Source organism: Dipodomys merriami, unplaced genomic scaffold, assembly GCF_024711535.1.
Source record: "Dipodomys merriami isolate MVZ:Mamm:240054 unplaced genomic scaffold, mDipMer1.0.p SCAF_11, whole genome shotgun sequence".
NCBI lineage: Eukaryota > Metazoa > Chordata > Mammalia > Rodentia > Heteromyidae > Dipodomys > Dipodomys merriami.
In genome coordinates, this window is record NW_027202382.1 from 23,283,595 (window position 1) to 23,410,159 (window position 126,565).

General features: G+C 37.7%; 2 protein-coding genes across 10 annotated transcripts in view; both read left to right on the top strand.

The window, feature by feature from the left end:
* Fsd1l (fibronectin type III and SPRY domain containing 1 like) overlaps positions 1-46,076 on the top strand; it is a 75,440-nt gene extending 29,364 nt beyond the window's left edge. For 3 of the 5 annotated variants that reach the window (XM_070011101.1, XM_070011107.1, XM_070011104.1), the window contains 10 exons: positions 1,110-1,132; positions 6,307-6,428; positions 18,966-19,175; positions 21,663-21,761; positions 23,963-24,092; positions 24,745-24,777; positions 30,939-31,039; positions 31,641-31,892; positions 36,220-36,308; positions 39,840-46,076. In XM_070011101.1, the coding sequence (XP_069867202.1) occupies positions 1,110-1,132; positions 6,307-6,428; positions 18,966-19,175; positions 21,663-21,761; positions 23,963-24,092; positions 24,745-24,777; positions 30,939-31,039; positions 31,641-31,892; positions 36,220-36,308; positions 39,840-39,965 (1,185 nt within the window). In that variant the 3' untranslated portion in view covers positions 39,966-46,076. The remainder of the gene's footprint in view (positions 1-1,109; positions 1,133-6,306; positions 6,429-18,965; positions 19,176-21,662; positions 21,762-23,962; positions 24,093-24,744; positions 24,778-30,938; positions 31,040-31,640; positions 31,893-36,219; positions 36,309-39,839) is intronic. The other 2 variants (XM_070011102.1, XM_070011103.1) reach the window with 2 other exon arrangements.
* Positions 46,077-48,931: 2,855 nt separating this feature from the next.
* On the top strand, positions 48,932-114,384 carry Fktn (fukutin). Of its 5 annotated transcripts, none has more exons than XM_070011129.1 (11): positions 49,233-49,457; positions 51,612-51,807; positions 52,596-52,655; positions 54,861-55,064; positions 55,198-55,475; positions 58,442-58,574; positions 63,722-63,851; positions 67,204-67,337; positions 71,845-71,972; positions 91,647-91,744; positions 114,284-114,384. In XM_070011129.1, exons 2-11 carry the CDS (start codon positions 51,703-51,705, stop codon positions 114,295-114,297), a joined length of 1,284 nt encoding a protein of 427 aa, XP_069867230.1. In that variant the 5' UTR covers positions 49,233-49,457; positions 51,612-51,702; the 3' UTR covers positions 114,298-114,384. The 5 variants fall into 5 exon arrangements, with proteins under 5 accessions (XP_069867221.1, XP_069867230.1, XP_069867225.1 ...); XM_070011124.1 differs by lacking the exon at positions 114,284-114,384 and adding an exon at positions 92,831-97,752; XM_070011130.1 differs by lacking the exon at positions 114,284-114,384 and adding an exon at positions 94,001-97,752.
* Positions 114,385-126,565: the final 12,181 nt, after the last annotated feature.

The following is a 126,565-nucleotide window of genomic DNA, read 5'->3' on the forward strand; positions in this document are numbered from 1 at the left end:
TGAGATCTGAGGATCGCGGTTCAAAGCCAGCCTGGGCAGGAAAGACTGTGAGACTCCTATCTCCAATAAACCACCAGAAAACCGGAAGTGGCGCTGTAGCTCAAGTGGTAGAGCATTCACCTTGAGCTGAAGAGCTGAGGGACAGCGCCCAGGCCCAGAGTTCAAGCCCCACGACTGACAAAAAATAATAATAATAATAACTATTAAGTATTGCCATTACCAAACATGTTAGCCCTCAAAATAGAGTGTGAGTATTCCATGAAACAGTCATGTTCTGTAGCAACACTGTTGTGCTTGTTAATATGGGAGAAAAGTTCAGTGGATATATTATATGCAAATGCGAAGGGGCAAATGTGTTTTTTTTTCTGTGACTACAACATCAAGTAAAAGCTATGTCCCCTTTCTAAATTTCTTCACATATAAACCAAGGAGAGAAAAGATGCATGTACAATAGGTTTAAGTGGACAGATTGTGAAATCACCTGAGGGAAAGACCTCATTTGAACAAATATTTTCCTGGTCTATCATGTCCATTTCTGCATTACAATTTCATTCTTTGGTGTAAAAGATTATGGCACTGCAGCCTAAGTATATATGCTAGTAGGTAAGTTCCCAAAATACAGGGCCCTTGCTCAGTGAAGGCACGTAAAGAAATTTGGAACAACCATTATAAAGTAGTTAAAGAGATGTCTGAAGAAAAACTAGAGAACATTTGACGTGTACATGAAAATTATCAGAATACATGAAAATGTATGTCCCATGGAAGAAATTGCCCATTTTATTTGAAGGATACCAGACTGAAAGTAGAGGTGTTTTGATAATCGTAAGGTAAGAAAAAAATGTCCATAATCACCTAGAATTAGTTTGAAGTGTTACATGTTCCTCCTTTTAAGGTAATTTACATAGGATCTTGTTTTTCTACTATAAAATTCTAACATCACACTATGCAAGCTTATATGAACCATACAAATTTCCTGAAATTTATATTTTTATGAATACAAACTAATCAATTTTAGGGTTTATATCCTAACTTCTTGCATGTCACTGTCATTGAAACTTGCATGGAAAGCACTAACTACCTTCTTTCTCTTCTCCCTGATTTGCACCAAGGCTGCCAGACAGATCAAGGATAGGTATGGTATAAACCTATATTTTTATTTAAGTGTCGATATTGAAGTCAGAAATGAAATTCAGAAAGTTTTTTTTATAGAACACATAATTGCCAAATTAAAAAATGTCCTCTGTATATTTTCTGAAAATAATCAGGAATACTTATGAAAACATGTTCTTAAAGAACATAGCTGTGGACAATTTGTACTTCCAAAAGAATTTCATTTCTGGTATAATAATGTAGTTAGTTTTAGTTTTAGAATAGTTCTTAATTAGTTATGCTAATGGAAAGGGAACTATTTTAGATAATTTAAAAACATGTTCTTAGATTGCATTCTTTTGTGTCCTTAAATTTAAATGTGGTTTTTATTTTTTGAGAAATCACAGTATTTTAGACTGTCTCCAAGACTTAAAGCTCTCCTAGTCACTGCTCTTCTGTTTAACATCTTTGTATTCTCATTCTGTCTGGTTCCTGGTGCCATCTCTTTCTATTTCTAATGCCACCACTATCGATTTCACTTGGTGGAAAAAGAAAATTAGTAGATTTTAACTTTGAAGGTGTTTGTCATGAGTGCAGTGAGGAGTGAAAAAGGAATTCAGCACTTGCTAGAGTGAATTCATAGGTCAGAGCCTTAAAGGAGTATCCAGCCATAGTTGCATTACATATGGCAGGAGGAACAATTTGATCTGCCTGACCATTACTGAGAACTGTTGATAGTGAGATTATAACTTATAATTTAAAGTTTGTTTTTTTTTAATTTGACGAGCATAGGTTTTTCTAAAGGGCACAGCTCTTCAAACACTCCTATGAATTCTAGGCTATCTTTGATTAGAAAATTGTTGGGAATAGTCAGTATGGATGTGTGACCAATGTCTGTTAATTTTGGCAGAAAATTTTGATTCTTTCATTGTTTTTTATTTGATGAAAGACAAAGATTTGCATACTAGGTAGAGCATTCTTATCACAAATATTAATTTCTACATTTAGTATACACTTAGTATTAGGCAGGGGTTAAACATGTGGATCGTTCTTCTAAGTTTCCTTGTTTTTTTTTTCTTTTTTTAAGAGATAAATTCTCAAAATATTGGCTATCCTGGTCTTGAACTCCTGGATTCAAGCATTCCTCCTTTCTCAGTTCTTAATAGCTAGACAACAAGTGCAAACTTTTCTGCCCACTGTGATCATTAGAATTTGAAGGTGAAGCATATTGTTAAAACAGTATTTTGATGAGGTAGATTTGGGTTATGCCTGCTAAAAGTTTCTGGGAGCAGTCTACCACTCTTGAGATTAATCTTCTGATTAGCTACTATTCTTTTACCATTGTTCCTGATTTTTTGGTTTAGAAATCAGTTCCTAACCAGGTTTGGAGATAACCTTGTTAAAGACTTTGCAAAGTCTTACTTTCATTTCAAGATTCTGTATGGGTCTGTGCTTCTCAGATTACTGTCCAACTCTAGACCTCATTGTTCAGTTTGTTTCACAGAATTCAATTTTAATACCAGCTTTCATGACTATTCACTGAAACCTGACTTTTTTGCCTCTTCTTCTAAGCTGTCCTCTTAACTTGATTCCATTAGCATCCAGATTATCTCAGGAGTCAAACTTCCTTAAAGTCTATGCTTTTCATTTTTTCAAAGTTTTTTTTTTTTTTTTTGTCTCTCCTCCACCTGCCAAATATTTGCTGCCTGTCAGAGGAGTTTTTTCTAGGTCTTAAAGTTTTAAACTTGATTTTTAGCTTTATGATACCCAGGTTTCTCAGGTGTAGTTTCTCTTCTCCTCAGAAGTAAGTTTGTAAAATCCCCATCATTTCTTTTTCCAGTATCAAAAATAATTTAAGAATATAGTTATAATAACTTTTTACTAAGAAAGGATTATTCTCTTAAATCAAGACATGGATTTTAGGCCAGGCGCCGGTGTCTCATGCCTGTAATCTTAGTTACTGAGAAGGCTGAGATCTGAGGATTGCGGTTTAAAGCCAGCCTGGGCAGGAAAGTCCGTGAGACTCTTATCTCCAATAAACCACTAGAAAACCGGAAGTTGCACTGTGGCTTAAGTAGTAGAGCACTCACCTTGAGTTGAAGAGCGCAGGGACAGCGCCCAAGCCCAGAGTTCAAGCCCCACGACCGACAAAAAAAAAAAAAAAGACATGGATTTTAAAGGAGAGTGTATAACATTGAGCAGATAATCAAATACAAAAAATGAATATATATATATAAATATATGAAAACTTACCATTTTCTGTGATAGAATATAGGCAGAAAAATAACAGGAATGAGAGATTAGATTGGCTGGACACCAGTAGTAATCCTAGCTACTCAGAAGGCTGAGATCTGAGGATTCCAGTACAAAGCCAGCCTAAGAAGACAACTCTGAGAAACTTTTTTTTGGGGGGGTCCGGTCATGGGGCCTGAACTCTGGACCTGGGAACTGTCCCTCAGCTCTTCAGCTCAAGGCTAGCACTCTACCACTTGAGCCACAGTGCCACCTCCGGCTTTTTTCTTTTTGCTTATGTGGTGCCAAGGAATTGAACCCAGGGCCTCATTCATGCAAGGCAAGTGCTCTACCACTGAGCCACCTTCCCAGCCCCAAATCTGAGAAACTCTTATCTCCACTTAATGACCAAAAATAACAGAAGTGGAGGTGTGGGTCAAGTGGTAGAGCCTTGAGTTGGGAGAAAAGCCTAATAAGCAAGAATGAAAATTAGTTCAAGCCCCAATATAGCACCACAAAAAAGGAAATGAGAAGATATTATTATACAGCACAAAACTAGAACCTTGAAAATCACTGCTATAAGATTGAGTTGAGGCAAATTATTGGTTCTTGAAAGAAAGAATCATGAAATTAGTTTAAGGAAATTAAATGTGTTCGTATGTTTCATATTTATTTTCTCTTCACAAAAATAAAATTAGAAGAGATCCTTTGATTCAGCTAGAAGTGTTAGAAATAAACTGAGACTATAAAAGTGAATTAAAGCATAACTAACCCCATGGATCTGTTTAGAGAATATCTGTTTCAGATTTTCAGTTTGGGTTTTGAGCCACATTTGTCTAATCATAACTAGATTAAAATGAACTTTCAATTTTTTTGAAAACTATACTGTGTGTATCTGAATTGATTCATATTAAGTTGTAAGTTTTCATTTTGACTAGAAATTAGTCTATTTTTAGACTTTGATAAACCTTTCTAATGCATTTTTGGGAGACATCCGTTTTGTGTGTTCATAGTGATTTATAGATTTCAGATTTAAAATTATCTAAAATATATTCCTCAGCATTTCTCATTAACTAATTAGGTTCTCAGGATTAGGTACAAACCCATATACTGATTCAGTGATTGTTTATCAAATATCTATGTGGATATAGCTTATTAAGAAGTGTTCAAGATAGCCCGGGCTCTGGAGGCTCACCCATGTAATCCTACCTACTCAGGAGGCTAAGATCCAAGGATTGTGATTGAAAGCCAGCCTGGGCAAGAAGCCCCCATGAGACTATCTCCAATAAACCATCAGAAGACTGGAAGTGGCATTGTGGCTCAAAGTGGTAGAGTGCTGGCCTTGAGGGGAAGAGCTCAGGGATAGGGCCCACACCTTGAGTTCAAGCCCCATGACTGACAAAGAAAAGTCCTCAAAATACATGGAGCTATAGAGAACAACATACGTCAGATTTAGCTTTTATTTCTAGCTTCTTATTTGCATAATTTTATTTTATTATGTTGTTTGTCTTTTTTTTTGAGATCCAGCAGCTTAATATATGTATAATACTGACTTTTATGTTTGGCATATAGTAACTTTCCAGTCAGTGTGAGTTCTCTTTGTCATACAGTATATTTCAACATACAGTGATCCCTAACCTATCTTGGGAGTTAGGCCACAGAGACCCCCACATAGGTTAAGTAGCAGCGTTGTATAGCTATCCCTCACTATATTGTGGTTCACTTACTACTACTTAGCGAATTTTCACCAATTGTGGGGGTCTCTGGAACATAGCTCCCACAATAGGTGAGGGGTCACTGTTGACATATTTTTTTTTTAAAAAAACCTACAATACAGTGAAGCCACCATAAGCAAACCACGATATAACGAGAAACGACTGTAGTACTACTTTCTTCTGGATAAAATAAATCATATATTAGTTGCTTACTCATTGTTACTATTAAAAGTTATTTTCCTAGTTTTAAAATGAAGTAAAAAAACAGAATGTACTGTTTGACATTTTTCATTCCACAATAAGTGAATTCAGCAAGCATGACATCTTTAATACCATTATTCCTTGCTTGATGTGGCAGACTGTGGGTGACTAGGACTGGGTTTGCTTTGTCCCTCTCACTGTTGTTTACTTCCTCTCAGCTTGCATGCTAGGAGGACAGCATCCATGATTAGAACTCTTGTATCATTGACCAAAGAAAGAACTTGGTAATAATGGTGGAAACTTTCTATAAAGTGAAAAATTGAGATTTGAGATAAAATTCAGATTAATAAGACAAGAGTTTCTTTTGACCTCCAGTCTTAATAGAGAACTACTTCCCGTACTTTTGATAAAGTAAGGTATGATTTGTTTTCATCTTGGTTTTGTTTTTTACTTTACATGTACCTCATACATTTTTATTGAACTATAGAACACAGCTTTCTCATAACATCTTTCCATGTAGCTGATGTAGATAGATCAGAATGATGTCATCTTGCTAGTGTCAATACTGACCACAATTTTAGTTCTTTTCTACCCCATCCTTTCTTTAATAGGAACTGTAGTATAAATGTTGGGCCCATCTTCCTCTGTTCTTGTTGAGGTTACATGGTATAGCTATGACTATTAGAGAGGATGTGTGAATTAGATTTCATTACAGTTCATTATTTGGCATATGAAAAGGAGTGAGGCTGGCATCAGGAAGTCAGTGAGACTATGCAGAGATTCAGATAAATGTTGGGTCTGACAAAGATGATTTAAATATTGAACTTTTGTTTCTTGTGATTTTGCATACATATGCAGTTTTATAAAAGTGGCTGGAATTGCTAAGTTGTTAAATTTCTTTTAGTTAGTAGAATTTTTAAAAGAAAAAGCAAACTTCTTTGTTTATGTTCATTATAGACTCTGAAATCATTAAAGTGAAAGAATTTTTATCTCTCATTTTATAAATTAAATAAGATTTTATATTTCTATTCATTTATTTTTAAAAAAAGTATATTTGTGTTTACCATAGAGTCACAATGGCTTCAGCCTTTCGCCTTTCTTTGAAACCAAGGGTCAGTGACAACATGACTCATTTAATGGTGGATTTCTCTCAGGAAAGACAGATGCTGCAAACTTTGAAGTTTTTGCCAGGTAAATACATGTATTACATGTACAGCTTTGGATAAAACTTTTTCCTGAAAGATTTTTCTCTAATGCACATTGGCATGTAACTAGTGAAGAAAGAGAGAGAAAGAGAGAGAGAGAGAGAGAGAGAGAGAATGTGTTGAGAGAGAGAATATAGTGTGTATGTATATGTGTGTTTTCCTGCATTAAAAAATAGCTTTAGATGCTAGTTCTTTGTATAGATAATTATTTTTATTGATAGAAAAACTCCCTTTAAATACATTTTTAATTGTAAAGATGCTGTACAGAGGGCTTACAGTTATATGAGTACATTTCTTATCAAGCTTGTTACCCCCTCCTTGGTTTTTCCCCTACCATCTGTTCCCTCCCCACCTTCTCAATTCCTCCCTCTCCCTCCCCCGCAAAGTTGTAAAGTTCGTTTTCAACATAGTGTCTTGTACATCTCCTGTACACAGGTCAAACTATATCCTTATTTCAATATTTTGTTCACTTCCCCTCCCCAAATTAGAAACTTGTATATACAAGATTCAAGGCACCAGAATCCAAATACAGTGAAAAACAGGGGTTATACCATGGGTGAAGAACATACAAAACAAACTTCTCTTTTAAGAGTGCCATTAAGGGATGTTATTTATTGCTACTTTGTCAAAGAGAAACAGTATAGTATGATGGTTAATGATAGGCCTAGAGCATTGATTTAGATTTGAATGTTGCTGCTTGATTGATTGCTATATTATTTGGAATAAGTTACTTTTCCCCATTTTCTTCACCTTTAAAATGTTACAATATATTTGTAGGATTTCTATTAGGATTAAGTGAATTGATTCTTGTGTGTGTGCTAGTATTGGGGCTTGAACTAAGGGCTTGGAACTCTTACTTGGAGGTGCTCTACCATTTGAGCCACAGATCCACTTTTGGCTTTTTGGTGGTTAATTGGACATAAAAGTCTCATTTTTCTTTCCCTGCTGGCTTTATAAACCACACATATCCCAGTCTCATCAGTAGCTAGGTTTACAGGCATGAGTCACTGGCACCTGACACGAATGGACGCTTCTAAGGTAAATTTGCAATAATATCTGGCACATAGTTAATATTCAATGAATATTAGCTGTTATTATTTTTGTGGATTTGGGGGTTTAAAGGGAACTAAGATTAATAATTATATGTTAATATACCATTAACATGATGTGTTATATCAACATCATATATAAATATTGTATGTTAACAATGATATGCTAACATTGACCTATTAGTGTTTAATGTTAGGATGATGAAGTAGCCTGAGTCCCAAATTATTACCTAGGTATGTGAAAGAGTCAGTTAAGGATATTTTAGTTAATATTTTTTGTCACCAAGAAATATTGTTAAATTGATAGGTAAAACTGTGTGGATATGGTGATTTGTGGAACTAGAGAATGGTTGAAAGTGGCATTTTACTTACAAGTATTTTTTTTAAGATGAACCATTCTTGAATAAAGAGTGTTGAAGGGCTGGGCTGGGAATGTGGCTTAGTGCTAGAGTGCTTGTCTAGCATGCATGAAGCCCCAGGTTCAATTCTCCAGTAAAATATAAACAGAAAAAGCCAGAAGTGGTGCTGTGGCTCCAGTGGTAGAGTGCTAGCCTTGATTGAGCAAAAGAAGCTCAGGGACAATGCCCAGACCCTGACACACACACACGCACACGCACACGCACACGCACACACACACAGTGTTGGAAGATATAAAACCAGTCATTTCTTTGCATAATCAAGGACTGTACTATAGGATTGTAAGATTAGGTTATTAGTCATAAAAGTATAATGTAACCCAGTAAGGGCAGCACAAGTATTAAGTATTAACTTGTCTGATAATGATTAGAAATTCCAGAAGAATTTCTATAGAAGGAAGAGATGAGTGAAAGAAGTGTACTTGACAATGGATGCTAGCCTATATATTAGCCTTTCAGAATTACAGATGGTCCTTGATTTATCTTCCTAGGGTGATTGTAAACAGTAGTATAATATATTATTATGCTAATAGTAAGTGACAGCAAGCCATGGGCAGCTTCCAGTCGGCTTCATGGTTATAAAGGTAAAATCATTGCTGTATAGTATAGTGCGGTGCAAGGCTAAGCTATAATGGTGTGTGTGTTAGTGTGTGTTTTCAAGTTTTTTTAATTTTATTTTATTGTAAAGTTGATATAAAGTTACATAGTTAAGGTTACATAGGTAAGGTAATGAGTACATTTTTTTTTTTAGAACAGTGTTATGCCCCCTCGATTTCTCCCACTTTACTTTCCCTCTCATCCCTCTCCCCCCAAGTTGTAAAGTTCATTTCCAGCATAGTGTCTTGTGAGTATCACTATTGCATTGGTTCACCCTTTGTCCTTTATCTCACCATTTTGTTGTTCCCCTTCCCTTCACCAAATCAGATAAACGTATATACAAGACACAGGATACCAAAATAAAAAAAAAAACAGTGACAACAGAGGATAAACCAAAGGAGAAAGGAAAGAAAGAAAAAAGAAAGAACTTCACACAGCACATTTTAAAAACTCGTTTCCTTATCCTGGAATTCATTTCTATTAGCATCATTTTATATGGTCATTTGTACATAGCTATTGAGCTACTATGATCCTCTGCTAGGAGTATCCTAGACATATACTAATTATTACAAATGAGGAAACCATGGAGCCTATGTTTTTTGGGTCTGTCTTACTTCAAATTTTAATTGGATTAATGTGATAAAACTCCATTATGAATTGTAGAACACCTACACTGTATAGAAGACCCTTGAGGAAAAACTTTTTGAACCCTCAGGAATCATAGAGTATAGTACTGTACTACCGATGTTTGATTTTCTTTTCCCTTAGTACCATCCAGCTTCTACGAAGACATGAGGTATTCAATAAAGCACTTAAATTACGAACATTAATATTTACCTTGCTTTATGTAAGATATATTTTTACAAAATTAAGGGCAAGTAAACACTCCACCGATCACACAGTGATCTGAACACAAACTAATGGTAATTTGTACTCAGAGCTCTGCATCAACAGAGCAACAAAATGTGGGTACAGAATTAAACATTTTTGCTTTAGAAATTTTGTTTGTTTGTGAATGGTCCTGATTGATCAGAACATGTGTAATAAACCCACAGGACACTTGTTAAATGTGAAATTGCTATTACAGGTGTGAAATAAACATTTTTACAAGTTTTTTTTACAATACCAATTTAAAATGGTTAGATTAGTTTAATCTGGCATTGAGAATTTTGAATGTCAGGCTAGATTTTATTTAAGTTTTAAAAAACATTGTAAGTAGTTGTACAGAGTAGTTACCATTCAACAAAGCAGTTTATTAATGCATCTTGATCAGTGCCTCCCCTTCATCATCCTTCCTCATCCCTCCCAATAAAATCCCTCTGATTATTGTTAACTGAGGGTTTATGCTCAGTAAAGCACTTGAATGTTCACTTGAGGGATTATAGTATTATACTTAGTACTTTCACTGCCATAAAAGTCCTCTTTGCTTGATTCTTCAGCTGTCTCTCCCTCTCAACCCCTGGTAACTATTGTTCTTCTCACCCTCATAGTTTTGTCTTTTCCAGAAGATCATAGAGTTGAAATGATTGAACTAGTAGCCTTTTCACTCTTTAACCTAGCTATATACATTGAGGTTCCTCCTTGTCTTGATAGTTTATTTCTTATCGCTGAAAAACAGCCATAGTTCATTTGTACACCCACCTACTGAAGGACAACTTGGTCTTTTCTAAGTTTGGGCAACATTGAGTACAGTTGCTCAAAACATCTTTGGTACAGGATTTGTGTGGGCATAATTTTTAGTTCCTTTGGGCAAATAACAAGGAATGCATCTGCTGGATAGTTTTGTAAGAGTAAATTTTGTAGGAAAGCTTCAAACCTTCAAAGTATCTATATAATTTTGAATTACTAGTAGCAATAAGTGAAAGTTCCGGTTGCTCCATTTTTTTTGCCAGCATTGGTATGGTAATACTACTTGGTTTTTGTTTTGATTTGTATTGCCCTTGTGCCACATGAAGTGGAGAATCTTTTCGTAGACTTATATTGCAAACTGTAGATCTCTGATGAGATGTCTGTTAAGGACTTTCACCTTCTTATTGAGTTACTTATTTTTTATTTTTTGATTTTAAGAATTCTTTGCCAGGCGCCCGTGGCTCACGCCTGTAATCCTAGCTACTCAGGAGGCTGAGATCTGAATCGCAGATTCACTAACCTGGGCAGGAAAGTCCTTGAGACTCTTATCTCCAATAAACCACTAGAAAACCAGAAATGGCGCTGTGGCTCGAGTGGTAGAGTGCTCACCTTGAGCTGAAGAGTGCAGGAACAGCACCCAAGCCCAGAGTAAAAATGTTCTGTCAATGACTTGTCTTTCCATTCTCTTTATAAATGTCTTTCACAGAGCAAATTTTTAATTTTGATTGTTTTGTTTTTGATTAGGGTCTCATTGTGTGACCCAGGTTGCTCTTGAACTTGTTTGTAGATTTGGACTGCCCTTGAACACCCAATCCTCCTGTCTCAGCCTCTCAAATGCTGGGATTTCAGGTGTTCATATTATGCCAGGCTCTAGACCTTTTAATTTTAATCAAACCCAACTTATCACTTAACTTCTATCATGGATCATTAAGTTAACTTGTGGAGGAATAAGGTCTGTATCTTGATTTTTTTTTTTTTTTGCATGTGACTATCCAGTTTCTGTACCATTTGTTGAAAAGACTCTTTTTCTTCATTGCATTCACATTTTGAAAGATAAGCTTAGTATATTTTTGTGTGTCATTTTTTGGCTCTCTATTCCATTGATCCATGTGTCTTTTCTTTTTTTTAAATTTTTTTTGTGAAAATACTGTACAGAGGGTTTACAATTACATGAGCAAGGTAATGAGTACATTTCTTACCAAGCATTGTTGCCTCCTCCTTTGTTTTTCCCCTATCATCCCTTCCCTCCCATCTCCACAACTACACCCCCCTGCCCCGCCGCCTAAATTGTAAGGTTCTTTTTTTGACATAGTGTCTTGTACATCTCATTGTTGCAATAAAGTCAACCTGTATCCCTATTTAAACAATTTTTTTTCCCTTCACCTTCCCAAATTATACCAATTTCGGGGCTGGGAAGTTGGCTCAGTGGTAGAGCACTTGCCTTGTATGCATGAGGCCCTGGGTTCGATTCCTCAGCACCACATAAGCAAAAAAAAAGAAAAAAGCCGGAAGTGGTGCTGTGGCTCAAGTGGTAGAGCTCTAGCCTTGAGCTGAAGAACTGAGGGACAGCGCCCAGGCCCAGAGTTCAGGCCCTACAACCGGACCAAAAAAAAAAACAAAAAACCAAATTATACCAATTTCAAATACAGTAAAAACAGGGGTTATACTGTGGGGGAGGGACATACAAAGCATCAAAAAATCATGAGGTACCTTATAAATACATTAGAAACAATAGCAAGAAAGAAAAAAACCACTTGTGCTATGTGTCTTTTTCTTTGGTCAGCATCACATTGTCTTGATGAATGTAGCCTTAAAGTACATATTGAAGCAATGTGGTTTCAATTCCACAACTTTGTTCTCCTTTGGACTCTATTGACTCTTTGGGATCTTTTCCATATAGACTCAGGTAATTGATACCTGCAAAATAACTTGATGGAATTTTAAGTTGGAAAGAACTGACATCTCAAGAACATTGTTTTCTAACTCATGAACCGGGAATACCTGTCCATTAATATATTTTTCTATGATTTCTTTTATCAGTTAGTAGTTTCCTTCATGGATTTGCAATATTTTTGTTAGATTTATTCATAAGTATTTCCCTTTCTGTGGTGCCAATAGTAAATTTTAAATTCAATTCTGTTTGTTCACTACTGATAAATAGGAAAGAATTGATTTTGCAATATTGAGCTTACATTCTTGGATTTTTTGGGGGGGGGAGGTCGGGTCGTGGGACCTGAACTCTGGGCCTGGGTGCTGTCCCTCAGCTCTTCAGTTCAAGGCTAGCACTCTACCACTTGAGCCACAGCGCCACTTCCGGCTTTTTTTTTCTGCTTATGTGGTGCTGAGGAATCGAACCCAGGGCCTCATGCATGCAAGGCAAGCGCTCTACCAACTGAGCCACCTTCCCAGCCCCTGATCTTACATTGTTTAGCCTTACTGTGATTACTTTTTACTTCCAGGTTATTTTTATTATTTGCTTTTCTACATAGATGATCATGTTATTTGTGAACAAAGACAGTTTTATTTACTCTTCTCAATACAAATACTTCTTATTTCCTTTTATTACTTTATGGCATTAGTTAAGACATTTCTGATTCAAGTGGGGAAGGTTCACATTTCTCATCACTAAATATATTACAGGCACTCATCAAATTGAAGTGTCTTTTCTGTTCTTTTAGAGTTAGATGTTGAAATTTGTCAGATGATTCCAGTGCATTTATTGACACATCCATATGTTTTGTTTTAGCCTGTTACGTGATCAGTTATATTCATTGATTTTCAAATATTGAAAATCCAGCCTTGTATGCAGACTAAATCTCATTTGGTCAACATATATTATTATTTTGTACATTAATGTATTTTATTTGTTAATATTTGTTGTGATCTTTTTGCATTTATGCTTAGGAGGGTTATTAGTCTATAGTTTTCTTTTCCTGTAATACTTTTGTCTAGTTTGTCTATTAGAGAATTGCTAGACTCCTTGCAGAATGACTTAGGAAGTATTGTTTGCTTCTTTCTTTTGAAAAATATTTTATAGAATTGTTATAATTTCTTCCCTAGATGTTAGGTAGAATTTATCAGTGAACCCCTATAGGCCTAGTGTTTTTTGTTTCAGAAATTAATTATTGATTCTGTTTCTTTTATAGATATAAATCCATTCATATTTTTCTTGTGTGTTGATATATTGTATCTTTAGTGGAATTAATCAGTTCATCTAGAGTATCATATTTGTGGACTTAAAGTTACAGTTTTTAAAAATTATCCCTTTGGGGTTTATAGAATGTGTAGTCATGCACCTTTTTCTATTTTAGATATTAGTAGTTTGTGTCCCTTCTCTTTTTTTAGTTAGCCTAAGGGGTTCATTGATTTTATTAACTTTTTTAAAGAATTTTCTTTGGTTTCATAGCTTCTCATTATTGGTTTTTCTTTTTTTCAGCTTTATTGGTTTCTGTTCTAATTATCATTATTTCTTCTTACTTGGGATTTAATTTTCATGTGTTGTTTTGCATAATGGAAGCTTAAATTAATGATTTTATTTTATTTTTTGTTGGTTGTGGGGCCTGAACTCTGGACCTGGGCGTGGTCCCTTAGCTCTTCAGCTCACGGCTAGCACTCTACCACTTGAGCCACAACACCACTTCCAGTTTTTTCTGCTTTTGTGGTGCTGAGGTATCAAATCCAGGGCCTCATTCATGCAAGGCAAGCACTCTACCACTGAGCTACCTTCCCAGCCCCATTAAATAAATGATTTTAAACCTTTCTAAAATATGCATATTTCTATATGTATGCATGTCATGCTATAAATTTTTCTCTAGGCTCTGCTATGATTGTGTTACATAGTTTAGTAAGCTATGTTCTCCTTTTGGTTTAGTTAAAAATATTTTTTAAATTTCTTTTGAGATTTTTGTCTTTAACCCATGTGTTACTTAGAAGTGTTTTGTTTAATCTTAAAATATATTAATATTTTCCAACTTTCAGTTTGTGATTTCTAGCTCAGTTCTATTTTGGTCTAAGAACAGTTGTTGCAACATTTCTGTGCTGAATTTGCTAAATTCTGTGTTTTATGGCCCACCACGTGGTCCAACTCTGTGAATGTTCCATAGGAGCTTGAGGTTACTTACTTTTGTGATGTTAGTCTATAGATGCTAGTGATAGGCAGTTATAATTGACAGTGCTGTAACGTTCACTTACACCTCTCTGGTGTTCTGCCTTCTGGGTCTATTTCCACTAGCAGAGGAATGTTCTCTGACTAGACATCTCTCACTAATGCTGGATTCACCCATTTTTACTCAATGTATTTTGACACTTTGTTAGATTCATTCAAGGATTAAAGACTTTTTTGTCTTTCTTGAAGAGTTGACTCCTTTGTCAGTATTATGACTCTCTTTACCCTTGATAAGTTTCCTTGCTCTAATTAGGCCTGTGGGCTGCATAAGGTCTGTGAAGTCATTTGATAGATGGGACAGACATTTAATGCCTATGGTCCATCTGCCTGTTTTGATAATTTTATATGATGTTATAAGTATCTAAATGTCCCTTGGAAAAAAAAAAAAGTATACCTTCCCTTCCCAAAATTAAGATAGCTAATTTCACTCTCCTGATTGCTGTTAGTATTGTATCTTTTTCTATCTATTTAATCAATGGCTTCATAATTAAAGTAGGTTTCTTGTACACATTTGGTTGATTTTTCTTCTCAATTGTGTCCTTTAACTGGTATATGTAGATCTGTAAAAGTAAAAGCAAACAGTCTGTTTTCCCTTACTTCAACACAGATAATGCCTGTGACTTTCTTAAGATGTGAAGATTTCATGTACCATAAGCAAGCAGTCAATTCTGTGGTAGATACTAGTGAGATGTTCTCTAACTTATTTCCATTCTGACAAGTGGAGATAGCATCAGATATTACAGTTTTGGAAAGAATTTCCCAGCTGAAGACCCAATCATATCCTTGGGCCCCCAGAACTTCTTTTAGGCTGAGATTTGAATTCCTGCAACTCCTCTTTAGGTTTTATTAATGCTATAATAGCTCACAGAACTCAGTGAAATACTCTGCCATTACAAAGGATATTTTTATTTTCATTTTTAATACAATCTTATTATTATAATTAAGGTGTTATTCATGTACAGAGGATATTGTAGAAGATAAAAATAAGTAGCCACAATGAAGAAATACATAGGTGAGGTCTGGAAGGTTGACAAATAAGGGAGCTTCTGTCCTTGTGAAGTTGGTGTACAATACCCTCTGAGCATGGATGAGTCTTTGTCTTTCTGTCAGCATTATTCAGAAGCTCTTTAAATATAGTACTCTGGGATTTTTATAGAGACTTCATTGTATAAGATTGTCAATGGACTGGGTAGGGATATCCAGCAAAGCCTCTCTGGTTAGATTATTTTATTGAGTAATCTAATGTTACTACTATGAATATAGTACTAATGTTAATCTCAGTGATCTCTTCAAAATAGGAAGGTCATATGGTCTACTATAAATAAAAACAAAGATCTACATATATAACATAGTATCACAAGATAGTTTATCTTAGCCGCAGGTAAATATCTATAGCTAGTACATAGAACAAAAAAGGGAAACAAAGCCTATCAATAAAAACAAAGGGAGACAGTAAGAAAGAATAAGGAATAAAATAACTATAAAACAAACACAGAACAACAAAATGACAATAAATCATTTCCTGTAAATATTTAAATGTAAAAGAATCTTTGCTCCTCAATCAAAAATAGAGTGGTAAAATGTACTAAAAGGTCCAACTAGCTAGATGTTGGTGGTGCATGCCTGTAATCCTAGCTACTTAGGAATCTGAGTCTGAGCATAATAGTTTAAAGACAGTCCAGGGAGAAAAGTCATGAGACTCTTATCTCAAATTAATCATCAAAAACTGGAAGTGGAAGTGTGGGCCAAGTGGTAGAATGCCAGCCTTGAGTCAAAAAATTAAGGGACAGCATTAAACCCTGAGTTTAAGCCCCAGAACACCCCCCCACACACACACAATATCCAACTATATTCTGTCTACCAAAAACTTATGATCGATGATGCACAAACTGTGAAAGTGGTAAAAATGAAAGGATGGAGTTTAGTTTGATAAACACCCTTAAATTACCTAAATTTTCTTTCATACCAAATATTACTACTTTTTAAATTTTTTCATTTTTACTTGAGTTTCTACTTTACGGTTCAGTTTCTTTTTTTAAAATAAGTTTTTTTATTGTGAAAATACCATACAGAGGGGTTACAATTACATGAGCAAGGTAATGACTACATTTCTTATCAAGCATTGTTGCCTCCTCCTCTGTTTTTCCCCTACATTCCCTGCCCTCCCATCTACACCCCCCACCCCGCCAAAGTTGTAAAGTTCATTTTTCGACATAACGTCTTGTACATCTCATTGTTGCAAAGAGTCCACCTGTATCCCTATTTAAACAATTTGTTTTTTCCCTTCCCTCCCCAAATTATACCAATATCAAGTACAGTGAAAACAAAGGTTATATGTGTGGGAGAGACATACAAAGCAAAAAAAAAAAAAAAAAAAAAATCACCTTGTAAATATGTTAGAAACAATAGCAAGAAAGAAAAAAACACTTGTGTCCTTATCTGTTATATATTATGGGAACAAAAATATGAGAACAAAAATGAAAGAAATAGTAATGATAAATGATTAATGCTTCTTTGGTTGCCATTTGTTTTATTAGGAAGACAAATTCCAAATTCTTTTCATGCAGTAATATACACAGATTTGAACTTTGGTGGGCTCCATAGTTAATAGGTCTCAGTCATCCTCCCTCACTTTCTTACCATGAAGACTTGAAGATTCAAATTTGTTGTCTCTCAGTTGCTATACATTTTAACTTTTACATATAATTCTTTTATTGTTACTACTCTAATTTTTAAAATTAGTATATTCTTTTTAGGTTTATAGAAAAGTTTTAGGTTTATAGAAAATTAATTGAACAGTACAGTTACTGTCTAGAAACCTCCCCCACATACAATTTAACATATTATTAACTAATCTTACATGAGTGTAGTATATTTATTAAAATAGATAAGCCAATAGCATACTGTTATTAACTAATGTCCACAGTTTCTATTAGGGCTTACTCTGTGTTACACTATTTTCTGGCCTTTGAGAAATGTATAAATCCACATATTCACCTTTACCTTTGCCCCTTGAGATAGGATCTCATTATTCTCCTGCCTCACCTTTCCAGTTGCTGGGATTACAGGTATGCACTGCCATACTCAGCTCTGAAGAAACTCATTGTCAAGTGAAGTAAAAAAATTAATTTATACATGTTAAATGTCACTCATTTGTTCTAGATTATTGTAGTGAATCAGAACTCTTAGGAAAAACACTTAAAATCCCTACATACCGGGCTGGGAAGGTGGCTCAGTGGTAGAGTGCTTGTCTTGCATGCCTGAGGCCCTGGGTTTGATTCCTCAGCACCACATAAGCAAAAAGAAAAAAAAAAAGCCGGAAATGGTGCTGTGGCTCAAGTGGTAGAGCGCTAGCCTTGAGCTGAAGAGCTGAGGGACAGGGCCCAGGCCCAGAGTTCATGCCCCACGACCGGATCTAAAAAAAAAAAAAAAAAAAAAAAAAAAAATCCCTACATACCTTAGAGAATGGGAAATTCTTGTTTTTGTTTTGTGTTGAGAAATTACAGTTCTTTTTTGGGGGGGTCCAGTCGTGGGGCCTGAACTCTGGGCCTGGGCACTGTCCCTCAGCTCTTCAGCTCAAGGCTAGCGCTTTACCACTTGAGCCACAGCACCACTTCCGGCTTTTTTCTTTTTGCTTATGTGGTGCTGAGGAATTCGAACCCAGGGCCTCATGCATGCAAGGCAAGCACTCTACCACTGAGCCACCTTCCCAGCCCGAGAAATTACAATTCTTATATTAAAAGTTTTCATTAAAAAAATTAGTGGCCACAATAATTATATTTATGAGTTACAGTGATATTTTAATGCATCATACAATCTATAATGACCAAATAAGAATAATCGGCATATTTGTCACCTTAAATACTTACTGTCATTTATGTTGAGAACATTCAAAGTCTTCTATTTTGACATATGTCATGAGTTACTGTTAAATGTATCATTTTCTTGTGCTACAGAGAATACCAGTGAACACCACGATTCAGTGTTTCTTTCTAACTGCATTTTTGTATCTGATAACCAGCCTATTTCTCTTTATATGTATCTGATAATCAGCTTATATAAACAGGACTTTTTAAATACTCTGAAAATATAACCTTCAATTATTTTAATCATATGTTAAAAACAACATATTCTGTTTGTCAATACTAATTCAATTTATATACTATAACTTTGAAATAATAGACCAAAAATATGATGTAAGGGCTAGAGGCATGACTTAAGTGGTAAAGTGTCTGGCTAGTAAGTGTGAATTCCTGAGTTCAAACTCCAGTACTGCCAAAAAAACACACACATTTATAAATATATATTCCATTCAGAAATAACACATACATATATATGTACACACATATATATACATATATTCTGTCAGAAGTAACAAATCGTTCTTGATGTTTATATATTTAAAATGTATATATTTGCTTTTCGTCATCTAAACATTTAATAAGCTTTGTTTATGAAAAACTTTGAAATATGAATTTTTAGTAGTTCAGCTATAAAAGATGCCTTGAAAATATTTTGCATTTATAGGATATCCTTTCTTATAACTTGATTCACTTTGAGTACTTCAAAAGCAGTATGAAAAGTAAAAGTTGGATAACAATAATATGCTTGATTGCACGTGTTCTAATACATGAAGAGTGAAACTCCACTTTTTTCTTCTCTTTCAGTCCCCAAATCTCCAGAGATAGATCCAGTAGATTGTTTGGTGGCTGACAATGCTGTAACAGTTGTTTGGAGAATGCCAGAAGAAGATAATAAAATTGATCATTTCATACTAGAGTATCGGAAAACTAATTTTGATGGACTTCCACGTGTAAAGGATGAACAATGTTGGGAGTTAGTTGATCATATTAAAGGCACTGAATATACATTATCAGGTAAAATGGCAGCATTTCAGAAATCTTAATCTTAGAAAGTAACTGGAATTATGAAAAGTATTTTTTCCTTTTTTGCTGGTCTTGAGGCTTGAACTCAGGTCCTAAGTCCTGTTTCTGAGCTTTTGTGCTCAGTGTTCTACCACTGGAGCCTCAGCTCCACTTCTGGCTTTTTTGTTTGTTTGTTTGTTTGTGGTTAAAGAGTCTTATAGACTTTCCTGCTCAGGCTTACTTTGAAGCACAGTCCTCAGAGCTCAGCCTTTGAGTAGCTAGTAGTACAAGTATGAGCCACTGGTGCTTGGCAGTTTTTTACTTTAAAGGATAAAATTATTAATAAAATTAAGTTTTCAAAGCCACACTGGCTTTCCAGATATTTATTATGGAAATAAATTTCTCTTCAAATACAAAGAAAGCTTTTGTTTTAATTACTTGCAGACATGCAGCCTGTTAAAACAGAATGTGTATGAAGCAAATGTGGAATGGTGTTCTGGAAACAATATTTTAGAATACCAATTTTCACTTTGTTTTTCAGACTAAGAAAAAAAAAGTTATTAAAGTTTTAAATATACTCAATACTGCACATTTCACTGGCACTGTTTAACTCCCGTTACTTTTATTGTTTAAAGAAATGTTGATACTAAAAATAGAGCTGTCACTTTTGTGTTGGTCTTTTTGAAGGCTTTAAAAAAGTATCTCATGGGCTGGGAAGGTGGCTCAGTGGTAGAGCGCTTGCCTTGCATGCCTGAGGCCCTGGGTTCAATTCCTCAGCACCACATAAGCAAAAAGAAAAAAGCCGGAAGTGGTACTGTGGCTCAAGTGGTAGAGCGCTAGCCTTGAGTTGAAGAGCTGAGGGACAGGGTCCAGGCCCAGAGTTCAGGCCCCACAACCGGACCCAAAAAAAGAAAAGGTGTGGGGGGGTAATGGAAAGGGATGGGAAGGGGAAACAAAGGAGGAAGCAACAATGCTTGATAAGAAATGTACTCGTGCCGGGCGCTGGTGGCTCACGCCTGTAATCCTAGCTACTCAGGAGGCTGAGATCTGAGGATCGCGGTTCAAAGCCAGCCCGGGCAGGAGAGACCATGAGACTCCTATCTCCAATAAACCACCAGAAAACCGGAAGTGGCGCTATAGCTCAAGTGGTAGAGCGCTCGCCTTGAGCTGAAGAGCTGAGGGACAGCGCCCAAGCCCAGAGTTCAAGCCCCACGACCGACAAAAAAAAAAAAAAAAAAAAAAAAAGAAATGTACTCGTTATCTTGCCCATGTAATTGTAACCCCTCTGTACGGTATTTTCACAATTAAAAAAAAAAAAAAAGATACTTTGACACACACACACAAAAAAAAGTATCTCAGAATATTTGAGGTGACCAGATATTTTCCAGACATCTAGTGACAGGTATGCATCATAGTAACACCAATAGTTATCATTATATGAGTAAACTGCTTATCAGGAGATGGCATTGCCTGTAGTGAACTTTACATAGAGTACACTTCTTTATCTAGTACATCTCATTTAATCTCTACCACAATTATTTATTTGTCTTTTTACTTCTTCCTTTTTATTTTTTTTTTGGCCAGTCCTGAGGCTTCAAATCAGGGCCTCAGGGCTATTTATTGTCTTGTCATTTCCTTTTTTTTTTTTTTTTTTTTGTCATAGGGCTTGAACTCTGGGCTTGGGCGCCATCCCTGCGCTCTTCAGCTCAAGGCCAGCACTCTACCGCTTGAGCCACAGCACCACTTCTGGTTTTCGAGTGGTTTATTGGAGATAAGAGTCTCATGGACTTTTCCTGCCCGGGGTGGCTTTAAATCATGATCCTCAGATCTCAGCCTCCTGAGTAGCTAGGATTACAGGCGTGAGCCACCAGTGCCTGGCTCATTTCCATTTTATGTGTAGAAAACGGCGCATCCATCAGGTTGTTTAGAATCTAATAACTAGTAATTTTTGGGCTGAGATTTTAGTATACGCAACGTTAGTTTTTATTAATTTCTGTATTTCAGTTCCTGTTTATAATTCATTTTTCACTATAAAAATTTTAATATAAAAATTCCTTAGGGTTTCTGTTTTCCAGAGTTAATTAATACATTATTATAAATTGTGACATCTCTCTTTGAATGATAAATTACTTTTGTTTGTTTTGTCAGTTGTGGGGCTTGAACTCTGGGCTTGGGTGCTATCCCTCAGCTCTTCAGCTTAAGGCTAGTGCTCAACCACCTGAGCCACAGCACCACTTCTGATAAATTACTTTTGATGAGCACTGAAAGGTACCTTTTTAAAATCATTAGGCTGACAGGATTAATAAATTGTATAATTTATTTCTTAGAAAATTCTAGGTAAATCCTGAATCCTCTTTATTTCAAGCTTATCCATTTAACATAAATTTATATTCTTTCCCAAAAAAAGAGCTACTTTAACTGAGGAAAATCGTTTGAAAATTCATAGTCATAGATAGAGACTTTTACTTTTCATGTCTGAAAACAATTTCATTATTTTAGGCTTAAAATTTGATTCAAAGTACATGAATTTCAGAGTACGAGCTTGTAACAAGGCTGTAGCTGGAGACTATTCTGACCCAGTGACCCTAGAGACCAAAGGTAAGAGCAGTAGTTGTTTGCATATCATAAAAGGAAATCTGACATCTGAAATCATTCTAGATTTTGTGACAAGAAGCATTTCGTGTGTGGTTTAATTCCTTTCCTACTTTCCTTTACTACCCCAGCTCTGACTTTTCCCAACAGTAGAAATTATAAGGCTAGGAAAATAGGACTAAAGTAGTGGTTTTCATTACATTTTCCTTTATGATTGCATTATATGGGTAAAATTGCTTGAGATAGTAGTGTTTTATTTTCTCCTGAATGCTTAGTTTACAAATTTTAAGCTTGTGTAAAATATATAAGCATTGCTGAGATTTGCTCAGTTTATTTAGAGAATACCTTATGAATCAATAATGAAGAAGTACCTATTTAATATAGTCTAGTCCTCGGATTCCCTGAATCATCTTGTTATTACCATTGATAGACTTTATACTTTCATTTGTGTTTTGGAACTTAAACTCAGGGATCTTGTGCTTACTTGGCTAATTTTGCTCTCTTGAGATATGCCTCCAGCCCAAGTTTTTTCTGGTTGTTTTGGAGATGAAGTCTTACACACTTTTCTACCCAGGCTGGCTTCAGATCTTAGCCTTCTAAGCCACTAGCTCCTTACTTTATTTTATTACTGTTTATATGAAGTTCTTTACTTAATCACTAGAATCGTTTTTAGTGATAAGTAGACTAGATATTCCTATCCATACTACAGATGAAGAAAGTAGTTAAGCATGTTACATTGACCAGTCTCTAGATTGTTTGGAAGTATGAATCTGTTTTTGTGTTCTTTGTCAGCTTTTATTATGGCCTTGAAATCTTAGTTCTAGACTCTGAGAACAATCTGCAGTTAGTGAAAACTCTAAAATAACTTAGTTGAACAAAGAAGAAATTTTAGATATTACCATCATGAAAGGCCTTTATGCTAGAGAACATCACATGCATTAATCAATAATTGAAATATAGAAGTTTTCTATTTGCTTAAAGCAATTTATTTTGGAAATGCAAGATATCAGTGTTTATCCTAACTTTTTCGTAGCCTATTAAGGAATTTTATTTACATTTTTGCTGAAAACCTTCATTATTTCTTCTTTCTCAAAGTTTAGTTCTGTTTAGAGGCAGATTTTGAAAGTTAACTTCTTTGTATGACATTTAGTAGAAACTGTGAAGTCAGTACATTTGAATCCAGAATGTTGTATTATAAATAAAGACAATGAACAATAGCTCCGATAGATTGTTGAAATTGAAGTGCTCTTTACAGAACGAGTAATAGATTAAAGGATTCTTGAGTCACCCAATGAACATTAGGCTCTCTGCATGTTTTTCGTGGTTTGATGATGCATACTTCACAGATGCACTACAGCCTTTGCTAATCCAGCTAATATCCTTAAGGGAAGCAGGGTATTGTAAAGGAATATTCTTTTGATGTATAACTACTAAAGATGAACTTTTATAATTAACATGAGTAAATTAATTCGTAACTCATATATGATTAAAACTTTGTGTTTCAACCAACTCTGTGTGTGTGTGTGTGTGTGTGTGTGTGTGTGTGTGAGAGAGAGAGAGAGAGAGAGAGAGCGCACACGTGCACGTTGCGTGTGTGCACTGCTGTGCATGCACATGACAATTCTGGGGTAAATTCAGGGTCTGGGATAAATTCTAGTCCTGAAAAGCCAAGTAAGAGCTTGAACCACACCTCCATTTACATTGTTTCTTTTCTTTTTCGTGGTTAATTGGAGATAAGAGGCTCAACGTTCCTTCCTAGGCTGGTTTCAAAATCCTCAGGTCTCAGACTCCTCCTGAGTAGCTAGGATTAAAGTTGTTAGCTAGCAGCTCCCAGCCAAGGAAACCTTATAATAGATGATATATTTAAAATATTCTTGGAATTACATTTCAAAATAGGAAAAAAAGCTGTGAATTTTAATAATTTGCTTTTAGTTTCCCTAAAGGGAAGCTAATGACTACTTTGTTAATTGATTTCATAAATTAGTTGGTCTAAGAAATGGTGAGTATTGCAGATATTTTCTCCAAATTCCAAATAATCTGAATAGTTTTGTTTCTTTTCTTTACATTGTAAACCACCTGTAACCTGCATCAGACCTTTAGATGTTATGATTAGGAATTTAAACTTTATTCTCTGTATATAGTTTTGAGTCAGCTAAGTAGGAGAATGTGCACTAGAAAGTGGATATTAAAAATATTGTTTTGGACAGCACTTAACTTCAATTTGGATAACTCATCATCCCATTTGAACCTGAGAGTTGAAGATACATGTGTAGAGTGGGATCCTACAGGAGGCAAAGGTCAAGAAAGTAAAATTAAAGGAAAGGAAAACAAAGGCAGGTAAGCTAGTTCATTAAATTTATTATATGAACAGTTCTTTTACAGTAGTTTTTCTGTAACAATAGCACTGCAACTCTTAATTTACATATGGATTAATGTGTGTACATTGTTTTTCATTTGACATTAACATATTTAAATTTATATTCTTCATACCAATATGATTTGTGATATTTTAGTAGATTTCAAAGTGAAGGGTATAATAATTGATTTGACACTTGACTTATCATTAACATTTTCATTGCTTTTTTCTTAGTTTCTTTTCTAATCTTACAAACTTTCATTTCACCATTTCATGTCTGCAAAGGTATGTACACAGAAACTAAAACTGCTGGACACAATCTTACCTTAGAGATCACTTCTCATATCTGAAGAGGTCTGCACTAAATGACAACTTTCAGCATTTTACCCAGAGTTTGCCACAGTGAGCAACTTAATAAATTCAAGAGATGGGCTGAAGGGCCTTTTTTTATTTGTAACAAAACTCAAAATTGTCAAGTTTTGGAGTCTTTTTGCACAGAGTAAATTTTTGTTCAAACTGACATTAATTACAACAATGAATTTTAAAAACCCTCAGCAGGTTTTTAAATATCATTTTATTATAACGTTAAGTTGTTAAGCAGCCTCTTAACAGTTGCCTATTTTTATCTAACAGTGTCCATGTCACTTCACTGAAGAAACATACAAGGTGATGATCTATGTCTGTCTGGTTCTAGGACTTAGTATAGCTAGCTTGGCTGAATAATGTTCAATTTTTCTTTTTAACCAACAAGCAGAAGCCATTGCAGCAGCCTTCATAAGCTAAATATTGCTTTGTGTAGACTGTCTGTTTTAGTAGTTCATGTTATGAATTTACAGCATCGTAGTGTGCTACCTATTATTTGTATTGTGTATGATAACAAAACTAGCTCTGCTTTTAAAGTCTTTTTTGAATTATTTTCCCTCATCTGATTTTTTTTTCTTGCTTTTACTTATACCCGGCATTTTTCTTGTGTTAATATATTCAGTATATATTTAACATTATGGTTTTTATATATATATCAAAGCTTTTGTATGTATTTTGACATGAGGCGGGTTTAATGTTCTATATAATAATTATGCAACTTCAGAAACATCAAAATTAAAAAATTAAGGCCATTGCTGGAATTATTAGGAGAGTGCCAGAAAGGTGAATCATTTCAGATTGCACAAGCACCAATGCACATATTGAAATACTACATCTTTTCCAGAAACTAGAATGTGTTGCCTCTTCAGTTTATTTACTATAGATAAAAGTGATTTCATAGTATGTTATAGATTATAATAGATTTAATAGTCTATTAAGTTTTTAATCTGAGAAAATTTAGACTGATTTATTTAGCATTTCAGGCTATATTCTTTTTCTTTTTCTTCTTTCTCTTCTTTTTCTTGTTAAAGGTGTTTTAAAAGTAGACCATTTCTAGATGTTGTACAGGTTAAATATCACTTACCTGAAATTTGTGGGACCTGAAGTGCCTCGGTTATTTCTTCAGGTTTTAGAATACTTGCAACATGAAATATCCTGAGATTTGGGACCCAAATCTAAACACAAAATCCCTTTTTTTCATAAGCAATTTGCTTATGTATGAGTATGACTCATCACATGAAATCCAGTGTGGAATTTTGTACCTGAAGCATTGTGTCAGTTGTCAGAGTTTTCAGTGTTATTCAGATTTCTGGATTAGAGGTGCTCAACCTGTATGCTTAGTCTTAAATTCATCCTTTGCATAAATATTTATTCACTGTAGAGGATGTAGATGTTATGGAATTTGTAGGGATAAATACTGTCTTTGCCTTCAAGAAATTTGCTGTAATTCGTGTAGATGAGATATACACAATTAACAATAATGCTTGATGGACATTATCTATAGTTATGTCAGTGAGCTCAAAGGAAGAGAGATATTCAGAGCTGTTAGGTATTGGAGTGGTTAGAACAGTGCTTCAAATTGATATTAACAGCTAAGCCTTTACTAATTTACTGTGATTGGATAGCCACAAAGGAAAGAGTTTGCCCACTCTCACCAGTGTTCTTTTTTTCTCAGCCAAATAGCATACAACACAGATCACAGAGGAATTTTCTCATTGCCAAAAGCGCCAAGGACTAGGAAGTGGAAAAGTACTAAGAAAAAATTTCTAATACCCCCTGCTCCATAAGGAGGTCTCCATGAAGACAACTGAAAAGCATCCCTCCCAAAAGGGACCTCTGATTTAAGATGATTAGGACAGGAATGAAGATATGCCTGAGTTGGTGAGAGGGATAGAACTGCAGCTCTCTTTAAAACTCTAGGGTGCTAGGGGTGTTGCAAGTCTGTTATAAGCAAGGCAGTTCTCACCCAACTGAAAACCATTAAGGAAAACTTCCCTACCTCTCCCAAGGCCTTTTAGGTAAAGCCTTTTTAATTGTCTCTGATGGTTTGTAAAAGATCACACAAAAGATTTTGGCCTGAAAGGAGACCCCTCAGATGAGTTATGTAGTGTGTGGCAAGATGTGGAAGGCTTTTTTTGTGTGTATTGGTCCTGGTATTTGAACTCAGGACCTTTTTTGGTAGTTTAGTGGAGATAAGAGTCTCATTGACTTTCCTTTTCAGGCTGGCTTTGAACCACATTCCTCAAATCTCAGCCTCTTTAGTAGCTAGGATTATAGGCATTAGCTACCAGCACCCAGCTGGAAGGCAGATTTGTTACTGGGGTTTGAACTCAGGCCTAGCACTAACTAGGCAGGCTCACTCCTGTTTAGTCATGCTTTCAGCCCTGTTTTTCAGTCATTATTTTTAGGATAGAGCTCACTTCCTACACACCTGAGCCATGCCTACTTTAGGTATGTGGACATTTCTGGGATCACTGCATATACCACTAGGTCCAGCATTCCTTCATGGATACAGAGTCCTTTTCTTCCCACCACTGGCCTTGCTCCATCATCCTCCCAATAATTTTTGGATAACAAGCTTTCAGATGACAACCCTGTTAGACTTGGCAAAAGGAGGGGGGGGGTCTTAGGAACTTTGTGGTGCAAGGAACTGTGGTTCTTCAGTTCCCAGCCCTCCAAGTAGGTAAGATTATAGACATGAGCCAGCAGCACCCAGCAGGCCTTCATTCTTGAAGTGGGAGGATGTGTTGTATTTGGACTTACATTAATGGGTACAAGAAGAAAGATACTGAAGCAGATTCTGTAAGTACGAAGAACACAATACATTTAATTGTACAGTGCTTGCTAGGGCTTGGAAGGCCGATTAGGACTCAAATCAATAACCTCAGATGCCAAGCCAAGTGGATTGTGACAGTATTGAAGACATGATTTTAAAATACAGGAATCAGTCTTAGGTTTACTCTGTACTGGTGAACAAGGTGAGAAGCGGGTATTAAAGAAATTAAGCTAGGTGCTGGTGACTCACCCCTGTAATCCTAGCTACTTAGGAGGCTGAGATCTGAGGATAGCTTTTGAAGCCAGACTGGGGAGGAAAGTCTGTTATTTCCAATTAACCACAGACAGACAGATGGGGAGAAGGAGAGAGGGAGAAAGAGCAAGAGGAGAGAGAATTTGAGGTAGCAAAGCCTGAGTTAAGACAGTTAAATGGATAAAGTATCTTTTAAGAGAAACAGGTGGAAGGTGATCATGTTTTACATATGATAATAGTTGTTCTTGCAAAATGTACTTAAAGTTGGAAGTATGGAAGCTACAATAGAAGTGCTCCTTTTCTCTGAAACTAAATTGCCATTCTCAATAGTTATATCTGTTTTTCTTTTCTTCATGCTTCCCCTTATTTCTTTACTACTGGTAAGTTACACTTTTTTTTTCTTTAAAAATTGATTTTGTGACTATCAGATGAGCTCTTAGCATATTTTGAAAAGATGCTAATGAAACGTCTTTATTTATATTGTATGACTTTCTTTTGCTTTTTATTCTAAATTACCTAGGATATATTTTTCAAACTGTATGTTTCTTCCTAACTCACAAATGTGCCTGCCAACAGGGGAAGAGAACAGTGTATTTGTATTTATTGTAAAATCCTAAAGCATTGTGTTTCTCCAATTTAGGAAGAATATGATTCAGCATTCCTTTTCATATCTTCCCAAAATTACATCAAATATACTCTTCACACTTCTTTTGGTGCCAGTCCTGGGACTTGAACTCAGGGCCTAGGTGCTATTCCTGAGCTTTTGTGCTCAAGGCTAATGCTCTTCCACTTGAGCCACAGCTCTACTTGTTGTGGTGGTTAATTGCAGATAAGAATCTCATGGATTGGGCTGGGAAGGTGGCTCAGTGGTAGAGCGCTTGCCTTGCATGCCTGAGGCCCTGGGTTTGATTCCTCAGCACCACATAAGCAAAAAGAAAAAAGCCGGAAGTGGCGCTGTGACTGAAGTGGTAGAGTGCTAGCCTTGAGCTGAAGAGCTGGGGGACAGCGCCAGGCCCAGAGTTCAGGCCCCACGACCGGACCCAAAAAAAAAAAAAAAAAAAAAAGAATCTCATGGAGTTTTCTGCTTGGACTGGTTTCTAACCACAGTCCTCAGATCTTAGCTTCTTGAGTAGCTAAGATTACAGGTGTGAGCCACCAGCATCTGATTCACATTTAAGGAATAGAATGATTACTTCAAATGAAATATTTTCAGAAGCCTAATCTAAAAAGTGAAAGAAAGGACTCAGAGCTGGTCTCTTTCCACAGTCCCACAGAAGCCTCTGTGACCTCTGTAGATTTCTCTTGAGTTTAGGACATGATTTGAAAACACCAGTTTCAAATGCCATATCTGTCCTCAAACCACCAGGACAGTGAAAACAGAACTACAGTTCTTTTTGGGTGGGAAAATACTTGAACTTAGGGCCTGAGTGTTGTCTCTTAGCTTTATTTGCTAAGGCTGGTGCTCTTCCACTTGAGCCCCACACTGCCACTTTCAGCTTTTTGGTGGTTAAGGAAATAAGACTTTCATTGATTTTCCTGCCAGGACTAGCTTTGAACCATGATCCTTAGATCTTAGCCACCTGAGTAGCTAGGATTATAGGTGTGAGCCCCTGAGACCTAGTTTATTTTTTGTTCTTAGTTTGAGAGACAGACTCTTAGGCTTAGTTCAAGATAAAATATACAGACCACTTTTGATCAGGTTATTAATATTCTTCATCAGCTTTTATAAAAAGAGTTTAAGCTGTGCACTGGTGGCTCAGGCCTGTAATCCTAGCTACTCAGGAGGCTTAGATCTGAGGATTGCAATTCAAAGCCAGCCCATTCAGGAAAGTCCGTGAAACTCTTACCTTCAATAAACCACCAGAAAATCAGAAGTGGCACTGTGGCTCAAGTGGTAGAGTACTAGCCTTGAGCTGAAGAGCTGAGGGACAGCACCCAGGCCCAGAGTTCAAGCCCCATGAAAAAAAAAAAAAGGAAAAGAGTTTAAAATTGTAATGTAATGTAGAATTTTGTTTTGCTTTTTCTTCTTTTATACTTGTCATTAAGTTGGCTATAGAATTTTATTTTCTTACTACTTGATGACCCATAAAATGTTGTATATTGTATTGCTTAGAAAACCTTTTAAACCAAATCTTAAAATAACTTTTAGAAAGATTCAAAATCATGAATATACATTTTTCTTCATTTTTACTTATTTTTATCCCCTATTTTGGAGAACGTCTCATAAAACAGTTCTAGGTTTTTCCATCATCACATTTTGTTCTGCTCTTTCCTGTCTGAACACAAATTTCACAGAAATTTTGATCTTCCTATCCTTATTTACCTTTGCTCATACTATCGGTTTAAGTGGAATCCTTAGCTACCTAAGTGTCATTTTAAAGCTTTTTTTTTCAAAAAGAACCTTTGGAAGAAGATAAACTACATCATGTAAATACTGTAGCTGTGGAATTATATAAAATGGCTTGATATCACATTAGAAAGTAGAGCCTAAGCAATCCTTGAGTTTGTATTTTGAAACTGTCTAATAAATCTGCATGACAGTCTTTATCAGGAATTTTTCTAATATTAGTTGGTAGCTTATTACTAGCTATTAAACTGACCTTTTCTTAGGAAGAACAAGTCTAGTGTAACTATATTTGAGAAGTATTTTATTTCTAATTAGTGATGATAATATCCATAAGCATTATCATTTCTCTTAAGGATAATCTTAACTATAGGATTATCTTAACAAATATTCTTAATTTTTAATGCTCTAATTCAGTATAATTTGTTATTTTTTAAATATCTTCAATTTTCTTTTTTTTTATATTTTATTTTATTTTATTTGAGAACATACTGTACAGAGGGTCTTCAATTTTCTTGTATTGAAAAGCTTAATATTAACCCTTTACCATTTTTTAATGTTGAAGTGATGTACAAAGGGCTTACAGTTACCCTTTACCATTTAAATAGTGCAAGTGCTTTATAATACTTGATAGAATCTTGTGTTTGGATATGAATAATTGCTGTTTCTCTTTTCAAGAGGAATGGTCCAGGGCAAGAATAAAGTTGCTTAGTTTTGATTATGAGAAATCTAGTTTGCCTTGGCTTAGATGTAAATTTAATTCTAAAATGTAACCCCAAGTCTTCCTTGATTTTTTTTTCTCCTTCAGCAAGTCTGTCTCATTTTGCTATTGCTCCTTATTTTAACTCTGTGCTCTTCGTATAAATTTGCTTGATCTGCATGACATGTTTTCAGCCTGCTTTGCAATGGTAGCCTTCTACATTTGAGTGTTTACAATTGACACCTCTCTAATAATAGCTAAGATCAAGTGATGCTGTTTTTGCAACATAATTAGAAATCTTTCCATGGATTTGTTCTCTATTTGTAATTTTGTTTTATGAACATTCCCAACAAAGAAATAATTTGTTTTTCTTTTTCATTTTGTTTATATAGAAGTGGTACACCATCTCCCAAACGAGCATCCATAGGCTCCAGGCCACCATCAGTAAGAGGCAGCAGAGATCGTTTTACTGGGGAATCATACACAGTTTTAGGTAGGATAAAACACAATGTTGTTCATGGCCTCAGATTAAAAGCATCACAGTCACACTGGTGGGTTTTTAGTAATTTGGAACTAGAGTGGCTGCCTATCTTGAACGAATCCTTGCAGAACTTTCTCCAGATTGAAACCTAATAATTATGAAGTTTTTATGATTGATTTATTTATACTTTTTAAAACTATTTTACTGATGCCTTACATATATATATATAACTCTTGATGGAATAGTAGAGAAATAAGTTCTGAAGCATTTTCTATTCAGAAAAAATAAATACAAAAGTAAGATTACAGTAAATTCTTTGTGTTTAGTGTCTATGTTTTAACATGATAATTTTCATAGAAGGAGTAGTTGAATTAGCCAAACATGATGGCACAGACCTGTAATCTAAGGAAGCTCAGCTTTGAAGTCAGCTTGGGTTATATACAGAGAGAGAAATTAGTCTTTTGTCTAAATAAGTAAATTAAAATGAAATAAATAATTAACTTGTAAAATATAGGTGAATTAAAGTTTGTATGCTATTTGTAAGTAAATTTGATAAGTAAAAATTTGTATGATTCATAGGACAAAGTCAGTCTTTTTTTCTAATCTTCTATAGGGGATACTGCTATTGAAAGTGGACAGCATTATTGGGAAGTCAAGGCGCAGAAAGATTGCAAATCCTACAGTGTGGGAGTAGCATACAAAACTTTGGGAAAATTTGATCAGCTGGGAAAGACCAACACTAGTTGGTGTATCCATGTCAACAACTGGCTACAAAACACATTTGCAGCAAAACATAATAATAAAGTCAAAGCTTTGGATGTTTCTGTTCCTGAGAAAATAGGTGTGTTTTGTGATTTTGATGGGGGTAAGTTTACTTATTTTCTCACTAATCATTTCATCACAGTTGCTTATATTTCAGTACTTTTCATAGTTAATTTATATAAAATTTCCTTTAGTCTTGTTTAAGAACACCTAGTCTAACTAGGTTTTGATCACAGATGTAAGTTCAATTATATAATTGAATGGAAGAAAATAGGATATTTGCTTGAAGCCATGGAAAAGGAATCAATTATTATACAAGTCTGGAAGATTTTGCTAATTTTAGACGTGGGCACTAAAATTTCTTCTGTTTTAATGCCTTTCTTATTATATTGTATTACCTACTTGTAAAGAATGGTAAAATCATATTTTTAAAGTGGAAATAGAGGGCTGGGAAGGTGGCTCAGTGGTAGAGTGCTTGCCTTGCATGCATGAGGCCCTGGGTTCGATTCTTCAGCACCACATAAACAGAAAAGGCCGGAAGTGGCGCTGTGGGCTCAAGTGGTCCAGCACTGCCTTGAGCTGAAGAGCTGAGGGACAGCGCCTAGGCACAGAGTTCAGGTTCCCAACCTGAAAAAAAAAAAAACAAAAACAAAAAACAAAAACAAAAACACAAAAAAACATAAAGTGGAAATAGACCTCAGAAATTACCCAGTCTATTTGTTAAATTTAAAATTCTTTTTTGTGGGAGGGAAAAGTGGGTTTGATATCATGGGCCTGGACAGTGTTCCTGAGCTTTTTTGCTCAAGGGTAGCACTCTACCACTTGAGTCAGAGTTCTACATCTGGAGCTAAGAGTCTCCAGACTTTCCTGTCTGGGCTAGCTCCAAAATGCAATCCTCAGATCTCAGCCTCTTGAGTGGCTGGGATTACAGCTGGATTACTGGCACCTGGCTAAAACTGTTAAAGTGCTATCTTTGCAGATAATTTCCATTCATATATTGGAAGAACTTATATGAGGAGTGGGGTGGAGGTGGTACTAGGTACTAGAATTTGAATTCACTGCCTTGGTTGTCACACTCAGCAGGCACATGCTATGACACTCTACTACTAGAACCATATCTCTAGCCCTGCTTTTTGCTGTTTTGGGGCGATGGAGGGGGCAGTGATGAAGTCTTGCAGACATGCTGCTCACACTGGCTTCAAAGTGCATTTCTCCAAATCTCATTATCATGAGTAGCCAGGATTACAAACATGAGGTACTGGGGGCAGCATGGAAAGACTTTTTAATATGACATTTACTGTCTTAAAAGGCGTCCTACTTACTAGGCAGCTCTTGGTGAAGCTTTTCTAAAATGGACTCATTTATGTCCCTATAACTTAACAATGTTGCTCTTAAATTTTTCCATTTGAATAAACACAAATTATGGTCTCTAATCTACATTCACAGGATAAACTTCCTGTTAAAAACTACTTACATTGCCTGTCTTGATCTGTTGTTATGGACTATACATATTTTGTTACTAGCTGTTTCTTTTATAATGGAATTATTCTAAACACTTAAAATCATCTATGGTCATTTACTAGGCTAACATATTTCATAAAGATTGGTTCTTAGAGTAGAACACACAACTTTTCTGACTGGCATAAGAACAGTGACTTTGCAGCACTGTTTGTAGTAGTTTTTACTACATTGTTAAATACCTTCTACCTATATTGCTCTTGTAGCCACCTAATCTATTAGATCTCTTCTTGCAGAGTTCCATCAGATTGTCTTTTCTTTCAACAGGAAGCTTAAGAGTTTCCTGAGTTACTATTTATGATTCAAGAAAAGAATTTGTTACTTTTTTAATAGATTTGACTAAACTTGTCCTGTTCAAATCATCTAAAAATTAACTTGATAATTTATCTTTTGAAAAAAGATCTTTAAGGTTTTGGAATTATTTAATAAATATTGTCTCTGAAATGAGAACTAATCAACAATTATGAAGATCATATAATAATGAACTAAGGAATAAAAATATTTCCATACATGTTTCTAAGTTGACCCTTTAAGTAATCCAAAAATTTATCATTTTAAGTAGCAAATTCTAGGAAGTATCAACTTAATATCAACTTAGTCACTGAAACAAAAAATAAGAAAAGAGTTGATTTATTTCTAGTGTGACACATTAGTTTTGGTGCATTTTTTATTTACCCACTTGGACCTAGATAAACTATTTTCCTTGAAATAAATGACCAATTTATATTCTTTTTTTACTACCAAGAGAGCAATTGCTAATTTTCTTCTTTCTTCTCCCATACTCTGATTCCACAAAGAGAATAGGGAGAAGTGATTGGTAGCCTAAAGCAAAAAGAAAATAGTAGGAGAAGCTAATCTGTAGGAGATGAGATTCTTTGTGCCTTGAAACATACTAGTCACTCATCTTCAGTGGTAGAAAGGTAGCTCTGTACATTTTAGAAAACTATAGCCATATTATGAGAATCCAGCATTAGAAATACTGGAGAGTAGCTAGGCACTAATACCTTGCACCTACATTCCTAGCCACTTAGGAGACTTTGATCTGAGAATTGAGGTTTGAAGTCAGCATGGACAAACAAAACCAAGAAATCCTCATCTCCAGTTAAACAGCAAAAAGTTGGAACTGGAGGCATGGCTCAAGTTGGAATTCCAGCCTTTAGCAAGAAAGCTGAGCAAAAGAATGAAGCCCAGAGTTCAAGCTTGAGTTCTGGAAAATAAGTATTAGAGTACATGCTTAAAGAGAAGTGACTTGGGTTGGGGAGATAGCGTAGCCTTTTTTGGAGGCAGTCTTTATAGAGCAGGACCATTTCTATTTTAACTACTGAAACTATATTGCCTGATAAGTGTTTTTAACATAGGAATGCCTAGTGCTTTTGGGGTGATTGGTAGCAAGGACCTGAGCAGTGGAGAGTCAAGAGGAATGGATCTGTTCATGTGAAAGTAGAATTTACAGTACTTAGTGACTAAAGATGGATTGTGGATAATAAACAAGAGTTGGAGATGATCCTATCCGTGTCAGAGGATGAAAGGGAGGATAGAGTCTAGGTGGATAGCAGCATAACCAACCAGTGACATGCTTAGCAAGCCCTTTGAAGGGGAGCTGAGAGGGAAGGAGGGAGAGTGGGAGAAAAATGAGGGAGGGGGTAACAATGTTCTACAAGAAATGTACTCATTACCTTACTTACGTAACTAGACCTCACAATAAATAAAATAAAACTGTTTGACAAGAAATGTACTTACTACCTTACGTATGTAACTGTAACCCCTCTGGACATCACCTTTACAATAAAATTAAATTAAAAAATAAAAAATATAAAGAAAAGAAATTCAATGTTTGACCTCAGAAGTAGAACTGAAGCTGTTTGTGATAGCATCATGAAGTGATATTTAAACATTACTGCTTTACAATTTACTTTGTAATCACACATAGGTTACTTAATATTTTAAAGTAATATATACAAAGTCCTCAGCACTTTAATAGTATGCATAAATGCTAGGTTCGTTATGCTGGTTGTTGCTTTCATAAGTGCAGTGTGGAGAGAAAAAAAGAATTCTGGACAAAGAGTTAAGAACAGGTTTCTGCAGGGATAGGATTCAAATCAGAACAGTCAAGAAGTAACAGCAATTGCAAGGAATGCCATTGGTTGGACATTTACAAGGTCAGACAATTGTTTTAGGAAATGATATTGTTAAAATACAGACCAGAGTAGATTTTGGAAATTAAAAAGCTGACAGTGATGACTGTACTGTGTGTGAGTGTGATTTTAAGTAGTTAGAACACGAGTTAATGGAAGTAAATAACCTTAGAAGGTGAAAGCATTTGGATAGAGCAGAAATGAGGAGGATGAGAAAACTTTGACTTTTACTAGGCTGATGAAACCTTTAGTTAAATGATGGTTAAACAGTTCAGGCCAGGCTCTGGTGGCTCACACCTGTAATCCTAGCTACTCAGGAGGCTGAGATCTGAGATCTTGGTTCAAAGCCAACCTCGGCAGGAAAGTCCGGGAGACTCTTATTTTCAATTGACCATCAGAAAACCGGAAATGGCACTCTGGCTCAAGTGGTAGAGAGTTCACCTTGAGCTAAAGGGCTCAGTGACAGCCCCCAAGCCCAGAGTTCAAGCCCCACAACCACCCCCCAAAACCCCCCACAAAACAACAACAAAAAACAGTTCACACATGAATAGGTAAAATAGACAGATTATGGACTTCTTCCGGAAATCTTGAAAAAATAGGGAAGAAAATTGGACTTTGGCTTTTCTTTAAGCATGTTTATTGATTTTTCAAGTAACAATTATTAAGTCCTTTTGTTTATAGATTACAGCAAAAAGTAAATGTCAAAATATAAATTATTCTTAGTGGGATTATATGTTGGGCTTATTTTGTATAATAAATTAGCTACTTTTCTTTCAGGTCAGCTTTCTTTTTATGATGCAAACTCAAAACAGTTGCTGTATTCCTTTAAGACAAAATTTACTCAGCCAGTACTACCTGGTTTCATGGTTAGTACCTAATTTATATTTTATTTGGTTTCATAACTAAGGAGAATAAATGATGCTATATTATTTGGAAAGGCAGAGTGTATTACTTTTTTGTCGTATTCATCTTCCTGTCCCCAAACCACCATCTCCACAGTCTGTGCTTTCTATGTATTTTTAATATGTTTTATTGAAGCAGGTATTAATACATAAAAGTACGTAAGTCATAAAAGCATGAATTTTCTTAGATTGTACTTTCTTTTCTAATACCTAAAACAAGAAATGGAACCTTAATAGAACCTTAAATGTCTCTGTTTCGACTTCTTTTCTCCTGGCTACTTTCTTTAAGAGTAACCACTATTACAAATTGTAATTCACAAAATTCCTCATCTTTAACTTTATGTAAACAGAATCAGACAATATGTTTTTAGCTCCGAATTTTTTTGGGGGGAGGGGTAGAGTGAAGGTGGAGAATATTACTGGGGCTTGAACTCTGGACCTTATGTTTGTTAGATGCTCTGTCACTTGAGTCATGCCCCCAAATCTTTTTACTTTAGTTATAGGGTCTCATGTTTATGTCCAAGCCACATTGGACCATAATTCTCCTATTATACTTCCTGTGTTTCTGGGATTACAGGCACATACCTCCAGGCCCAGCTGCTATTGGTTGAGGTGAGGTCTTAGGAGCTTTTTGTTTGGACTGACCTTAAACCACTGTCCTACTGAGCACCTGGGATTGTAGATGTAAACTATCCTATCGAGCTTGGATCAACATTTTGTGAAATTTGTCTGCATTTTAAGTGTTTTAGTTCATTCAGTTTCATAGGTGAATAGTTTCCCTTTACATGACTATATTGTAATTTGTCCATTCTATAGTTGGGCTTGTGGGTGATATTCATTTGGAGGTTGTATTTACACATGTATCATTCCAGACTCAAAGATTGATTTATATTAAAAAAATTAGTTTCTTCACACAAAATGAGACATTTTTATGTAACTCATTTGAACAAAAGTTATTCTTAGCTGGCACTAGTGGTTCTCACCTGTAATACTAGCTTCTCAGGAGACTTATATTTGAGGATCATGTGTGAAGCCAGCCAAGGTAGGCAGTTCATGAGATTCTTGCCTCTAATTAGGTACCAGAAAAGCCAGAAGTGGGGCTCAAGTGGTAGAGCACTTAGCCTCGAGCACAAAAGCTCAAGGAGAGTGCCCAGGCCCTGAATTCAAGTCCCATGGCTGGCATCAAAACAAAGTACCTTGATTATTGGCATTTCTCTATACCATTGGGCTGCTGTGGGGTGTTCTAGGATCTAGTTAAGGACATTATTCTGAGTAGAAGTTTCCATAATTTGGTACTTCTACAAATTAGGATGTTATATTTCAAATATAGACTTGGTGGAATGTTTTGTATGTGTGTTTTCTATTATTATTGCTAAGTATAACTCCCCACTATGAAGAAAAAGTACATATGTTTAAAACACATATATTCTTTTAAAATTCACCAACAAAAATTTTCAATCTAGAAAACCTAAAATCTCGAGCATAGAGCAATGCTAATAAACAGTTCTAGTTCATTAAAAATAAAAGTGATGAAGCCAGGTACTGGTGGCTCATGCCTCTAATGCTAGCTACTCGGGGGTGAGATCTGAGTATTGTGGTTCAGAACTAGCCCCAGCAGGAAATTCCGTGAGACTCTTCTCTCCATTAACCACCAGAAAACCAGAAGTGGTGCCATGGCTCTAGAGGTAGAGCGCTAGCCTTGAGCTAAAGAGCTCAGAGACAGTGCCCAGGTCAGAGTTCAAGCCCCATGACCAACCAAAAACAAAATTCCTAAAGTTTTGCTTGTTTCACAATACACTATAAATAGAATTATTTAGCATTTGTCTTTAGATTGTATAGATTAATGCATTTTAATTCACCCATACTATTGTGTGTGCATTTTTTTCCTGGTGCTGGTACCAGGACTTGAACTCAGGACCTCATGCTTTCAGCTTTTTGCTCAGCTTTCTTGCTCATGGCTGATGTTTCACTACTTGATCCCTACTTTCAGTCTGGCCATTTTGCTGGTCAATTGGAGATGGAGTCTCATAGACGTTTCTGCCTTGGCTGATTTCAAACTAAAATCTTAAGTCTCCTGAGTAGCTAGGATTATAGGCATGAATTACCAGTGCCTGGTTAATATTCCTTTTTCTGTTGCTGCATAGTATTTCCTATTTGCATGTACCATAGTTTGGTGGTTGTTTTTTGTTTTTGCTTTCTTGTGTTAGTGTGTTTTGCAATACTCTGGTTAGAAACTGTGGCCTTATACAGGCAGTGCAAGGTCTCTAACATTGGCTTACATCCCCAGACCTTACTTGTTTGTTTGTTTGTTTTTCTTTTAAAGACAGGGTTGTACTATGTAGCCCTGACTGCCCTCGAACATGTATTTTTCCTGCATCCATCTCCAGAGTGCTGGGATTGCAGGTGTGTGCCACCACACCTATCTTATACTACAATTTATGTATGCATTCACCTGTTGAAGGATATTTTGGTCCTTTCTTGTTTGGAGCATTTATGAATAGTCATATTAATAATTACGCTATAAATATTCACATATGAGTTTCTTGTGAACATGTTTCACTTCTCTTGAAAAAATATATGCGGGCTGGGAAGGTGGCTCAGTGGTAGAGCGCTTGCCTTGCATGCTCAAGGCCCTGGGTTCGATTCCTCAGCACCACATAAGCAAAAAGAAAAAAGCCGGAAGTGGCGCTGTGGCTCAAGTGGTAGAGCACTAGCCTTGAGCTGAAGAGCTGAGGGACAGTGCCCAGGCCCAGAGTTCAGGCCCCACGACCGGACCCAAAAAAAAAAAAAAAGAAAAAATATATGAGTAATAGTGTTCCCAAAGTACAGTGTTCATTTGGCTTTATAATAAACTACAAAAACATTTTCCAGGGCTGGGAAGGTGGCTCAGTGGTAGAGCGCTTGCCTTGCATGCCGGAGGCTCTGGGTTTGATTCCTCAGCACCACATAAGCAAAAAGCCGGAAGTGGCACTGTGGCTCAAGTGGTAGAATGCTCGCCTTGAGCTGAAGAGCTGAGGGACAGCGCCCAGGCCCAGATTCAGGCCCACGACCGGACCCCAAAAAATAAAAATTAAAAAAAAAAACATTTTCCAGAGTGGCTGTTTCTTTTTGCATACTAGCAGCAATCTATAAGCGTTTACACATCTTTCCTATTATTAGGTGTATTGCCAGTTGTGCAGATTAGTATCAGAAATGATGGGCAATATCTTCTGCCTAGATTAATCCATTTAAAATTCTACAGTCCTGACTTGTCTTTTGTTGGGTGCAGCTTCAGTTGCTTCTCCTACCACAAAGACTTACTTTGGCCCAGGTGGTTCTAAAGTAATCCTGAATTGTTCTGTCCCTCCCCCCAGTACAAAAGTGAAGCTTGTTAGCTTGAGATGTTTTGTTATTCACACATATGAAATTTTGTCTTTTTAACAGAAATTTAAGAATCACTGGGGTTACAATTTGATTTGAAATCTGACTGGGACTTTGATTTTTGTCTTTTCTTAGGTTTGGTGTGGTGGACTTTCTTTGAGTACTGGGATGCAGGTTCCAAGTGCTGTGAGAACACTTCAGAAAAGTGAAAATGGAATGACTGGCTCAGCTAGCAGCCTGAACAATGCTACTACACAGTAATGCCTACTCAGACTATGTTTACCCTCCCTTTTGATTGGGTGGCCTTTCCTGTGCAGTAACTAACCACAGGAAGTTGTGAGTGATGGAGTTCAGGTTTACTATGCCCTGCTTTAAGGCCTGGAATCTTTTAGCTTAAGCATCTACAGCAAAGCATTCACAGTGTTCTGCTATGAAATATAGAGACACAAGCAGTTATCCCCCCCACCCCAAAGACCAATGTTTTGAATAGTAAATGGGAAAAAGGCAGTGTTTAAGTATTTATTAGGAAATTCATTTTTATGGTTCTTAGATTACTTAGGTTCTTCTGTAGAGTTTTATTATATATTGTGACCCTAGTTGCTAGGCTGCAATGCTTTTAAAGCTTGCCCTTTTTCCTTTCATGTTCTTGTTTCTATCATATCCTGTTACTTAGTTCTTACACTGAAGCTTTAAAAATACACAGTCCCCCAGCAATTCATAAAAATGGAAATCATTCATTGGGGATGACAAAAATGTTTTCTTATGGTTTATTTTCCACTTTTTTATAAATAAGTTGTTTGCTAAATTAACTTATTTATTGATTGCATATCATTTTCCTTTTGAATATACTGTGATATTTCTCTTGTGTTTATAACTCAAAGTAGAGTGGAATAAGGGAACACTTAAACAGCTTAAAATTACCCAGATTTCGGTTTTATGCCTTCTATACTAACATAATGGCAGAGGGATATATTTTACATTTTGCTCTGCTTAGATTAGGTAAAAATTTTACAACCTTTGTTTTCTGATTTTGTTATCTAATTTAATTCTACCTTTAACCATTATCATTGATAAAATTCATACTCAAATTGGGCACTAATTATAATTGTAACTGATTTTTAGCAGTTAAAGAGTGCCTATTTAGAAGTTAAAGTTATATAAAAGATACCCAACTTTTATCTAAGGAAAGATAGGTTATAAAAGGAGATGCCTAAAATGTTCTTTACTGAAAGAATTTATATCTTCATTGTAATATGAAGTTTAAAAAACTTGAAAAATACATATCTCTGACTTATTTAAGTTTTTCAATCTATTCAGAGGTTAACTTTTTCTGTTTGTTACTCATTTGCTTTCTAGAGGCATAATATACTTATTCCAAGACTTATTCCATAGACATCTTTCCCAGACTTGGAGGGGAATATGTTTAACAATGAGTTAAAAAAACTATTCCTAAAAAGCCAAACATTTCAGTAATAATTGTAATTCAAGTTACAAGTTGAACCAAACTAAAAGTTGTAATTACAGTATTTTAAGAATTATTTGAGCATTTTTATAAGAATTTCATGGGCTGGGAAGGTGGCTCAGTGGTAGAGCGCTTGCCTTGCATGCATGAGGCCCGGGGTTCGATTCCTCAGCACCACATAAGCAGAAAAAAAAAAGCCGGAAGTGGCACTGTGGCTCGAGTGGTAGAGCACTAGCCTTGAGCTGAAGAGCTGAGGGACGGTGCCCAGGCCCAGAGTTCAGGCCCCACGATCCGACCGCCCCCCCCCAAAAAAAAAAGAATTTCCTTAATTTTTGAAATTTAATTTCTCCTGTTGAGTTTCTTTCGTTCTTGTTTTTTAAATCTGCTGACACCTTCCCCCAAGAAGTGACTGGCTGCTTACATTTGAGTGGCTTTCTACATAAGGCCTGTGGAATAGTGTATTCCCTCTTAACATTTCCTGTTTACTGATAGATCATTTTGTGCTACTGATAGAACAGATTTGACCTAGGGTATTGTTTATTTCTAGAAGACAAATAGCTGCTTTGTGTGATAACAGCTTGGTAATTTTAAAAACTATAAACAGTTTAGAGAAATAAGTATGTCACTAGTCAGTCTTTGGTAATCCAAACAAATATTTTGTTTTTGTTTCTCATGTTTTGAAAGAAATATTTGGATGTTCTGCTTCCTTTAGAAGGGCTATTCTAGGACCTTAGGAGACAAGAATGAATTTCTTTTCATAGGCTCAAACCTGAAAGCAGTGATTTAGTGGAATTGCTTTATGCAAGTAGCTACATGACACTAAAAAAGCCAGATGTTCTTGTACAGAACTTTATTCTGTTATGTCTTACATAATTGTGTCTTCTCATTAAGCCAGTGCCTTTTCCTCTTAAGCATGCTCCTTGCTCCATGTCCAGTATCAACTGACAGTTAATCCAGACAGCATGACATGACAGTGGTGGGGACCTTCTGTTGAAGGGGTATGGGGAAAGGAAATACTAATCAGGAGCTGGAGGAGTGTGTATGATTTCTTTCTAGTACTCCTACCACCATTTCAAAGTTTTCATAGAAAGTTTTCTAATATTTCTGGGAAGATGGCTCAGTGGTAGAGCGCTTGCCTTGCATGCTTGAGGCCCTGGGTTCGATTCCTTAGCACCACATAAGCAAAAAGAAAAAAGCCGGAAGTGGTGGTGTGGCTCAAGTGGTAGAGCGCTAGCCTTGAGCTGAAGAACTGAGGGACAGCGCCCAGGCCCAGAGTTCAGGCCCCACGACTGGACCCAAAAAAAAAAAAGAAAAAAGGAAGTTTTCTAATATTAATTTGAAAAATACATTAACTTCACTAGGAAGAAGCTTTGTGGTAATAAATAAATAAATTCAATAAATCCAGAGTCCAAATTTCCTTTACAAGTAATACCTGGTATTGCATGATATGAATATTATGTCAGACGAGGAATTTGAGGGTTTTCTACTCTCTGCTTCTTCCTAACGATATCTAAAATTAAACAACCATATGGTATTTTTGTTTTAAGATTTTTAAATTTTATTTGTTAAACTAATCAGAAAGTTTGTTACCCTAATTTTTAAGCTAAAAATAATAAAATATAGTGCCTATTTTTAATCGTTTCAAAATAAGGTAGCCATTAACTTGATCATAATATATGACATAAAAAACATTGAGCTCCTTTGCTCAACTTTAATGCATTGTGAAAACGTTAGTACATCTTTTTAAACCTTCTTTATTGCTTTATTTACCTTTTTTGGTGGGGAGGGGAGTGAGGTCAAACATGACTGCTTCCTATAAAGGAACTGCATGAGAGGTTGACTAATGGATATAACACAGGTATAAAAATTATGTTTTATGAAACATGCATTGAGTATTACATTTCTTTTTTAGCAAATGAATTCCAAACCAGTTTTATTAAACTGTATATAGAAATGAAGGAGCTGCCTTAAGCACTTTAGAACAAGAATTTAAAATTCATTTTAACCTTTCGGCTGACTATGTCACATGCATCTTTAACTTTTGATCTGTAGATGTATATCAAGCATTTAATCACTAATGCACATAGAAAAAGTGTCTTGTTGAATGTTCCAGGCATAGGTAAATGAATTAAAAGTATTAAGGGCATGTATGTCTATATATGGGTTTAACTGATGGCATCTGAATTATTTTGACGGTGAACTACTATTATACAGCTAAACTTGGCCTACTTGCTCTGTTTTGCAAATAGTAATTTCCCCTTGTCATATAAGAAGAAATATTGGCTTGAACATACTTATTAACTTATGAAATCAGGGCATCAACAATATCATGCATATTTTTGAATTTTTGGAGCTGGCCATTGGTGGTATAAATATTTGTGATAAAAGCTTTTAATTAGGCTAATATATTCTATTTCATTACTTACCTAAAATGTTAGTTTTTCTCCATATTTTCTCATAAATTATTTATGTATTTTAATTATTTCCTTTAAAAATCATTGGAAAAGTTGCAAAAGGATATATACGTAAAATGAATATTCCAAAGAATATTAATAGTAAGACAGTGTAGACTTTCTACTATAAAATATATGATTCTAGGCTAACTTTTCAAAACATAAATTCATTTTTACAGCATATTTGTTAGATGGGTGTGTGTTTATTGTCTATTCATATAAAAAATATTTTTTGTGGTCTGGCAGTCAAGATTGAGATTATTTGTATTCACATTTCCAAAACTAGAACAGTTTATTATACACCTCATTCTGCTGCTCATTCTGCTGCTTTTAGGTCATGATAGAAACTGCATTTTTTAAAAAATGTTTTCAGTCAGAAATTTTTTAAAGGTATATTTATTATAGCTTGTAAGAAACACTCAAATTAACTGCATAGAGTAATGGTTTGCTTTTTTATAATCACATAAAATAGGTCTGAAAATCTTTCTTGATTTTATTTTTGCACTAACTATATTCTTTCAGAGAAGCATATGATCAGCATAAAATTGCTAAATATCCAGGTACCCATCAAGTTGTTATTTTTAACCAAGATAATGTCATAATTCCAGCAGCACTAAAGTATTATAAGAAACCATAAATACTTCTGTAATCATCACAGCAATATTACCTCACGTTCAGTATGATTTATTTTGGTTGTATCTGACAGTATTTACATTCTGCAGTCATTTGTGATTCTGATGTCAAATATGACAGCTTTCTTACCTGAGCTGTATGATTAACCTAAATAATTTTAAAGATTGTGATTTTGGAGTTTATGTGGATTGAATTTGGTATGTGTTGTTTTTATTGAAAGATATTTTTGGACAAGTATATACAAGTCATTGTTGGCTTAGTAAATAAATACCAGAAATTGCCATGGTACTTTCATCTTCAGACTACCTTAATTATTAAACTTAAAGAATATTTGTTATTTCTTGGCATAAAGCGCTAACTTAATTCATTATCATTTAAGCTATTTTAATTTACACTAGTATGCTTTCTTAACATGGTACCCAGTCAAGTAAGCTGATCCCTAGGAATGGACCGCGTTGAGGATTTTGCAGCATGTAGTGCAGATGGTAGGAGAATGTGTTTGCTTTGGTTAGTAGCTTAGGTTTAAAATAAGTCAGATTGTTATGTGATTGGCAAAACAGTTTCATTAATCCTGGAAAGCACAGGACTATGAGGAGAATCCTTTTCAAAAAAAATTTTTTTTTAACATTTCCAATGTCTCTAAGGTACCAAAGCAGAGTCAAGTTCATCTTCTAAGAGAGATTCTTTAAAATCAAATTTGTGGTTAATTCATGCTATAAGATATATAATACCTAAAGTTTCAAGTCATTTATATTAAGAGCCACTGGTCTTTAAATTTTTCTCTAGATGATATTAAAAAGTCTTGGAATCATCTCTTCTAATCACCATAGCAGTGTCATATATTAGCTCTGTCACCTGTGTGTAAATCACCCATCACCTGTGGGCCTTTGTTGCCTTACTTGTAATACTTCTAACTTGTTCAGCCTACCTCACAGGGCTGTTGTGGGGGATAAAATGAAATGAACTATGTAATATTGCAGCTTGAACATAGTCAAGTCCTATGTAAATGGAAGGTATTTTTAGATAAGAATGGATTTAAGTGTTTGGATACTTCAAAATGCCGTTTACTTTGATAAAGCATGTTATTCAAATGGTATTACCAGTGATTTCAAATGTGATTTTAAAAATAAAACTTCCTATTAAAATGCCCTTTAATATTATTTAGTTCGTGTGTGACTTGTGGTCTTTTTATAGTTTCTCATCTATTTCAAGGCTTTGTAGAGTTGTAAAGTTCTCCCACAGCATTAGTGTGGTCATTGTAGAACAGTCATAAATACACAAATTCGCCTACTTTTCCACCCAGGAATTTGCACTTTCAATTTAGGGACTTCCTGGTGCCACATACAAAGAGTAAATTTGTTGTAAATGATAACATAGTGTTTCCATTGGACATTTGATATCTTTGTCACGTTGCAATTAATAAGATGAACACTTCACAGCCTTGCTAAGTAACCTGCATATCATTTATATCTCCCCTGATTCCTTGTTTTGCTTTAAATGGGATGTTATATTGTTTACAAGTTTTCTTAATCTACAGATTTTAGTGTGTCTGTTATCTGAACATCATTTTGCTATTCAGCTGTGATATAAAAATTTAATTCCTCAGGTTAACCCTTACACCATGGATTAAAACCATGAATAAACTCCTTAGGAAGGATTAAGTGCTGCAAAGTAGTATTTTCGTGAGCACATTGTCTCATTCCCTTAGAAACAAGCGGGAGCTTTTCAAATGATTTTCAACTTTGATCTAAGGTATCTAAAATAGGGTAATTTGTAAGCTGAGATAATTGTATGTTCTGTTTAGAATGTCCTGGTTAAGTTTTTACAAAAATACCTGTATTCTTTCAAAAATTAAACTTTTTCTGCTTTCTTTTGCCTCTGTGCTTTATTTCTTTCAACCTATTTAAAATGTGTGTTTTGGGGAATGAGAATGTCTTATAACATCATAGTCTCTTTGCTCAAAACATTGTAGAACATTGCTGTTTAATTCCTTACATTTTTGGTGCTCCCAATACTAGTCTTGAACTCAGGGTCTGGTGCTCTTCCTTAGCTTTTTCACTCTACCACTTGAGCCACACCTCTGCATCTGGCTTTTTGCTGGTTAATTGGAGATAAGAGTCTCATGGACTTTTTTGTCCAAGCTGGCTTTGAACTGAGATCCTCAAATCTCAGCCTCCTGAGTAGCTAGGATTACATGCATGAGCTACTGGTGCCTGGTTGTTAATTCAAATCTTGGTAGCTCTGATGACAAATGTCTTTTCCTGACTAGTCTAAGTTACCTAAACAAAAGAATATGCCACCAGAATTTTGAAGGCTCCTCTTGTCAACAAGTTCCATCAGCAAAACTACCATAATTATTCTACACCTCCCCTGAATAAATATAATATAGGATAAACATGGTGGCTCACACCTCTAATCTCAGCTTCTTGGAAGGCTGAGATCTAAAGAATCTCAATGAATTCCAGGCTAGCCTATGCAAAAAGTTAATGGGACTCCCATCTAAAGCCAACCAAGCTAGGAAGCCAGGCAGGGTGGCATGTACCTGTGTACCCACTGCATAGGAAGCATAGCATAGGTAGGAAGTTCAGGTCCTTGGCCAGGCAGGGCTGAGGGAAGTCAGGAATTGACAACATAGTTTAAAAGCAAAAAGGTTGGAGGTGTGGCTCAAGTACTTGCCTCGCTGGCATGAGGCACTGGATTCAAACCCTGGAATCTAGATACATAAACTATTAAACTTGTTGGCTTCCTTAACTTGAGGGTTTTTTTTTTTTTTTGATGTGCAGCCCATCATGGCAGACTGGGATCTTTGTACACTCTGTCTTGTCCATGTTTTTTCTTATCAGATCACATTCTATGAAACTACATTATACAAGGTCCCCACAAAGGGACTTAAAGTGCTAGCAAGTAACTTCACAGCTATAACATACACTGTTAATGGAAGATAGCTCTTCCATTTTGATAGCTCTTCAGCTAGTGAGACATTTTAAAATATGTCAAGACTGGTCTCTATTTGTAATTATCCCCAGAACTAACAGTATGTTTGCATGGACATACCTGAGTAATTTTTGAAAGATGGATGTTTATTATAAGGGACTACTTTTACACATTCTTGTTTTTACAGTTGTAATTCCAACTGTCTTAACAAAGGATATAGATTAGAGTGAACTGGTTGGTTCCACAGCCGACCTGCTAGTCACCAACTGACTTGTATCTGACTTGTATGTTTACCTTATTAGCTGTGTGTTTCAAAATTACCTTTTGTACCAGTGGCAGACAGACATCGTTAAATAATTCAAATGTATTAACTAATGGAACGAACGTGTAAAGATACTTACAAGAAAAGCAGAAATATTGAAGAGAATGAGTTTGAAAGTTATTGAGAAGTCCAGGAAAATTATAGACTTATAGACTTCTCTTTCAAAGTTCAGAATCCTGAATTTAAGTTCCTTCCCTTGTATGGCTAAGTTTAGGCCCACTTTACTATTACAGAAATTAGGAAGTACAGATTATGCACTATGTGGTGTATGTAAGAAAAACTTTTTTATTTCTAAAATTTTTGCTTATGTGGTGCTGGGGAATCGAACCCAGGGCCTCATGCATGCAAGGCAAGCGCTCTACCACTGAGCCACCTTCCCAGCCCCAAGAAAAATTTTTTTGAGATCCATACTTAAATAAAAAATTTGGCAAGTGTAATTCTACAACTTTTTTTTTCAACTACCTTTTTTAAAGATTAATGCAGGGGCTGGGAAGGTGGCTCAGTGGTCGAGAGCTTGCCTCCCATGCATGAGGCCTGGGTTGGTCCGATTCTTCAGCACCACATAAACAGAAAAGGCCAGAAGTGGCGCTGTGCTGCAAGTGGTAGGGTGCTAGCCTTGCCTTGAGCTGAAGAGCTAAGGAGAGCGCTCAGGCCCAGAGTTCAAGCCCCATGACTCAAAAAAAAAAAAAAAAAAAAAAAAAGCAAACCAAGATTTGCTATATATTTGAAAAATATCCTAAGAATATTTTTGTTCTTTTATAATTTTCTAACAAATGTAAATGATGATGAAAAGTAATTGATGCTCATCACCAAGATTTATCATTTGCCTTATCATTTAAACATTTTTCGTATATATAGATCTATATCTATACCTATAGATATATAGAGACTGCAGTGTGCATAACTGACATTAACAGTCACAGGCACACGTGTTTTCTCCCCCCATCTTTCCCCTCCAGCCTCTCCCTCATTTTTTTAGGGGGTGGAGGGTTTGGTCGTGGGGCCTGAGCTACCACTTGAGCCACAGCACCACTTCCGGTTTTTTTTTCTGCTTATGTGGTGCTGAGGAATCGAACCCAGGGCCTCATGCATGCAAGGCAAGCACTCTACCACTGAGCCACCTTCCCAGCCCTCTCCCTCCTTTTTTTACGGTTGTCTCTACTCACACAAGGATATGGACAAAGCCCAGCATACAGTATTGGGCAGCCTCTGATTCTGCATCGGTACGCAGACAGAAGGACCACCTTCTGACGTTAGCTGACCGTTCCTCGATTCCCAGTGTTAGATCTAGACTGTCGATGAGCCGCGGCTGCTACGTGCCCCTCTTCCGAACACCGCCCCCCTCCCTTAGCACGTGCCCCTGGGCGAGGGCCGGCCGGGGCCGGGTCTGGGCCGTGGGAACGGCCCCCACGCCCGGCGGGCGGTGCCGCGGCCCGGCGCTTGACGACCCCTTTTGCGGCAGTTGCGGTGAGTGCCGTAAAGCGGGGCTGCCGCCGCTGCGGAGTGAGGTAAGGTGCGGGCGCGCGGCCGGGTGCGGCCGGGGATTCGAGCCGGCGTCTCGATAGCCCGGGTGCGCTCCCCGGGCGACTTCCTGGCTTGGGGGCACCGGCCTTCCCCTCCGCGGGGAGGAGGCCGAGCTCGGCCTCCGGCTGACCGGGCTGGGAACGGCTCCGCCCGCCCCGCCCCCAGCATCCCGGGGCGGGCCTCTCTTCCTGCCCGTCCCCGCCCCGCTCGCGCGTGTCCGCGGGCCGCGACCCACGTGGGGCGCCGGGACCGCAGCGCCGAGCCGGGCCGGAGGGCCGGGCCGCAGAGCAGGGCAGGGCCGGCCGCCGGCGGGAGCCGAGTCCCGGAGCCACCTCGGAGAGGCTTCCAGCAGGTTCCACCTGAAAAGCAAAACTGACATTGATGGAATTTGGTCCCTGTCTTCCTGTTTTGTTTTTGTTGCGAAGGTGATGTACAGACGGGTTGCAGTTACGTCTTTCTGCTCAGTGCCCCCTCCCCCTCCCCGCCCCTCTCCCCCTCCCCGCCCCTCTCCCCCTCCCCGCCCCCCCTCCCCCTCCCCACCCCTGCCCTCCCTCTCCTCCTTCCCGCCCCCGTCGATTTCAGAGGCAAACAGGAAGATACCTCTGTGCTCCGGGTTTTATTTATTCTCCACATGCACCAGAATTTCCTCAGTTACACTCACTTTACCGAGCCTACCTCGGTTTGCGTGAGTGAATTCTATCCTGAAGACCTTTGTTTTGTAGACAGGCCGTGCCAAACACTACTTTTTAGCTGTACCTTTAGACTCCCATAAATGAGTTCGTGTTTTCCAGGAGTCATGTAACAGGTGTTATATTTTTTCCTCCTCTATTCCCCAGTGTCTATGTAAAAAGTGGGTTCTTGCCACATTGTTGTAAATGCATCAAATAAAGCATGAATTTGATTTTTTTAAAAAGAAAACTCAGTTTAAGAAATCATGAGTTAGACTCCTTCGGCTCACACCTGTAATCCTAGTTCTCAGGAAGCTGAGACCTGAGGATCACAGTTCAAAAGCCCACTCTCACAGGAAAATCTGTACACTCTTATCTACAATTAACTAGTAAAAAGATGGAAGTGTGGCTGTGACTCAAGTGGTAGGCACTAACCTTGAGTGGAAAAACTCAATATCCTCCCGAGTTTAAGCTTCAATACTGGAATGGGTGCACAGGCGCCGCCCCCCAACTCCTCCCTACCCAACGGACAGACTTTTGAAAGTAAAAATGAAGGGGAAGGAGACTGTGGAATTGTAGTTCTAGAAACAAGTTCTAGAAACAGAGGCTTCACCGTTAGAAAAGCAGTCAAACATAACTAGGAAACTTTGCTCGCAAGCAAGAAATCTTTATTCTCCAGTTTGAAAGAACACACAAAGACTAAGGAAGAAACTAATATGCAGTGATTGATAACATTACATAATGTAATTTAACAACTGAATTTCCAAAGGAAAGGAATGTATGTATGTTCAGCTGCTGGTACCTTAAAGTCATCCATCAGTGGGGAATCAGCTATAGTATCAAGGGATACTTATCATTACAAACCTATAAGTTGTTAGGGGAAATAAACTGTGACCTCGGAATCAAACTGTCAGTAAACAACTTTTTGAATAATGCAGAAACTCAAGGTAAGTTCTTTTTGATAAACTGCAGTAAGATGAAAATCAGTCTTCCAAAAATGAGACGAGATTAGCGATAGAATTTGTAGGGAACATAACAAAGTACCAGATTCATAGTTATGGGGTAGAATAGATAAAAGTAGAAATAACTAGAAAAATAACTAAAAGGGGAGGGAAGGCAAAAGGTGTTATAAGTTTGCTGGTATTTTTGGGGGGGGGGGTCCAGTTGTGGGGCCTGAACTCTGAGCCTGGGCACTGTCCCTCAGCTCTTCAGCTCAAGGCTAGCGCTCTACCACTTGAGCCATTGTGCCACTTCCAGCTTTTTTCTTTTTGCTTATGTGGTGCTGGGGAATCGAACCCAGGGCCTCATGCATGCAAGGCAAGCGCTCTACCACTGAGCCACCTTCCCAGCCCCAGTTTGCTGGTATTTTATAGCTAGAGAACAAAAGATACTCAAAGCTTGGACATGAAATAGTAAAGGTTCTAGTACAAAGATAGAAAGGTAGATCCTAGAAGACTTAATATATTTAACCAAAATCAAATACTAGAGAAAAGAAGTATACCTATATTGTTTCTTATTCTCAACAAATAATCAGATAGGACCTAAGATTAAAAAAACAATGTTTATCATGGCATTCTTTACACTTGAACATATATAAGGGTATTTATAAAAACTGACCAGTATTTAGTTATCACACCCACACCTCAAAAAACAAAGAGCTGTCATGTTTCTAGACCAAAAACTTGTGAAGTTTCTTTTGTGGAAATTGTTCTCAGCATAGTCAGAAGGAGTGTCACCTATGAACTTGTCAGACAGGCACCTTCAGAGGTTCCCCCCACCAACTGTGCTGAATCAAACTTTGGAGAAAATCATCCCTCAATCTTCATAGGAATATTCTGAGAAACGTTAGATCACTTTTTATTTGCGCTATTGTACATTAGAATTTAAGAAGGCTTTTTTCTTCCTTTCCAGAAGTACCTGTGTTCACAGAAAACATTTTTTTTTAATCCAAAAAGATGAAAACAACCAGGTTTCTTTTAGAAGATAACCAAGTCAACACCCCATGAGTAGAATCAACAAGAACGTGATTTTGGCCCTGTTAACACTGACAAGTTCTGCATTTCTGTTGTTTCAGTTGTACTACTACAAGCACTATTTGTCAGCAAAGGTAATTTTCCTTATTATGAGACTTCATTTAGTTATTTTCTTAGCATATTTCTCCTTTGCCAACCCGGGGCAGGAAAGTTAGTGAAACTCTTGCCTCCAATTAACCACTAAAATGCTGATGTGGCTCTGGCTCAAGTGGTAGAACACTAGCCTTGAGCAAAACAGTTCAGGGACAGTGTCCATGCCCCAAGTTCAAGCCCTACCAGTAGTGCAAAACAAAACTTGTTAGCATTTGAAATTATAGTACACATTGGGAAAAGTACAGGTACAGGTAGTACAAATACTAATGCCTGTTTTTCACAATTATGCTGTAGTTCATATGTGGACACGTTTAACACTGTACCTAACACTTGGGAGCCGCTCAATAGATATTATTTTACTTTCTTACCATTTAGCCAAGATCTGTAAACACTAATTCAGAATGTGAAAATAAATGTAGGTTAGAAATACAGAACTAAATGGACAAACTTAATTTCAGAGAGAGAAAGGAGAGTTTGCCATTCATTGGTGTACATTAATAGATAGAGAGATATTGACTATATGAATATTACTGTTTAATAAGTAACTTACTGCTTTCCATCATTGTTTTACATCTTGGGTTGCTGTATTTTGTATTATTATTTTGTATTACAAAAATTTTAGAGTTATTATCTGTGTGCAAATAAGAATTTAAACAATGTTTTTTAGTGACTATGAGCTAATTTTATAATTTTCCTTTCATATTCACCCTAAATACTGTGTTGCATGCTATGCTTTGAATTTACTAAAAAAAAATTTTAATCTTCATAGAATGGAGCTGGTTTATCAAAATCCAAAGGAAGCAGAATTGGATTTGATAGCACACAGTGGGTATGTGCAATAAACAAGAAATTTCAATTTATAATGTGCGTTTTTATGTTTGTATGATCTTATATGTTTATATGCTTTTAAGTATTTGTGGAATGAAGGCAATGGCAATGGCTGTATTGGAGATGAGGTAAATAGAGCAGAGGAGGAGGAAGGTCCATAGGTTCAGTGTCTCATTTAGTACGTATAATAACCTTAGAAGTCACTATATATTGTTATTCTCAACTTGCTTAGCAGAATTAAAGATAGTTAGCTAGTAAGTAACTGAGCCCAGATTCTGACAATCTATTTCTGGAACTCTTATTCACTGAGCTATGATGTTTTCCAAATGAATAAATCTGAATCGAAATGGAACTGAATATAAGAGAAAATCAGCAATCAGGGGGGGAAAAATATATATATATATATATATATATATATATATATATATATATATATTTACCATAGTATCTTTATAACCATTAATATAACATATATATTGTATCCTTATTTTGTTTCACAAATATCAAAGCCTGCACATTTATAAAATATATTACTTTTTTTTTGCCAGTCATGGGGCTTGAACTGGGTCTGCGCCCTGTCCCTGAGCTCTTCAGCTCAAGGCTAGTTCTACCACTTGAGCCATAGGGCCACTTTGGATTTTCTGGTGGTTAATTGGAGATAAGAGTTTCAGGGACTTTCCTGCCTGGGCTGGCTTTGAATAGTGATTCTCAGATCTTAGCCTCCTGAGTAGCTAGGATTACAGGCGTGAGCCACCAGCACCTAGCTATATTACCTTTTTATAACTAAATTTAGAATGAGTTACTAAATAAAAATTACATTTATTCTGTTAGTATGTATTAAAGAAAATGACTAGTTATTTCTTATGAATACATTTTAATTTTTGGCTACTTTATAACCAGAAATGTAGAAAGCTTTAGATTACCATTTTTAGGTCACCAAGGAGTGGTTACTTTTTGGGGGGGTTTTGTTTTGTTTTTTATTGGTTGTGGGGCTTGAACTCTGGGCCTGGGTGCCGTCCCTCACCTCTTCAGCTCAAAGCTAGCACTCTACCACTTGAGCCACAACACCACTTCCAGTTTTCTGAGTGGTTTATTGGAAATAAGAATCGAGTCTCCTAAACTTTTCCTGCCTGGGCTGGCTTTGAACTTCTTGGAATGGTTATTCTAAACCTTTGTTTATACCAGTTGGATTTAAAAACAAAGTTTTTGTGGATGTAGTTTACATGCTTCTAATCCCAGACATTCAGGAAGCAGAGATCAAGAAGACTGCAGTTTAAGACCAGTGTGGGCAAAAAGTTAGACTGCTTCTCAACCAACAAGTGGGATATGGAATGCATGTTTTTCTGTGATTGAGGCTATTTTGTTGTATCTCATCTGATTTAAGCTTTTTAAAACATATTTTGAGTCACTGTACTTAGGCTGTCTCGAACTTGAGTGTGGCCTTTTTTTTTTTTAACCAATTCTATTTCTTTAATAGTATAGGATATTTCAATTTCCTGTCAACTTGTAGTTGTTTTTTTTTTTTTAATTGTGAAAATACTGTACAGAGGGGTTATAATTACATGGGCAAGATAATGAGTACATTTCTTATCAAAACTTGTAGTTTGGGTAAGTTCGATTTTTAAAGAAATACATCCATTTCATCTAAGTTGTTGAATTTGTTTTTTGGTGTGAGGCAATTCTAATCAGTATTAACATAGCTGTCTCTCCTACTAAGAGATAATAAACTGCATATTATTTAGGAATGATCAAACAATATAGTTTGGTCTAAATCTTTTGCCTAGAAAGTGTTAAGCAGCATTACGACTATGAAGAAAAGTAGCATATACATTTCAGTCTCGAAAGGTTGACATTACTGATTTTTTGAAAGTTGAGAAGTCTGACAGTTATTCATTCACTTTGTCTTGAAAACATTTAGCGAAAACCATCAGAATAATTGGTAAGCTGGAACATTTCATCTCAAATGCCATTTCTCAGTGAAGATTTTTTTTTTAGATATTAGTAGCTTATTGTAATATTACTTTTATTTTAGCATATTTCACACTTCTTGAAGGCAGGAACTATATTATTTGCTTTCTTCCTAATACAGAAGCAAGGTATCTATTATGTAAACTGTGTATAGGTTTATAAAGTTAATGAAAAAAAATTAACAAATGTAGTTGTATTGATTTATTGGCATTAAGTATGTTCTCTTCCTTTCAAACAGCGTGCAGTTAAAAAGTTTATTATGCTAACATCTAGCCAAAGTGTACCAGTGTTCCTTATTGATCCTTTGATTCTGGAACTAATTAATAAGAACTATAAACAAGTGAATAATACTTCTCTTGGCTCTGTTTCGGAATGCAAGTTCTTCTGTGTTGCAAGAGACTTCACTGCATTTGCATTGCAGTATCATCTATGGAAGAATGAGGTAGGTCTGTTGCTTCTAGATCATGGAATGTGTCTCCTACAAAGCAGTAGGAATTAAACCAGTTCAAAATGTAAAAATATTTCACTTTTTCAAAGTTTGTACCCATTCAGACTTGATGTGTGTTTGATTCTAGGAAGGCTGGTTTCGCATAGCTGAGAACATGGGGTTTCAGTGCATAAAGATTGAGAGCAAAGATCCCCGGCTAGATGGGATAGACTCGCTGTCTGGAACTGAAGTCCCCCTGCACTATGTCTGCAGGTTGTCCACTCATGCCATCCACTTGGTGGTCTTCCATGAGAGGAGTGGCAACTACCTCTGGCATGGCCATCTACGACTCAAGGGCCACATTGACAGGAAGTTTGTTCCTTTTCGAAAGCTACAGTTTGGCCGTTATCCTGGAGCTTTTGACAGGTAAATTTAGAGCCAAAAGGGGAAATGTGAAATGAATATTGTCCATTGTCCATAAATTCTTAAGATTCTTTTACTTTTTTTTTTCTGTCTGTTGTGGGGCCTGAACTCTGGGCTTGGGCGCTGTCCCTGAGCTCTTCAGTTCAAGGCTAGCTCTCTACCACTTAAGCCACAGTGCCACTTCCAGCTTTTTCTGCTTCTGTGGTGCTGAGGAATTGAACCCAGGGCCTCATGCATGCAAGGCAAGCACTCTACCACTGAGCCATCTTCCCAGCCCCAATTTTTTTACATTTTTAAGTGAATATGTGAATGTTAATAGTATTGTTTTTCATAATGCTTCCAAATTAAGAGCAGTCCATATATTCTTCAAAAATAAAATGGCATATATGTATATCTTCATATATATGGTCTCTCTCTATATCCTTTATGTCTTTTATATATATACATATATGTATGTATCTATATGTCATATAGAGAGAATATGCATGAACAGAAAATGTAATTGAGCACACACAAACACATTAATGCAATGCAATAATATGCAGCAGGAAAATGAATGAATTGCAGAAAGAATACAGAAGAGTAACAGACAAAGCAAAAAATAATTTAAAATATTATGATTATATGTATAAAAAGTTCAAATAAAAGTTAAATTATGTTTATAGATATACTGTGGAACAGTATAAAGTTAGAATAGAAAAATAAGTAAAAAACAAAAAAAGATGTTTATCTCTAAGAGGATGAGGGATGAGCTATATACACAGAGAACTGTGAAGAGGCTGACAAGATTCAATTTCTGTGATAGAGATATGGGTGTTTGTAACACAGTATTTTGTGCCTTTGTATTTTGTGCACTTACACAACACAGACATACACACAAAATGTTTGGCATTGTGACTCATGCTTGTTATCGCAATCAAGAGATTAAGGCAGGAGGATTATGAATTTAAGAGCCAGCCTGGACTATATAGCAAGTTCTAGGTCAGTCTGGGAAACAGTGAGATTCTGCCTCAGAAAAATGAAACACAAGAAGAAAAAGAAATTTAAATAGGTAAATAAACTATGTGTAAAACTATAACCTTAACTCTCAACATAATAAAAGTATTTCTTGCACAAAGCAATTATTTGAAGGAACTTTGTAAAATTAGCTACAACTTATATTAACAAGTGCAAGTTGAAAAAAAAATTGAAAATGGAGTCAGAACTTTCTAACCTAGTTGTACTTTTCTTCCCTTTTTGAAGCCATTTGTAATGGTGTTACATTCTACTTGAATTAGCACTGTCTGATGTAATGGTAGCAGCAAACATTTGACTCTTGCCTTACAGTTTACCATCCTTGTGTCCATATTGGCTATGGTTCTTGGCAACTTCTAGAGAGACCATGTCCATCTATTGTACTTTAGAACTACTGGAGTGTGCTTATTGTTGCCTTCCTATAGTACTTAAAAATTTAATATTTGAGAAACAATTTAAAAAGGTAGTCAGGCCAGGCTTACCACCATTACTGGCTTAACACCTCTAATCTTTCCTACTCTAGAGGCTGAGATTTGAGGATTATGGTTCCAAGCCAATCCCAGCAAGAATTCTGTGGGGTGCTTATCTCCAATTAACTACTATCCAAAACACACCAAAAAGCAACCAGAAGTGAAGGTAGGGCTCAATTGTTAGAGAAACAGCCTTGAGCTATAAAACTAAGAAACAAATAAGGTGCCAATGGCCCAGGCCTGTAATCCTAGCTATTTAGAAAACAGCTGAAGATCATGGTTCCAAGCCAGCCCGTAAGACTCTTATCTCCAGTTAACCACCACAAAGCTGAAAGTAGAGCTCTGGCTCAAATAAGAGAGCTCTTTTTTGTTGTTGTTGTTGTTTTGCTCCATCATGGGGCTTGAACTTGGGACCTGGGCACTGTCCCTGAGCTATTTTGCTCAAAGCTAGTGCTCTACCTCTTGAGTTACAGCTCCACTTCTGGTTTTCTGGTGGTTAATTTGGAGATAAAAGCCTCACAGAATTTCCTGCCCTAGCTGGCTTTGAACAACTATCCTCACATCTCAGTCTCCTGAGTAGCTAGCATTACAGGTGTGAGCCACCAGTGCCTGGCTAGAGGAAAAAAAACTACAGGACAGCAAAAGACCCTGAGTTCAAGCCCTAGTAAATACTGGCAAAATCATCAGTCCATCAATCAGTAAAGCATTGAAAACTAGAATGGTCTATGTTTTTTGTATATATGAAGTCACACCTTTTCTAAACCAAACCCAGTTTTCAGGAATATAAATGATCAGAAAAGAACTGGTGGGGCTGTGGAAAAATAATGTGTTGTTAATAATGGTCCCTTTTATTATTTTAGTTAAAATCTTAAGCACTGTTCTATTTTTACCACTTTTATGCATATTTTTCTTATTCTGTTTCAAATAAGTTTTTTTTCAGAAGGACATCCATTTTAAAGCCCTATCCATTTATTTCAAAGTTTAATAATTCAATTCGAAATGGTTAGTCAACAAATGCTTTTTAAGGATAATGTTTGCCATTAGATAGATAAAAGCTATATCTGCAATTTATGATTTTATATAAAGAAGTCTAAAAAATTGTCAATATTTATACAATAGATTCTAAGCATTTTGCTTGCTAATGAGACTCTTGGGCTATTGTAATTTATTCAGTGTTTCTTAAGTGTTAAAAGTATTTGCTTCTCCAGAAATGAGCATTTAAAATTAAGTCATTTAACTGTCCCTTCTGCTTAAAATACTGAATGTATATGAGCAAGTATAAAAATACTTTAAAACAAGTAACCAACTTCTTGAAATGTTCTCTGTTTGATGTCAGATTTTCAAGGTCTTGTTGAAATTACTAATTGAAAGACAATTGAAGAAAATATATTTGATATTGAGCTATTTTGTTAAAGTTTACTTATTTGAACAGGCTGCTGTTTTTCTGGATTAAGTCCTGTAACAAATCTTAACCTTTGCTTTCAGGCCAGAGTTACAGCAAGTTACTATTGATGGACTGGAAGTTCTCATTCCAAAAGATGTAGGACACTTTCTAGAAGAAATACCACACTCGAGGTTTATTGAGTGTAGGTATAAAGAAGCTCGAGCATTCTTTCAGGTTAGAGACAACCAGATCATATACTTTTTAAATGAAAGAGAATGTTATGCAATATTTGAGGAGATAGATGGGAGAATGAAGGAGTGTAAAGCTAGCCAGCACAAAAGTTAGCAATACCTCCATCTCAACCAACAACTCAGACTATTTGGCTCATACCTGTATGACCCCAGCTATGCAGGATGCTCTTAGTAGGTCCAATCTGGCTCCAGAACAAAATAATGAGACTCTTATCTAAAAATTAATGTAAAAACAAAACAGCCTGAAGGTGTGGTACAAGTGGCAGAGTGCATGCTGGGTGCAAGGTCCTAAATTCAAGCCCAGTCTACCCAGTGCAATGGTACATGCCTATAATCTCAGAATTTGGGAGACTAAGGCTGGAAAATTGAACTCCAGGCCAGCCTGGGCTACATAGCAAGACATAATCTCAAAAAACTAAAACTAAAAATCAACTATTTTCTTCCCTAATTGAATATATTGGTATTATTTTTTAATAGAGTTTGATAATGTAAGCAGTTGTCTCTGCCTTCAGTTATGATAGCTTGTAATCTTTATAAAGTAAACTGAATTCTGTCTTTAAAGCAATCTAAGTAGAATAAAGTCCGTGTAGAAAATGAGCCATGTAGAATTTGGAAACACTTAGGAAAAAATGCTCAAAGGTTTGGTACCGAATTTGAATTTTTGCATTTGTGAAAGTTTTTGAAGACTAATGTTATACAAAGACAAAGTGCTTTTTGAACTTTATTTTGCTATTCTAGCTTTCAATTCAATGAACATTTATTGAATGACTTTTCTAGGCTTCTGACCATTGAGCGCTTGTCTTGTTATGTAATAATGATTTTGAAGGGCATGAAAATTCAACTTTAAAATGACAAGGAAACAGATGCAATGAAAACAAATAGACAGTGAGGTTTTGGTACCCTAATCTCAGTTGCTCTTTATTATCTGTGGTTCTCTGCCATAAAAACTTCACATATGAGGACAGGAACGGAATTCGAAAATAAAGTACCAGCTTTATTACTTACACCAAGTGCCCAAGACTCACATTTTACTGACAACCAAGACCTAATCCAAGTGTGCCTTCTTGGCCCTATTTCTTCAGACTTGTGATTGGAGTACTGTAAAGTCTGCTGAATCCCATGGATGAGGAACTGGAAGATAGAGTGTGTGGATAGGCTTACTCTAGTAGGCAGTGCTGCCTGCTCTTTCCTCACCACACTGTAGCAGGAACAAGAGGAGGCGTTTGGTGCTTAAATTAACCCCTCACTCTTACTGCCTGAAGGGCTCTGCTCTGCTTGCTGCCTCTGTCATAATAGTTATGGCCAGTTGTGGATGACAGGCATCGTATTTTATGTTACCTCTGTTACACCATTCTGTCACTCTAACTGGTACAAAGAAAAGATCTCATAAATATGGGTAAATTCATTAAGAATTAGGTATTCAAAATCAAATGATTTCTAGAACTACTGTAGCCTAGCAAGGTTGGGGCTATTCAACAAGCATTTCCCCAGATTCATTTGTTGTTCTTATTGTAAAAAGGAATTATTCATGGAAAATGCTTCAAAATGAACATGTATATATTTAAATTCTATTTTTATTATCTTTGAGTAGTTGTACAAAAGGTTTACCATTCAACATCTCATTTTATGAACAGAATGTATCTTGATCAATATTACCACTTAAGAATATATTAATATTAAGGACAAGCACTTAATCAGTGTTTGAGTAAAGAATATGCACGAAACATGTTCAGAGTGCTAATCCATTTATAGCCTCATAGTTTGGGTGCAAAAAGCAGCAGAAATAACAAGACTGTATTGTTCTGTGGAGATTGATATTCACAACATGATCAGGTAGAATTCTATAATCATCCATCTTGTTTTTATGTATCTTTCACTGGCATTGAGCCAGGCATGGGATTCCTAATTTGTTTTTCTCTATTTCTAGTATATTGGTATTACTAGCATCAAATGAGTAATACAGGTGATAATGCTTTTTTGTCCTTACTATCTTAATGTTTAATTCTTTATCATTTCATATGTTGGAACTATTTGATCAAAAATGCTCAATGGCTCATGCCTGCAATCCTAGCTACTCAGGAGGCTGAGATCTGAGGATCGAGGTTCAAAGCCAGCTGGAGAGTCCCTGAGACTCTTGTCTCCTATAAACCACCAGAAAACCAGAAGTGGCACTGTGGCTCAAGTGAAGAGCTGAGGGACAGCGCCCAGGCCCAGAGTTCAAGCCCCACAACCATCAAAAAAAAAAAAAAAAAGCTAGGAAGGCTGGGCAACGGTGGTGGAAACTCTGTGAGAATCTTACCTCTAGTTAATCACTCAAAATCAGGAAATGAACAGGACCCAGGCCCTGAGTTCAAGTCCCAAGATTGGTAGGCCCCTCGCCCCCCCCCCCCAAAAAAAAAACAGGTGGGAAGGCCTGTTTTCAAATTAAACTGAATATACATGTATTTGAACACTTGATGGCGCCAAAACATTTTAAATACAATCCCTAGTGTAATGCAATGCACTAATAAGCATGATAAAAGTGTTCTGTGTTTTTTCTTGTTTGTTTTTAATGAGAGTGAGTTTTCTGAGATAGGAACTGAATATGCAGCTCTTTCTGGCCTGCAAGTCACTGTATAGGCAGGTTGGCCTTGAGATCATGATGCTCTTGCGGCAGCTTGCAGAGTGCTGGAATTAACACCTAACAATAAAAAACAATTTCAGACTTAAGTCCTAAGTATAATACAAATGCATTTTTCCCCCAGAATCACTTGGGAGTAGGCTGTATAGCAGATATCCTACAGCCTCAAATAATTCAGTTTTTTGGGGGGGGAGGGGGTCCAGTTGTGGGGCCTGAACTCTGGGCCTGGGCACTGTCCCTCAGCTCTTAAGCTCAAGGCCAGCATTCTACCACTTGAGCCACAGCTCCACTTCTGGCTTTTTCTGCTTATGTGGTACTGAGGAATTGAACCCAGGGCCTCATGCATGCAAGGCAAGCGCTCTACCACTGAGCCACCTTTCCAGTCCCCTAATTCAGTATTTTCTAAAATCAAGAACATTCTCTTTCATGTCTTAATACAAAAATTAGGAAATTAATATAATTCATAGGAAATGAATACATTAATACAAAAAAAAGTATGGCTGAAGGTGTGGTTCCAGTGGAAAAGAACCAGCTAACCAAGTAAACCCAAGTGAGTATGAGGTCCTGCATATAAAATCTAGTACTGCCTAAGGATCAGGTATGAATTTATTTCTATATAAGTATTTTTTCATCATATTTTAGGAAATTCATGGTTCCTGCTTTATCTGATGGGTTGTAGTCTACTATTTTCCATATTTATTTTGATCTTCAGATTATTCCATATTAGTCAGTAGAAATCCCCTATTCAGAGTTTGGCCTTCCACATCAGGGCGGCTCTCATCCTGCTGCTTGGCTAGGCTGCCTATTCTAGACACCCCTTCCAAGTACATGCCTTCCTCATCTGCCCATGCTCTGACCTCATTTATCAGGTCACCTTACATGCCTTTCTTACAATGCACTACCTGACAGCTCTTACACTGACAGTTTAGGATGGAGGAAAAGAGGTGTATTCTGACTTTCTATTTGCTTTTACATTACACCTTTGGTACTGCTTCTCAGGACACCACCACTGAGGAAAAACTGAATGTTCCAATTCATAGAGTTCAGTACTAGCTAGGTAATACACAGGTGGGAATTTAAATTTTGTTTTTGAAATTTCTTTTTTAAATAATGATTTATTTATTTTGTCTGCACTTGGTCAGAACTGTTTATAATCCGCAACCAAGAAGTTCAAAACCAGAAGACTACACATTTTTTCTGAATTTTTGTTTCAGAAAAAAAAATTCACAAAAATAAATGAGCTTCAGTTCATTGAATTCCAGTGAAAAGCCAGAAGAAAATATGGAAACATCTGGACACTTGGTGAAGGACTCTCTAGACATCTACATTCTTGTTTTCCTTCCCCTAATTCATTCTCTGAAGCCTTGGGAAAATTTTGAGCTTTAGTTTTCTTATCTTACAAAGAGTAGGTACCTTTTATGTTGGAAGACACTGTGTGATTTAGGAACTAGAATTCTTGTCTCATAGATAGTAAAGCATCACTGAAGAATTTTATTCAGTCTTTCTCAGTTTCAGAATAAAAATGAAAACAAAAGTAAGATGACTGGGAAATAATATTTGTATGAAACATTATACTTGGCAAGGCTTAACTCTTGTAGTCCAGCAAAGAGTTGTTATTCTAAATTTACAGATGAGACGATGTAGATCTGCAAGAGATATGTTCTTTCATTCACTTATACATTTAACAAATATTGAAGTACCGTTCCAGGCACTAGAGCCGTCTGATAAGTAAAGCTAGGTCACTTGTTTCATAGAGCTTAAGTAGTGGTATGTACCTAGGATGATGACTCAATCTAAATTTGAACATAGGTAATCGAAATCAAAACCCCAGCTTTTTTTTTTTTTACTGTACTACACAGTCTGTAAAGACTAATAGCATCAGTGTGTGATGAAAAGATTTGTTTAATTTCAGCCATGCTTATAGTTCTGTAATTAGCCTTCTTTTCCTGTAACTGCCCAACCTGCTAAACCGTAATATGGAAGAGGAGGTTTATAAAAGTTTAAGTTTCTTTTGTCAGGAATCCTGTCATATTCCTTTTTTTTCAACTAATCTTTCCCAGAATCTATTTTTTAAAGAGTGTGTGTGTGTGTGTGTGTGTGTGTGTGTGTGTGTGTGTATGCAAGCAGTGTGCCCACATGCATGCTTGTGTGCCAACTGGGGCCTGAATTCAGGGCTTCACAGTCTTCTTTAGCTTTTTCACTCCTAGCTGATGCCCTACTACTTGAGCCACTCTTCCACTTCTCTTTACTGGTGAATTGGAGAGAAAAGTGTCTTATGAATTTGTCTGCCTGTGCTGGCTCTGAAACATATTCTCAGATCTTAGTGGGTAGGATTGTAGTTATGAGTTGCTGTTGTCCACCTCCTAAAAATCTACTTTTATTTTAATGTGACTGACAAGCAGAAAAAAAAGATATGTGGCAGTTTTTTTTCAAGTTAATTAAGATGTCACATGAATATGTCTAGTAGTTAAGAAATTGCTATAATAGCTTACTGTTTATTAAATCTGCAGCAGTACCTTGATGATAACACTGTGGAAGCCATGTCCTTTCGGAAGAGTGCAAAGGAGTTACTTCAGCTAGCAGCCAAAACATTAAAGAAATTGGGAGTTCCATTTTGGCTGAGCAGTGGAACTTGTCTAGGTAAAATTCTTAGTGCTTTACATTGGCTTGTCATTTCATCCTTTTCAGCTTTAGGAATGAATGATTGCAGTAACAAAACATTAATGATATTAGAAGCATAAGTTCTATATATAAAATAAACATTTGTAAATGAAGCAAGAATGTATTGATTTCTTCAGAGAAATGAACTGCATACATATAAAGTAGACTCTTAGAATGGTGATGTTTGTGATTACCCAAAGCTACAAATAATGTGTATAAAACAGAACATCAACTAATTCTCAGGTAATCTTTAAATGATCATTTTACTATTTCCATTATTACCTTTTTAAAAGTTGTATTTTTTTACATTTTTATACATTTCTAACGGGCTTCATCATAACTCTGTTTCACTTACACACTACACAACCAACTTGTGCTACACCAAAAAATCTGAAAGGAAGACTCAAAGATGAATCATGGGGGCTTCCACAAATTTATTCCAGTTCACTGATAGTATTACTCACTGGGCATCAGTGTTCACCTGAGATGGGAAAGAAAAACATTTTGATAGTCCTTAAGCAAGTAGCTTGGAGAATATGAGAAGGATTTATGGACCTCCATCCATTGTTCATTAACTAGATGAAACTTACTTGGAATTTAGAATTATTTAGAATCTTAAATTTAGTTCTGTTTCATTTTGTTCCCTCGATGATCATTGTAGTTTTTGCTGTTTCACTCTATTTATCCAATAGTAAGGTCAGCTTTTATAAAGAGTTACATCCTATAATTTATTGTCTAGTTCAGAATATTATTAAGAGTGAAAGAAAATGCTCTAAATAGTTGAGTTGGTACAGCAAGCATAAACTGGGACCTGTAGTTATCCCAGGTAGCAGGTTATGGACCATTATGTGATAATCTCTCTTGGTAAGCTCCACTACAGTAAGCCCCAAAAGGAACTTACCTTGCACACTTGTATATTATTTGCTTTAAGATTTAGCTGCTTTAGAGTCAGGGTTGTTTATAGTATATCATCAAAAAAATAATTTTCATGAATTGTTTTGAGTTTTTTAACCTCATGTTTTAGTTCATTTAAATATATTTATTAGATGTTACTGCATTAAATAAGGAGTCTTCCACTTTTAGTCATTTATAATTATTTTATAAAATTATTTTAGAACTCTAATAGTTCCTTATAGCAGTGCCTATTAGGATAATTTACTTCAATAATCCTTAGTAACATTAGGGTAAAAATTTCTTTAGAATGATTCTGTAGTACCTGATCAAAAGTAGATAAATAGTAAATCAAATCTCCTCTCCCCCACCTCCCCCCAATTTGGATACTGTCCCAGAGCTTTTGTGCTTAAGATAAATGCTCTCCCATTGAACCAGAGCTCCACATCTTGATTCTTGGTGGTTATATGGAAATGAGTCTCATGAACTTTTCCTGCCTAGGTTGGCTTTAAACTGCTGTCCTCAAATCTCAACCTCCTGAGTAGCTAGGATTACAGGCGTGAGCCACTGTCATCTGACTCAAATCTTTTTCATATAATCCATTGGATGTGAGCTGTTCAGATCTGTTAAGTTCTATCAATTATTGATTCAGAAAAGATATATTAAGTTACATAATTAAATATTTTAGCACATTTAACAAGTACCTTATTACTAAATGTTAATGATTAAACATTTGAAAAGCAACTTTTTAAAATGGATGACCCAGTTAATATTATTATTAAAGCAAATAATGTTTAAGAAATTAAAATGTATCATGAAAGTTTAAAGAAAGCAAAATGCTTAGCTCAGTAAAAAAAAAAAAAAAAAAAAGTCAGAAATCACTAACTGCTCCGGAGACTGAGATCTGAGGATTGCGGTTTGAAGCCAAGTCCAGGCAGTGAAGTCTGCTATGCTATCAATAGCTAAGATATAGAACCAACCCAGATGCTCCTCAGTAGATCAACAGATCAAGAAAATGTGGCGCATATATATATATATATATATATATATATATATATATATATATATATATATATACACATACATACACACAAACAGTGGAATTCTATGTCTCCATCAGAAAGAATGACACCGCCCTATTTGTTAGGAAATGGTAAGACTTAAGTGAAGTAAGCCAAACCCAAAAAAACATAGGTCCCATGGTTTCCCTTATTTCCAGTAGCTAGGATACATCTAGAATAATCTTACCAGACAAGCAGAAAAGGTCAAAAGCTATGTACATAAGACCACATAAGAGGATGCTAAGCAAAATGAACCCCAAGATATGGACACAAGAGGTCTTTTCTTTGTTGCTTTTGTTTTTAATAGTAGTATATGATTTTTTTTTGTTTCTTTTGTATGTTCTTCCCTGTATGGTATAACCCCTTTTCCGGCTTTTTTTTTTCTTTTTCTTTTTCTTTTTTTTTTGCTTATGTGGTGCTGAGGAATCGAACCCAGGGCCTCTGGCATGCAAGGCATGCGCTTTACCACTGAGCCAACTTCCCAGCCCCGGTATAACCCCTTTTGTCACTGTATTTGATTCTAGTGCCCTGCATCATGTTTATACATTTTTTCTAATTTGGGGAGGGGAAGGGAAATAACAAAATGCTGAAATAAGGATACAGGTTGACTCATTGTAACAATGGGATGAACAAGACACTAGGTTGAAAACAAATGAACTTCACAACTTTGGGGGAGGGTTGGGGTGGGGAGGGAAGGGATAATAGGGGGAAAACGAAGGAGGAGATAACAATACTCCATAGGAAATGTACTCATTGCTTTACTCATGTAACTATAACCCCCCTATAGTATCTTTACAATAAAAAAAAATATATATATATATATATATTTTTTTTAAAGTAGAGCTGTAGCTCTACTTGAGCTCCAGAGATCCAGGCTTGGGCAAAAAAGTTAAAGGATAGTCCCCTGAGTTCAATCCCCAGGACTGGCACACACACATAAAAATATCAGGTAGGAGGGCTGGGAAGGTGGCTCAGTGGTAGAGCGCTTGCCTTGCATGCATGAGGCCCTGGGTTCAATTCCTCAGCACCACATAAGCAGGAAAAAAAAAGCCAGAAGTGGTGCTATGGTTGAAGTGGTAGCGTGCTAGCCTTGAGCTGAAGAGCTGAGGGACAGCGCCCAGGCCCAGCCAGAGTTCAGGCCCCACGACCAGACCCCCCCCCCAAAAAAAATCAGGTAGGTAGGTAGGTAGATAGGTAGATAGATAGATATTTCTTAAAGATGTGACTGCTATAATCAAAACATTTAATTTGCTATTTGAATAAAAAAATAATTTTGGTGATGCACCCTACATCTAATTCTGTGAAATAATATCTATTGTTAAAAGATTATCCATTATGAATTTTTGAATTTTAATTTTTAATTTTATATCTTTTTTTAGGATGGTATCGACAGTGCAATATTATTCCTTATAGCAAAGATGTCGACATAGGTGTTTTTATACAAGATTACAAATCTGATATTGTTGTAGCATTTCAGGATGCAGGACTTGCACTCAAACACAAGTTTGGGAAGGTCAGTAACAAGAATCAGCTTAATTTTATAATTCTTGTCTCCAGTGTAAAGTTTACATTACTCAGATATAATTAAGAATGCTACAGGAAAGATGTGATGGTAATGCCTGTAATCCCAGCCCTAGGGAGTCTGAGACAAGAGGATTCCAAGCTGAAGACAGCTTGCACTATGTTGCAAGTTCTAGGCTACCTAGGCTTGCACATAGGATGATGCCTCAAAAACAAATAACAATAACAAAAAACCTTAGCAACAGTCATAAAAAGACCCCACTGCATACATCACTCAATATTGACTAGGCTGGTTTTAGCAGAAATTTATTACTCTTTATAATTTCTGTACTGTTTAAGGAGAAGCTAAACAAAATTGGGTTTTTATTGAAGGTGAAAGAAGGATCTTAGTCTCTTGTAAGCAAATTTATTGCCATTATAGGAAATAATATGTAAAATTAATGTGGAATGTAAGACCCCCCCACCCTATCTGAAGCTATATTTGTTCTAATAGTCATTTAATTCTGTTCACTCAAGAGTAGATGTTATAATTGTCAGCACAAAATTGCTAAGGGGTAGAAATACAAAATCATTTTAGAAATTAAAATCATTTTAAAAAAATATGTCAATGCCTTGTTTCTAACTTATCCTAAATTATAGAAGTTTTCTCAAAGATCAGCTAGGCATAGGTCATTAAGACCTAGATGAAATCTTGCTCTGTGAACATTTGTATTCATATTTCCTAAGCCTGTGATTGCTTGTAATCATCTTGCTCTTAATTTGCTTGTTCCCAAAGAGGTATTATTCAGTAATGCAAGGAAGACTATGTTTAGTCCCTGAGAACTTATTTCTTCAATCATAAATAATCATTGTAGTTAACTAAAAATGATGAAAGTCAAAGCAAAGCTTTCAGTCTATTCAGCTAATATTCTCTGCGTATCTGGGCACTGTTCTCTGTATCTGAAGCACAAGGATAAATAAATTATAAATTTTCCATCCGAAATAAATAGGAGGGAAAAAAACTCACCTAAATTATTATGTGATTTGTGCTGGAACAAGCAGACACACTAAGTACATTGGAAATGTTTTTAGTTGGATTTTTGTTAGGCAAATGCTTCCCATTTTTTTCTGTACCTTAATTTTGTATTTCTTTTTTTTCATGTATATAAGATAATGATCTGTGCTATGTATTTCTTGTGTATAATTTCACTTTACTTATTGATTGATTATTGATTATGATGACTTCCTGAACGATTTTGGGGGGTTCTTAAAGGGAGTTTTTTTTTGTTTTTGTTTCTTTTGTCGGCCGTGGGGCTTGAACCCTGGGCTTGGGTGCATCCTCTCAGCTCTTCAGCTCAAGGGGAGCACTCTACCACTTGAGCCACAGTGCCACTTCCAGTTTTCTAGTGGTTTTGTGGGGCTGAGGCTCAAGTGGTAGAGCACTAGTCTACAGCTAAAGAGCTGAGGGACAGTGCCCAGGCCCAGAGTTCAACAAAACAAAACAAAACAAAAAACACAACAGTCCTCTAGTGGTTAATTGGAGATAAGAGTCTCACAGACTTTCCTGCTCCGGCTGGCTTTGAACTGTGATCCTCAGATCACAGCCTCCTGAGTAGCTAGGATTACAGGTGTGAGCCACTGGCGCCTGGCTCTTTTATTTTTTTATTTTTTTATTTTTGTCTGCTTGAACTCTGGGCCTGGGCGCTGTCCCTCAGCTCTTCAGCTCAAGGCAAGCGCTCTACCACTTGAGACACAGTGCCACTTCTGGTTTTCTAGTGGTTTATTGGAGACAAGAGCCTCACAGACTTAGCTGTCCAGGTGATCCTTAGATCTCAGCCTCCTGAGTAGTTAGGATTATGGGCATGAGCCACCAGCGCCTGGCTGTCTGGCTCTTAAAGGGAGTTAATTTTCTTTGGTTTCTTTCTTTAGTCAGAAAGATACTATGGAACAGAGTGCTTCTGTTTTCTCTTCAGAGTGCTGTTTGGATGTCCTTAAGTCATTTGTTCTGAGTTGTCATCAATTGTAAAACACACTTTTTTCTTTTCTAGAGTTTATTATTTGTATTATATGAATTTTTTTACTTATTTATTTGTTGTTGTTGTAAAGGTGATGTACAGAGGGGTTGCAGTTACTTAAGTCAGATAAGGAGTGCATTTCTTTTTGAACAGTATCACCCTTTCCCTCACTCTCTCCCAGTTTTTCTTTCCTGTCTCCACCCACAAGTTGTATAATTCATTTTCAACATATAGTGTCTTGTGAATATCACTGCCGCATTTGTGCACCCTTGGCCCACTATTTCTGTGCTCCCTATTACCTTTTCAAAGACAGAGACATAAACTAGAGAAAAGGAAAAGAAAACAAAACAGCAACAATGGAAAAACCCCTCTTATTTCCATTTTCTGGAGTTCATTTTATATAATCAGATGCACATAGATATTGTGCCTTTGTGATCCTTTCCTAAGAATATCCTCCTTTGGTCTCATGCCTACCTAGAAACTTGTGTAATGTATCAAGTTCCAATGTATTTTTTTCTCTTGCCATCCAGTGTGTTTACTTATAGATTTTTAGGCACATTATAGTTACCACACGTAAGGGAAACCATGCCACCTGTTAATTTGGGTCTGCCTTACTTCTCTTAAATTTTTCCAAGTCTTTCTATTTCTTTATGAATGGTACAATATCATTCATTCTGATGGATGAATAGAATTCCATTGTGTGTGTATGTACCATTTTTATTAAGAGCAATAAGGCAAGAGAAAAACATAAAGAGATCCAAATAGGGAAAGAAAAAGTAAAACTATCGTATTTGCAGTTTATATAATCCTGTATGTAAAGCACCCTATAGATTCCTCCCACAAGTTACCTAAGCTGATCCAAAACTTTGACAAAATCAACCCACAAAAATCAGTAGCTTTTCTGTATGCCAACAATGAGAAGAGCAAGACTGAAATCAGAAAAGCAATTCATTTGTAATAGCCTGCCCTTCCCCCCTCCCCAATAAAATACCTAGGAATTAACCAAAGATGTGAGGGTCCTCTACTGTGAAAACTTTAAAAATCTGAAAAAAGAAATTGAAACAGATTTAAGGAAATGGAAAAACCTTTCATGCTCCTGTATTGGAAGAATTAACATTGTGAAAATGGCAGTACTGCCCAAGGCATTTTACACATTCAATACAGTACCCATCAAAATCCCAATAATATTCTTCAATGAAAAAGTAAAAGCAAAAAATAATTTAGAAAAAAATTCCAGGGGGCTGGGAAGGTGGCTCAGTGGTAGAGCACTTGCCTTGCATGCATGAGGCCCTGGGTTTGATTCCTCAGCACCACATAAGCAAAAACAAAAAACGCTGGAAGTAGCCGGGCGCCGGTGGCTAACGCCTGTAATCCTAGCTGACTCAGGAGGCTGAGATCTGAGAATCACGGTTCAAAGCCAGCCCGGGCAGGAAAGACCGTGAGACTCCTATCTCCAATAAACCACTAGAAAACCGGAAGTGGCGCTGTAGTTCAAGTGGTAGAGCGCTGGCCTTGAGCTGAAGAGCTGAGGGACAGCGCCCAGGCCCAGAGTTCAAGCCCCATGACCGACAAAAAAAAAAAAAAAAAAAACGCTGGAAGTGGCGCTGTGGCTCAAGTGGTAGAGCGCTAGCCTTGAGCTGAAGAGCTGAGAGACAGCGCCCAGGCCCAGAGTTCAGGCCCCACGACCGGAGCCAAAAAACACAAAAACAAAAACAAATTCCAAAAATTCATATGGAATAATAAAAGACCCCAAAGAGCAAAAACAGTCCTTAGCAGGAAGAATAGTGTTGGAGAAATATCAATACCAAACTGTAAACTCTATTACAAAGCCATAGTAATAAAAACAGTATTGTATTTGCTTAAGAATAGGACTGAGGACCAATGGAACAGAATAGAAGAACCAGAAATGAACCCACAGACCTATAGCCACCTAATATTCATTAAGGGAGCCAAAAACACAGGTTGGAAGAAAGACAGCCTCTTAACAAATGGTGCTGGCAAAATTGGCTGATCTCATACAGAAAACTGAAGCTAGATCCTTATATATAACCTTGCACAAGAATCCATTCAAAATGGATTTAAGACCTCTCTGTAAGGCTAAATATCATAAAAATATTATGGGAAGGGGTAGTCATGAGTCAAAACTTCCTAAGATCTAGAATTACAACAAATCAAAGAAAGACTTGATAAATGGGATTGCATCAAACAAGAGTTTCTGCATGACAAAGGACATAAGTAATAAAATAAATAGGAAGCCCACAGAATGAGATTTTTCAAAAATATATTTAGAGCTCAAAGAAACATTATTTTATATGCATTTAAGAAAAATTGGTGGCTTTCTACAGATGAACCCCATGTTCAGCAGTATTTCAACTTGAAAAAGCGTAAATCTTAGAATTAATATTCTGTGTATATATAACATTAGAATGTTAGAATGTTTTCTTTTTAAAAAATTTTTTAAAGATGTTTATTGTTTGAATTGCTAAAATTTTTTCTTCCTCCTAGGTGGAAGACAGCTTGGAACTATCTTTCCAGGGAAAAGATGATATAAAACTTGACATTTTTTTCTTCTATGAAGAGGTGGACCATATGTGGAATGGAGGCACTCAGGCTAAATCAGGAAAAAAGTTTAAGTATGTATCAGATAAGTACTTACTAACGGGTATTATAGAGAAAATTTCAGGAGTAGAAATAGGAAGCATCTGAAAGGGAAAAAATTACATGTCTAGGCTCATAATACTTTCTCAGCTTGCCATAGAGTCTAAAAGTGAGAACTGTCTATGAGGACAGTCTGTGAGGAGGGAGTGTCAATATGTTTGTCAGTCAAAGCAGTCATTATGATCAAGGCCCTTGAGTCATCAGAAAGAAAACATCAAAGCTAGGGACATAAAAATCAAACCGGAGCCTAAACCAGAAAATCAGTTTGTCGTAGCCATAGGAGTTTGGTAATCATGAAGAATGGGGAAAGAATAGAAAGGAGATAGTCAAGGTGAAGTGAAGTTTAAATTAAAAAATAGGAATTGAATGGAACTGTGTCCATGAGTGCTGGGCAAGCTTTAGAAAGTGCTTTTAATATAGACTAAATGATAATCCTTAACGAACACATAGGCTTAACAACTACCATGTTTATTAATGTAAGATGCACTATTATTTTATGTGCTACTCAGAAAGGAAAACTGGCCATTTATAAGACACATGACTCACAGAAGTGCCTCAAAATTGTTGATATGTAATATGTTAGATTGATATTATTAACATCTAAAAAAAATTAGTGCTGCCCTATCTAAAAGTTTCACATACTTACATAGGAAAAGATGAGAGAGATCACAAGTATAATGTTCTAGATGATGTAGTTGACTTATCTTCACTTCCAAGAGAGAGAATGAGAATGGAAACCCAAAGAACATGAGGTTTGGAGTCAGACCTACTTGGGAAACATCATTTCCACCCTAACTGCTGTGTGGCCTTTACTTTTCTGAATATTAATTGCCTCATATATTAAATTTAGGTATTATTATAAACATTTTACATCATTATAACAATCTTAGAAAGTAAATACTATTTTTTTAAACAAGTACTGATACATGAACTCAGGGCTTTATTCTTATTCGTCTTGCTTGGCTATTCTCTTCCATTTGAGCCTATGGCTTGGCTCTTTGTTGTGTATTTTGAAGATGTAGTCTTGTGGATTTTTCTGCCAGAAAGCTTCAAGCCACAGATCTCCAGATCTCAAGCCTCCTGAGTAGCTACGATTACAAGCTTGAGCCATTAGTGTCTGACTAGAAGGTATTCTGTGAGACACTAAGAACTTACTATTTGGGGGCCAGAGTTATATATGTCTCATGAACTGTACCCAGAGTTCAAACCCCAGTACTTTAAAAAGGAAAAAAAAGTTGTTTAAGATCACACATAATGTAAGGGAAAGAATCAGACAACAATCTAATCTCGAGTTCCTATTTTTTAGCCACAATTTGATACAGTGCCCTAATAAATCTGAGTTTAAAGCACTTAGCATGATGCCTAGCACTTAGTGAGTTAGCAACATGTAAAAAGTTATCATTGTTATTTAATATTATTAGCATATATATTAATATGTGATTACTGTCATTATTGCCATTATTGTAGTCATGGGACCAGTGGTATAAATTTGAGCTGTTGAGCATAAATTGAGAGTATTTTATAAGCACAGAAGAGGAATTACATACTCATACTGGTTTCTTGTGAGTTCATTGACCTATCCTAGTAGGATCTCTAAAACTTTACCTGAAGGCAAGGAGTCTGCATAAAACTAAATTTATTCTGGAAGGTTGAGAGTTGTCCAAACCTTTTTGTCAAAGTCATAAATGATCTCCAAAGGGTCACTGATCCCAGGGCGTGTTCTTTGAACTTTATTGTTTTGCTTTATGACAAAAAATCAGATTTCCAAAGCTTTTTTTATTCTTAATTTTCCTTCTAAATGATGAATATTCCTTCTCACTCATGATCTTCAAGGCACAAACCAAAAAAACTGTTCATTTCCAATCATGACATTGCTGAATAGAGAAAGTGTCTTTTATTCAGCTTCTACTGCTCTTTATAGTAGCAGTGTTTGGGAAGTGTGAAGTGTTCTGACTATTTAACAAGAGAAATGAGCAGTGATAAAACTGCCTGGACAGATGGTGTGAGTCCCAGATTTTCTTCCATGTTAGTGTGACCTTAAAAGGCAGAGAAAAGAACTAGCTGCGCAGAATCGCGTCTTTGGAATATTTCCTCAGCCATATGCCATTTTCATTCTTTTCAGCACTATTTACTTTAAGGAAATACAGTATTTTTAACACTGCTGTTCCTAGGGGGAAGGAAAAAGCTAAATCTTTAAAACTAGTGTAAAGTTTCATCTTTATAATACTCTGTTTTTTTCATTCATGTGTAATGCATGTTTAGAAAACATTTAAAATATAGGATAATTACCAATTTTTTTAAGTGGTGAAAGGAACTGAAGAAGAGAGAAGTATCTCTTTTTTCTAAACTATTCACCATGCCCACCGAATGATGTCTTTAACCCTAAGATATAATAATAATTTTAATAGAAATAGTAAGAAAAATAGTTACCACAGTGCCTACTGGCTATCAAGCACTGCTTTAAGTATTTAATGTATATAATTTTAGGTAATTTTTATGTTATCTTTATACGTTAGGTAGTCTCACACCAACTAGATATGAGAAACCTATTGTTCAGAGAAGTGGGAAACTTTATTCAAAGTCATTGTCCATTAACCTCATTTTACTCAAACTTTCTTCTTCTAAGTGTTAAGTAACTTAATACTTACACTGCATTTAGAATGGGAACCTGGGCCCATTGTAAATACTTTATTAGTACTAGCTGCTGCTGCTGCTGTCATTACTGTGTTATTCCGATCACTGTTGTTTTAAAGATTGCACAAAGCACAGCATCTTCCATACATGTACATGCGTCATCTTGTTAATTTTCATCACATCATTGTAAGGGAGTTTGTAACATTATTGCCTTTATTTTCTGAATGAGATTAAGGTAGAGTTAAGAGTCCAATACTAGGTCTGTATCTTCAGAGTCCATGTTCCTGTCTGTATATTCTGTTAGATGTCACCATAGTCTTCTGTCATTGTTAGTAGTTACTTCATAAAAACTTTGTTGTGGTACTAGACCTAACCTCTAATATGAAACCTTCTGTTCCTTAAGCTAGTATTGCAATTGCTGCCCATTTGATAAACCTCAGAGAATTTGATTACCCTCTGTGGACAACATACCCACTCAAGTGTGGAAAGTGTGACTGCTATGTAATTACTTAGTTATTGTTTTGGGGGTTTGATTTTTTTTTTTTTTTTGCTAGTCCTTGGGCTTGAACTCAGGGCCTGGGTACTGTCCCTGTGCTGCTTTTGCTCAAGGCTAGCACTCTACTACTTGAGCCACAGAGCCACTTCCAGCCTATTTTCTGTTTATGTGGATCTGAGGAATAGAGCCCAAGGCTTCATGCATGCCGGACAAGCACTCTATCACTAAGTCATATTCCCAGCCCAATTTCTTAGTTTCTACAAAATTTAGTTCTATTATGTACTAAGGATACTGATGTAACCATAAATTAGTTTTTTTTGCCTAAAAGTTGTCATAATATAGACTACAAAAAGCAAATGTTAAAGATATAGTACTATCAGTACAGTTACTGAACTGTGCAAACCATAGTTGAGATACCAAATCAACCCTATCTAAAAACAACAGCAAGGAAGTATGGCTTAAAAAACAGAGGTTGCTGGGTGCTGGTGGCTCACACCTGTAATCCTAGCTACTTAGGAGGCTGAGATCTGAGGATTGTGGTTTGAAGCCAGCCTGGGCAGGAAAGTCCATGAGACTATTATCTTCAATAAATTACAGGAAGGAAGGAAGGGGTGGGGGGGGGAGAGCGGGCAGGCTGGCAGAAGTGGAGCTGTGGCTCAAGTGGTAGAGCGTTAGCCTTGAGCAAAAAAAGCTCAGGGATAACACCCAGATCCTGAGTTCAAGCCCCAGGACTAGCAAAAAACAAAAAGCAGGTTGGTTTGTAGACTTACGAAGAATATGGCAAAAGACTTTGAACTCATTTTTTTAAGTAAAAAATTTCAGGTAGCATCTTTACATATAAAATAAAAACTTCATTAGAAAATATTTCCTTGAGTATCTACATGCCCAGAAGTGGAATTATTGAATCAAAAGATGTGAGTGAAAGATATGTGTGTACGTGCATGCGCGCACACACACACACACACACACACACACACACACACACACACACACACACACACACACACACACACACACACACACACACACACACACACACACACACACACACACACACACACACACACACATTCTACCTACAAAGAATGACATCCTGTCATTTGCACCAAAATATATGAATCTAGATTAAGTAAAAGAAGCAGACACTGAAAGACAAGTACTATATGTTCTGTCTTATAAAAATTGACCTGAAGCTGGGTGTTGCCAGGTGGAATCCTAGCTACTCAGGATGCTGAGATCTGAAGATCATGGTTTGAAGCCAGCAGGTGCAGGAAAGTCCTTGGGACTCTTCTCTCCAATTAACCACCAGAAAACTGGAAATGGAGCTATGAGTCAAGAGTGCTAGCCTCAAATGGAAGAGCTCAGGGACAGTGCCCAGGCCCTGACTTCAAGCCCCATGACCGATAAAAAATAAATAATTTTTTTAAAGATTGACCTGAATATAGAATATAAAATAGGGATTACAGTTTAGCAAGGTCAGGGGGAGGGGATAAGGGAATCCAGATGTAATCAGTGTACACTAGATGGATGTGTTTGAACTAAACTCCATTAATATATACAATTAATTTAATAAAAACTAAAGAGAAATAAGACCAAGTTGGCTTCATATGGTCATTTTACCATACATAGAAATTTAACAGCCATATATCATTCAGATAATAAGCAATTATGTATTACATTTATTATATATCCTGAATTAAACCTCGTTCTTGATATATATCCATCAAATGAACAAATGAATTAATAACATGAATAAGTTGATATTTAATAATTTGTGTGTGTGTGCTGGTCCTGAGACTAGAACTCAGATCCTGGGCACTTTCTCTGAGTTTATGCTCAAGGCTAGTGCTCTACCACTTGAGCCACAACTCGACTTCTGGCCTTTTCTTTTTGACCAAGGTGGGGAGGGGAGGGTTGGGCAGGGTTGTTAGTTAATTGGAGATAAGTTTCACAGACTTTACTGCTGGAGCTAGTGTTCTACCACTTAAGCCACAGTACAACTTCTAGTTTTTTGGGGAGTGAATGGTAGTTAATTGGAGAGAAGAGTTTCACAGGGACTTTCCTGCCCAGGCAGGCTTTGAACTGGGATCCTCAAGTCTTTGCCTCCTTAGTAGCTAGAATTATAAGCATACACTGGTACCTAGCTGATATTTAGTAATTCTGAAAAAGCAAAGATGTGATTCTTTGATTTTCAGATGGACTTCCTAAAAGTTATGCAAATTTTATATAGCCACCAAGAGTGAGAGAACTACATGTTGCTGACATTTTAATTGTAGTTACTTACAGTCAGTCATGACTTCATGATAGTTCATCAACTCTTTTCCCACCTCTTTTAGTAACCTAGTATGTCTTCTATCATAAAACTGAATTATTGGGCTGGGAAGGTGGCTCAGTGGTAGAGCGCTTGCCTTGCATCAGCACCACATAAGCAAAAAGAAAAAAGCCGAAAGTGGTGCTCTGGTTCAAGTGGTAGAGTGCTAGCCTTGAGCTGAAGAGCTGAGGGACAGTGCCCAGGCCCAGAGTTCAGGCCCCATGACTGGACCACCCCCCAAAAATAAAATAAATAAAATAAAACTGAATTATTTATTGATGGCAAATTCCCAACTATTATCGTGTGTGTGTGTGTGTGTGTTTGTGTGTGTGTGTGTGTGTGTGTGTGTGTGTGTGTCTTGGGGCTTGGACTCTGGGCCTGGGCTCTGTCCCTGAGCCTCTCTGTGCTCAAGGCTAGCACTCTACCACTTGAGCCACAGCATCACTTCTGGCTTTTTCTGAGTAGTTTATTGGGGATAAGAGTGTCATGGGTTTTCCTACCGAGGCTGGCTTCCAACTATGATCCTCGGATCTCAGCCTCCTGAATAACTAGGATTACAGGTGTGAGCCACTGGCACCTGGCTATTACTACCTTTCTGTCAACCATTCCAAACATACATTGGCTTCTAGTCCTACCAGACTCCTTCCCCCTACTTTCTAGTTTTCATTTTAAAATTCAACATCATAGTGTTTTTAGTGTGTCATTTCAAATACTTGCTAGACACTATGTGTAAACTTCTATATCAAAACTTTAATAGAGGTATAGTTTTAGGAGAATAAACTCAGGAATCAGAGAGCCCTGGCTGCAGATGTGCGTTCTGCTCTTTGTGTTACCTAATCATCTAGCTTCAAAATTCTTCTCCATAAAGAGAGATTAACACTACATCCTCACAACATATTAAATAGTATGAAATCATCTGGTTTACTCATTTGACCATAATAGATTCTCAACTGTTTGTTGATTCTAAATTAGGCACGTAGTACCCAGAAGTCTAATCAGGAAGGCTCTGGTATGTAGCAATTCAGAAAAAAGATCACCTAATAGTGAATTAAAGTATGCTAGTTGTTACAAGAATAAAACTTTATCTACATATAGTTGCAGAGATACAGATACAGGAACAAAAATAGAGTGCTGTAATAAGGGTAGATCCAGCACAATTTGAATTAATGTTGTTGAATAGGGATTGCTATTAAAGTGGGTTCGATTGGCTCTAAGAAAGGAGTTGATTAACCTATTAATTGGCAGGAAATCTTGGTAGTAGGCTGCAGAATTTTGGGTTTGACATAATAATTGATAGAGTCCCTCTTAGGGTTTTGGGCAGCAATGTAGTAGAACTTTGAAGCCATATTAAGTGATATTGTACAGTTGATGGAGAACCTCACATGAAAAGCTGTTATAGCGAGTGAGATTTGGATGCATGAGAACCTCAACTAAACAGTAGATAATTAGAAAAAGTAGTGAAAGGTTGTAACAACACATCTGGTATGAACAAGAGAGCCCTGGACCTGAATAGGAGTCCAAGAAAACCCTAAGGTCCAATGTAACTTAGTAGTTCATATTAGAACTGGAGAAAATTGAGAATTAGAGAATAATCATGTATATTTTTAAATTGAAATCTCACAGACATATAAATTACTGCTCCAAGAGTTGTCAAATGATCAAACATATAACCATCATCCCACAACCCTAAAACCTACATTTTTTGCCCTTAAAATCAAAGCTCCTCCTATAAAGTAACAACTACCCTGACTTCTAATATTACAGTTTAGTTATACCATTTTGCATAGATGAAGTCATGTCAGTGCTTATTTTCCCCACATAAAATGATGTTTTTGAGAATCCATATGTTTGCTGTTTATGTTATAACTGTGTGGTCATTTTGCTGTACATCTATACCATAAATATTTACCAGGTCTACTTGTCATTTGGCTCTTTTGGCTGTTTTCAGTTTGGGACTAATCTACATGATGCTGTAGTGAAGGTTCTGTACATGTCTTCTAGTGTCATGCACATATTTTTCCATTCAAGCTGCTATATTAAATAATAAAACAATAGAAATTGAGTGGCTTATGAACTATGGACATTTGTTTCTCACAGTCCTGAAGGCTGGGAAGTCCAAAACCAAGATGCCAACCTGACTGGGTTCTAGTGAGGGTGTTCTTCTAGTTTGTACATTGTAGAAAAAGCTTCCTGAGGTTCTTGTTTATTGTGCACTAATACCATTCATGAGGGCTGTATTCTCATGACCTGATCATCTTCCAAAGGCCTCACCTCTTAGCACAGTAGACTTGATATCAGGATTTCAGCATATGAATTTCAAGGAGGATAAAAACATTCTGAAGATAGCAATAGTTTTCTGTTTAGTGTATACATAAAGGGTGGAATTATTTGGCCATACAATATAAGGTATACATTTTTTAACTTCAATATCTTGATTCTGAATAGTTTTCCAAAGTTGACTGTACTGTCTTAATAATGTATTGTAGGATTTTCTATTGCCTCATGTTCTCACCATCAATTGGTATTGTCAGACCTATGATTTTAACCATTTTGGTGGGTATGTAGTTTAATACATTCCTAATGACTTAGCATAGGGGGGTCACTGCTTTATTTTTCCTGACCATTCAGATAATCTCTTAAGAGCTGCTAATTGTTGAATGTTTTTTCTGAGTTGTCGATCCTTTTCTTACTATTTGTGGCTTTTATATATTGGAAAAAAAATTTCCACTTTGTCATTTAAATTTTTCTCTTAACTTTTTTTTGGGGGGGGAGGGGGTCCGGTCGTGGGGCCTGAACTCTGGGCCTGGGCACTGTCCCTCAGCTCTTCAGCTCAAGGCTAGTGCTCTACCACTTGAGCCAAAGTGCCACTTCCGGCTTTTTTCTTTTTGCTTATGTGGTGCTGAGGAATTGAACCCAGGGCCTCATGCATGCAAGGCAAGCGCTGTACCACAGCCACCTTCCCAGCCCCTCTCTTAACTTTTTTAATGGTAAATTGTTCTTTAAAAGTTCTTACTTTAAATTGTGGCTCAGTATACCAATACTTTTGTTCAAGGATGGTGCTCTACCACTTGTCATTCCTATACTTCCTATGATTACTACTTTCACTGTTCTTTTTATCTTGAGATTGCGAAAGATACTCTAGAAACTTTATTGATTTGCATATAAAATATAAAATAAAGATAGAATGTAAACTCTAGATTGTGTTTGGATTCACCTAGCTTGTCCATTAGTGTCCTTTTTTTGGTCCAAGATCCAGTACAATTATATTTAGACACCCTGGCTTTTGAAATTTGATTTTGGTCTAAGACTTTAAGAATATTGCTTGTAGGGAGCTGGGAAGGTGGCTCAGTGGTAGAGCGCTTGCCTTGCATGCCTGAGGCCCTGGGTTCGATTCCTCAGCACCACATAAGCAAAAAGAAAAAAGCCGGAAGTGGCGCTGTGGCTCAAGTGGTAGAGCACTAGCCTTGAGCTGAAGAGCTGAGGGACAGCTCCCAGGCCCAGAGTTCAGGCCCCATGACTGGACCCAAAAATATATATATATATATATTGCTTGTAATACTAGATTATCATCCATCATTGCCTGTCTTAGTTCTGTAGGATCAAGGGCATTAAATTATCTTCTCTCTGGAATCACTTCTTAGTTACCTCCATCTGGAAATAATCTCATCCTGTCAATTTTCATATTTTTTTCTTAATTTCTTTTATACTTTATCAGAATATCTTAGCCAACTTGTCCTTTCTGAGTGATAGATAAAAATCAGACTTGGCTTGTCTGTTGGGCTGAGTGAGACTTGAAGTCTTTTTGAAATTAAATCAGGTTCTCTTAATTGTAGTCTACATTGTTTAGTAAGGATGATAGAGATAACAGGTTCATGACTTGATCCAACCTGGCACCTTTTGAGAATTAAAGCCATAAAATTAAATCACTAATTATTTTAAATTACTGTTTCCCAAGAGGTAAAAAGTTTGGTTCAGAACCTTCCTCATGGACTCCCTCAGCATCATAGGTTGACACTACACTCCTATAGTTATAGCTCTGTAGAGACACATTTGTCTCTTTAGTACTTACAGCTGTGAAACTAAAGGCAAATTTGAATAATTTCTTTAAATGAGTGTATTGAAAACATTGACTTTTCTAAAATGATCTCACATTTCCTGTTCTATTTATGCATTCATATTTTACAACATATAGATTATGTCTTAGGTCTCCTTAATTATACTTCCAAACCATAGTGAGTAGCAGGTGTAAAATTGAGGGGTTGAGGAAAGAACTTTGAATATGTGTTACATGGGAACATTTATAATATAAACTAAAGAAACAGTTACTTAAATAGTAAGCCTTGCTTTTGGGGGGAGGAGTGTACTAGGGATTGAACTCAGGGCCTGTATTTCCTAAACAGGTGCTCTTTATGAGACACTGGTCCAGCTGTGATTTTTGCTGTTTCTTTTTCAGATAGGATCTTATTTGATCCATCTGTGTTAGGCTTCCTGTTAGTTAGGATAACAGATGTTCCCCCACCAAGTCCAGCCCCTCATTGAAAAGGGGTTGCCTGAAACTCGTGGAGTTCTTTTCTGCCTGGGCTGGCCTCAAATTGTGATCCTAAGGATCTCAACCCACCCAAGTAGCTAGGATTATAGGCATAAGCCACCTGCACAGACTTGAGCTTTGTTTTGTTTTTTGTTTGTTTGTTTTTGTCAGTCATGGGGCCTGAACTCTGGGCTTGGGTGCTGTCCTTCAGCTCTTCAGCTCAAGGCTTCAGCCCTACCACTTGAGCCACGGCACCACTTCTGGCTTTTTCTGCTTACGTGGTGCTGAGGAATCAAACCCAGGGCCTCATGCATGCAAGGCAAGCACTCTAGCACTGAGCCACCTTCCCAGCCCCTTGAGCTTTGTTTTTTAAAGACAAGATTCCTTCAGAATGAATAAATAGCAAATATTTTCTTTATGTAAAATAAAAGCTACTGTGTATTTTGTTCTTCCAACATATGTTATGTTAGGTAATATCTCATGATAAAAACATATTTGCACTAAAAGACTTGCATACAAATGTTTGTAGTAGTTTTATTTATACTAGCCAAAAAGTAAAAACAACTCTAATGCTCATCTTCTTGTGACTAGACATACAAATTATAATGTATGCAAACAATATATTATACTGAAAAAAGAAGAGGAGTGATCCATTAACATTCTAAGTAAAAAATGAGTCTGATAGGAAGAATGCATACGTATTTACATTTATTTGAATTCTAGCACAGGCCAAACTAAAGAAGGGTATAGTAAGATGATTGTTTGCCTGGAATCATGGTGGGTTACTCCATGACTAACACAGAGCACAGGGAACTTTGATTAATGTAGTCGTTATACAAGTACATACATTTTTCCAAAATTCAGTATTTAAATTGGATGCATTTTGTAGTATGTAAATTATGCCTCAAAAAATTGGCTTCAGGGACTGGGGTTGTGACTCAAGTGGTAGAGCATATGTCCAAAAGGCATGAAGCCTCCCTGAGTTCAAACCCCAGTAGAGAAAAGATCCAAGATTATACATTGGGACTGGAAACAATGCATTTAATCAGGGCAGATCTAATAGCAATAATAAAAGCTGAGAATTTTGCAACTGATTAGACAAATTGGATAATCTGATATCAAAATGAAAGAAGGCTCTTGTATATAGCATGAAATTTGAAGTCATAATTTTAACCACTTTCAGAAATTAAGAGCTATCTGAAACAAAATAAGTAAGCACCTGATTTTCATTGATAAACTGTAGATCTATTTTTTAATTGTGTAGTAGAAATAAAAATGTCCCAAGACTTTGTTATCTGGCATTAAAGACCAATTTTATACTTTTTTTTTTTTTTGGCAATTGTGGGACTAAATTCAAAGCCTGCTGCTGTCCCTGAGCTCGTTTGCTTAAGGTTAGAGCTCTACTACTTTGCACCACAGCAACACTTCCTGTTTTCTGGTGATTAATTGGATATAAGAGTCTTAAGCACTTTCCTGCCCAGGCTTGCTTTGAACTGTGATCCTCAGATCTCAGCCTCTTGAGTAACTAGCATTACATGCATGAGCTACCACCACCCAGCCATATTTTTAATTGATAGCTTTTGATGTAGTTATGTTTGTACATTGTGGTATTGTTAATCCTTTTAGATTTTAATTTGTCTATTCATTCTATTCTCACAACTAAAAAAAAAAAAAAGATATAAATTTCAGCTGGGTGCCAGTGTCTCATACCTGTAATCCTAGCTACTCAGGAGTCTGAGATCTGAGGATCACCATTTGAAGCCAGCCTGGGCAGGAAAGTCTGCGAGACTCTTATCTCCAATAAACTATTCAGAAAAAGCCAGAAGTTGTACAGCAGCTCAAGTAGAATGCAAACCTTGAGCACAGAGAGGCTCAGGGATAGAGTCCAGGCTCTGAGTTCAAGCCCCAAGACTGGCAAAAAAAAAAAGATATAAATTTCTTGGTATTCTTGTGGCAAAGATAAGAGCTATCATTCGAGTAGAGATCCCATGGGGATACAGTGGCAGAGTTCATCTATCACTCAATGTGATCACTCAATGTGTCATGGAAGTCAATGGGAAAATGCAGTTTGCTTTATGAAACGTCTTCTCTATCCCTCTTCCTCGCCTTTCCCCTCTTTCTCTGTATATACTTTTGTATATATGTATATGTGTGATATACATACATATGTAAGGACGAGATTAGAGAGTGGAATCATAAAGTTCTCAGCTACATATTCAGCCTCTGCTCTGAAAAGTATATTAATAATTTCTGTATATCTTCTTTTGCTACTATAATGTCTGTGGTGTCATTGCGAAAGATTTACTGGGAAATACTATTTTATAAAAAGATTAGATTGCATAATGAAATGGTTTTCAAGAGTTGAATCTAATTCTTATATGACTCTTTAAGAGCAAGAGCAAGATTGATGACTGGCAGTAGTGGTGCAAGGGGCTGAGAGAATTGAATTGAGAATTCCTGGCTAGCCTGGGCTACAATGTAAGGCCCTTTTTATTTGAAAAGAAAAAACAAGATTGGTGATGATGAGTTATAATTAATGTGACACAGTAGTACCTCCTTTTGTCATACTTGGTTCAGACAAAGCATTGAGGAACGTCTTAAAGGTGTATCTGAGCTAAAGAAATAGGATAAATGATGAAAAAGCTATTCTTAAAGATAATTTCCATTATTTAGACAGACAGGAAGAATCAGACAATAAATCTGAAAGAAACCCAGTACCAAAACACATTGTTTGCAGACTACCAGAGAAAATAGATTGCTCACAAAGTGGCATTATGCATGCCTTAGTATCAATAGAAATCAGAAGATAATGTAGTAACAAACACTGAGGAGAAATACTTGTCAACTCACAATATTTATAGTTAAAACTAACATTCAAGAAAAGGTAAAAATAATATCATTTACGTATATGTGAAGATTAAGAAAGAATATGCCTTACCTATCTATCCTTAGCAATAGAACCCAGAGGGAAGATACGATACACATATGTGTGTATAAAATTGTTGTAAAAAAAGTGAATAAAAGTATATCTGTAAAGAGCTGGATATGGTGGCTTAAGTCTGTAATCCTAAGTATTTGGGAGGCAGAGGTTGAGGGATCTGGATTTGAGGCCAACCCATCCATGGAAGTTCAGAAGACTATATCTCAGTCAGTGACTGAGCAAGGTGGAAAATGCCTGTTATTTCAGCTGTGGGGAAAGCACAATGGCTGCACCTAGTGGCTTTCGCCTGCCCCAGTGACACTGAGAAACACAAGTATGAGGATTGCAGCCCAGGACAATCCAGGGATAAAGTAAGGCCTTACCTTGAAAGTAACCAATGTAAAAAGGCTAGAGGCACGGCTTAAGTTGGTAGAGCACATTATGCCTAACAAGCATGATGCCCTGAGTTCAGTACACAGGCACAACCATACTCTTACATAATATCTAAATTTGATAGTCATTGCCTTTTAAAGTCTGATAGTTAATGTATCAAAATGAGAAAGATCAAAAAGGAAAACTTGACAAAACTTGAGGAAGAAATGTTTGAAGAGTCACATATACTAGACTTCACGTGTAGAAAGATGGTAGATCTAGGTTCTGTATAACTTAGTCATTAATAGAAAATGTAACAGTGAAATAAGTATGCTTTTTTAAAATGGCAGCTTAAAAGAAATATTACTTAAAATGAATCTTTAAGAATCCAAATAAAATAATCATTCTACACTAATACCCCCTCATTTTATAAATGGGTGAACTAACAAAGAAACTGGCTATGGTCATGCAATTAGTTTGGTGAATCAAACTGGAGTCTGGGCAGTGTGGCTCTACACTAGCTCTAAATAAGTCTAATTATTTTACTATCACAACAAATGTAAACAGATTAAGCTAACCTTCAAAAAGTCAAAGGTTATCAAATAGGAAAACTTTAAAAATTAACTTTAAAAATTTAACTTTCAAGAGGTACATCTAAAAACCATGGTAAGATTTCTAAAATTATTAACCAAAGAAAACTGGTGCTTTAATATTAGACTCAGACAAAATAGAATTTGCAAGGGAAAAATGAATTTATTATCTTTCCAAGTAGTCCGAAAAGAAGCAATATATAAGAACTTTTATGTCTACCAATGTGGCTTTTAAAAACATAACTAAGGGTTGGGAAGGTGGCTCAGTGCTAGAGCGCTTGCCTTGCATGCATGAGGCCCTGGGTTCAATTCTCAGCACCACATAAGCAGAAAAAGCCAGAAGTGCCACTGTGGCTCAAGTGGTAGAGCACTAGTCTTGAGCTGAAGAGCTTAGAGACACAGACATACTCTCTCTCTCTCTCTCTCTCTCTCTCTCTCTCTCTCTCTCTCTCTCTCTCTCTCTCTCTCTCTCTCTCTTTCTCTCTCAAAATATTGCTGGTGGAAGTGGCGCTGTAGCTCAAGTGGTAGAGCGCTCGCCTTGAGTTGAAGAGCTGAGGAACAACGCCCAGGCCCAGAGTTCAAGCCCCACGACCGACAAAAAAAAAAAAAAAAAACCTATATAGCCGGGCGCTGGTGGCTCACGCCTGTAATCCTAGCTACTCAGGAGGCTGAGATCTGAGGATCGCGGTTCAAAGCCAGCCCGGGCAGGAGAGACCGTGAGACTCCTATCTCCAATAAACCACCAGAAAACCGGAAGTGGCACTGTAGCTCAAGTGGTAGAGCGCTTGCCTTGAGCTGAAGAGCTGAGGGACAGTGCCCAGGCCCAGAGTTCAAGCCCACGGCCAACAAAAAAAAAAAAAATATTGCTGGTGATATAGTTCAGGGCTAGGTCATTCAATCTCCAGCACTAGACTGGAGATTGTTCCTTATAGCTAAAGAACTAAAAAAAAAAAAATTATTTCATAAATATTTGACATGTCCCCAGTTGTGGCAGGAGTTTTGGTATTTTAGTTTTAAAACTCTTGATTTAAGCAAAGAAGAAAATACTGATAATACAAACAAAATTAACAGGCTTTCTTCCTTTATTTGGTGTATATATACATAAATATGCATGTGTATGTGTGTATATATTTACGTATATACACATGTATATGTATAGATATAATAACTATACTTGCTTATCAACTATAGGGCATTTACAAAAGTTTATCATGTTCTACATCATAAAGGTAATTTTATTAGATTTAAAAGCATTAATATAAATCTAAATCTTCCTCTATGTGTGGATATATGTATGTATGTAAGTATAATTCTCCACATAAATGAGTTAAAGGGAGAAAACGGTTATATGTCAACAGATGTCATTCTATGCCTACATGAAAATATGTTTAGAAATTGACAATTAAAAAACATTTTTGTTTGTTTCTGCCATAGTAGGGATTGAATGTAGAGCTTCTTGCATGCTAGGGAAGGGCTTAACCACTTGAACCATGTCCTTTATCCCTAAAAGATATATCTTTTTTAATCTGTGAAATTTAAAATACACTTTTTAATATTTAATGAGTTTAAAAGCATATTCTGTTAGAAATTATATAATACTAGGACTTAAAGATAATATGGGCACTAAATACTAAAATTTTCAGAATATAGTTGGAAGCATTTACATAAATGTGTGGCCTTAAAAGTATGAAAAATTACATATTGAAACTTGAGCATTCACCTAAATATTTTTAAGGATAAGTGCAGTTGCTCTAAGGGAAATAAAAAAAGAAGCCAAAATAAGAAATAACAAATTGTCAAATGATAAATCTTTTATATAAATGATAAAATAACACAGAGCCAGCAATTTCGAATGGTAGTTCTTTGAGTGGTAGTTCTTTTGGATATTAGGCTTATACTCAAGGCCTCCTCACTCTGCTCTTTTGCTCATGGCTGTCACTCAAGCCATGCTTCCAGTTCCAGCTTTGTGTTCATTAATTGAAGATGAGTCTCTTGTCTGCTCAAGCTGGCATCCAGCAGAGATCCGCAGATGTCAGTCTCCTGAGTATCTAGGAAGTACCTGACCCAAATGCTAGTTTAACTTAAACAGGGTTGAAGTGAATAAAATAAACAGACATTTAAAAGGATTGATCAAGGTAAGAAGAAAAAGTGAAGATAACATTCAGTACTCAAACCTAGAATGTCTGGCTCCCTGTGGTTTTAGCTGTGTTGTACTATCAGAAGAAAATACTGTGGAAACTTGAATTCAATCACTGTGCAAATGGGTAAAATGGAAATGATAAAATTTTCTAGGAAAATGTAAACTACAATCAAAGAAGATCCAGGCAGCCTGTAATCATTGAAGAAATTAAACTAGTAATCAGAAATCCTTTTGCTGTTTTTTTTTAACACAAAACTTAGAAAGTTTACAGGAGCATCTGATCATGTCTGCAGATTACCTTTCTATGATATAACCTGTTTTAAAAAATAGAAAAGGGTGGATTGCTGGTGCTCATGCCTGTAATCCTACCTACGTAGGAGGCTGAGATCTCAGGATCACAGTTTGAGGCTAAGGCAGGAAAGTCTGTGAGATTTTTATCTCTAATTAACAAAAAAAAACAAGTGGAGCTGTGGCTCAAGTAGTAGAATGAGAAGTAGAACAAAAAAATCTCAGGGAGGCTGGGAATATGGCTTAATGGTAGAGTGCTTGCCTGGCATGTGTGAAGCCTCAGTACCACATAAACAAAAAAAGCTGGAAGTAGAGCTGTGGCTCAAGTAAGTGCTAGTCTTGAGAAAAGAATCCCAGGGTCCTGACTTCAAGACCAAAAACAAAAAAATCTCAGGGAAAGTGCCCAGACCCTCAGTTCAAGACCCAGGACTGGGTGTGTGTGTCTGTGTGCATGCGTGCACGTGCCTGTGTATACACACACACACAGATACAAAAATATATAGAAAAGGGTTAGAGGTTTAGCAGTATAGCACCTGCCTAGCTAGTTAAGGCAAGGTGTTCAAACCACAGAAACACACATACACACTAAACAATTCTCTTTAAGAGAATAAGCAAAATTAGATATAGCACTAGAAAATTTAAGAAATGAGTCTCAATGAACAGATAATATAATTTTGTAGTTTACATGTATTAGAGTAACTCTCCACTTTGACATACAAGAAAAAAAAGACAATTGTTTATTAAAAGATTTTGATAAAGAAATAAAAAGACCTTTTAAGCAAATGTACATTAAAGGGGACCTGGACTTTCTTTACCCTTATAAAGGAAATATAACAAAATTCTATAGTAAGCAATCTTATTTGATGAGAAAATTTTAGAAGTCTTCCCATTAAAACCAGGGCGGGAAGGAAAGGAATGTATGCTAGGTCTTGCTTCTATTAAACATATGATACAGGGTTTAGGCACTTGGATAATGGAAGGAAAGACATCAGGAGTTAAAAGAAGAAATAAGATTGCTAGTAGGAATAAACCATGTGTGTTATTTTGCAGAAATTCCTGTGGAAATAAAATGGCCCTCGAGTTTATTGCCAACTTAAATTTTAAAAGTTCCTATTCAGTTTTAGATGATGGAGTTTCTAATCTCTCTTAGCCTAGCTGATCATTAATAAGCACTGTTTTTCTAAGATGCTGGAAAGTCTTTTTCATTTAGCACTTATGTTCATAGATTGTTATGTACAGTTAAATGATGAAATTAATCACCATCAAGTAGCCCTATAGGTTGAAAGGATATCTTAATTCTAACTTACTTTTAATTACTATTTTAGGCAAAAATAAAATGAGTAAGGAAAAAAGTGGTATAAAGTAGAAATATATGAAGGAATTTTTCTAATAGTAAAATCTCTGTATTCTGATGTAGGGTTGCCACAGTCTAAATTTAAATTTGTTCTAGGGCTTTACAGTATATACCTCTCTGCCAAACTTAATCATAGCTTTAAAACCCAGGGTGACATTGCAGACCTATAGTGTATTTTAGTCTAGTCATTATTTACTGGCAACCTGGACTTAATACATAAAATGTGCTTCTGTTATTCCCTTGCTCCCTTCCTCTCCACAGTCCTATTTTACAATCAGTTTTCACTTTTTATGGTTTGTTTATCCTTCTCTTTTCCTAGGAAGCTAGAATATTCTTTGTGCTAAGAGGACTAAAAAATAATTAGGGAAAAGAAAATCACAAACTTTAGGGATATTTCTGTTCAGGAAATATAAGTAACACTTGGGTTTAATTGTCTTTGAATTGTTTCACTGTGTGTGTGTGTGTGTGTGTGTGTGTGTGTGTGTGTGTGTGTGTGTGTGTGTAGATGTTTGCTCATAAATCCTACACTCTTCAAAACATTTCTTTTGGAAAGTCTCTCTGATTCTTGTGTACCTTGTTTATCCTAGATTTATTTATTTTTCTCTTTCAGCTTTTTGATGAGACTATAATGGCCAATACTTAAAGAGAGAAGTTGCTTGGCCTAGAGTTCTAGATAGACAGTTATTTTTGCCTCAGTTCAGTTTCAGTGTGTCAACCTGATCGACTGGGACAGGTGGACATTCCATGACCAGCACTAGATTGAGGAGGGTGGAGGTGGATGATGGATGGATATGTCTAATGACAAATAAGCAATTCCATGAATATGAGTGTACAGAGTAAAATTAGAGTCAGCAGGTGGTGGGCCTAAACTGTATCTTATTTCTTTCTCAACTACAAGATTTACTGTGACCATCTTTTCACAGAAGCCAGCTGGAATTGTCCATTAACTGCCAGCTCCCATTGGTTTTTGTGGCAGGCACTCGTTGCTTTCTTTAGAATTTGTTCAGCTTCTCATTTTCATGTATGGCATTATGTTCAGTTGGTGGTAAAATGTGATACTAAAAAGAAGAATATGAGAACTGATCTTTCTGTGGAGAATGTTCCAGTTAGATCCATTCCTTTTAATCCTCTAGTATTTTACATTCCTGTTTGATCTCTGCTATTGCCACTGCAGGATTGATTACTGAAATTTCTCCCCATGTTTGAAGAGAAGAAAAGTTTCTCTGAAGACACTTAACACAGAATACAGAGCTGTATATAACCTCAAATCAAGCATTCCTACTAGTTTTAGCTTCCCTTTTGAGTTTATTTACCTGACCAAATCACCTTGAAAAAAATACATTTTTGTTTTAAATCTTGAAAGTTAACTGATAATCAATGTACTTCTTCAGTAGATGTACTAGATCCATTGTAACTAGTGCTTCTCAGGCCAGTTTGTATATGTTTTTAATATTTGAGTATTAGTATGATACTGGTAGGATCTTGTTAGGTATGGAGCTGAAGGAGAGGTCTGGGATGCAACTGGTAGTCATGCTTTTTCTTCGTCCTTGCAGATCTGCGTTGTTCAAGAAAAGGAAGTGATAAATTTCTCCATCTTTTTGTGACTATATTTGGGCATCTTTTCTTCCAGTAGTCCCAACAGAAAAACCAGGGCTAACTGATTTGTCTAATTTGAGCATGTTCTCATCTCTGAACTAACCACCAAAACTTATTAATCAAGCTTTGGTTTTTGTTGGTTGATTGGTTTGTTGGTTTCCAGAAGCTTAAATATAGGACTAGCTCCTCTTCAATCATATAGAATGAGAAAGAGGGAAGAGAATTGGGGTGGTGTTAACACTGGAAAAGGAAAAGAATTCTGGACAGTTTAAAGTGTCAGTGTCCACTCTATTGAAAATTGTTTAGTGGGAAAGGGCTGTCCTACATACAGCCAAGAATGCTCTAGTAGCTGGATTTCTTAGTTAGACCTTCCACTGTCATAGCCTAATCTTTCCCCACATTGCCTTTATTTTGCTACAGATATCTTTTCCCCAAGTTTACACTCTGTTGGACTGAATTTGCAGACATGAAGGTCCATGTGCCCTGTGAAACAATTGAATACATTGAAGCCAACTATGGTAAGACCTGGAAGATTCCTGTAAAGACATGGGACTGGAAGAGCTCGCCCCCTAATGTGCAGCCCAATGGAATCTGGCCTATTTCTGAGTGGGATGAAGTTATCCAGTTATATTGAGATACTAGGGATAACTACTTAAAAATCATGTCTTTTGTCACATTTAAGTGGGAGTCAAAGGGGAAAAATGATAAGTTCAAAGACAGAGAAAAGTCTAAGTCCTGAGCCATCCACTTTACTTGTATCATTCAGTATTTTTTTAGGAGTCTCTACATGCCAGGTAAAATGCTAGGCTACAGTGGAGAAGCAGAGGTGAACTAGCAAATGCTTTCTCTCCTGTCCCTTTGGGAAACAGCAGTTTTTCTCCCCCACCATTTAAAGAGCTGAAGTAGAATGCGATGTGTTTCGTAATCAATTTTTTAGATGTTATGTTTAGATTAGAAGAAAAGCTCACTGGGCAAAGCTAAGGAAGGATATACAAGTTAAAAAGAATAATCAATTTTTGCCTGTCTTTAGCATTTAAGCTGCTGTGTTGTAACATTAAGATTTTGGAGTCTCAGTAAATATTCTAGTAATCAGACTTTAGGTAACATCAAGAAAAAGGTGGTAGCAGATTCAGTTTATAAGCAATCTGGTGTGGAATTGATTGTTCCTTATTCTATAAAAAAAGTGAGAACTTATTTCATACCTTGTCAAGATAAGAAAATTTCCATCTTACTGTTTCCATGTTTGAAGTGAAATGAAAGATGATGCTTACATTTCCAACCATTGTGAGAATATTTTTACTGACCCCTAAACAATGATTGTTGGCAAATCATTCAAACAAGACCATAGCACCCAAAATGATTTGGAAGAGCTGTGATTTCACCAAATATATTTTTAAAAATTTTTCTCCCCCACTCTTCTAGGTAAAAATATGAATGATTCATAGATATCTTTCTATCTTCTATTCTGTTGGTCTATATATTAATTTTAAAACCTATCTGTTCTTTTTCTCCCAATACTACTTAACATCTCCAAAATGGAAGGTAAATAGTGAACCTGACTGTTCCTAGATCATAGTGTTTATAAAGCTTCTGTTCATTTCTAGTTGTCCAATCTGCTGAATATTGATGAGGCAAGATCTTGGACTTTCCTACTTTATCAAGGACCACCCACATTGGAACCCTTTTTTTTTTTTTTCAGTGCTGGTCTTGGGACTTGAACTCAGGGTCTGGATGCTCTTCCTGAGCTTTTGTGCTCAAGGCTAGTTCACTATCACTTGAACCACAGCTTTCCTTCATGCTTCTTGGTGGTTAATTGGAGATAAGATTCTCATAGACTTCTCTGTCCAGGCTGACTTCAAATTACAATCTTCAGATCTTAGCCTTCTAAGTAACTAGGATTACAGACATGAGCCACCAACACCTGGCTTCCTTCAGTTTCTTTCTTATTTTTTTTCTTTTTTTCCAGTCATGGTACCTAACTTTGCCTGGGGCGCTGTCCCTCAGCTCTTCAGCTCAAGGCTAGGGCTCTACAACTTGAGCCACAGTGCCACTGCCGGCTTTTTCTGCTTATGTGGTGCTGAGGAATGGAACCCAGGTCCTCATGCATGTGAAGCAAGTACTCTACCACTGAGCCACCTTTCCAGCCTCCTTCAGTTTCTTTTTTCATCCTCAATATACTTTCCTAAGTGGGCTGAGATGGCTAGTCTTCTCTATTTCTTCATAAGTCATTTGGATAATATATTCTATGTGAGAGATATGGGAAATTCAGTTCTAGTAAGTACTTCTATCTCTCCCTGAGAAAGTTATCTGGATTTTCTTAGAAAGCTTATAGATCTTCCTCCAAAACTAGAGAATCCTCAGAACATCTGAGGAATAAGTTGACAGTAACCTACAATCACCAACCCCTTTAAATTTTGAAGTACTTCTTTTCATAAATAATAGAATCAAGTTTTTAGGGACCTTTACAGATTATTAGCAGACTTGTTACCAAATGACAGATCATTCAACAGTATCTTTTTCTTTGCTAGAAAATAAGCCCGTAGAATGTAAACCCACATTTTAAATAGCTAACCCCTATTCATTGTTTATGCACCAGAACAATATAGCAGATAATAGTGTTTTTGGATAAAATCCATTCTGCTTGGAGTGGACCATTTGCTTGTGCTCAGCATCCAGAAGTACATACCAATCATATTTCTGCCCCTGTTACTGTTGTCCAGGAAATCTGACCTACCCACACCTGATCAAGTTACTTCTCAAATATCTTTCCTTAGAGTACAAAGTTTGAGAGTGTCCAAAATCGAAGATACCTTAACCCCAGTGATGAAGGTTCCAGACTCTTTCCAACGTAAACCACCAGCTGCTAAAAATGCCTTTATTGTTTTCCTTATGTTTTATCCTGTTTCTGCTCTTGAGTTCCACCAGAATTTGCGGGAAATATAATAAAGTCTTTCCCCAGAATCTGAAGAGTAGGTCTAGCTTTCATAATAACCAGCCATATTTACTCCTCTGTTCCTTAACATTTGAACTCTGAGTATGCAGAGAGCTTAGATTAGTTGTATATAACTCCAGGACCTTATTAGGTTACTTTTCTTTCACAAAAGTATTCCAACAAGCATTTTCCAAATCTGGCCAGTTTATCTGAAGACATTTTATATATTTTTAAATTACTTTATTGTTGGTTTAGTGGTGATATACAATGGGTTACCTTTCACATACATCAGGTAGTAAGTATATTTCCTTCCTTTTGCATAGTATCATCTGTTCTCTCCTCTCGCATTCCCTCCCTCCCATCTCTGCCCAGGTGTTGTATGGTTCACTTTTATCAATGTCCAGTGCAGCCAGTGGGTCTGCTGCTGCATTTTTCACCTGTTTTCCACCTTCCTCCCCACCACTGTCCCTCAGATGTGCACATGTATACACCATATATGAGGTAAAGAATACAAAACCATCAGAAAGTGAAAAAACAAATTAAGAAAAGGTCCTTTGTTTCCTTATCTTTGGAGTTCGTTTCAGTATGTATATTATTTTATATACATAGGAAGAGATGCTTGGGTATTACACCTTGGTGATTTTCTCCTAAGACTATACTCTTTTGGTCTCACTGTACGTATAAGACCTTTTATATTAAAATTTGTTGGTCAGGCACCCATTAATATCTTCAGAGAGATCTTGAGTAGCAAAATCTTTCTCAGTTGATAGCCAGGTAGCCTCTCAGGTTTTCTCTACAGAGAAAACAGAGCATTTGTCCTTCATTGTGCTGCAGATTTTGACATTTGGCATTCTTTCCTAAAACAACCTGGGCAAGGGTAGCATGTTCCAATTCCCTAGCTACAAACCCTGAAATTTGACCACTAGGTGGCAGAATATCTACCAGCATTCACCTCCTAAACAAGTTAACTTAAAATCATCCTATTCTTGAATCTTAAAGGTAGAAGAGGCTTTAACCCTCTTTTTTTTTTTTAATTTAAATTTTATTGCAAGGTGATATACAGAGGGGTTGCAGTTTCATAAGTAAGATGATGAGTATATTTTTTTGGAAAAGTGTTACCCTCTCCCTCATTTTAACCATCTTAGTTAATAGCTAGTAAATATTTCCAACAAGATCACCTGAAGCTAAAACCTTGAATGTCATGACTTATTGTCCAGTGATTCTTTTATTATTCATATCACAGCACACCATCTTTACCCTTGTTGAGGAGTAAGACTATATTTCATTGTGCCAACCAACCAGCTAACTCCCCATTTTTAAAGACCCCCTTCCCTTTCCAAAGCAGTTTCCATGAGTCTCTTTCTGCCTCAAACTCTTTCCTCCCTGAAAGATCTTTACCTGGTAGTAGTTGTCTATTTTACCAAAGAGAATAATAGATGTAGCTGAAGTACTTTGTAGTTTTCAGCATTTTTATCTCTTGGTTGGAAAGGAGCTTGAAGAATGTAGTTTTAGCCATTTGAGCTAATTTTTATTGTTTATAGTGATATTCTTGTTATGGATGCAAGTAATTAACAGTAGATTGTGTTTACTTTAAATCTTTTTTTTCTTCAAATCATGTTTCTATTCTATTCTATTCTATTCTATTCTATTCTATTCTATTCTATTCAGCTTGAAGTGGCAAATAGCACAGGTAGAATACTGCACAAGTAATCAGGGGATATAGATCGGTACTAGATTTAAATCTGGACAGACTTGGGAGTAAGCACTCACCTAAAAATCTCGTCTAGTATGACAAGCCTAAGGCTTCAAATTTTTCAAAGTTTCTCTGAGCTTTGTCCTCTAGAAAATGAAGAGCTCTTTCATCCTAAATGTAATAAATCCCTAGGGGAAATCCTCCTCTCTGAAAAACATAGAGAAAACGCTACATATAAGGAGGGGTGACCTTTTTTTCTGCCAAGGGCCATTTGGAGATTCATAACAACATTCAAGGGCTGTACAAAATTATTAATATGGGCAGATGCTATGGGCAGCCCAACAAGGAGCATTTGTCTCCATCCAGTCACTTTTCCCCACTGCTGTTCTAACATATAATCATAATGTTGCAATAGCTCTAAGACATAGAAAAATTCGTTATTAAGACCCTGAGTTCAAAATTCAGTACCAAAGAAAAAAAATTCAATTAATGACAAGTCAAAACAGATGCCCCAGTCACTATTTCTACTCCATGCTTGTCTTCCTCTGTCATTAAGACCTGGACTAGTTCACCTCTAAAATGTCACTTAGGGAAGATAACATGATGGCATAAAAAACACGTTTTTGAGGAAAGCCTGGGTTTGATTTCCAGTTTCATTGTGTAGGATTTATGGTAAGGCCTTTCAGGCTCAATTTCTACAGGAGTGAATTGGGATAATGATGCTTCCAAGGCACTTAGACCTTGGCCTAGGATTAAGTAGATACTCATTAAATATGCCATTTTCTAGTTTCATGTTTCTTTTCTACTTAATACTCAAATGGAATACAGAAATTGTAATGTACTGCCTTACTCGTGCTTTATGACTGAATTTACTTAAGGGGAAACATTTTTTATCAAAATAGTGTGAGGTCAAATTGTGTAGTTTATGAATTCAGAGATACTACCACATTGCCTTCTCCAGATACAGCTTTTGTTTTCCTTGTGTAGGTCAAGTGGTCCTAAAATTTCCTCATCTCCTCCTTTATTCCTTGGTTGTAAGCTGTTTACTTTCCTAAATGGGTGTCTGCTTTGACCTGGACTTGTTTTTTATATTGTAGTTTCTCCTAGAGGTGAACTCTTACTATACAATGTCATTATTTAGACAGTAAAGAAAGTTGGAATCATTGGTTTTCTTTGTCTTTGCCTGCAAATTTGTGTTGCTATCTCAGCTAAGAAAGAATCAGCAGGAAACATGATGCTGTTTTTATCTACTGCACATCAGACTGACTTATTAATTGTAGTTTATAAGTCAAACAGACCAATCGAGTGCTGATGCTCTGGGTTCATGGCCAGTGCTAAATGTATGCAACAGTAAATTTCCTAATGCGAAATCTGTTTCTGTACCCTCAGAACTTCTAGCCTAAAATTCTTCACCTCTGTAATTCCTGAACCAGCCATTTATCAACCAAACTTGTATACACTTATGAGTATCAATCAGGCTCACAGAAGAGTTGACGGGAGATATAAGGAAAATAAGTAGTATGTCTTATTGTATAAAGTGTGGTCCTGGATCACGCAGCTTTAAAAAATTATAAAATTTTACAGCCTTCTGGTGATTTATTCAGCGCATAGAGAATAGTTCATGTATTTGTTAAATAAAAATCCTAAGTAGATCTTTCTGTATCCCTTCTATCTTATGACTAGAAAAACATATATATGTATATATATATGAATTTTCTAGAAAAAAATAATAGTTTATAAATACATTTCAGTGTATGCTTACCAGTTTAGTATTTGAGTTTGTCTTCAGGTACAGATAGTTTGCGGTACTACTGAAAATACTGTAGTATTATTTTGATCAAAAGCTTTAATATATTATCCACCTTGGGATCATGAATAAATTTGTTTCTAATCTCTTGTGATATTTTGTGTTTATTTCTAAACTTGAAGTTCAAATAACAGCCATTGACATTCACAATCTGATAAAAAATAGTCATCTTTTCCCAGTACAGTATTTCTAGAAGGTCTAGAGGTCTGCACACATACTTGGGAAGCCAAAAATTCTCAGTGATAAAACCTGTCAGCTAAAGACCATCAGGAAGACACTTATAACCATGAAAGTTTAGTTTAGTAGTATTAGCACATAGCACCACACAGAATGCTCACCATGGAAAACTATATTTCAGTAAGAAAGAACTAGGAAGGTTTTTTTAATTGTATTTGAGCTGAAGTCAGAATTGTGATAGAGTGAAAATACCATAGGACATGGAATTTTAAAAATCCTAGTTTGGGCCAGGTGCTAGTGGCTCACGCCTATGAATCCTAGCTACTCAGGAGGCTGAGATCTGAGAATTAAGGTTTAAAGGCAGCCTGGGCAGAAAAGTCCCCATGAGACTCTTAACTCCAATTAACCACTCAAAACCTAGAAGTGGTGCTATAGCTCAAGTGGTAGAGCACTAGCCTCGAGTACAAAGAGGCTCAGAGACAGCGCCCAGGCACTGAGTTCAAGCCCACAACCAACAACAAAACAAAACAAAAAATCCTAGTTTGCATAAACCCAACAAGTCTGAAGAGGAATTATGCACCATAACCAGTGGTATTTATTCCAGATAGTCTCTGCTAGTTTATGCTGAAAATCAACCACTGGAATCGAACCGTATCAGCAAACTAAAGAAGAAAATCATGAAAAAAAAATGTGTATAAGATCATATACATAGAACAGTTTGACAAAAATCCAACACCCACTTCTAACAAAAGAATGGAAGAAAGACTACCAGTTAAGAATATAAGGAAATTACCTCAGCTTCATATAGAAAATCTGTAACTAAGCATTTATTAACTTGATAAATATCTAATGATGAATGAATTTTTCTCTAAGATTAGGAACAAAGCAAGAATATCTGCTTTCTCTAATCTTATTCAACTTAATTCTTGAAGTTATAGTAAAGCAAGAAAATGAAATGGATGAAATACAGATTTGGAAGACAGAAAATATAACTGTACATATATATTATCTCCATCAATAATACCAAAGAGTCTAATGTTTAAAAAGTCACATCAAGATCACATTCTAAACACTCCAAAATTAGTTACATTTATTTAGTCTGACAGTAGCTTTAAAAACTGAAATGAACAGGGCTGGGAAAGTGGCTCAGTGGTAGAGTGCTTGACTTGCATGCATGAGGCCCTGGGTTCGATTCCTCAGCACCACATAAACAGAGAAAGCCAGAAGTGGTGCTGTGGCTCAAGCGGTAGGGTGCTTGCCTTGAGCTAAAGAGCTGAGAGACAGCACCTAGTCCCAGAGTTCAGGTCCATGACTGGCAAAAAAAAAAAACTGAAATGACAGTATAACCACACTGAAGAAAACCAATACAAAATCCACGTGCTGAAAATGCTGAGGAAAGAAATCTAAGAGCAGGGTCAGTGGCTCTCATCTGTAATACTAGCTACTTTGGAGGTAGAGATTGGGAAAATCATGGTTTGGGGTTAGGCTAGCCATGATCATAAGACCCCCATCTCAACCAATAACTAGGTAAGAAGTTTGGAGCTGTACACTCAAATCCAGAATCTATCATTTTCTAATTTTGTGATCTTAAAAAGTAGATACTTAACCTTTGAGGGTTTTTTTGTTCAACTAATGGGTCTAAAATTAATACCAATGTTTCAAAATTGCTATAGGAAACCTACAGTATCCAATATACTGCTTGGTACTTAGTAGACATCAGTAAATGATGGCTTATTGTTAGTATGATTTCAGTCAACTTGCAGTTTCCACATGATCCATGTAGTAATTTTTCAGTAAAATTGGTCTTTCTGAGCAATGATGAGTCAAGGATTGGCAATAGGAAGTGACCCTGGTCTAATGGGGACAGGTATGAGGCTTGCCCTTTGGAGAAAAGACATGGGATTAAGACAATAAACAACATAGGCACAGGCACGAAAAAGCCTCAGGCAGCACAGAAGGCTATTTAAATTTTCAGGAGCTGGCCAATGGTGGCTCCTTCCTGTACAATCCTAGCTACTTTGGCTCAAAGCCAGCCTGGGTTAACCACCAGAAAACTGGAAGTGGAACTGTGGCTTAAAGTGGTAGAGTGTAGCCTTAGCTCAGGGACAGTGCCCAGACCCTGAGTTCACAACTAACAACAACAACAACAAAAAAAAAAAAATCAGGAAAGCAGGCAGAAAAAGGCAACAACGTTCACTTGAGTCTTAAGACTTGGAAAACAGAAATTTTGAATAAATGGAGAAAGGGAAGGAAGCTTTACCTGAAGAAATAGTGTATAAGACCTAACAAGGAGCAGACTATGGGTATACCAAATGGCCCACTATGAAGTTTGAGTAAGATTGAAATCAGAACATGATACCTTTCAACTTGATTTCTATTCTGTGCCACTGAACTAGAGGTTCAATTTCAGTGAATGTCCACAAAGCCTTTTCAAGGTCAGAGCCAGGATTTGGAAGAATTCAAGTTTACTGAGACTAACCATAAAAGAGAAAATTAGGTCACAAGTCCTGAGGAAGGCATGGTGGCCTAGCTGGTAGAATCCAGACACACAAGAAGAGACATTGTTTCAAAACTTCTTGCCTCTACCACTCCCTAACCCATGCTAGTCTTTTGTTTTTTCTTTCTCCCCCCAACCCACCTTCTAGTTTCAATGACATTCCTAAGACCTGAAGGACAGTGTTGCAGAAGGGGCCTGATTAGGAATTAAGAGCCAATCAAAACGTTGTGGGATCCACCCAATAAAGTGTTACCTTCTAAAACATGTAATTATAATAGGAACAACCAATCAGAGCATTGCCCAAGGTACAATAACCCTTAGATTCAGAGCCACCAGGAGAGACAAGAGATTCAGAGCACTACCTGAAGAACAGAGGATGGACAACTGGCGGGGAGAACACAGAATAGACAGCAGTGGTGACAGCAGATACTTCAAACTAGATCTTCCTGAGTATGTTTTTTTTCTGCACTCATTCTCCATTGCCTTGACTTTATTCTTTAAACTTCAGAAACACAAACCTGAGAAGGCAACAATGGCTCTGGCAGTAGAATTCCCAACACTGGCAGGCATTTTTACTTGCAACACAAGACTAAGCAGGCACTGCCTGCAACCCTAGTGGTCTCTCCTGATTGCTAGCCAAACAGACTTTGTGGGCTCTGCACCAACAGTAATAGCAAAAATATATATATATATATACATGGTTTATACCAGAGACTCCGGAATCCCCAGAGGTGCTCTGATAGGTGGACATTAGACCCAATACTTGGTGACTAGAATAAACTTAGTCCCAGGAATATCCCATCTATACCAACCCCAAGCAAAGAGCCCAAGGTTAGAAAGTACCAAAGTCGGGGCTAGGAAGGTCGCTCAGTGATAGAGCACTTGCCTTGCATGCGTGAGGCCCTGGGTTCGATTCCTCAGCACCACATAAACAAAAAGAAAAAAGCCGGAAGTGGCGCTGTGGCTCAAGTGGTAGAGTGTTAACCTTGAGATGAAGAGCTAAGGGACAGCGCCCAGGCCCAGAGTTCAGGCCCCACAACCGGAACCCCCCCCCCCAAAAAAAAGAAAGTACCAAAGTCTCAAGGTCAAAGTGAACAAGAGGCACTTTGTGGGTTTTCTGAAAAGTAGAGATCAATAATCAGTGCTGCAATTTGCAAACAGCCAAGTTATGGAAATAGCCCAGATGCATTACATATGATGAAAGTATCAAGAAAATGTGGTATATATACACAACAGCATATTATTCAGCTATAAAAAAAAAAGGATGAAATTATGTCATTGTTAGGGAAATGGGTGGAGCTAGAAACCATCATACTCTATAAATGTACTCGTTAACATGAAACCCCCAGCACAACTAACAGATGTTACTTTAAAAAGGAAAAAAAAATCAGTGCTGCAGGCCCCAAAGAGGAAGTATAATAGTTGAAGACCAGGTCTTGTCCAGAGGGTTTCAGGGAATTGAGACAGGCTTTGAAAGCCAAGGCAGCATCTTAGTTAGATGAATTGAAACAAGAGAGCAAGTAGTGAAGTTCTAGGCTCTGGAGAGGATGCAGAGCAGTTTTTAGACTGTGAGAAAATGAAGAAGACAGGGATCTCAATGGTCTGTGCTAGTCCAGGGTACCACATAGAAGTCAATGTGAGATATGGAGGAGAGAGAAGCTGTTTGTATACCAGCTGCTTCAATTAGACATGACAGGATGGACTGTCTACATCGAAGTGCCACAGAGGTTTAACTGAGGAGACTGAATAGAGAAGACAAGGAAATGAGCCCAGTAGAGGTTTTAAGTTCTCTACTGTAATTTAGTCATTTCTCAATGGTCTGATCACCTCTGGTTGCTCTAGTTGGACCAGAAGGGGAGCTTGTGTTCACTACCAACCTCATTTCCTCTATCTTTCCTTGTACTCCACAAAAAGGCTGGGGACCTCACTGGCTTTCTGGGCCACAATAAATCATATAGGCCAAGTTCACTGTATTTTTACTGTAACTGTTCTACTAGCCAGAGATTCTCCTGCCTCAATCAGAGAGCCCAAGCAAGTATTGCTGCTAATGGGACTCTAGGCCAGCATAGAATGTCTACAGAGACCATAGGGCATTTGAGTGGACAGGAGGCAAGCACAGGCTATATCTTGTTAAATCAACCTTCTTCAGCTAGTTGGGAACTCAGAAAGGATCTGAATGCCCAGCTGGCAACCTATTTATTTCTGACAATTTGCAAAAAAGTGAAGCCACTGCTTGCTAGAAAGATATATACACTCTCAGGTAGTGCAGAAATAACTAGTGTTATAAAAAGCAAAGGTGAGAACTGGTGGTGGGAATCAAAGATTCTCCTGTAGGTTTTTTACTGGCTGGATTTAAAGTAATACCTTCTAGTTTTCCTAAGGTTCTACCTGGGAATATTTGCTGGATTTGAAGGATAAGGAAGTGTGTCCTTCATCCCCTGGGGGAGGGGTCTTGGTTTGGGATTTGTCAGTCTGGGAAACCAAGAGCTTAAGGCAGCCTGATCCTGGCAGATTTCCTCCCACCTGCCTGAAGTGTATCCTGAAGCACAGCAACCCTCACCGCTGCCCCTCCTCCAACCCCCAGTCCTATGCCCCATCCCCATTCTTTGCCACTAGATCTGTGGCCTTTATTTTCAAGGCTGGTTCCCAGGAGGCTACTGTGGGGAATGAGAACAGCTGATAAAGCCTGGCCATATTGACTTTATGGGGAGCCTTACTTTATGCTAGTAAGCTGCACTCTTATCTGCTGCCCACAGCGCCATCTAATTTCTCATCTAGGATTCAGTGATGAGTCATGTCCTTTAAACAAAGACCTGAGAATAAAGAGGAGAAAGTGGCTACACCCATCCCTTTCTTTTCTCTGGTACCCGATCCTGCCTTGCTTTCCTACTGTCCTTGTATTTATTGCCTGAAAATAGAAGCAATCGCAGCTCTTGGCCAGCAGAGTCAAGGCCAAGCCAGCTTAGTCTTGAGAGGCCAGCAGCTGGTCACACCCAGGACTGTGTGTCCCTCTAGTTGGTAACTATGGTTAGGAAAACACACTCGCTAGAGGCAGTTTATGTGCCCTGCTCTATGTGTTGATGGTCAACATTTGAGCTGGATAGAAATACCCATTTGGCCTCAACAGCAAATGTCATAGAGATGAAATATGTGTGCCTGGATGTGAATTTGTGATAGTGATATCAAGGGAGTCTGGGCCTGAGTACTGGGGAGTGGAGTTACTTGTAGGAGAAAGGTCTGATATTAAAAAGTAACTTTCCTTTTAGGCATCTTTCTCATCTGGTCTTGGCTCTATTTGTTCCAAATATTAGAAAGAAAGAAATTCTTCTTAACAGCATATGACCCAAAGAACTCAAAAGGATAGGTAGGAGCCAGGATACTGGACTCAGCACATGAAAGATAATTCAATATGCTCTTTGCAGGAACTGGAGGCATCTACTTAGAGCCACCATCTAGCTTTGAGGTTTTCTGTAATAATAATAATAATATAATAACTATTTGATAGTCTACTCCAAACATTTCTTAGCATTTTGTATACATTTTTTATACATTAACTCACTGAGTCTTCAGAATAACCCATGACACACCTTCCATTTGGCAGTTAATATTTTATATCACTCAATCCATAATCAGTATTCATTTGTACTGTTTTATATGAGACAGGTTCAAAACAATACCACTACCTGACCAGGGCCAACAGGCAGGCTGGAGGAAGCCTGGAGACAATAAATAGCGCTTTCTTCAACAAATGTCTTCTCAAGAGGTTTTTATGTGTAATGGGGAGAGTAAAAGGAATGCTGTGTAGGATCAAGAGTTACAAACACCCCAGCAAACTAACAGCAATTGAATGGACACATTTTAACTTGGAGAATACACATTTTAAAACAAGGGGATTTTATGACAAAAGAATATAGAGCATCCAAAAAATGGGAGGGAGAATGAATAGGTACACAATAGAAGAGCACTTGCACACAGTTATTTATCTAATAGATAAATAACCCCAATCACCCAAGAATATGGATATTAACGGATATGCATAACACCTTTTTGCCTTTCAAACACGAAATATTCCTATGAAGTATTTTAGAAAAGTTGGTTGTATGGTTTTATCAGAGAGAGCATCTCAATGAAAAATCCCAAAGCAGAAAGAATACCATGTACATCTCTCATCACATTGCAATAAGACTAGAATTAATAGCAAATATTTTACCAAAAAAATCAGGAATTTTTTTTAAAAAGCACTATCTAAAACAAAACAAGTGGCCAGTCTGGCACACATCTGTTATTCAATCGAGTAGTTGCTGTTGAAGGATAGTTGAGAGTTCAAGGGCAGCGTGGGCTGCACGACGAGACTCCTGTCTCAAAATGAAACCAGTCATTCTATTCATCTAAAATGTCAAAATTTATCTCAATGAAAAAATTGACTTAAGAGATGGAGCATATAAAAAAAAATACCCAGGAGGAAGTACTATTAGAAACCAACTAATTCATATGATGACTATATTGATGGATATATGCAGAATGGGAGGAAGAAGGGCTGTATAAATGACTGGAGAAATGGAGAGATGTATGGATGCATTGGGGCCTCAATACACAGACTTGGGAACTGAGAAGGATTAAGATGGGAAGGGTGACAAAAGGACTTTTAAGACTGGATAAGGCTGATGCTTACATAACCTCAGGAAAAATGACCTTGACCCACACCCAACCCACCTGGTTGGCCCAAAGCCCTCCTGAAATTCCCAGGTTTGGTCTTTCCGGATGCAGACAACCCCTTCCATGGTCTAGTATTCACAGGCTAATCCAGACAGATCAATTAAAGCAGCCAGACCAAGAGCCTGACAGCACCCAGCTCCCCTAGTGAGTGACCTGCCCTTCCCTCCCCAGCCTCCTGTTCCCTCCCCACGAGCTCTGCAGGTGCAGTTTCTCTAGGGGGCAGTGAGAGTCATGAATAGTAAGGGTTTTAGCTCAAGCACATAGAGGCATTTAGCTGCCCAAACCTAATCCCCATTAATCGGATTATGTAAATTCATACTTCAACCTCTTCCACGGCTGGACCTAGCCCCAGAAAGCTCCATACTGAGAGGCTGGGATAGGAGCCTAGTTGATCACTTGAAAGGGTCACTGCTAGTGGAATGATGCATCAAAACTGTTTTATAAAGAAGGATTTGAGGAAAAAAAGTAAATCTTGGATCCACTGTGAGGATCCAAGTGTGGACAACTGTGTCACTTTCTGTGTAATCCTTGTCCTGTCTCTGAACTGTTGTCCACTTGCACAGATCTGATTTTAGTTGTTTGTTTTAGCATAGCACATTTCTGTTCTTGCTATATAGTTCCCACTGTTCTTTTCCCAACTTTAAAATATTCTATGGAGAAAACCTATCACTTCACAGTTTATATATATTCTTGGTTTGAAATCTAACATGTACTCCCAGAATTTCAATATTATAGGGCAGAGTTGGAAAACAAAAGCACCGAGAGGCAGTGATGCCCTTTTTACCATACACAAAGAACGGAGAGGTCGAAAGAAGAACACATCAGGGAGGTTTTGATTCTATGCACAAATTGGCTAGCTCTGTCCAACCCACCATTTAATCCATTTTTCTATATTGCCACCAGAATCAATCTAAATGTATTATACTCATGTTCAGTGCACACAGCTGTCTTCTTGTTCTTGTGTCTCATGTTTGTAATTCCTATCAAACTTTCCAAGCCTTTTCATCAAGCACCCAGGCACTGGCCCTGGGTACTGTGCTTTAGATGACCCTGCTTTGGCCTCCTCCACTGTCTACCCCCTGCCCATGTCCTACCTTCTAAATCACAAGTCTGAGTGTATGAGACCCCTGAATTTTGGTCCAAATGGTCCCAAGAATGTTTTCAGGGCACAGAAAGCCCTACATAGAAAGGGAAAAAAAAGATGGATGGGACGGGGTGAGTAAGGATGGATTATGAGCCTCTATTTCCATTTATATTCCTGCCTTTGATCCCAGAAATGTCAGAGACAGCCTTGTTTCTGGTCTTCATTAAATGCCATCCCTTCCAGAGTCATCCCTGGTCCTCCAGCCAGGCTCTTCTATCTTTCTTCTTCTAACTCCAATTTCATGCTTTCTAGTGCCCAGGACTGTCTAATGTTTAGTCAACTTGTGTTCTCTTCCTTCCAAAGGCTGTGAGCTTTTTTGAAGACAGGTACATTGCTTTTTGTTTCCTCTTCATCTTCACAGCCCTATTCCAGATGTTAGCAATTCAAGCAATACAATTTTTTTTGTTTTGCTTGTTTGTTTAGTTTTTTTTGTCGGTTGTAGGGCTTGAACTCTGGGCCTAGGTGTTATCCCTCAGCTCTTCAGCTTAAGGTGAGCACTCTACCACTTGAGCCACAGCACCACTTCCAGTTTTCTGAGTAGTTTTTTGGAGATAAGAGTCTCTTGAACTCTCCTGCCCAGGCTAGCTTTGAACCACAATCCTCAGATCTCAGCCTCCTGAGTAGCTAGGATTACTGGCGTGAGCCACCAACACCCGGCTCAGTTGTTTTGTTTTTTTAAATTGACTATGTGGGTATGTCAGTTAATGGTGGTGGGGAGGGACATTGTTATATCTCCACATATTTGTACTGTACTTTACTCGATTTCACCCCTGTACCACATTCCCTACATCTTTCCCTTGTTCTGTTTTCATAATTGGAAATAGTCTTATGTTGACTACAATTTTCTTTTTTTTTTTGGGGGGGGGGGTCCAGTCGTGGGGCCTGAACTCTGGGCCTGGGCGCTGTCCCTCAGCTCTTCAGCTCAAGGCTAGCGCCCTACCATTTGAGCCACAGCGCCACTTCCGGCTTTTTTTCTTTTCGCTTATGTGGTGCTGAGGAATCGAACCCAGGGCCTCAGGCATGCAAGGCAAGCGCTCTACCACTGAGCCACCTTTCCAGCCCCAACTACAATTTTCTTTATCTTCCCCTCCAGGCACACGCCTTCCTCAGTAGTCTCCACCTGCCACAGAATGTTACATGGTTATTCACCCTCTCTTTCTCCATTCTCTTCTCTCCTCCTCAGTGGTAGTCTCTTAGCTCCACTCAGGCTCTAGGTTTAACCATCTAAGTAAGTACATGTGTGGATATTTATACTTATATACATGTCCATGAATATGGGTCATTTAGGTCTAGCCTCCACTATTAGTGAAAGCACGATAGATTGTTTTTTAATCTGGACTTGTCTTGCTCAGTAGAAGGTCCTCTGGTTGTATCCTCTGGGTGATGCAGGAAAGCAGATGGCAGAATGGAAGTGCAGAATCAGATAATTAGGTGGCCCCTGAATTCCCTGCAATACCCACGCCTGTGTTAGAAAAGGTGAAAATGACATCCCTCTTCTGCAGTGATCGTTAAATTTTGCTGTGCACTTCAATCTCTTGGGTTACTTAGTTAAAAACAAACCAAAAAACCCAAAACCAAAATCCCACGGAGATTATGCTTGGCACTGGTGACTTCTGCCTGTAATCCTAGCTACTTAGGAGGCTGAGATCTGAGGATCAGGGTGTGAAGCCAGCCCGGGCAGGATTCCATGGTAAGACTCTTATCTCCAATTAAACACCAAAAAATACAGCAGTGGAGCTGTGACTCAAGTGCTAGAGTGCTGGCCGTAAACACAAAAGCTCAGGGACAGCACCCAGCCCCTGAGTTCAAGCCCCACGACTTGCGCTAGAAACAAAAAAAACCAAGATCCCTTAGTCCACCTTTGACGGTGGGCTTTGAGGTTTGCCTTTCCACCCATGACTCTGAAGCTAGAGGTTCTTCTGCTACACACGCTAGTGCTTGAATACACCTGGGATGAATTAAGAAATAGGAGTTTAACTACAGTGGGAAAGGAGCTGGGTATGAGGCACTGTATTCTCGTCCCAAGCCTTAAAACACAGTGATGCCTGCCTTCCTCCCTAGTTTCCTTGCCAGGCTTCCTGGGAGGGCTGGTCCTGGGAAACTGGGGCGTGGGAAGTGGGGAGGGACTAGCGGGAATCCCCCAGGGAAGGAGCCCCAGGCCCAAACAAAAGGCGTTGTCCTATAAAGGCAGTGGCTGGGGCGTGCAGTCCAGGCGGGGGCGCACAAGGCCGGCCACTGCGACCGAGACAGCACCGCAGGCTACAGCGAGAGTTCCTGGCTCTTACCAAGGAGAAGGTGTGTGGACTCTGGGGTGGTGGGGATGTGGGTGGGTGCCTTCCTCCCGCACCCCCTCTCCCCCCGGTTCGGCTCGTGGCCCTTCGGGTCTCTTAGTACCGCCTGACTCTGAGCCACTTCTGTCCTAGAGGGTATACAACGCGACTCTGGGAAGACCTGGGACTTTTCACCGGGCAGAGGCGGTGAGAGGGGACTGGGGCCACCCCAGCTCCCTGTGGTGTGCTGGCTTAGCCGCTTCTGCTTAATGTGTTAGTGTGAGACACAGGGGTACCCTGCCACACCCCCGTGAACCACCCCCAGACACTGCAGATGCCACACTTCAACCTCCAGGTGCTTTCCTGGACGTCTGAAAGACTTAATTCTGTAGGCAAGGCACTTCTTTGCTAGGGGTAAGCAAAAGTTATATCAAAGAAAAGAGGACAAGCCAGGAAGTAAAGTGGGCGAGGGGCAGCCAGCGGGTGGAAGGAGATGGACGTGCAGGTGCTGTCCACACCTTAGAATAGAGATGTGTGTGTGTGTGTGTGTGTTCATGGAGTGTACATACCAGACTGTCTGTGGCTGGCGAGTGAGAGTGGTCAGGTAGATAGACAGGTGTGGAACCTTTCATGTCTTAACTTTATGCACTTATTTACTGCATGGTTTTATTTCTTAATTGAGTTTGTGCTATTTCTGTAATACTCTCAAAAGGTAGTGCTGAACAATTCCTCCTTCCTTTCTTTATTCCTGGGGAGTGATTTTAGTTACCTTCTGGAGAAATATGAAAGAAGAGACAAATACACAAAACCCAGTGCAGGAAGAGAAATGGAAAGCCTTGTGAATAAAGCTGTGTGAATGTAAAGGCTGGGATGAGCCACAGGAATGTGAGCCCTGTGCCCAGGCTGCTTGATTACAGGTCTGTGCCAGGATGGCCACTTACCAAGAATTTCTGAAGTTTGGTGTTTTGTTTTAGAAAGTGCCTTACATATATATATATATATATATATATATATATATATATATATATATATATATATATATAAAATATCTGATCATATGCACATAGGCAGAAAAATACTCTAAGCTTGGCATTAATACTCCAGAACTCTCTTCACAGCCTAACCAGAGCAATTTAAAACAAAAATCATCACTCTAAAGTTTCCACAATTAATTTCTCCATGTGGGAGTGAGTTTTTTTTATGATTTTTCTCCTTGTGGGATTTTTTTTTTTTTTATCAAACTGTACTTGCTTTAGAGAGTGATGCGATCTCATTCTGATAGATCATAGACTCCATGAAGGCATATCTATTGCTGCCTGTTTACAGTGCCTTTGAATGAACAATAATAGCAGCTTAAATGGTAAAAGAAAATAATAAACCCATGGGTAGAGTGTGAATTATGTTCTCACTTCAGATTTTCAATAGTAATGGTGACACAGTAGTTTTTTTGTGCATATATATATATATATATATATATATACATATACACACAGAAAAGGGTGTGCACATTTCTATTTACTATGGTAGTACTATAGCTCATGCATTGTGTGTGCGTGTGTGCGCGCGCACGCGTGTGTGTTTGAAGTCAGGGTCTGGGGGCTTTCTGTAGCTTTTTTGTTAAAATTGGTGCTCTACCACCTGGGCCACAGCTCCACTTCTAGCTTTTGGATGATTAATTGAACATAAAAATCTCATGGACTTTCTTGCTCATGCTGGCTTTGAACTGAGATCCTCAGATCTCAGCCTCCTGAGTTGCTAAGATTATAGGTATGAGCCATGGTGGCTGGCTCCAGTTATTCTTCAGGATGTGCAACTCCTAGCCACTCAGAGATTTTTGTAGATAGATGTTTTGTGAATTTGGATAGGGAAATTTTTCTAATTTTATTAACCTTTCATCTAAATGGAGCATGTCTTGTGTTTACAAATGTGGGTACTAATATATAGTAGTATCATGCACAGTATAGTATAGTATCATGGTTTTAAATAAAGAGCCTTGGTTTCCTCAGAATAATGATTTTTAAATGCATATCTTAAATACAGAGACATAGAAAATAACCAAATATATACTTAATTATCAAAATATTGGAATTTAAAATGCTGTCCAGCATTATATGGAGATAATACTGTAGTGGCGAATTCATCACCAACTGAAGTCAAGGATACTTGCATCTCACTTCATGTCACAGATCGTTTGAAAAATCATTTAAGTATCACTTCCTGCAAATTGTGGTAATCAGGCTAATTATTTAATGGGTTAAAAACAATCCACATGCATTGCGATGTTGCATTTTTAATCTCATATTTCAATAACTACAAGTATGATAGGTTACTTTATGAGTCCATGTGGTTTAAGTTATGCATTTGAAATCATTATGCTGAGAAGGGAACAAAGACTCTGTACTTGATACATTTAAAACCATTATTCTGAGAGGATTGTTAGGCTTCCTCAGACTGCCAAAAGGATTCATAGTACAACAGCAACCAAAAAAAGGGTTATGAACCTTTCCTAGTGGAAGCCCTCAGTAGTGAAATACATACATAAATACCCAGAATTGGGATTCAGGCCCTGCCACCAACTCCCTGGGTGACCCAAATGCTTCCCTCTTGTTTCCACATCTACCAAATGTGCTCTGATTCTGTGTCATCTGGGTGGCTTTTTTTTTTTTTAAGCTCTTACATTACTCTGAAAATCAAGATTTTTGCAGCAATCAGTCCTTGCAACTGGAAAAACATTAAACGCAATTTCCTTTGATTTAAGAAGTACTTCAATAATTTTCCAGTGACCTCTACTTTGAGCTTTTCCAGCTTGTTAAATCACTGATTTCTATTTCCCCCCATGGAGAAGGAGAGTAATACACTTGAAGATAAATCAACAAGTAATTACTAAGCACCCCTAGCATGGCAGGCTACATTTGCGAAGGCAGTCCGTGGTCTGCTCCGAGTACAATAGGCTCAAGCCCTCTTAGAAGAGAACACCACAGTCAGTTTATCCTGCCTAATCTTTTTTCCTCCCAGCTTGAAAAAGACCCCCCACGGGACCATAGTTGACTTAGTGAATGAGCTAAACCCTCTTTTAACAAGAGAACCTTGAAAGTAACTTTTCTCAGCCTGCTCTGGTGTGAACAAAACTGGATTGTTTTCTATCAACAAATCCTCTTGATTCAGGTTCAAACATTCCTACTTTGGCTAGTTTAGTTAGGATACAATTCTAACAACTCAACTCATATATATATATATATATATATATATATAAAACCAAAGACCAGAATATCCACAACTCTTAGGGTAGACAAAAAAAAATAATGAGTAGGACATTGGGCATTTCCAAGTAGAAAGATGTTTTTGGGATTGCCTGGTCTGCCCCTCCCCCCGGTCCCAGGTCTGGAAGGAGTCAGCCTGGTTAGGCCTACAGACTCTGCTTCCCTCTCCCATGTCAGCACATGTAGCCAGTTTGTGGCAGATTCAGCAGCCAGCATGATACAGCTGTCCCCCAGTCTTACGATGAGATTATGTCCCAGTAAACCTACTATAAATAGAAAATGTCACAAACTGAAAATGCATTTTATGCCTAACCTGCCAGATACCATAACTTAGCCGATCCTGCCCTAAAGGGCTCAGAATACTTACATTATCCTACAGTTGGGCAAAAATCATGTGATGCAAAGCTTACTATATAATAAAGTGTCAACTATTTCATTAACTTATTGAATAGCTGTATCCCAAACCCCTGGCAACACTGGCAACAGTGCTGTACACTGTAGGGTTTGGGCTGTTTCCTTTTGTTTTTTGTTTTTTTTTGGGTCTGGTCGTGAGGCGTGAACTCTGGGCCTAGGCTCTGTCCCTCAGCTCTTCAGCTCAAGGCTAGTGCTCTACCACTTGAGCCACAGCGCCACTTCCCGCTTTTTTTTTCTTTTTGCTTATGTGGTACTGGGGAATCAAACCCAGTGCCTTATGCATGCAAGGCAAGCGCTCTACCACTGAGCCACCTTCTGAGCCCTGGGCTATTTCCTTTTGTGATAAGAGTTGTACCTCAGTGCCTTGTCCAGCATTTCCAGAAAGAGCTGTGCAGACTCACAGAGAAGCAGAACTTGATAGAAAAGGAGGCGCAGTCTGTTCTTTAAAGAACATGTAGAAAATTCAAGGAAAAGAAAATGGCATGGGGAAAAGAGTAGTTAGCAGTATATATTGTTCTTCAGAGGATCTTGGAGGGGCCCAGTGCTCAGAGGAGCTGAGACTCGAGCAAACAACAATCTCATCTAGTGAACCAAGAACAACAAACTGCCCAAGGCTAGATTTCATCTTATTTGCCAACGCATCCTAAAGGTTTCCATTAATACACATTAATCCAAGCCACATGGGGATGGGGGGGTCCACATCTCTAAGAAAGATGACCAAATAGGACAGTGATATGCGATGATAAACAGCTGTTCTAGTATTAGAAAGGCTATCCAATGCAACCTCCAGGATGTCCAGGTGTCTCCTACAGCATCCATACTAAAATCCACCCCCCATCATTACCCTTTATCTTTGTCTTTGTCTTTGTCAGTAGCCTACTTCTGTTCCATATACATCAGGCTGTTTAAAAGACCATTCCTTAGCCTGTTCATCCTCTTCCAGATATGGTCCATGTAGACAAGTTTAGCTTCGCAGAGTAGAGCCTAGTGATCAAGGTAAGTCTTGTTATTAGGAGTTCAAACTTGAGATCATAACTTTTTTCTTCTTTAAAAAACATTTAACACAACTCCGATATCTATACAGTTGGATGGATAAACAATATGTAAATATATATTTTATTTCCACATCCATTCAATCCTAATCAGTCAAGAGGAATTGTGCTGAAGGATGTAATATAGGTACTGGGGTATGGCAGCCTTACAAATGAGAGCTTCAGATCAGCCTGGTGGAAGATGGCTGAGGTCTTTGTTCTTACCCTTCCCTTTCATTGGCCACATTTTTTTCTCAAAAGGAAAGAGTCGGGGCTGGAAAGGTGGCTCAGTGGTAGAGTGCTTGCCTTGCATGCATGAGGCCCTGAGTTCGATTCCTCAGCACCACATAAGCAGAAAAAAGCCAGAACTGGTGCTGTGGCTTAGGCAGTAGAATGCTAGCCTTGAGATGAAGAGCTGAGGGACAGTGTCCAGGCCCAGAGTTCTGGCCCCACAACTGGTCAAAAAAAAAAGAAAAGAAAAAAAGGAAAGAGTCTAAAAACAAACAAACAAACAAAAAAGAGGGACTAGAGCTCCTAAATCTGCATTGAGAACACCTGACATATGGCAGGTTCTTGGCGAACATGATAGCAAGCAGGCTTCTTATAAGGTGCTGGCCTGCAGGACCCTTTGTCTTTCTTTTTTGTTTTGTTTTGTTTTTTTTTATTGTGAAAATACTGTACAAAGGGGTTACAGTTACATGAGCAAGGTAATGAGTACATTTCTTATCCAGCATTGTTGCCTCCTCTGTTTTTCCCCTACCGTCCCTTCCCTCCCACCTCCTCAGCTACAGCCCCCTCATGCCCACCCCCGCCTAAATTGTAAAAGTTTGTTTTTCGACATAGCGTCTTGTGCATCTCATTGTTACAATGGGTCCATCTGTATCCCTATTGAAATATTTTGTTTTTTCCTTCCTCTCCACAAATTATACCAACATCAAATACAGTGAAAACAGGGGAGGGACATACAAAGCAACCAAAAAATCACATGGTACCTTATAATTATGTTAGGAACAATAGCAAGGAAGAAAAAACCACTTGTGTCCCTGTCTTGGGGTTCATTTTGCTTATCATCATCTTATCTGACCTTTTCTGCTTGTCCCCCTTTGTCTTTCTCAGTAGCTTGGCCATGACCAGGAAGATCTTCACAAATACCAGGGAGCGGTGGAGACAGCAGAATGTGAACAGTGCCTTTGCCAAGCTGAGGAAGCTCATCCCCACTCATCCTCCAGACAAAAAACTGAGCAAAAACGAAACTCTTCGCCTAGCCATGAGGTATATCAACTTCTTGGTCAAGGTGTTAGGGGAGCAAAGCCTCCAGCAAACAACAGTGGCCGCTCAGGAGGATATCCTGGGGATCTTCCCCCAGGCTCCCCACCTGCCAGGCCTGGAGGACAGGACCCTACTCGATGGCTACCGTGTTTCTTCACCTGGCCCAAGTCACCATGTTCCGTAGTGTGGCTTTAGCTGTCATCCTCTAGGGCAGTTTGGGTTTAGAAGTCACCTGCTGTGGACAGATGGTTCATGTCTCAGCATTAGCCCGATGAATATCTTGGGAGGCAGGATGTAAGGACACTTTAGGGAGCTGCAAAGAGGCTTGGAGAGTTGTTGTCCTGGAGCCTACACTCCCCAAGATTTCAGGCAGAACTTCCTGCTTCTGATGGGTTTATGAATCCAAGTTCTGCAAAACTAGTTTGAATAAAAACCTGAAAGTGTGAAAACCATCATTTTACTCAAAAAGTTTTCAGTAACAGGAGAGGGGGTTTTTGTATACCAAATCACAGATGAATAAACAGAATGTTTTTGTCAGAAGAAATTTAAAAGACCTATTTGATCAAAAGCAAGTAAACATTATTGGTGATGAATGAAAAGGAGGAATGAAAAGTGATTGATGGGTGAAAAGATAACCTCTGCAGAAATCAACCCAGGAGACCTGTGGGAAAATCTGAGGAAGAAATTCCCTCTGAAGGAGTAAGAATTACATGTGTGAGGAAGAGCTCTGTATCCTTGAAACTCTACAGAAGTATGAGGTGTTACTTGTGTTGAACCATTTATAATATCTCCAAAGCCAAATGCATTACACCTGTGAAAGATAGAGACTCGGTAATTTATGAGAGTTCATGGATTTCTTAGGAAAAGAAAGTCAATTAAAATAAGTTAGCAAACCTTTTAGTTTCACACATGTTAGGAATTAAAGCATTTAGCTCAGCCTGAGAACCTGCCGTCTTAAGACCTGTAAAATTCAATTACAATTATGAAAACCCCAACATTAGCATTAACAACACATTTAGCAAAGAGCTTAGCTTAAACAAAACACTTAAGAGTAAACAATAGAAATGTAATACCAGACTCTAATGAGCTAATAAATTTGTTCTTTCCCTTATCTGACATAGAGCATTAACTCAATCTTGAGCTGGGAGCAGAGGAATACCCAACAAGTCAATGCAGTGGCATTTACATAGTACATCACCACATTCCATCATGATGATACTTGGACTCAGATATAAATCATCCAGAATACAATAAGGTCATTTTATGTCTCCGGGCCATTTTATTTCTCCAAAGTTCTGGACTATTACATGGGTTTTAAAATCTTCGGAGCTGTATGGTTAGGAATTTCTAGTGCATACCCCGAGGAATTTAAATCTCCTGCCACTCTAGAAGAATTTTATTTATGAGAGGTTGAAATGAGGCCCCTTGATTTTGTGGTGAGAAGAAAGCCGGTCAAGTCTCTCACAATTTCACACACACCCCAATGCCATAGCCAGGTTTTCGTGTCATGGAGGTCTGTCCAGCCTTTGCATTTGTGACACGAGTTTATTTGAGCCAGCAAGCTTTCCTTCTAGGTTCTTGATTTAACCTGCATTCAATAAGCTTCTCCACGGAACCAGTAAAGTTCAGGAAAACATAGGCACAGAGACAAAGGGATTTATTTTCCCCCAAAATGTGCCTTTCTTTCTCACCGGCTTCTTTTCTCATCAGCCATCCTCCGAATTACTAGGTGATCGTTTATTTCAAAGTTTTGATGACAGTGGTCAATTGGGTAACATTACCCTCTCATCCAGCATTAAATCACCCTTGACAGTATTTTTATAGTAGCTGCAGTTGAACATGTTGCTGAGAAAAGCCCAGAACATCTGTGTGCCTGAACATAGCATTCTGCTGCTCAACCAGAATGAGTTCATGCCCCCACTGCTGGTCTCTGCGCCCAAAGAGCATCTTCCTACATACATGTAACAGACCCTCAAAAGCTATAAGGTGACTGAGCTATCATCACCCTACATTAAAGGCACAATTGTTTAAAGAAATCCAGCAGTAAAACCTGTTATAAATGAATATACCCATACAATGTTACTCTAAGTTTTTTACCTCTTAAGATATTTATTTTGTCATCTCGGACTTTTGTGTATCACATATTAAATGAAAGTGACTGTCAAAAAAAATTGTGGGGCTGGGAAGGTGACTCAGTGGTAGAGTGCTTGCCTTGCATGCATGAGGCCCTGGGTTTGATTCCTCAGTACCACATAAGCAGAAAAAGTCAAAAGTGGCTCTGTGGCTGAGGGACAGTGCCCAGGCCCAAAGTTCAGGCCCTATGACCAACAAAAAAAAATTGTCATCACAGGTGAACTAAAACCTTGACAATGTATGTCTGAGACCGGAAGCTAATTCAAAAACTAACACCTTCTTTGGTATCTGTATTTAAGGCTCAGTGGTTACATTAGTAAGAATTTACAGTTCAAATGCATTATAATTTACTCGGTGGCACATCTGTTTATGGGTCATTTGAATCCAGCAGAAAAGTTTACACTAACTGTCTAGCCTGGTACTCTAGTACTTGAACAGACATGAGTGATCTGTTATGGACAATAGTGGACATGATCAGAAAGCAGAAATAAGCTTAACCATTGATGTATATTGCCTATTTGCTTGGTTAGATCAACTCTTCTCATTGTTACAAAGGAGAGAACAGATCTAGAGGGTTTTGAAGTGGAAGCCCAGGTCACAGAGGCTAGGTCTCCTCACCCTAGATCCAGTCTTTCCACAGCTCTGAACAGCTGCCAAATATTTTGGAATTGAAAATGAACAAGCGTCTTATAATTTTGCTCTCACTTTTCCAAAAACTTTCAGTATTCTTCATATTGCTTTTTATTGAAATGGAATTTATTGTGCTGTGTAGAGCATGAGTGGATTGATCAGCCAAAGATTTTTATTTGTCCATGTGTTTTGTTTTGTAAGTTTTAAACCACGGATTATTATTAAATATTTAACATTAATTTATTACCAATAAATATTTAAGAAAAGAGATGGTTCCTTTTTTATTTCTTCTTTCCTTCTTTCTTTCTTTCTTCCTTCCTTCCTTCCTTCCTTTCTTTCTTTCTTTCTTTCTTCCTTCCTTTTCTTTCTTTCTTTCTTTTGTTTTTTGTTTATTGGTTGTGGGGCTTGAACTTAGGGCCTGCGTGCTGTTCCTGAGCTTTTTTGCTCAAGGTTAGCACTCTACCACTTTGAACCACAGTACCACTTCTGTTTTTCTGGTGGTTTATTGGATAAGAGTCTCAGACTTTCCTGCCCTGGCTGGCTTTGAACCCTGATCCTCAGATCTCAGCCTACTGAGTGGCCTACTGGTAACTACCGACATGAGCTGATTGTTTCTTTTTGAATAATTTTATAAATTTACTGGGCATATCTACCTCCTCTAATTGTGTAGTTACTAATCTGTAGTTACTAATCTCCCATTCCCTGTTGTCCAGCGCTCTTAGCTTTTTCTCTTTCTCATTCTCACTGGCACACAGCTTCCTAATTGTCCTTCTAAAATCACAGTTGTGGTCCTGAACCTTCAGTGCCTTATCCACCAGACTGAGACAAGTACCATACTGCAACAACGTAGGTTATCTGCAGCCAGGATCCAGCATACCTTTCTCTTTACCTTTCATAAGTCCTACCTGTATTGTCCCATGCCAAGAAAATTACTTGGCCTGCTTATCCCCAAATGTACCTCTTTCCCTACTTCTGACTTTACTGTTATGTCCATATGCGTGGGTAATATTTCCATTCCCACTTCTTTAACTTACCCTTCTACGTGTCCTAAATCATTGAGTGATACTTCATAGGTGATCTGAAACACACACACACACACACACACACACACACACACACACACACACACACACACACACACACACACACACACACACACACACACACACACACACACACGACCCTAGATGTCTACTCTTCAATCTATTCTTCTCTTCCTTAGATTCCCGTATTGGTCTTATGACCCTATTTCTTCTACCAGATGTTATAGATGTGTGTGCATATTCTCTTCCTCCTGAAAAGCTCAAATTCACTTTGGGACAGGGATAGTTTCTAATGTAATTCCCACCACAGCCATGCAAATCGCTCCTGCTTCAAAATATACAAACTGTGCCAAGATTCTTTGTTAAGAGTACTCTTTTGGCTTCCTCTAAAAAATGGCTGGTCATCCTGAATAGGCTGAATTTTCCTGAGAAACCAAAGCCCTGATGTTCTTCTTAAAAGCTTGTTTCCCATAATTCTTATTCAAGAATACCCATTATAGGGCCTGCCTTATGAAATCCATCATCTAAGAATGGCTGAGATGGTCAAAATAGTACAAGTTATGCACAACTGGCCTTGTCAAAGGCAAAAGATGAAAGGGACTTGAGAGAATGGACAGCTTAACTGCTGACCTGCAGGCCAAAGGTCAGTCAAAAGTCACATCCTTAGATAAAAAGGTCAAAGATAGGGAGGGGGTCTGAAAGTCCAATGGCAATGCAAAGTGAGGGATTTAAAGCAGGTGTTAGGAGAAGGAAAGGAATGCCAAATAATCAATGTCCCTAAAGGATTAGAGGAGACAGAGGGGGTGGGCAAGTTCTGTGTGTGTGTCTCCTTCTGTGCCTGTTATTAAAAAGCAAGAAGACTTAGCATTTTGTTTCCTTTTTATTGCAAATATATTACAAATTCTGAACAACACTAGTTTTTTGTGTAAAGTTTATAACACCGATTTTAAGAATTCAATTTTTATTTATTTATTTACTTTTTGTCAGTCGTGGGCCCTGAACTCTGGGCCTGGGCGCTGTCCCTCAGCTCTTTAGCACAAGGCTAGTGCTCTACCACTTGAGCCATAGCACCACTTCGGGCTTTTTCTGCATATGTAGTGCTGAAGAGTAGAACCCAGGGCCTCATGCATGCAAGGCAAGCACTCTACCACTGAGCCACCTTCCCAGCCCAAGAATTTAATTTTTCAAGCTCAACAATTCCCCGATAGACTAAAGAAGGAAACTAATGAATTGTCTTTTATTGATAAATTTACAAATGTTGTAGGATATAGTCAGTGGGATCTCATTCCTCTCAGTAACCTAACAGGAAGTAAGAATCAGAACGCCAAGTATGGTGGCTCATGCCTATAACCCCAGCTACTTGGGAGATGGGGATCAGAAGGGATCATGGTTTGAGATCAGCCTGGTGAGACTCCCATTTCAACAAATAAGCCAGACATACAGGTATGTACCTGCAATCCCTGTAATACAGAAGTCCATAGGTGAGGAGGATCACAGTTTGAGGCTGGTCCCTGGGCAAAAGGTGACACCCTATCTAAAAGATAACTAAAGCCTAAAATGCTGAGGTTCTGGCTCAAGTGGTGTAGAGTGTCCTTAATCTTGGGGAAGTGTCCTTAATGGACACTAAACTCCAATGAGACAAACCCCAGAGATGCCCCTTTTTCTTTGATGGACTGAGGATTGGTGACATTCTGGACAAGCCTGGATCCATGTCCAACTTCTTCTTTCCTTGTCCTTTTTCTTTTTCTTTCTTTCTTTCCTTATATGTGGCAGTATTAGGATTTGAATTTATGGCCTTGGGCTTGCTAGGCTGGCGCTCTACCATTTGAGCCACACCTCAGCCCTACTTTTTGGTGGTGATTTTGGAGATGAAGTCTAGCTTTTCTGCCCAGTCTGGCCTTGATCCATATTGAGATTTTGGCGCTCTACCATTTGAGCCACACTTCAGCCCTACTTTTTGGTGGTGATTTTGGAGATGAAGTCTAGCTTTTCTGCCCAGTCTGGCCTTGATCCATATTGAGATTTTAAGCATTGTATGAGAGTATAACCCAAAGTGTTCTGACCTCCCTAGATGAGTGCATTTTACAAAGGGGAGGAAGAGAGTAGCTGAGGACAAAACAATCAAACAGTGTTTGCCAAATTGGGACCAGAATCTTTTAAAAACCAGTTCTTTTCTTTCTTTATTTATTTTTTGAGCCCTCTGTGCTTTCTGTATTTGTGCCCTGGGAAAATGTATTATACTTGGGTATAAAAATGCTTTCAGAAGACAGTCACGTTTATACTTGGTAAACGAGATTTTTGAACAAAACCTTAAAGGTGTACAATGATGACAAATGTAAATTGGTGTGATTCTAAAGTTACTTTCCAAGGAAAAATAATTGAGAAGTGATACTGGAATTCATTACAGTAGCATTTTTCTTTTAAAAATATTTGGAGAAAATTCAGAGAGAATCAAAATTCTATTGGTTCTGCACATACTGAGGTCTTGCTTCAATCCTTTATCCATCCACCAAACCTTTACCCCTCCTCTTCAGTCTTTTTTGCAAATACAACTATACATTCTAATTTTTCCTCTTTCTTAAACTCATTTTTCTCTCTCTTTCTCTTTCACACACACACACACACACACACACATACACACACACACACCTATACACACACATATACTATGGATGGAATTTATTGTCTTGAACTCTAGTCACTAGAGTCAGGCCTTTTGTATTTTTGTACTTGAGATAGGGTCTCCTTAACTATGTTTGGCCTCAAATTTATCATTCTCCTACCTCTGCTGCCAGAGTAGCTGAGATCATATGTGGACACCAATGTGCTCAGCTTTCTTTTTTTATTTTCTTAACATTATACCTAGAGACAGTCCTAAAATCTAGATTACTCTCTCATTCTTTTTTATCGGGTTGAATGTCCTTCACTGAGAAGCACATAGTATGTCTCCAGGTTTGCAGATACTGATACCCTTGAGTTCCTGAGCTTAAAGCTACTGTACATAGGTAACTTAATGCATTCTTAGCAAAGAGGGCATTCTTATTTACACATGAATTTACCTACACAGTATGTTGAAAATTGCTGGGATACTTTCCAGTCTGAGAAGTGACGATGTTATCTCACTGTGCTTTTTTTTTTTTTTTTTTTTTTTTTGGTTGTGGGCTTGAACTCTGGGCCTGGGCACTGTCCCTCAGCTCTTCAGCTCAAGGCCAGTGCTCTACCACTTGAGCCACAGTGCCACTTCTGACTTTTTCTATTTATGTGGTGCTGAGGAATTGAACCCAGGGCCTCATGCATGCGAGGCAAGCACTCTACCACCAAGCCACCTTCCCAGCCCTCTCCCTTTGCTTTTAATCTGCATTTTTCTTTTTATGTGTAAGGTTGGCACCGTATATTTTTAGGTCATTTGTATTTTAGTTTCTGCAGACTTAGCTGTCCTTAGTCTTTTCCTCTGTTTGGTTGTTTGTCTTTTACTTCCTAATTTTCTAAAAGTCCTTCATATATGAAAGAGATGAACACTTTTTCTATAACATGAGTTATGACGTATTGCATTTGTCTTAGAGCTTTGTTTATAGTGCTCCTTTGCCATATATAATAATTTGATTTTAATGTATCAATTTAATGGTTCCATTTTTTGAGCCAGAGTTAGAAAGTTTTCTTACATTCTGAGGGTTTTGTGCCTTTGGATTCATTTTAAAACCTTGTGAGACTCCATCCTTGAAGCAAAACACTGGGAGAGGGCCTGGTGCGGAATGTATTCTCCCCTTTAAGAAGAAGAGCTTATTGAGAAATGGAAAAATTAAATCTCTCTCTCACTAAACTCTAAATATGGCTCCACCTAGAGGCCTTTCAAACACATAGCTCCCTGATGTTCTGACACAAGGAAGAGGGAAGACCCAGAGTCCACAAGGCCTGAGATAGATCCAGCTCTTCTACTCTGATCCTTCGCTTATCCAACTGACAAAATACACACTTCTGGACTAGATAAAAAAGAAACATCTGCAAAGGGAGGGAGACAACAAAAACAAACAAAATGTGTGTTCATTTCCATTGCTTTGACAAAATTCCTAAGATAACTAGAAGAACGAGGGATCTATTTTGACAAATGGTTTTTAGGGTGTCATTTTAAAGTGCTTTTAAAGACTGTGGTAAAACAGAATATCACCAGGAGCTCATGGCAGATGAAACTTTCTACCTCGTCATGACCAGGAAGCAAAAAAGCAGGAGAAGATGGCATTAGAGCTCAACTTCTCTCCAAAAGCATGCCCCGCTGGCATGACTTAACCAGGCCCCCTTCGTAAATGGGAAGAGAAAGCCTCTGAATTGAGGTCTACATTCTGTCTTTAAGAGTAAAAACTTCCGGCCGGGCGCTGGTGGCTCACGCCTGTAATCCTAGCTACTCAGGAGGCTGAGATCTGAGGATCGCGGTTCAAAGCCAGCCCGGGCAGGAGAGACCATGAGACTCCTATCTCCAATAAACCACCAGAAAACCGGAAGTGGCGCTGTAGCTCAAGTGGTAGAGCGCTCGCCTTGAGCTGAAGAGCTGAGGGACAGCTCCCAGGCCCAGAGTTCAAGCCCCACGACCGACAAAAAAAAAAAAAAAGAGTAAAAACTTCCTAGCCAGGCAAGCAAGTTGTTACATACCTGTAGATGAAGTGGGAGGATGAGTTGAAGCCCAGGACTTCAGGATCAACCTGAACCCCATGTTAAAATAGAAACTTCCTGTGAAAGAAATACTGTAAACTGGGGCTGGGAAGGTGGCTCAGTGGTAGAGCACTTGCCTTGCATGCCTGAGGCCCTGGGTTCGATTCCTTAGCACCACATAAGCAAAAAGAAGAAAGCCGGAAGTGGCGCTGTGGCTCAAGTGGTAGAGCGCTAGCCTTGAGCTGGAGAGCTGAGGGACAGTGCCCAGGCCCAGAGTTCAGGCCCCATGACCAGTTCCCCCCCCAAAAAAAAGGAAATACTGTAAACTGGCACAGGTTGAAAGATTTATTTTAGTTTTAAGGAAATAATAAAATAACAAAAACTTCTTTAGTTTGGTAGGTGATCTAGATTTTTCTATCAGAAGAATATTTTATTTTTTTATTTTTGTGTATGTGTCAGTCTGAGGGTTTGAACTCAGGGCCCAGCATTCTTGTTGTGCTTTTTCAGTCAAGGCTGACACTGTACCACTGGAGCCATACCTCCACTTCCAGCTTTTTGAGGGCTAATTGGAGATGAGTCTCACAGACTTTTCCTGACTGAGCTGGCTTTGAACTTTCTCAGCTTCCAGACTCCTGAGTAATTAGGATTGTAAGCATGAGCTATCAGCACCTGGGTCTATCAGAATAATTTTAGGTGAAGAAAACATTTTCCAGAAGCGATGAGGTTCCCCGGCACTCAGGGTTTAAATTACACTGACTGGCACTCAGGAAGTTATCTCTACAGCAAAGAGCCTTCTCCATATGGAGGTGATTCCTTCTCTTTTGCTCCTGATCTTAACTGCCAATCATGTGGTACGCCAGGCACATTGGATTGCTGTCTAAGAATCATACAAACTGGTGCAGGTGGTGCTCAGCCACCAACAAGTATGTCTCCAAACTCCTCTGAATTTGTAAGAGGAAAAACCTTTCTTCCACTAAGAGGTTTAAAAAAAAAATTAGTTGTGGCTGGGGAGGTGGCTTAGTGGTAGAGTACTTGATTTGCATGCATGATGCCCTGGGTTGGATTCCTCTGGTCATATGAACAGAAAAGACTGGAAGTGGTGCTGTGGCTCCAGTGGTAGAGTGCTAGCCTTGAGCAAAAGAAGCTCAGGAACATAGTGCCCAGGCCCTGAATTCAAGCACCAGGACTGGCCAAAAGAAACAAACAGACAAAATAAAATCCTTAAGAGAGCCCACCCTCCGGGGAAGGCTTGGTCCCCTGCTGGTAGCATGACTGGGAGGTAGTAGAAGTTTTATGAAAGGGGCCTGGTTGAAATATTGAGCTCTAACTCCATCTTCTCTTGCTTTTTTCTTCCTGGTCACAGCAAGGTGTAAGGTTTCCTCTGCCATGAGCTCCTGGTGATACTCTGTGTTACCACATTTATTCACATATAAGCGGCTCGAAGCTGAGAATGGCAGTTCAAAGCCAGCTCAGTCAGGAAAAGTCTGTGAGACTCATCTCCAATTAACCATCAAAAAGCTGGAAGTGGAGGTGTGGTTTCGTGGTTTCAGTGGTACAGGTCAGCCTTGAGTGCATTATTTTTTCAATATAATGCAAACTGCAATTATACTATCTATGTTAAATTCACACTCCATCAAAAAGTTCCCTGTCCTTCCTCTATTACATTGTCATTGTCTTTTGTGGTTGTAAGTACAAATAACTGAAGGCCTAAAACAAACACCACTACCTAGCTATATGTGTGCTTGTGTGTGTGTGTGTGTGTGTGTGTGTGTGTGTGTGTGTGTGTGTTTTCCAGAAATAAAGAAAACATACAAAAGTTCAATTCAGAAAGTCCTGAAGTCAAACATCCAATGGACTTTGTTCTCTACAAGAAAACCCCTTATCAGTCTCTTGCAGAGATTCGAAGACCTTATCTCAATAGTCCAGATTATGAGGCTGACCACTCTCAATGCTGAGTAGGAATCAAATGGACATTCTCTACTGTCAGCCACCCCTGCTTTGCCAATCCAGATAAATCAATTAATGGGATGCAGAGCTGCTGTTTTGCCTTTCTCTTCCCCATGCTTACCTCCCTGAGCTCTCCCAGACCCCTTACTCCCCTGTTTAATACCATCTAAGAGTCCTTATTTATAAGAGGGCTATGCAGGTGCAGGCATTCAGGCCTGGGTAGCACAGGGGCACTGGTCCACCCCCCTCCAATCCTCCAGGCTCCTCTCTTTTGTGAGACACTTTTCTTCTCTCTGCCTTTCAGACCAAAGACGCCCCTCAGCAGCTTCAGCTAATCGGATTATGCTAATTTGTACTTCATGAACCTAAACAGCATAACCAGATCTGCAGAGGGCTAAGGCCAGGAAGAGAGGGACAATGATTTTGTCACTAAACCTACCCCCCAAAAGTGAAGAAAAGAATGTAGATCCTGTGTTCAGCCGCGCAAAGCTGCTCCTCTGGGAAGTCCACAGAGCTCTTGACAATTTAGAGTGCCCAGGAGCGCCTGTGTTTGGATAAACAGGGCAGAGCAAGGACCACAGTGAGGGCACTGTTTCTCCACCTAGTGAAATAAGACTCCTTGTCATCCTCCTTCCCAATTTGTTTGTATTGGCTCTCTTAGCTAATCAATACATAACATTTGGAACCTGAATCTATGTGGTAAAAGTCCACTAATAGTATTTTTGGCAACTATTGAAGCAGGATAGCTAGGAAAAAGTGACAGAGGAATTAGAAAATATATCAGAGATGAAGCTGTATTCAGGTGCTGTGACAGAACTGGAAAATGAGGCCAAAAGATCACTAGAACAGGTAGGAATTGAATCAACTGCACAAGAACGAAACAACCTTCCTTTTTCCCCATCATCCTCTCTTCTCTCACGTTAGATGAGATGCAATGCCCCTGGATAAATAATTGGGTCCCAAACCAGGAAGGTTTGCACATCTGTCACCAGGAAGAGGATCTTAAAAGGACCACAAAGAACAGACACCATGTCACAGGACCCTTGGATTGTAAGGTCAGTTCAGACCCATTCACTCCCAGCTTGGGTGTAGTATTAAATCAGGCTAATTGAAAAGGTCCTAGGTGACCATGCACCCAGGTGACCACTTTTGAACTAGAAATCCCTAATCCTCCTAGGGAACATAAATATCGCGCCCACTGCTTCTACCTTCTGACTGCTGGTCAGAAGATGTCTCTTCCCTTCTCTCTGTTAGGGAACTGATGAGTCATGAGGGTATTAGAATGAAGAAAGAGCAGAAAACAAGTTCAATAGACCAGATCACCTTTACTGGAAAGTTGAAGAGGGACGCCATGGTGACCTGAGGAGAGGCGGGAGTGCTGAGGGTCAGGGGTGAAGGGACTTGAGTAGGGTGAAGGTGGCAGGAGGGTACAGAAAGTTTCAGGATAGGCGTTGCACATGAGTGGTTTTGGCCTGAAGCACTGTACACAGGCCTAGTTCCTGGAGCCTGTCGGGCAAACCCACGGAGCAGGTCCCAGTTCAGCCAAGTGTGGCCCTCCTCAGGGAACTCAGGCCCCTGTGACCTGCGGGGAGGGGAGACGGAGAGGGAGTGGACATTTGGGAGGATTACAGATGACTATTACTGTCTGTCTTTCATTTCTCCTGCTCTGTCTTCTTAAGCTAAGTAGGAATGAGACTTTGTGTGCCTCTTCATGGATTATTTTGAAATGCAT

What these genes read in the sequence shown, in the direction of transcription:
- Fktn (XM_070011120.1), top strand. Translation starts at nt 51,703, where the DNA reads ATGAGTAGAATCAACAAGAACGTGATTTTGGCCCTGTTAACACTGACA. An exon ending in AGCACTATTTGTCAGCAAAG is followed by an intron (nt 51,808 to 52,595) that starts GTAATTTTCCTT and finishes TAATCTTCATAG; the next exon opens with AATGGAGCTGGTTTATCAAA. An exon ending in TCAAACACAAGTTTGGGAAG is followed by an intron (nt 67,338 to 71,844) that starts GTCAGTAACAAG and finishes TCTTCCTCCTAG; the next exon opens with GTGGAAGACAGCTTGGAACT.